This window comes from Ailuropoda melanoleuca, chromosome 1 (assembly GCF_002007445.2).
Source record: "Ailuropoda melanoleuca isolate Jingjing chromosome 1, ASM200744v2, whole genome shotgun sequence".
Classification (NCBI taxonomy): Eukaryota; Metazoa; Chordata; class Mammalia; order Carnivora; family Ursidae; genus Ailuropoda; species Ailuropoda melanoleuca.
In genome coordinates this window covers 138,102,715-138,224,610 of record NC_048218.1, presented here as the reverse complement: position 1 = coordinate 138,224,610, position 121,896 = coordinate 138,102,715, and the positions used below count along the sequence as shown (strand labels likewise).

At 40.7% G+C, this 121,896-nt stretch overlaps 1 protein-coding gene across 3 annotated transcripts; it reads left to right on the top strand.

The window, feature by feature from the left end:
- The first annotated feature begins 220 nt into the window (after positions 1-220).
- ABCB1 (ATP binding cassette subfamily B member 1) lies at positions 221-100,835 on the top strand. 3 transcript variants are annotated; one of them, XM_019809991.2, is made up of 28 exons: positions 221-357; positions 781-851; positions 6,273-6,324; positions 18,741-18,912; positions 30,065-30,116; positions 32,110-32,301; positions 32,710-32,881; positions 41,373-41,497; positions 48,571-48,742; positions 50,827-50,940; positions 51,085-51,195; positions 51,418-51,543; positions 51,653-51,856; positions 52,176-52,346; positions 60,742-60,903; positions 61,716-61,892; positions 62,804-62,950; positions 65,239-65,346; positions 68,813-68,890; positions 71,945-72,028; positions 77,917-78,120; positions 83,650-83,750; positions 85,015-85,155; positions 88,345-88,501; positions 88,995-89,192; positions 95,860-96,066; positions 99,294-99,440; positions 100,251-100,835. In XM_019809991.2, the coding sequence occupies exons 2-28, from the start codon at positions 787-789 to the stop codon at positions 100,452-100,454; spliced, it is 3,843 nt and encodes a 1,280-aa protein (XP_019665550.2). In that variant the 5' UTR covers positions 221-357; positions 781-786; the 3' UTR covers positions 100,455-100,835. The 3 variants fall into 3 exon arrangements, with proteins under 3 accessions (XP_019665550.2, XP_034523155.1, XP_019665554.2); XM_034667264.1 differs by lacking the exon at positions 221-357 and having other exon boundaries at positions 779-850; positions 6,271-6,324; positions 100,251-100,454; XM_019809995.2 differs by lacking the exons at positions 221-357; positions 781-851; positions 6,273-6,324; ... (18 more) ...; positions 83,650-83,750; positions 85,015-85,155 and adding an exon at positions 88,050-88,142.
- The last annotated feature ends 21,061 nt before the right edge of the window (positions 100,836-121,896 follow it).

Here is a 121,896-nt window from a genome sequence, read left to right as displayed (position 1 = left end):
CGATAACCATTTCTCTCTTGGCTCTTCTACTGAGGAGCAACAGAAAGGAGAGGACATTCCTCCTGCAAATCCAATCTGTTTCGTAACGCGTCTTGCAATCAGCTTGCGGGCGAGCAGGGCCGGGACCTCGCCGGAGTGGTGAGGCTGATTGGCTGGGCACAGGAGCGCCGGGGTGTGGGCTGTGCGCTCTCGCCTCACTCCTAGGGACGCAGGAAACCCGGGCGCGTTCGAGCAGCGGCTCCTCCTGGCTCTAAGGAGCCGAGGCCGTTGTTCGCGTCCTTCGGGTCTTTCCTTTAAAATCTGACTCTCTTCTTCCAAAAGTCACATCTTCGTGGAGGTTCCGAAGGAAAGCCCGAGGTAGGGGCGCGCGAAGCTGAGGGCTAGATGGGGACAGGTTCGCGGAAGGGTCGGGTCCCCCAATTTCCTGAGCTTGGTCCCTGTGGGAGAAGGGCTTCGGAGGGGAGGGTGGAGGAGAGTCGTCTTGGCAAGTCCCCCGGGGAGTCGCTGAGGCACCCCAGCCCACAGTCTTCGGCGCTCGCCGCGCGCGCCGGGTAATGCTGCCCGGAGCGCGCAGAGCCGGCGCGCTGCGGAGAGCGGGTGTCTGAGCCGGCGGCAGGTGCCCGGGGCAAGCATCACCGCCCGGAGAGGAGCAGGGCCGGAGCCGCAGAGGCGGCGGCCAAAGTCCGGGATGCGCCGCCGCCCTCCAGCTGCCCGCCTGGAGTGTCACCTCCGCGTCCTGCGGGTTCCCCATCTGACCCATGGCCTGTGGTTTCTCCTCAGGTCACGATGGATCTTGAAGGAGGCCATAATGGAAGAGCAGAGAAGAACTTCTTGAAAATGGGCAAAAAAAGGTAGCCAGTTTGTTTCACTTTCATACTTTACGTGGCTTGAGAAATTTGGGAGATGTATTTCTAGTCTCCAGCTCTGAAGTAAATGGAGATGATATTTTTAACCTTAAACGCAAGTGGGTTTTCTGCAGAAGTTCACTGGTTGAGTGGAGGACAGCGTTCACACATTCCCACGGCTTTGGTGAGCTTCTTCCTCGGCCTTCCTGCCCCCCACACGGCAGTGCTCTTACATCCTTTTCTGTGGTTTATGAACTTTCTGCTTTACGAGAGCTGCTGATCGCCCACGTTCCCGAACATGTGCTGCTTGCGCTGTGCTCCGTGGTCCAGTCTCTTGCTTCTGGTAAAACATAAACATTCTGGTCACAGAAACATTGCATGTTTGTGGCATGGCAGATGGGACAGAAGGCCACAACTACATGTAGGTGGTAATGTTTTTTGTTTTTTTTAAAAAAAGCAATGACTATCTGACCTTTATAAAAGAAATTCTGAAAAGAGAAAACTGCAGTACCAAGGAAGCTACTAGCATTGTGTGAAATTATTGGTAATGGAACCACATAGGGAAATTTTAAGTAAATTGTTATCACAGTGCAATGTCCATACAGGAAATTTTAAACTTTGCTCAATAGGTTCGTTCTTAGTTGTAAATTGTAATAAAAATTTAAAAATAAAATAAGTATACTAATATTATTTGGAACCAAGCTTTTCAGTGTAAAAGAAAAATACAAATAGGGACATCAAATAAGTTTTAAAAAATAATGTTAAATTTGAAATGGACTTCGGTATGAACTCAGAATTTTTAAAATAGTTCACTTTCTACCCACTGAAGGGGACAGTAGCAGTGAGCACACTTATTGCCAGATCTTGGTTTCTGAATATCATTCCTTGCTAAATGGAGTTTGTATTCTATGGAGAAATGGCTAATTACAACCATGGATGTTGGGGTTGGGTGAGGGGCAGATACAAAATGAGCCTGGACTATCTTGTTGTTCAAAAACAATTGTCAAAAAGAGCACAAGAGCTGGCTTCACTGTACTTGATTGTGAAATACTGTATACAGTATAGTCCATGAATCTTTAATAAAATTCTGAAATGAAGAGGGAAACAAAAAAGGTGGGAAGAGGTAGTGAGAATAAAGGACTATTTTTTACAGAAAAATGCCAGCTATCGTATTGGAATCTTCATTGTTATCATTGATCCTGGCAAGGATTGTTATACGTCTTAAGCCAGTCAGAGAAAAGTTGTATCTAAGAATTATCCCAAATTTTTGCTAGGAAGAAAGAAAGTGGGGATTTTGAGTGGAGAGATTTTTGCAGTTGGCAATCTTAACCAAGTGATCAGACCTGGCATCACTCCTGGTGGAGTCCTGTGTTAGTGACAGGACACCACCTAGGAAGTACGTTTGCAAAAACATTGAGTCTGAATCCTATCAAGCTTCTAGACTGATGCTGTCCAATAGAAATATAATGTGACCCCCATTTGTAATTGTTAATTTTCCAGTAGCAACATTAAAAAAGTATAAAAGAAACAAGTGAAATTAATTTTGAAAGTATATTCTAAAGAAGCCAGAATATCTAAAATATTATTTCTATATGTAATCAAAATTATTGATATATTTTGCATTCTCTTTTTCACACCAAGTCCTCAAATCGGCTGTGCATTTTATACTTACTGCACATCTCAATTTGGACTCAGTTTGACACTGACATCCAAGATGCGGGACAGTCTGCAAGAGATCTTGTTACTATAGAAAGTCAATGTGGGTGGAGGGGGCAGAAGGACTTTTTGATTTAAAAAAGAGGCTAAAGAGGGGCGCCTGGATGGCTCAGTCATTAAGCGTCTGCCTTCGGCTCAGGGCATGGTCCCGGAGTCCTGGGATTGAGCCCCACATCGGGCTCCTCCGCTGGGAGCCTGCTTCTTCCTCTCCCACTCCCCCTGCCTCTGTTCCCTCTTTCACTGGCTCTCTCTCTGTCAAATAAATAAATAAAATCTTTAAAAAAAATAGAATAAAAAAGAGACTAAAGAGACAAAACCATCCAATACAATGTGTGAAACTTGATTACATCTAAGTTCAAAATCAAAACAGGAGAAAGCTATAGAAAACATTCTTGGGAAATTTGAAAGTAGATTGGATATTAGTTGATATAAAAATTGCTATTAGTTTTCTGAAATGTGAAAATGGTAGGAAAATGTGAAGTTCCATGATGTTTGCAACTTACTTTCAAATGGCTCAGCAAAATATTAACAATGATAATGTATACTTACTTACATTCATAAAGAACATATGGTCAAAATGTTAACAGTTGTTGAATCTAGGTGAATTTTGTGTGCGTAGTCATTATTAGTGTTCTTTCAATTTTTCTCTTTGAAAGTTTTCTATACACAAAAAGAAAAAGACTCTGTGTAGTGGAAGGAAGATATTGCCCTTTTTGTTTTTAGGTTGCTTGTTTGTTTTGTTTGATACCTTAAAGAACTCTGTCCTTAATACACAAACACGTAAGGATATTGGAGTCAGAAGTACTGAGGGTATGTGGAAGGAAATGGTAAAGAAATTTGTTGGAGCCTGCACCTACCTTCATTTTATTATTGGTTCTTCCCATGCCTGCAGACTTCTTTTAAACAAAAAATTGTTTTTTAGGTATGTAATTCTTATTAAGCTGTGCTCATCATCACTGATTAAAAAGAAAAAGCAAAAAGAAAATTGTTTTCTGCTTGCGATGAGAACTCTTAGGATCTATTCCTAACAGCTTTCATATGTGTCATACAGCACTGTTCACTGTACTCATCATGTCATACATTGCACCCGTGGGACTGCCTTATCTTTGTACCTTTGTATCAAATTCCTCTAGTCTCCACCCCTTTCAGCCTCTGATAACCATGAATCTGATCTCTTGTTCTATGAGGTTCTTTTTTAAAACTATATGTTCTAAACTGGAATTATAAAGAAGCATGTGGCTTTGCTAATATATATAATGCTTGGATGATAGTATCATTTGGAATATATGTATTTCTAAAGGTCTGATAAGTGACTTGCCTTTTCTAAGTCCTGTGTTTCAAGCTGATGAAGATAAATTAATGATCTAGTAGGGATGAGAGATCAATGTGGAAAAACATTTTTTTTTTAAAGATTTTATTTATTTATTTGACAGAGATAGAGACAGCCAGCGAGAGAGGGAACACAAGCAGGGGGAGTGGGAGAGGAAGAAGCAGGCTTATAGCGGAGGAGCCTGATGTGGGGCCCGATCCCATAACGCCAGGATCACGCCCTGAGCTGAAGTCAGACGCTTAACTGCTGTGCCACCCAGGTGCCCCATGGAAAAGCATTTCTATAGAATGCAGTATCTTAGAAGTCTGAGGTTGCACTGAATAATAACTTAGTGTTTAGGGGATAGGCTTTTCCGTTTAAACTTGGCTCTATTCCAGCTGTGTGACCTCGGACAAGTTCGTGAACTCTCTTCACCTGCAGTTTTCTCAGCTCTGACCGAAGGACAAAAATGTGTCTGCCTCACGGAGATTGAGATAAGATTAAATGAGATTGTGTATGGGAAGTGTTTACTTAGCCAGTATTTGAAATATTATAAAATTTCCAGAGTAGGAGCAGTTTTAGAGAATGAAAAATAAATAAAAGGCTTGGAGCTAAAATTCAATTATGTGTGACTGCTTTTTTCCTCTCATCCTGGTTCCAGAGATACTGAAACCATGCTTTACTGGGAATAGGGTGGGACCAATTTGAAGAGTTATGTTTGTGTGTTTTGTGTTTTTTTATGTCCATCTAACATCACTTTAAAGCCAAATATGGGGTAAGCTGTGGATTTTTTTTCCTTTAGAAGTCTCTTTAATTCTTTGACCTCATTTAGCATAAATAACAAAGACAAAGATGAATTTACTTTCGAACTTGAAAGTCTGTATAAAAATAATGTGATTCGTCTCTGGAATAGTCTTTTGTTTGTACACATGAAAATAAAGATGCAGAGGACACTTTTGGTCAGTTTGTTTTCATAGGTGGCCGTCACACAGAGTGGAAAACAGCTTATAGCTAGAGTTGTGTGAATTTGTGCTCAAAGTAATAATTAGCCTTCTTATTCCTGAGGACAGCTTTCTGACAGTTTACAGACCATCTTTTTTGATCATAGCTTTTCTAGATTGAATTTATTGCCGTAATGGTACATTTAGGGCTCCAGACATCCTTTCAGAATTAGATTGGCTCATAGAGAATGATTTAATTACCTTTCTTCTTAGGTTAGTTTACGCCCAGCATCTGATTGCCACTACTCTCTATTCGTAGAGAGAATGATTAAGGATACTATGTAGGTAGTACGTAGATAGACTATCTACTGCTAGAATTGCTTAGATGATAATTAAGAGAATTAACTCTGGAAAACATGAATGATTTTCTAATTACAGGTTTTCCTTAACTTACCATGGGGTATTTCCCCATAACCCCATTGTGAGTTAAAAATATCCTAAGTTGAAAATGCCTTGAATACACCTAACCTACTAAACACCACAGTTTAGCCTAACCTACCCTAACCTACCCTAAACATGCTCAGAACACTTACATTAGCCCAGAGTTGGGCAAAATCATCTAACGCAAACCCTGTTTTATAATAAAGTGTTGAATAGCTCATGTGATCTATTGAATACTGTACTGAAAAGCAGCATGGTTGTATGGGTACAGAATAGTTTTAAGTGTATGGGTTATTTACCCTTATGCTCTCACAGCTGACTGGGAGCTGTAGGTCACTGCTGCTGCCGAGCATCCCCAGAGAGTACTGTACTGCACACTGCTCGGCAGGGAAAACATGCAACTTCCAGACTGGAGATATAGTTTCTACTGAATGCATAACACTATCTTACCATTCTGAAGTCAAACCATTGTAAGTCTGGGACTGTCCATAGAATAAAAACAGGAAGCTCTCTTTTTTTAATTATTATTTTTAAAGATTTTATACATTTGAGAGAAAGAGCACAAGCAGGGGGGTGGGGCAGGGGGAGAAGGAGAAGCAGACTCCCCACTGAGCAGGCAGCCCAACCCAGGGCTTGATCCCAGGACTCTGGGATTATGACCTGAGCCAAAGGCAAATGCTTAACCATCTGAGCCACCCAGGTACCCCAGCATTATTTCTAATAATTGCAAAAATTGTATGTCTGTGTATTCATCATAGAAAATTAGGAAATACCAAAGGTACAAAGAAGAAAATACTTTGATAGAAATCTCAATACCCAGTGATAACCACATATACAGATTTCTAAGATAGATGTAAATATTTTCAAACTTCATAAATGGAATCATCCTATTAATGTATATTTTTATGGAATAGTAGAGACATGTTTTTTTGTCCTATTTGTTATTTAATATAGGATCTACGTTAATTTGGTCCTTTAAAAATTTACATAATTTTGTGTAATCCTGTTGCTGTTTTTCAGTAAAAAAGATGAGAAGAAAGAAAAGAAACCAACTGTCAGCACATTTGCAATGGTGAGTCTGAATTTATTCAGTGTTCAAAATGCTTTGGAAATTTGACTTCTTCCCTAGAAAAGAGATATTTCATCTGGTATAATATTTTCTTGGAGCATATGTTAATGGAGAGGTAAAATTAATAGGTTTAATTTAGCTTGTTTTCAGCAGAATGCCAATTATAATATGCCATATAAATTGAGACTCAACAGCCACTCTTCTTGGCCTACATTTCAGTATTCTGTTAATTTTTTATGTGGCCAGTGGTCTGTTACCTATGCAAGCCCTTCCCCCAGGGATGGTCTCAGCCATCTAGATAGAGGAAACCAGCCCCATGGAGTGTGGTGCTAACAGGATACAAGGCTCCTTGTCATCAGTAGCTCTCAAATTCTGGCAGGTTTGAGATCAAAGTCTCAGGCATCCAAAAAATAGAAGTTAGCAGTGCATTACTTATTACTATGAACTTAGTATATGTCATTATTCCTCTGTGCTGCATAACTGATAATCTCGAATTTGAAAACCTTTATATAATTCTTTATCTCATTTTCTGGTTGCATGGTGGTTGCTTAGAAGCTTCTCTTTAATCAGACTTGCAGTAAGGCAGGGATTTTATAGATGAGGCTGGATGATGGTCTCTTTCTACCTGGATCCTTCTTTTTTTCTTTCCCAAGAACCTGGAACACTACTGAACCAATTAAGTCTGGCAGTGAGTGCCTATTTCATAATCCAGTCATAATACACCAGATATTTTTTGAATGTCCATGGTGGGGGAGGGATAGGCTATCTTGTAAAATGGATATTAGCAAATTGAATATAAAAACAAGTATAGGCAGGAAAAAAACAGTTGCCTGACTTTGACACTGGGGACTCTGTGGTTATCTTACATGAACATCTTCTTGCCCTAAAGTTGCTCTGGCTACGGTTTCAAACGTTTGTCCTATCTCTCCTCTCTGGAATATTTTGGGAATGAAACTATATATTTGGGTCATTCTCAAAAAGACTACTCAGGTGGGAGTGCCTGAGTAGTTCAGTAGGTTAAGTCTCTGACTCTTGATTTCAGCTCAGGTTCATGATCTCAGGGCCGTGGGATTGAGCCCCATGTTGGGGTCCGTGCCCAGCGCAGAGTCTGTTTGGGATTCTCTCTCTCCCTCTGCCCTTCTCCCTGCTCATGCATGCTCACTCGCTCACTCACTCTCTCTCTAATATAAATAAATCTTAAAAAAAAAAAAAGACTACTCTGGTGAGCAAGGGACAGGTTTTGTTTTATATACTTATCTATTAAAAGAAACTTTTATGTTCACGTAGGGTTTATTCCCAAGATTTAATTTCAGTTTTGTCATTTTGAGACCAAAATGTTTATCTTTTGTAGTTTAGTTTTTATTATTCGTAGCTTAAATTTTTTAAAAAAGTCTTATTTTAGAAAATCTAACGGATCTAATATAGAGAGGTAATAATATCAATACAATTTAAGCCACCAAAGAATAAAAATCTGGAGTTTAAATGTGAGAGAATAACAACACATACAGTACTATATGCTATGTGTTGTTCTAAGTTTATAGAACTCATTTAACTGTTACAACTTCCTTTGAGACTGAGACCAGACATATCAGCTTGCCCACTTGATATACAACAGGGCCAGGATTCAAACCTGTAAAGTTCATGCTCTCAATCACATTGCTCAGGATGGCATAGGGGGAATATATTGTAAGCCTTTCGATGAAGAGCTGCACTATTTATGTGGCTTTTCCTCATGTCTTTTTCCCAAGGAGTTGACCCAGAAAACTGGACTGAACTTGTATGTAAAACCTATAGACAGGAGGACACATGCAGAACGTTTAACGGTATAGTGCTGATCTTATCAGCTAAGACAAAAACTCATGTGTCAGGACTCCTTAAGAACCCTGGGCTTGATGATTGACTAGGAAGACTGACTCTCAGGACTCAGCATGTTGTCATACTTGTGATACTCATGGCTAAGATATTACAGCAAAAGGATACAAAGCAAAATCAACAAGGGGAAAAGGAAAGAGGGAGGCAGAGGTCCAGGAGAAACCAGGCATAAGCTCCCAGAGACTTCGCCCATGGAGTCACACTTAATTCTCCCAGCAATAAATTGTGACGACTATGAAATGCTATCAGACAAGCTCATCAGAAACTCAGCACTCTAAGTTTATACTAGCGGCTGATCACATAGGCATGGCATATACCAGAATTCCAGACTCATAGAAGGAAGGCAGGTATTCAGCACAAAGCACTTTGTACAAATAATTTGGCCACTTTCATCAGTTAGGTGATGTTAACTCACACCAAATCCAAGTTCTGGATGCCCACTAAGGGCCAGCCTTGAACACAGGTCTTTCGAAACAGCAAATCTCAGGCTTACAGCATTGACTTATTTCTACTATGAGACTTTTTGGTAGTCTTGAGAAAGTGATGAAAAAGAGCTAAGTAATATATAAGTTTTTCTACAAGCATTTTTAAAAATATTGGGCCTACTTTCAACAGAACAAGAAACATAAAAGGAGGATAAAATCTAAAGCAAGTAAGGCAATGGGACAGATGGAAATCAGGACAGGAAAAAATACAAGTGGGGCTACAGTTCCTATGCAAAGCCCTCCTGAAAGACTACATGCTCTTGACAGGAAGGTGTTGCAGATTCAACTCTGAGCATTCTACTTCGTGTATCTTATAGAAAAATTATTTTTTTTCAAAATAGAGAACATAGCTATTATCTATCTAGTACTTCCACTGTGCCAGGTACTTGCTAAGCACAGGTACCCAATGATGTACCAGCTCTGTCTAGTGTTGTTCTTACACTAGATGATGAAACAGACTCAGAGAAGATAAGCAGTTCAAAGTCACAGATTTATGTCGTTAGTAAGAGGGCTGGCCCAGAATTTGCCATAATCTGCTTACTCCAGAGCTAGAGGATTTTTTTTTTCTTTTTTTAATATTTTATTTATTTATTTGAGACAGAGAGGGAGAGTGATGGGGGAGGGGCAGAGGGAGAAGGAGAAGCCAACTCCCCACTGAGCAGGGAGCCTGACTTGGGGCTCGATCCCAGGTCTTTGAGATTATGACCTGAGCCTAAGGCAGGTGCTTAACTCACTGAGCTACCCAGGCACGCCTCCAGAGTTAGAGCGTTTAACAACTTTAATCATTTATGATAGTTTATGATCGGCTAAGCTTTTATCTGACTGGATTCAAAGAGTTCTTTTTTCATGCTATTATCTTCTGGCCACCTGGTCATTTCTCAGACATTGGAGATTTCACCACCAGGATCAGTGTCTCCCTTTCCACTCCCAGAGCTCCTACCACCTTGGGTAACTTTTATGGTGTTCCGGATAACAGCTCCTTGACCTTCACAAGTGCGGTCATCTGTTTCTTCCCTTCACCCCAGCTGTCTGCTTGTGTACTTACATCCTGAATATTATTGTGATTTGAAACTATTGTGCCTCCAATGTGACTGATTGAAGCAGCAGCTTCAATCAGTTAGCCATCTCCTTTCTTTTCAATCTGCTCATTATTCTCTCTGGATATGTGGCCCATTGACCCATCACTTTTCCATCAGCCCCTTCTCCTGCCCAAACTATAAGCATCCTTTCACTTGTCGTCTGTTACACAAAGGCCAAGCAAAATCTCCGTCTGCTTTCTTGCTTTCCTTCACCTGATTTTTTTTTTAAAGATTTTATTTATTTATTTTACAGAGATAGAGACAGCCAGCGAGAGAGGGAACACAAGCAGGGGGAGTGGGAGAGGAAGAAGCAGGCTCATAGCGGAGGAGCCTGATGTGGGGCTCGATCCCATAACGCCGGGATCACGCCCTGAGCCGAAGGCAGACGCTTAACCGCTGTGCCACCCAGGCGCCCCACCTTCACTTGATTCTTGTAGCACACCTCACAACAGGGTGTATTCCTAGCCGAAATCCTACTCCTACTCTTCTCACTGTGTCAAACCTCTACACTTTTCAGATTTCCCACTTCTCTTCTTACCCCTTTGGTGGATGAGCTCTCCTTTTATTTCACAAACAGAATGGAAGTCACCTGACTAAAGTTCATCCCTTCCAATCTACAAGCATCTCTCTCCCTGGATCAGATCCTTCCTCTTTCCTTCCTAATGTAACAGAGGAAGAATCTGGGTCTTAAAACTAATCACTCATTTGGAGCACCTGGGTGGCTCAGTCAGTTAAGCATCCGACTCTTGATTTCAGCTCAGGTCATGATCTCAGGGTCATGAGATCGAGTCCCATGTCAGGCTCTGCACTGAGCGTAGAGCCTGCTTGAGATTCTCTCTCTCCCTCTTCCCCTCCCTGCCCCCACATGCACTCTCACACTTTGTCTCTTGAGAAAAAATGTAACTTACTCATTTGTACTTTGACTCCCACCCACATCCTCTGCCTTCTCAAGGACCTTATATTACTATTATCATTATCCTTTCTCTTCTGTATCTACAGTCTCTCCCTCTCTACTGGGTCTTTCCCATTGGCATTTACATGGGAGGTGTCCTCACTTTCGCTAACACCATCCTTCAAGCCACCCCTCTCTTGCTTGCTTGACACACAGAAGCTGCCTTTACTTGTGTCAGTTTCACTGTGCATTCACTTCTTAACATATTATAACTTGGCTTCAGTTTCCACCACTCATCAAATTCAGTACACATGTCTTGATTCCATCTTGACTTTCAAGTAGTGCTTGACACTGTCCACCATATTCTTTCTTGTCTTTGCTTCCATGATGCTACAGTCTGCTGATTTTGTCTTATCTCTCTTTTTAATATTTTTTTTTTTAAGATTTTATTTATTCATTCGACAGAGATAGAGACAGCCAGCGAGAGAGGGAACGCAAGCAGGGGGAGTGGGAGAGGAAGAAGCAGGCTCCCAGTGGAGGAGCCTGATGTGGGGCTCGATCTCATAACGCTGGGATCACGCCCTGAGCCGAAGGCAGACGCTTAACCGCTGTGCCACCCAGGCGCCCCTCTTTTTAATATTTTTTAAAAAAAGATTTTATTTCTTTATTTGACAGAAAGAGAGCACAAGCAGAGGGAGAGGGAGACATAGGTTCCCCACTGAGCAGGGAGCCCGATGTGGGGCTCGATCCCAGGACCCTGGGATCATGACCTGAGCCAAAGGCAGATGCTTAACCAACTGAGCCACCTGGGTGCCCCTCTCTTATCTCTTTTGTTCTTTTGTCATCTTAGTCTGTGAAGTTAGAGTTCCTTAACCCCTTATCCCAGAACTCAGTACATTTTTGTACTTTCACACAGGCATTTCCAAATTGTTTTCATGCAGAACTTCTTTCTCATTTGAGTTCCATTCCACACAGTTTTAGTATCTTCTCTCCATTTGCAATGGTTTCCTTTACCAATTTGTAGTTACTTTTGTTCCTCCATTGAGGATGTTGGCATTTAATTACTTCTACTTCTCTCAACTATGCTCTCATTATTCTTCTGTTTGGGTAACCTTAATAATGACTCCTAGGCCTGATGTTCTCTGACCTTTTCAATTCCAACAACCTTCACTCCTACTCTGCTTAAGTAAATTACACTTGTGAACAAGGACCTTGGGTTTATCACCTGGGTGGACTCCCATCTAAGAAGCTGTAAACTCAGAGGTGTCAGTCTTCAACTTTTCAACCTCAATTTTTGATTCCTTCTAGTTTAGCCTTTTATCTTTGTTATCTTTTTCAGACTTTGTGTATTCATTTCCTATTGCTATTGTAATAAAGTACCACTAATTCAGTGTCTTAAAACAATACAAATTTATTACCTTATAGTTCTGGGGCCAGAAGTCTCACTGGGCTAAAATCAAGGAGTCAGAAGAGGAGAATCCCTTTTGGAGGCTCTAAGATAGAATGTTTCCTCCCCACCACCTCAGCTTTTAGGCTGTCTGCCCTCCTAGACTTATGGCCTCTTCCTGTATCCCTCTAACCTCTTCAGTCATCATTTTTCCTGCCACTGAGTCTGAACCCCCTGGCTCCCTCTTGTAAGGATCCTTGTCATTACATTTGGTCCACTTAGATAATACAGGATAATCACTCTATCTCAAGACCCTTAACATCTGTAAAGTCCTTTTTACCATGTAAGGAAACATTCACAGGTTCCTGGGATTAGCATATGACATGTTTATGGGGCAGGTGCATTATTCTGCCTATCACACCTGGTCAAGGCTTTCCTCTCTCAACCACTCTCTATTGCTGGTCCCCTTACTCCATTTCTGCTCTTCTAAAAGCCATTCTATCTATATTAACCACATCAAATCTCCTCAGTTCCTGCCTTTCCTTTGCATTTTGTTGGGAAGTTTAGAGTAAAACCCAGACTCCCTCCTCTGGCTATAAAGGCTTTGTGTAATCTGTCCTCTGGCTCACCTTTGACCTCGTTGCAGACAAATCTCCTGCACTCTGCTCTTGCCGCAGTGATAATTCAGTTTGGTCCTTGAGATACACAAAACTTCTGTTCACCACAGGACCTTTGCATTTGCTCTTCCTGCCTGGGAGGCTCAGTCTCCAAATCATCCAGTGACTAACTGTATCCTTCCTGTCATTGAGGTCTCAGCTCAGATGTCTTCTCAGACCAGCCAGTCTAAGCCAGCTGACCCTGCCTGTCATTGTGATCTAAGCTCCACGAGAGAAGGAGTTTTTGTATGTTTGTTTCACTAGGTACTCCTAATGCTTAGTATAGGAACTTAGATACTGAGTGAATGTTGACTACATCAATTCCCCCTTTTACTATATGCATTAGAGTGTATACTATATGACGACAGGTAGCTTATCTTTTTCACTGTTGTTGTCAGTATCTAGAACCAAACCTGACCCTTATTAGTTTCTTAACAAATATCTTTTGAATGTTGAATGAATGAATAAATTAATGGATTCATTGACTTCCTTCTCCAACCCAGGCACCAGGGTACGGGCATGTTAACCATCAAGCCTGCTGAATATCACCTAAACCACTCTCCTTTGTGTATCAGCCTTCCTTCTCTGTGGTTCTGGCTCACCCCTCCTCTCTTCCTTATCAGTATCTAGCCAAACATTTTCTATTTTCTTGTATTTAAAGGCTCTGATTATAATTAGTTTAGGCCTCTGTCTTACATTTCACCTGATGTGTTACAACATTTTTTTTGTCTCCTTCACTATAAACTACTGAAGTCGTGTTAATTTTTATATTTTCTACACCTGTAACATTACCTGCTTATATAAAATATTATTATATTGTATACCTAATTAAAGTTTATTTAATTCTCATTTTCATCCTCACAACCAGTATGCGAGGCTTGCTGCATGTATGAATATTTTCCTCATTTTATAAATGTAGATCCTGAGATATTATTAAGAGATTATTTTCCCCAAACTCCCCTTCCTAGTGAGTGATAGAGCTAGGACATTTCACTGAGTCCTTTGTGCTACTCAGCCTAGTGTTACTACTTTCCTCAAATCTTACTGCTTTGTCTTCAGAGATCAATCTTGCCTCATGTCACAAATAAACATGAGGTTCTGAACTCTGTCAGCTTTGTCCTTGTTCTTGGGAACTTGTTTATATCTGTGACTACTCCTAACTCATCCCTTCTCTCTTGAGGTGAAGCAATGTATCTTTGCCTGTTTGGGAACCATTTTCCCTTTACCAGGTTTTATTTGAAGACTTTCAAACATATGGAAAAGTAGAACAATAAAATTCATGCTTAGATACCCATTGTCTATATCTAACAACTCTTAACATTTTGCCTCCCATTTCACCTGAAGTCACACATTTTGTGATGTTTCATACGTAACTGCCTGTTGATGTACCTCAAAAATTTTCCTACATGTTTTCCTACATGTTTTTAATAAAACATAATATAATGATCATATTTAACAAAATGAATACTCATTCCTTGATATTATGTAATGTCCAGTTTGTATTCAAATATTTTCAGTTATCCCCTAAATGTCTTTTACAATGGATTTGTTCCAAACAGGATCTAGTCAGTGACAACATTTAGATATTGTGTCGTCTGAGTCTAGAAGTTTCTCCCCTCTCAAAATGACATTGACATGTTGAAGAGACAGTACCATTTGTCCTGTAGAATGTCTCACCTTCTAGACTCTTTTTATTTCTTCCTTATGGCATCATTTCACTTGTTCTTCTGTGGCTTACATTTTTAATATGCTGAAAGTTATGAATACATTCATGTTAAATATTTTGTGGTAAGATTGTGTAGGGGATGCTGTGTACTTCATGTCTCATCACATCTGGAAATATCAAATGTCAGAGTATTTATAATACTAAGTTTGATCACTTGCTTAAGGTGATGACAGATCAGACTCTTCCATTGTAAAAGGATCTCTACCCCCTTGAAGCTATGAGTGATCTTGGGGCATCGTGGGATATCTTGTTTCACCCATTAGGTGTAGCATCCACCAATGTTCCCTCTCCTCAGGTTCTTGAAATATTTGTTTCCTCTATTCTATAGGATGTTGCCCATTTCAGTTTCCTTCCTGTATTTTCACCAATCACCTCTGTGACCTATGTACCCATAAACATGTGTGAGACTTCATTAAATAGTCTGTCCTTGATGTTTCTTCCCTGCCCGGTTCCCGTCCTCTTGCTTTTTTCTTTTGCCCCAAGATCATCAAAAGGACGGTCAACATGCTGTCTCTTTTACTTCATTTTCAATTATTCTTAACTGCAGTCACTCTTTTTCTCTTCCTGGATGATCTCCTCCAACTCCCAAGACTTCTGCTATATACGCTAGTATCATGAAACTGCGTTCCAAACTCTGAATTCTCTCCATGTGCTTCTTTTTTTTTTTTTTTTAAAGATTTTTTATTTATTTATTCGACGGAGAGAGAGACAGCCAGCGAGAGAAGGAACACAAGCAGGGGGAGCGGGAGAGGAAGAAGCAGGCTCCTAGCAGAAGAGCCTGATGTGGGGCTCGATCCCAGATCGCTGGGATCACGCCCTGAGCTGAAGGCAGACGCCCAACCGCTGCGCCACCCAGGCGCCCCTCTCCATGTGCTTCTTGGATAGCATTTCCAGGATGAGCCATCAAATAGCACAAAATGAGATTTCCCTGTGTCCCTTCCCTCCAAACTCTTGCCTCCTCTGGTTTGCCCTAGCTCTCTGAAGAGTGCTTCTTTGTCGATCAGCTTTTTATTACTTCTTTTCCACCTCAGACCCCAGTCTTCTCTGAGCATACTGCTCTGCCTGCTGTTCTTTCTGGTTGGAATGTGTTCCTTCTTTCTTCTAATACATGCCAAACTTTCAAAGCTGGGAGGATGCAAAACCTTCTTTATAAAGCTTTTCCACAAAGGAGGAAATGACCATTTGCTCTGTTTATGTCTGCTTTACTGCATACACTATGCTGTCTTTAGCATGCAGAATATAGATTGCATACACTTTTTTGCTTTGCCTTCCTCCTTTTCTTTAAGCCGTTTGAAGGCAGGACTTAAACCTTTAGTATTTAGGCTTTGATTCGTCATTGGGTAGGCATTGAGTAAATATTTATATTCATGGCCTGCTTGTTTTAATTATGGCCAGTGATTAGTTTTGGAAGTAAAATATCCCGTGGGAGTGGTGATAAGAGAAATCCTTGTATATCAACTATTTTCTCTTCCTCTACCGAGGAATTTGATATTTTATCTACTTTAAACGAGCCTCTAAGAGAAGGTAAATGGTTTCTGCCCATCTCTTCCTCCTTATTGGTGTTTTTTTTTTTTTTTAAGGAGGTGGGTGAATGCTTAGTTAAGACAAAGTAAATAATGGCAAAATTTAGCCCGTGTTTCAGTGAAATATGAAAAAAAATGCCAGGGGCGCCTGGGTGGCACAGCGGTTAAGCGTCTGCCTTCGGCTCAGGGCGTGATCCCAGCGTTATGGGATCGAGCCCCACGTCAGGCTCCTCTGCTATGAGCCTGCTTCTTCCTTTCCCACTTCCCCTGCTTGTGTTCCCCCTCTCGCTGGCTGTCTCTATCTCTGTCAAATAAATAAATAAAATCTTCAAAAAAAAAAAAAAGAAAAAGAAAAAAATGCCAAAAAACATATTTTCTCTGTTTTAATTTGTAAAGAAGAAGATGTTATCAATTATGGATATGTCTTTAACTTAAGCTTACTTGATTGCATTTTTATGAGCTAGAAATATTTTATTTTATTTATTTAAAAAATATTTATTTAGAGGCACCTGGGTGGCTCAGTTGGTTAAGTGTCTGCCTTTGGCTCCAGTCATGATCCCAGGATCCTGGGATCGAGCCCCATGTTGGGCTCCCTGCTTGGCGGGAAGCCTGCTTCTCCCTCTCCCTCTGCTGCTCCCCCTGCTTGTGCTCTCTCTCTCTCTCTCTGTCAAATAAAGAAAATCTTTAGAAAAAATAAAAATATTTATTTGAGAGAGAGAGAGGGAGGGAGGGGGCTGACCTTTGTGCTCTGTTCCTTGTTGGGACAGTGGGAGAGAATCTTCACCCAGACTCCACACTGAGTGTGGGGCCCAGTGCGGGGCTCAGGCTCACAAACCATGAGATCACGACCTGATCCAAAACCAAGAGTCAGATGCTTAACTGACTGAACCACCCAGGAGCCCCTAGAAAAAATTTAAATGCAAACACCTAAGTATATATTAGTTGTTGTTCTTACACCAAACTTGAATTTTTGCTAATTAAAAATATATACATTTATTTATTTATTTGAGGGAGAGAAAGAAAGGGAAAGAGCATATGTGGAGGGAGAGGCAGAGGGAGAGAATCTTCAAGCAGACTCCTCGTTGAGCACAGAGCCTGATGTGGCGCTCAGTCTCATGACCCTGAGATCATGACCTGAACTGAATCCAAGAGCTGGACGCTTAACCAATTGAACCACCTAGGCACCCTGAATTTTTGTTAATTTTACAACTCAGATTTACTAATTCTTTCCTACTTCGTGGACTAGAACTATTCTGCTCTTTATTTCTCCACTTGTCAATGTAATACTTACTCCTACTTATTACTCCTGTAAGTTCCTTTTTAGCTAACTTCAAGATTGGCTTCTGTCGCTTTGTCTCTAAAATCTTTCTGCTGATGTGTCTTTCATGTTACCTGATCTTGATCTTTGTTTTGGTTTATGTTCCCTGCCTAGACCTGTGATTTTTCTTTTTTTAATCCACTTTCCTCCCTAGATTACAAACCTGGTGACTGTACCTCATGCATCCACAGGACAATTACCTGCATTGGGGTTTATCTGCAAACCCCCATGGAAGGCTTCTTCTGTCTCTGTTTTTGTTTCTGTTTTCTTTGATTTGGTTTTCTTTCAGTCCTTAACTAGTTCCTTGAATTATATAGAAGTATTGATTGCTTCTCAAGTGGGCTATCACAGAGCCCTGAGCCTGTTCCCCTTACTCTTGTCTTCTCGTCACTTTCTGGATCCATGGGTCTGTCTTCACTTTTTTTTTTTTTAAAGATTTTATTTATTTGACAGAGATAGAGACAGCCAGCGAGAGAGGGAACACAAGCAGGGGGGGTGGGAGAGGGAGAAGCAGGCTCACAGCGGAGGAGCCTGATGTGGGGCTCGATCCCATAACGCCGGGATCACGCCCTGAGCGGAAGGCAGACGCTTAACCGCTGTGCCACCCAGGCGCCCCCTGTCTTCACTTTTGACTTGCCTGTGATTAAAGAGATAGGCACATCAACACTATCAGTCATTATGGCCATATTCTATCTTTTCAGGAAATCTCTTTTTGGGAAGCATGCATATAACTAATTCTTCCTTCTTCCTTCTTACTATTGAGGCCTAATTGCATTCAAACCACTTTACATTCATGCTAATTTCATTATGCAGCAGATCTTTTACTCAAGCCACTTTCATAAGGCAGCAAAATATTTCCTCAGTGGTGCCCTTAGAGGGGCCTTTGGCAATCAAGATTTTTCTTGGTTAAAAAAAAATCTTATGGGGGCGCCTGGGTGGCAGCGGTTAAGCGTCTGCCTTCGGCTCAGGGCGTGATCCCGGCATTATGGGATCGAGCCCCACATCAGGCTCCTCTGCTATGAGCCTGCTTCTTCCTCTCCCACTCCCCCTGCTTGTGTTCCCTCTCGCTGGCTGTCTCTATCTCTGTCAAATAAATAAATAAAATCTTTAAAAAAAAATCTTGTGATGAAAAGTGGTTTCTATTCTTGGAAATCAGAACGAATACATATTTCTATAGTTGTACCATTGAAGACTTGCAATTTCCCAGAATGTCCCATCCCTCTCATCAAGCCTCATATATAAGAAAAGAAGACAAACTGAGTCCAATATGAAAAAGTAGGTCAGAACTCAATAGAATAATCAAATGCCCATTTCTAATTAGGCTGTTATAATTGTTTAGGTTGGACCAGGATGGTAGTAGTAGGAGTAGTCTGAGAAATGTTAGGATTTTGGATATATTTGGAAAGTAGAGCAAACTATCCATGAAACTCTGCTAATTGTTCCTGTTCTTTACATTTTCTTTCTTTTTTTTTTTTTTTTAGTTTCGCTACTCAAATTGGCTTGATAGGTTCTATATGTTGGTGGGGTCAATGGCTGCCATCATCCACGGAGCTGCACTCCCCCTCATGATGCTGGTTTTTGGAGACATGACAGATAGCTTTGCAAATGCAGGAATTTCAGGAAACACATCTTTTATAAACATAACTAATGGAAGTAAGTATTATTTGTGGCACTGATTTTATTGGAAACTTAAAGAAAAATCTGTTACTTAGATGTGATGTTTAGCTCTTATTAAATACACTAGTGGTTTTACTTGTGTGGGAGATGGAGAGATCTGAGCTACAGTTCATATTCATAATGAGTTTGAGAAGATAATATTCACAAGCGTTAGAATCCCCATTGGAAGTGCTGGCAGATATACATAGAAAAAGACAGCTCTGTTAAGTCAGAAAGATCCCAGGAAGTTTCAGGAAGAGATAAAAGAACCACCTAATCTAGACGTTGAATGATAAGTAGGAATCAGTTATGAGATTCTCTGACATAATAGAAATGGGTGTCAGAGACAAGAGTCCAGGATGATTCTAAAATTTGTAGCCTGGGAAACAGGATAAACTGGAAGCAGTTATCATCAACTGAGATAAGGAGGGTGGAGAGAGAGTAGGTTTGGGCAGTAAATACCAGAAACTTAATTTTGGGTATTGTCACAGGTTGGGCTCTTTGGAGAAATATGGCTAAGAGAAGTTGGGTGTGTGTATTTGTGCATGTGTGTGTGTGTTTTAGGATGGAAGAAATAATAGCTTGTTTGCATGCTAATGGAAATGATCCAAAAGAGAGAAGAAAATGATGTTTTGAGAGAGAGGGAAGAGATTTGTTTGCGTGATGTCCCTGACCAAGGATGGGATATAATACCTGAAAGGAAATACTTGCTTTAGGTAGAAGCACAGATAAACTTATTCACAGTAAAAGGTGGAAATAGGGAGCATGTGAGTGCCAGTGCCCAAAGCTGGGTTGATGAGGAGGTGAGAATTTGTGGAGGTTTTCTTGGGATTACTTCAGTTTTCTCAGTGAAGTAGGAAGTAAGACATTTGGCTGATAAAGGAGATCTAAAACAGTCCTCCAGTAGAGTGGGAAAGTGAATGGACTATTGAAATGATTTGGGTGTCACACACACTCTCACATTCACAGTTGATTGAGGAGGGACTGGTTGATAGCTCTGAGCTCTCAAGTCACCTTCGGTCGAGCTTAGATTGATTTAAACTAAACTTCCCAAAGACTTACAACCTGGTGGGTGCTAAAGTGGTAGGACTTTTGAAAATGCCTGTTTGAGAATACATTGATACTCACATAGCTTTTTCAAGTCTAAGTCTCTGATGAATGTTATAAATCCTTTCCCCAAAAATGTGCACATAAATATTCATACAAATTTGGGGGTATTTATGGATCCTTTGATACCTGTCAGTGGGTCCTAGGAACCCCTTCTTTGTAATTCTGAAGAACACATTGTTTACCTTGAGGCAGGTTTACTTCAATTCTGTGAATGCAGGTACGAGCTGGGCCAGAAAATTTTATAGTATGTCTGAGCTACGTAAGGATTCCTATGTATTTATTATGTCCCATTATGGCATTCAGAAGGAGCTGCCGGAAGATGTGCCACCTTGGAATGGCACCTTCCTTTTGTACCATTCACCCAAAGGAAGTTCTTGATGCTCTCTAAATTTATTGGTTCCTATGCATGCTGTATTTGGCAATATTCCTTGGAGTGAGTTCTCCTACTACGTTACAGTGGAAGAATCAGATCTTATAGTACTCTCTGGTAGCCCAGCAGACCTTATATGTACATCTGTGCACAGATTTTATTTATTTATTTATTTATTTGAGAAAGAGAGGCAGAGCACACAAGAAGGGGGCAGAGGGAGAAGCAGACTCCCCGCTGAGCAGGGAGCCTGACATGAGTCTTGATCCCAGGACCCTGAGACCATAACCTGAGCTGAAGGCAGATGCTTAACCGACTGAGCCACCCAGGTGCCCCCATCTGTGCCCATTCTGATCCTCAGCTACTCAACTACTGTAATGTCCAGTGGTCTTTAAAAAAAAAAAACTAACTAACCCTGCATTAACATTTTTTGTACACTATATCCTCATCACCCAGATATTAATTGTCCCTTACTTTATGAAAAAACAATTGATTTCTTTAAGTAGGAGAACTAATCATTCCTATGTCTACCTCCTGTAGACATGTTGGGATGGACAGTAGTCAGGCTTAGTTATCTAATAAGCGTGTATTAGTTCCCAGGCGGTGGTCCTGCTGCAGAGACCAGCAGTCTCCCGGGCTGGATAATGGCTGCATGGGCTGGTCACAGCAGGCTTCTTCATACATGCCTGCATCATATGGTTTCCAGCTGGGCTTGTAGTTCACTTTGCATTCCTTGCCCATCCTCCCCATTTAGCTCACTCTTCTGATCTTGGGAAAACTGTGCTCCTGTCAAGCTCTTAGGAGGTACCATATTTAACTGTTAGGAAGCAGGGTCTGGAATTGGACTGCCTGTCCGTAAAACCCCTCACCTTTACCATTTTTTAGTTTTAAGCGTTAGGGGATTTCTTTATACTCTAATTTCCTTGTCTATAAAAATGTTGACCAACCCACTTCATGGAGTGGTTGTGAAAATTAAATGGATTCATCACTTAAGGCTCGCAGAATGGGGCCTACTTATAAAAAAAGCACTCAACAAGTGGTCATATTGTCAGTAAACTCATGCTTTCATGTTCCTCACAAATGAACCTACATAACTTGCAGTGGTGATGTGGTTCTTTATATCATTTCATCTTTATAGAACTCTGTGATACTCAATCTTTATTATTGTTTTAATCTTGGGACATACCTAGAGTTACTCAGTCCCTGTTATAGATGTGGATAATTGTCCCTTTCAGCAGCATTTCCTTAGTCACTGTGGACCACTAGCCATGCCTTTCTGGGAAGGTAAGGGTCCTCAAACGATGGCCCAGGGGCCAAATCTGGGCTGTTGCCTCAATTTGTACTGCTTGTGAGCTAAAGGGATGGTTTTTCTATTCTTAAATCTTCGGGGAAAAAAGTCAAAAGAAGAAGAATATTTTGTGACACAGGATAATTATATGATACTGAAATTACAGTATCTGTAAATAAAGTTTTAATAGAATACAGCCAGGCCCATTCACTTGCATATTTTCTGTAGCTACTTTCACACTCCAGTGGTACAGTAGAATAGTTATGACAGAGACCATATGGTCCCCAAAGCCAAAAATATTTACTTTCTTACTCTTGCCAGTAAAAGATCACCGGTCTCTGAGGTGGGGCATTGAATAGGGAGTTATTATCTTCAATTGTTACGTCAGTAAACTTGTGTTAAACTGTTCCATGTGCCAGGCACAGTACATGTCCTAAGTATTCATTCCCAACCCCCAAGAAACTTAGTAGAGTGGAAGAAATGAACACATGAAGCAAAAAATGCAGTCAGATATTAGTGCTGTGATGCAGAGATATATACAAAATACCTGGGAATGGACATGAAGGGCACCTGACTCCATATATAGGAATCATGGGAGGCATTCAAGAAGAGGTGATGACCAGGTTTGGTCAGCATCGTACCTCTCTCCTGCACAAAATAAACATGTTCTATGTAACAAGAGAAATTCTTTTAAAATAAATATTAAGTAAAAAATAAATTAATATCCTTCTCTCAACACCACCCCTTACTGCCACTACCCTGCTGTATATCCTTCCATGTCTTTTCAAAAGCAACGTGCAATCTCTACTGTAATTTTTAGTCTGGGACACTCAGTTCCCTGTCACTAACCTGCTTGTCTGCGGATTCAGATTCCCAGATATCAGATCATTTGTGGCGACAGCCTCAAAGGTTTTGATGCTGGCCCTAGAGATAAGAGCAAACGAGCTCTCTGGTGTTTCTGGAGGGAGAGCCAGTCTGCTGGACTCCCAGGACCCCTGACACTCTGACCTTTCTTCTTTTGTCCTCCCCCTGGAAAACCTCATTACCTTTCCATGGGGGTAGACTAAGGACCAGAGCCTCCTGGTTGGACAAGAAGTAATCCTTGTGTAGAGGAGACTTGGATTTCCTAAGGCTCTTCAAAGCCTGAGAGTTTAACACTAAATGTTGGATTTACCTAGACAGCTCTAAATACTTGGAGTGAGCAGATCCTTCTCTGCTGCTACAATAAACCCCTACGAGGGGTTTTTCTTTTCTCCTGATGTCTTGTCCTGATTATCAGACACTGGCCTTTGTCCTGCTCTTTTTGTTGTGGACCTGATTTCTTGACACCCTACTCCCATCTATCTTTACCTTGTTTTTAGAATTTGCCTTTTCCCGAAAATCTCTGATGACTCGGGCCTAGAGAACTCTCTGGTCCTGTTGTACAACTTTGGTGAACAAAACTTAATGACTGCTGATTTTCTGTTGGTATTCTGTGAGTTCTCATCCTCCTCATAAGACTGACAGCTCTCTGGAAATGAGCCCAGATAAAGACGATTGTGATTTTAGACATGTGTTGAAGGTGACAGGTTGGGTACAAGTGTAAATGACAGCCAGGCAGTTGAAGAAATAAGACTGAATCTTGGCCTACAGAAAAGGACTAGGAGTTGGCAATATTTGAGTGGAAGGGATGTTAAGCCTCCTGGGATAAGAGGTAGAGAAAAATAGAGTGGGAGCCTTAAGCCTTGAGAAAAGACTCAGTCGTTTGCAATAACAAAAGCTAATGTTGGTTGAGCATTTAAGATGTGCTGGGTGCTGTTCTTAGTACATTACATGTATTGACTCCTTATTCTTGACAGGTTAGGAAAGGGGTCCAGAGGGTTGAGTAGATTTAAATTGCCTCTGGTCATAGAGTTGGTAATGAGGATTCAAGCCCAGGCAGACTGGTCCCAAGCGCACACACTGAAGGAAACAGAAGGACACCCAGAAAGGAAGACACTGAAGGTGACAAGCTGATTCAGAAATTAAGGGACACAGAGGATATTTTCCATGTCTTGTGGTGGTTATCAGCCAGAGATAATCTTTCAATAAGCACTAGATTATTTATTGTCTCTAATGTTTCCATTTATGGTACATCCACACTGATGACTTTTTTTCTTTCTCCATAACTGTATTATGGTTGGTTCTGTTTAGTCTCCTACCACATTGTGGGCTGAGGAGTGGAGAAAATGTGAGTCACTCAAAATCTAGTACAATTTCATAATTCAGACAAAAAGGGGAAGAGCGGAAAGAGCTTATTTTCATGTTTATCATTATATTTATCATTTCCATCCCCCTGCTCTAAAACTCATGAGGAAGAGGAAGACTATCTGTAAAATTATCCTCAAAATAATATCTGTATTTTGCTGCTTAAACTATGAGTGTGTAAATCATGGACAGATCTCGAGTGTGTGTTTCAAGACTTTGATGTACACAGGGAAGACATTGCCATGTGTGCCCTCGAGGCCAGTGTTGTGTATGCTTCAAAATAGAATGATAGATAATATTTGAATTCTAAGTTATTTCATAAAAATTTCCATAATGGATCTGTTTTCTTGCATTTGCTCATGGCTTTCCTCTGCCCCTAACCATTTCACTAGAAAAATTCTTAGAGGTAAATTTCTGGAAAATTGAGTATCCAATTCCAACATATTTGGAAGTACACTGTTTGGTGTGGCAGTTTTTAAAGTTTGTATTAACAGTTAAGATATGGCTACTTTTTCTAGAATAGTAGTATAATGTAGCCAGATTTTTTTTTTTTGGTGATTATTAGGATAATGCTTTTTCAAGCCAAAAAGTAGATTAGCTAAGATGTCATCTCTACAGTATATAATAAAGACAGCATAAAAAATGATACACCGATAATAATTGACCTATTTTAGATACTTAAGAAATGGGATGAACCTAATGAAAGCCTTGTCTCCATTCTCTGAGCACTCCCATCTCCTTCCTGGCTTGGGGTGTTGCAGAAACTGCCCATCTCTCTGTAAGGGCTTCTTATCATTCACTTCTCCCTCAGAAAGACCTTTTGTCCCCAACCCACTTGAAAGTCACTAAAGCATTGCCACTTGCCTCAAGATTTATTACTGAAAAATTATCTTGTTGATTTATTGGATTACTTGTTTATTACAGCTTGTCAAATGGGAAGAAAGGCCTAGGGGGGAAAAGAGGAAGTTCCTGGGAAAAGCTATCTTAGAAATTTCAGCAGTGGTGCCCTGTCACATAAGGTTTGGGCCTGAAAGTAAAAGCATTTCCTGCTTGCACAGAAATCCAACAAGATTAGAACAAAATGGCTTTCTTGTCCTAGGTGTGTCCCTGGTGTCTGAAATAGTGTCTAACGTGAAGGCTCAGTGGAAGATGGTCTGAAAATCACCCTTATAATACAATCTCCTTTTACCACTTAGGAAATCACAGATGTATTTATGTCTCATACTTTTTATTCATACTGTTCTTAAGTGTTCAGTAGGTAAAATTATTAAACATACTGAGATATTTGGATCAGATAAAAATGCAATGTAATGTGATCCCTGAATGGTATGGAGTCTTTAGTCATGGTGGTGGGTGCTGTTCAGCTGAGGTTTCTTTGAAGTCTTGCTTGGGTAGTAAGGTACTGGTTCAGTATATCTCTTATTAATTTTATATGAGACACTTCTATACAAAATAGAATGATTGGATGGAATATTTTGAGCCATGGTCTACATGTGTGGTGGCCCTGTGAAACCACTTGTAAACCTTTGGGACGGGCTAGGTTACAGCAGTTAGAGCAGGCTGTGTACTGAGGAGACAAAGATAATTAAGTCCGGTTCTGCAGGGGCTCACGCCAATGGGAGTGGGAGGAGGAGATAGATATCGATCCTTCTATCGGTACTTCACCATACTTCGAGCATTGACTTAGTAAATTGAATCATGTGTCAGTTACTCTGGAGTTCTGTGACAAGATGAGGCACTCTACTAAAGGTAAGCCATTTGAGAAGAGGTCATATTTGAGCTTATTCATGGAGGAGGGATCTGTCATCACTTCTCTACTGAGTCTCTTCTCAGTATGTGGGAGATAATCTTTAGTCTAAAAGGGTGGAGCTCAACCTCATGACATTTAATCAACATACGTTGTCATGCTCTGTATACTCTCGAGTCCCCAAGGGCAAAGGCTTCAGGAGCACAGAAACCAAGAAAAAACTTAGGCACTATTATTATTATTATTTTTTTTTTTGTGGTGCAGCAGACCTCCCTCCAGACAGTGACTGCATAGTGCCCTAGTACTGAAATGAGAAAGCTGTGGGGGTAAAGAAAATGTTTGTAAAATCATTCATTGACCTTTCAAAAATGTTATCCTGTCAGGAATATATTTTCAAGATTGAAAAGGTGCTAATATGACATGTTATGGACCTTGGACTTCATCTGTGATGCATCGACTGTCATTGAAGGCTATTAATGGAAGATTATATATATTCGAGAGAGAGAGAGCATGAGGGGGTAGCAACAGAGGGAGAGGGAGGGAGAGCATCTTAAGCAGACTCCATGCCTAATGTGGAGCCAATGCGGGGCTCAATCTCATAACCCTGAGATCATGACCTGAGCTCAAACCAAGAGTCAAACACTTAAACGACCAAGCCACCCAGGTGCCCCAGTATGATTACATTTTTGTTTGCAAAGATAAAATCGGATGACAAAGTGAAGACCTGACTGAGTAGAAAAACCAGTTAGGAGCTCTTAATAGTGTAGAGGTAAGGGATGATGGGGCCCTGAACCAGAGCACTGACCCTGAGGAAGGAGAGGATTTGAATAGCTCCAGCCCAGATATGGGAATCCCTAATGCTGTGGAAGTGGTTGAGGTCACCCTGGGAGTGCGCTTGGAGTTCTGGGAAACCCCAGCTTGTAGGGAGAGGGAAAACATGAGGATCCAGTGAATGACACTAAAAAGGATCACAGTAGTGGAGGAACCAGCAGGAGGTTCTGGAAGCCAGAGGAGGAGAAAGTGGTCAAGAGTCTAAGCAAGTATTTTATTAAAAGAAAAGGTGCACTTAAATGTTTTTCTGTACTCGTTATTTGGTTGATATTGTTAGGTGTGTATACACCCACGCACAGACACACACGCACACATTTATTATACAGAGAGTTTCTGACGTTTCCCACTGAAAAACAGTATTAACTTTTAGATACTATTTAAACTTTCTACTTTATAAATATTGCTTTGGGCAGTAACCCTTGAGATCCATACAAATAAAAAGTCACTGGACTGTATAATTTGTCAGGTCATTTCAGCTTGAAAAGTTTTGATTTTGTGGGGGACCTAGGTGGCTCAGTCAATTGAGTGTCCAACTCTTGGTTTCGGCTTGGGTTATGATCTTGGGATCATGGGATCCAGCCCCATATCAGGCTCTGTGCTGAGTGGGGAGTCTGCTTGAAGGTTCTCTCCCTCTGCCTGTCCCTCCACTCATGCTCATGCTCACTCGCTCTCTCCAAAATAAATCTTTTTAAAAAAATTTTTGATCTTGTGAAGGCATACCTAAGGATGAGCATTTTGTGAGAAGCTCATAGAAGCAGGAAAAAATCTCTGGGCCAGAGAGCTTTTAATTAATAAGAATTGATTGAAGGAAAAGAAAAGTTGGAGGGAGGGAGTCCAAAGAATGTAATATTTTTATTTCATTGGTCAGTAGAGATTATCTCTGTCAGATGATTTGCATGCTCTGTTGTTATTCTCACTGGTACAGTTTGACACTACTGAAGCATAAGTAAAATGCACTTCGTACTAGAGTCTGATGACTGAATCTGTGTATGTATATACACACACATACACGTAGAGATACATATATACACACATGAATTTATTGTACGGTATTGTACACACACATATGTGTGTGCATATATATATGTGTATTGTACAAAAACATAAAGGAGTCAATTTTGACCTTTAACATCATTTCTTACTTTTCAAACAGTCTAAAGTGACTATGGACCTGGAAGCCACCATTACCTAAGAACATTTGTTTAAATTCTCTTTGTTCCTTACCTCTAGAATTGAGAAAACTGGTAGTAGCAATGAATAGAAAACAGACGTTAAGTTAGATTTGAAAATTTGTCTTGCTTTGGTAGTAATACGCACTAGCAACAACTAATACCAATTAGAAACTTTCCTGGCTAGATAGATGACATCGAAAATCCCTAATGAGGGATCTTCTAAGACTCATGTGGAGAAAAATCCTCACCCAGTAGCTATTTATTATTTTATCCTTAAAAATACAGAGCAGAAGCAATCTCCAAACTGATTTAAGAAATCAGTCTGGGGGCGCCTGGGTGGCACAGCGGTTAAGCGTCTGCCTTTGGCTCAGGGCGTGATCCCGGCGTTATGGGATCGAGCCCCACATCAGGCTCTTCTGCTGTGAGCCTGTTTCTTCCTCTCCCACTCCCCCTGCTTGTGTTCCCTCTCTTCGCTGGCTGTCTCTATCTCTGTCGAATAAATAAATAAAATCTTTAAAAAAAAAAAAGAAAAAAAAAGAAATCAGTCTGGACACACGTATTATTGCCTTGCCAAAAGTGATACGGAGCAATCAAGTTCTCTGCTATGTGCTTTACACCATCGTCTCTGCATCTTTTTGTTACTTCCTTACATTCATGCTGTATTACCCCTAAATGTAAATTCCCCCGGGGTTCTGTGCTTGCTCATGCTCTTCTTCTTACCCACCACCCTGTCCGCACAGGTAAGGAGAGATGGCTTTTTTCTTTCCTGAATTTAGCTATGGCCTCCAACACGTGACTCCTAAATCATTCAGATTGGAACTCTCTCCAGAACTTGAGTGCTATAGTCTAAATAGTTATTGGACACCTTCAGTTGAATGTTCCAAATACCACAGAATAAAAATCTTCAAAACTGAACCAGTAATCCTCTTGTATCGAACCAGACCTGCTCTTTTTTTTTTTCTAACTTATTTCCCACCGTGACACCACCACGCTCCAGATGCTTAGACTTGAAGTCTTGATTGTTTCAGCAATTGCTAGAACCTGTAACTTCTCCTTCTCTGAATCTTATGGGTCCTTTCCTTCTTTTCTGTTCTCATTTAGACCCTCTGTGCTTACTGCATCGCTGTAGCCCACATCGCTCAGTCTCTCTAGTCTGGTTAATCTGATGCATTGCTAGCAGGTGTTCTGCGTCATCCTAAACCCTACCTCTAATCACGTCCTCTTCTGCTCAAACCGCTGAGTGACTACTAGTTTTATATGCTTTACCTCTGGGGCCCGGATGATCTTTCCAGTCACATACCCACATTCTCCCATTCACACAACACACCCACACCCCAGCCAAAGTGGCTTATTCCCTTTCCAAACATGCCATGGACTTTTGTCCACATTGCTCCCTTTGCCAGAAAAACTTTTCTTCCCCTTTCCCATGGCTGTCAAAATGAGACTCATCTGAATGAAGTCCTCTCATATTATGACCTAACTTTTGAAATAACAATAGGATTTAAAGTGTGCTTCCCCCCTGAGCCAGCAATCTTGATTATGATAGTTTATCCTATAAAAATATATGCCATACATTCCTATATGATATATGTGTGTGGGTATGTTTTTAAATGCAGCATTGCCTGTAACAGTAAAACATTGGAAACAACTGAAATAGATGCAACTTTGAAAAAAGGAAGATACACATTTATACACACATTGACAGAAAATTGGCTGCTGAATGTGGGCTGTGATTTTTAAAAAAAAACCAACATGTATGTGTATTTACATGTGAATAGACATACATACAGAAAGAAACTGAAAAAATACACACCAAAATATTGTGTGTGTGGGTCTATGTGTGTGTGTGTGTGTGTTGGGTGGGCAGTGTTGAAGTTTTAATGTACCTTGTCTAAAAATGTCAACATTCGCTAATACTGCATGATGAGCTCGGTGGTGCTTGTTACATAAACTTTTGTGTTTTATATTTTTTAAATGAAAATGAAAGCTGGAAAAATGCAGTTTTAGATTTTAAATGCTAAGTGCTTTAGTGTCAAGCATGCACTGACATTTAATCAGCAGGATTGAGGCCCTAGAAAAGAGTTTTCTCTATGTCATCTTAGAGTGATATTTCATAAAATATTTTAATTCATGGACACCAATATTCCAGCTGACACACTGCTTCTTAACAAATGTGGGTTTCTTCTTGCAAATAAGCTTCACTGAATTAAGTGTGTGTGTGCGGTTGCACATGGCCAACAGTGACGAATTTGAATGGATGCCATAATTCTTACACATAGTTAAAACATCAGTTTGACCTATTTTTGCATAAATTGTAAAGTGACACAAGTTTGATTCATTTTTATATGCTTATTTTTAATGGGGAACAAAGAGACATAATGGTATATGTTTGTTTTGTGGCGATCTAGGTATTACGAACAATGCAACTTTCATCCACCTTCTGGAGGAGGAAATGACCACGTAATTAGACGTTTTCCTTACTATTGTTAAGATTTTCTGTATCTAGTTGTAGCATTGTTTAATATTTTGCATTAGCATAATAAAGAATCAGGCTTTAAAGAACAATGCCATTGTTAGTTTTCTAGGATACAATGTAAATTTTTTTATTTTTTAAGTAAAGAATTTGCTGCCTGAGCTGTACTCAAATTAAAATTAAGCCTAGATTAGATTTATATATGCATTGTAAATATAGAATATCATAACAGGAAGTTAGAAGAATTCAAAGTGGCTTTTTAAAATGTAGTTAAATTAAGAATCACATATTTACAATAGCTTTGCAATTATTAGCTTGCTTCTGGATTTTTTAGTCATGATATGATGAGACCAGTCAACACATTTTTTTTTCTTTAACACAGCATCAAATTCTAAACAATGAAACAAAACATCCCAGAATAAATATAGTCCCTCTGAACTTTACTCACCCTGGGAAGTTTTTGTTAATGATTTATATATCTTGAAGTTTGCTCCCCAGAACAGCTTAAAAGAGATGTCCAAAGGTACAAGTTGGTTAATCAGAAGGTAATAGTTCCACATTATCCTGTATATGATCTGTTAGGTTTGAAGAAAATAGAGATGCTTGATCATATTTTGAAAGATGAGAAGCAAATATTCTTATGGAGAGGCATTTTTTTATATTGAGGAAAATGAAACAGTATCTTGTAATCATCTTACAAATGTTTAAATATAAATATTTTTTGTTTGAATTAATGTGGACTGATGGTTTAGAGTACATTAATTCTTCATTCTACTTGTTAAGTAGGGTTTATTTAGAGCTATTTCTTGTTGTATCATTAGCACTTGTATACTAATTAATTACTGAGTTATCTATTAACTAAAGTTTAGTATTCTCATTACATCATCCCAGATAAATTCATTGTAATCACAAGGAATAGCTTGGGGAAGGTGTGTTTACCAAGATGCCTGCTGGGTTGAATACCATGTTGTGAACAATAATATCCGTGACTCTCTGGTTATTACATAATCATTTTTATAGCTTCTGCATGGCTCTTACCAGCCTTTTTATTGGAAGGTAGCAAGAAGAGAACTTGTAAAAATGGGAATATTGGAATCCCATATTTCATTTTAGAATGTCTCTAACCTAAGAATGAATTCACTTAGTAAGGCACAAGACTTGTTTTGTTTTTTTAAATATAAAGACTCAGAGCAAAGAAACATAAATTCACTATTTCTAGATGATCAAGGCTCAGGTTTTAGAAGATGGTCAAGTTTTTTGTTGTTCAAGTTTAAACTGGAAGGCATGCTATTTGATTCATTAGGCATGTTAGGGTAACTCACGAGGGCTAGTTGGGCAGATGATGTCAAAATACTGTTTATTTGGCATCTGTGTTCTGCCAGATTCATAGCCTCAAAGGCCAGGGGACCATTTCCAGCTCTTGGTTCCACTTTCTGACAAGTTCTGTCACTTCTTTCTATTCTCCAATGTGCAGAAACACCTCAAAGTGCTCATCACTGATCCTGAGGCAATATAAGTAGACAGGAATACAGCAGTAGGTCTCATTTGGCGCTGTGATGCTTCAAGGCACACACGAGTCTTTCACAGTAACTGGCATATGCTCTGAAGCTTGCTAGGTGCCTGGCACTGGCCTAAGTGCATGTTATGCACGCTGCCTTGCTAGTCTTATCTGCATCTCACTGCAGATAAGAAGTTAGAAAACTGAGCTTTAGAAAGGTTAAGCAGCTTGCCCAGGATTATACAGCCGTTAATTGAAGAGCTGGGATTTGAGCCAAAGCAGAAGCCATACTGCTAACCATCCCACTCTATTGGTGTAAACGTAGTTGGGTGCCAACCACCAATTCTGCTTGCCACCGCCTCTTCTAATTTAAGGGTGGCAAGGTAGCCACATGACTGAAGACCTAAGTATGAGTGGTCTGTCGGGGAAAGCTGCGGGGAATCGGAAAACCGCATCTGTGGAGTGTTCTCGTTGCTTTGCAGGTATGCCTATTATTACAGTGGGATCGGGGCTGGAGTGCTGGTTGCTGCTTACATCCAGGTTTCCTTCTGGTGCTTGGCAGCTGGAAGACAGATACTCAAAATTAGAAAACAATTTTTTCACGCTATCATGCAACAGGAGATCGGCTGGTTTGACGTGCATGATGTGGGAGAGCTTAACACCCGGCTCACGGAGTAAGTACCTGGTTTTACGTTTAAACAGACACGGTTCTTATTCTTATTTAAATGAAAAGAGATGTCATCAGATCTCTTCAGAGATATTTAGTGCTTACCTCAGAAGTAATTATGAGACTGAATTCCTTCTGAGCAGCAACCATGTCTTATAGATCATTTGGTTCCCGTTACCCTGCTGGGGCATGAGGGGACTTGCATGACCAGCAATGAATGAGGGAGAACTGCCAGACTCAGCATGTCCCCTGAGAGTGGTGTGGGAGAGCAACAATGTGATATTTTCTGAGGAAGTTTCTGAGCAAAATCCTAGATGTAAACTAATTGCCTCATACTCAGAACACAACAGCTAAATGGATTCAGTTTTATATTCACAATTCTCATGTTTATTTTTAACACTGTCTATTCTTTTAGTGATGTCTCCAAAATCAATGAAGGAATTGGTGACAAAATTGGAATGTTCTTTCAGTCAATAGCAACATTTTTCATCGGTTTTATAGTGGGATTTACACGTGGTTGGAAGCTAACCCTCGTGATTTTGGCCATCAGTCCTGTTCTTGGACTGTCAGCTGCTATATGGGCAAAGGTGGGTAAAGCTTGTAAATCCAGACTTTATACTGTCTCCACCTTACTGCCACCCCCAACGGTGGAAGACTGTTTTTATATCACATGATGACCCAGATTCTATACTTAATACTTGTTTTATTTTATTTTATTATTTATTTTTTTATTTAAATTCAAGTTAGTTAACATGTAGTGTAGTATTGGTTTCAGGAGTAGAATATAGTGACTCATCTCTTACACATAACACCCAGTACTCATCACAAGTGCCCTCCTTAATGCCCATTACCCATTTAGCCCATCTCCCACCCACCTCCCCTCCAACAACCCTCAATTTGTTCTCTATAGTTAAGTCTCTTATGGTTTGTCTCCCTCACTGTTTTTCTTTTTCCTTCCCTTCCTCTATGTTTATTTATTTTGTTTCTTAAATTCCATACATGACTGAAATCATATATTTGTCTTTCTCTGACTGACTTATTTCACTTAGCATAATACACTGTAGCTCGATCCATGTCTTTACAAATGGCAAGATTTCTTTCTTTCTTTTTGACGGTCAAGTAATATTCCAGTATGTATGTATGTGTATGTGTGTATGTTCTTCTTTATACATTCATCAGTAGATGGACATTTGGGTTCTTTATAATTAGGCTATTGTTGATAGTGCTGCTATAAACATTGGGGTGCATATGCCCCTTCAAATCAGTATTTTTGTACCCTTTGGATATATACCTAGTAGTGCAGTTGCTGGGTTGTAGGGTATTTCTATTTTTAACTATTTGAGGAACCTCCATACTGCTTTCCAGAATCACTGCACCAGTTTGCATTCTCACCAACAGTGCAAAAGGGTTCCCCTTTTTCCTCATCCTCGCCAATGTCTGTTGTTTCCTGAGTTGTTAATTTTAGCCATTCTGACTAGTGGTATCTCATGGTTTTGATTTGTATTTCCCTGATGACGAGTGATGCTGAGTGTTTTTTCATGTGTCTTTTGGCCATTTGTATGTCTTCTTTGGAAGAATGCCTGTTCATGTCTTCTGCCCATCTCTTAACTGGATTTTTTATTTTTTGGTTGTTGATTTTTATGAGTTCTTTTAGATTCTGGATACTAGCCCTTTATCTAGTATGTCATTTGTACATGTCTTCTCCCATTCTGTTGGTTGCCTTTTAGTTCCGTTGATTGTTTTCTTCACTGCGCAGAAGCTTTTTATCTTGATGAAATCCCAGTACTTCATTTTTGCTTTTGTTTTCCCTGCCTCCGGAGACATGTCTAATAAGAAGTGTGGCGGCAGAGGTCAAAGAGGTTGCTGCCTGTGTTCTCCTCAAGGATTTTGAGGGATTCCTGTCTCACATTTAGGTCTTTCATCCATTTTGAGTCTATTTTTGTGAATGGTGTAAGAAAATGGTCCAGTTTCATTCTTCTGCATGTGGCTGTCCAATTTTCCCAACATTATTTGTTGAAGAGACTGTCTTTTTTCCTTTGGATATTCTTTCTTGCTTTGTTGAGGATTACTTGACCTTAGAGATGAGGGTCCTTTCTGGGTTCTCTATTCTGTTCCATTGATCCATGTGTCTGTTTTTTGTGCCAGTGCCATACTGTCTTGATGATTACAGCTTTGTAATACAGCTCGAAGTCTGGGATTACAATGCCTCCTGCTTGGCTTTGCTTTTTCAACATTCCTTTGGCTACTCAGGGTCTTTTCCGGTTCCATACAATTTTAGGATTGTTCTAGTTCTGTGAAAAATGCTGGTGGTATTTTGGTATTTTAATCAGGATTGCATTCAATATATAGATTGCGTTGGGTAGTATAGACATTATAACAATATTTGTTTTTCCAATCCATGAACATGGAATGTTTTTCCATTTCTTTGTGTCTTCTTCAATTTCTTTCATAAGTATTCTGTAGTTTTCAGTATACAGATGTTTTACCTCTTTGGTTAGGTTTATTCCTAGGTATCTTATGGTTTTTTTGTGCAATTGTAAATGGGATTGATTCCTTGATTTCTCTTTCTACTATTTCACTATTTGTGTATAGAAATGCAGCAGATTTCTGTATGGTGATTTTATATCCTGCAACTTAGCTGAATTTGTGTATCAGTTCTAGCAATTTTTTGGTGGAGTCTTTTGGGTTTTCTACATAGAGTATCATGTCATCTGCAAATAGTGAAAGTTTGACTTCTTCCTTGCCAATTTGGATGCCTTGTATTTCTTTTTGCTGTCTGATTGCTAAGACTAGCACTTCCAGTACTATGTTGAACAACAGTGGAGAGAGTGGATATCCCTGTCATGTTCCTAACCTTAGGGGAAAACTCTCAGTTTTTCCCCATTGAGGATGATATTACCCGTGGGTCTGTCATACTTGGCCTTTATGATGTCGAGGTATGTTCTTCTATCCCTACTTTCCTGAGGGTTTTTATAAAGAAAGGATGCTGTATTTTGTTAAATGTGTTTTCTACATCTATTGAAAGGATCCTTACTTTCATTAATGTGGTGTATCATATTGATTGATTTGTGGATAATGAACCATCCCGAAAACCCAGGAATAAATCTCACTTGATTGTGGTGAATAATTCTTTCAGTGTACTGTTGAATTCGATTTGCTAATATCTTATTGAGAATCCTTGTATCCATGTTCATCAGGGATATTGGTCTGTAATTCTTCTTTTTAGTGGGATCTTTGATTTGGAATCAAGGTAATGCTGGCCTCATAGAATGAGTTTGGAAGTTTTCCTTCCATTTCTATTATTTTGGAACAGTTTCAGAAGGATGAGTATTAACTCTTCTTTAAATGTTTGGTGGATTTCCCCTGGGAAGCCCCCAGGCCCTGGCCTCTTGGTCGTTGGGAGACTTTTGATGACTGCTTCAGTTTCTTTGCTGGTTATGGGTCTGTTCAAATTTTCTGTTTCTTCCTGTTTCAGTTTTGGTAGTTGATGTGTTTCTAGGAATTTTTCCATTTCTTCCAGATTGCCCAATTTGTTGGCATATAGATGCTTGTAATATTCTCTTATGATTGTTTGTATTTCTGCAGTGTTGGTTGTGATCTCTCCTCTTTCATTTGTAATTTTATTTGCTTGGGTCCTTTCTCTTTTCTTTTTGATAGTCTAACTAGGGGTTTATCAATTTTGTTAATTCTTTCAAAGAACCAACTCCTCATTTCATTGATCTGTTTTTTTTTTTTTTAATTTCTGTATCATTTGTTTCTGCTCTAATCTTTGTTATAGCATTTTTAAATTTTGGCCTGACTAGTTTTTAGGTCTTTTATATCTGCAGTCAGGGTTTCTCTGGTATCTTCTATGCTTCTTTCAAGTCCGGCTAGTATTCTTACAATTGTTGTTCTAAATTCTTGTTCAGATATATTGCTTATATCTGCTTTGAGAAAAATCTCTGATTTCTTCTTGATCTTTCTTTTGGGTAGAATTTTTTTCCATCTTGTCATTTTGTAGATTTCCTGTTCCTGAGAGTAGTGCTATATTAAGAAGGGGTCACACACTGTCCAGATCCTGGTGCTTCAGGAGGTGTTTGTGGTGTATGCTGTATGTACTCTGCTCTTGTGTTTTGGCTGCACTTTCCCATAGGTCAGTCCTCTGCAGAGTTCCTCCTTGCTCACAGTGGGGGCTGTTTGGACCTTTAGCTAGGTGTGTTTTGATTTATTTGTTAAAATAAGCTACTCAGGTAAATGTCCAGGAAAACTGCAGCAAAGCCCCATCCTCAGCTGGTCAGGTCTGTGAGGTCCTCCCTGAGGATGTGGTCCAAATTGTCCTGAAGCTGTATGAGCACCTCAATACTTGGTTTTAAATCATTGGTTCAAAATCAGTGGGAATAAATGGCTATAACCTTACTAAGTCCTACCTCTGCCAGGACTCCATGCTCTCCTGGGCCGTGTGGTTATTTGAGAAAGGGATGAGCTAGAGTCATCCCCTGACTTCATTTAAAGGTATACTCAACTCTTTTTTTTTAAAAAAAGATTTTATTTATTTACTTGAGAGAGAGAGAGCCCAAGTGAGAGAGAGAGAGAACAAGCAGGGGAGGGGGGCAGAAGGAGAGGGAGAAGCAGGTTCCCCACTGAGCAGGAAAAGAGAGAGAACAAGCAGGGGGAGGGGGCAGAAGGAGAGGGAGAAGCAGGCTTCCCACTGAGCAGGGAGTCCCACACAGGGCTTAATTCCAGGACACTGGGATCATGACCTGAGCCAAAGGCAGACGTTTAACTGACTGAGCCACCCAGGGGCCGCAGGGCATGCTCAGCTCTTCAAGAGCTGTGTACTTTGTAGACAATTCTGTATTCACAGAGATTCAAGTTCACTGAATGACACATGTGTCCCATTCAGCTAACATTATTGATTTTAATGTTTTTTAGGTTTTGTTTAATTTGTAAATTGATTTAGCAGTTGTGCCAGTGTTCTAAATGGTTCTCTAATGTTTAACATATTTAAATCCATTGGTATGAAAATAATTTTCAAAAAAATAGATACTGTCTAGCCCTGATGTATGTAAATCCAAGCCTGCAGTTTTTTCTCCCAATCATGAAGGCAAAGCAGTATTAATGGCCCTTCCTGCCTCTGCACACAGGCCTCTGATGATCTTGTAAAACTTACTTTCCCTTTCAAAGTTGGGTGTGGTATTTATTTTAAACTGATTTGATGTAAGAATGCGTGGTGGTAGAGATTGGGCCAGTTTGTAATTTCTCTTGGGTTCACCACAACTTAGAGAAAGCACTACAAATTCATTTGGCAAAAGCATAAAAGTTACTGGAGGCCAACCGTAGTCAAGCCTAACACAAAATAAATCAGATGGTGAAAATTAAGAAGTTTTAAAATTTTACCCTGTAGGATGGATGTTATTTTGATATTATAAACAATAACTACCATTTACTGAGCATCTGCTATATCAGGAAAGTGCATATTATCCTTCTGAAGTGTAGGTATTACCTTATTTAGCACAGGAAGAAATTGAGATTCTGAGGACTCTGTTAATTTGTTGCTGAGAGAAACAATGTGTAAATGATATTCTTGCTGGTTAAAATGCATTTCCCCAATAGTCAGCTGAAATACTTGGGAAAAAGCGTGTGTGTTAATTGATTTTTCTGTTTACTAGAACATCAAGCAAGTCAGGTGGCAAACTCTTCATGTCAGTATTTATTGAAGAATGGTTTAATATGTATTGATGTCTGTTCTAGTTAAGTTAGGAAAACAGACCGAAAGTTAATCTTTTAATAACTATGCATTGCTTCAAATACTATTTATTTAATAAATGAAGCTGCAGGCTTATTGCTGGAGACCCAAGTTTTAATCCTCACTCTGCCATAAAGTTTTGGTATGATTTCAAACTAATTTCATAAGTTCTCTGGTTAGCAGCCTTGTTGAAGAAAGAAGTGGGGTCCAGCCTGGGAAGCTTCTTTGTCCCTGTGAGCCCAAGGCTCTTCTCTCTAACAGGGGCAAGAAGGAAGAACAGGAAGTGACCCTGTCACAGCAAGCATCCTTGTCCAGTAAGCAGCTTTAGACCAGTATGCTGGTGACTATCATCTTCCACCTAGAGGCACTGGGGCAGCTAGAGGGCACAGGCAGGGAAAACCACCACATGTTGCCTCCCCCAAGAGACAGCTGGTAGTCTGACCTTGTAGAATCCACTTTCACTCCCTCACGTGGCAGAAAGAGAGGCCATCAGGAGTACTGGCAGCTCTAGATAAACCATTCTAGCCAAAATAATGCACAGGGAATAGAAAATGAATAGGAAACTGCCACTGGAACCACAGCTCACAAAAGTAGGCCAGGAATTTCAGGCTAAGCCCACACAAAGTAACGACTTGCTAAAATTAAATAGGACCCCTTCTCCTAGCATACCAGACAAAATGTCCAAGGTACAATAAAAAGTCACTTGCCATACCAAGAACCGAGAAAATCACACCCTGAATGAGAAAACAAAAACAAAACAAATAAAAAAAACAATGAACTGTGACACTATCTGAGATAAATCGAATGTTAGATTTATTTATTTTTATTTTTTTTTGAAGATTTTATTTATTTATTCGACAGAGATAGAGACAGCCAGCGAGAGAGGGAACACAAGCAGGGGGAGTGGGAGAGGAAGAAGCAGGCTCATAGCGGAAGAGCCTGATGTGGGGCTCAATCCCACAACACCGGGATCACGCCCTGAGCCGAAGGCAGACGCTTAACCGCTGTGCCACCCAGGCGCCCCTAGATTTATTGAACATGGATTTTGAAACAGCCACCATAAAAGTGCTTCACTAATCAATTACAAATTCTCTCGAAATAAAAGAAAAAATAGGTAATCTCAGCAATGAAGTCGAAGGTCTAAAAACAGGATGAAATGAAATGAGAAAACGGAAAGATACAACAACGAAACTTGGGGTCATGGTGGCTGGGCTCAGCCTCCCTGAGTGGAGGTGACAGAAGAGAATCTGCGCCCGGGGAGAGAACAAGGGGAATTCACTTAACTCTGAAATGGAGAGAAAATGAAAAGAGCTTCAGGGAGCGGTGGAGCAATAACAGAAATGCCAACATTCGTCACCACTGGAGTCTCAAAGGAAGAGGAGAAAGAGAGGAGGCTGGAAGGCATATTGGAACAAACCCTAAATTAAAACAGATTTAACCTTCAGTCCAAGAAAATAATATGCCAAAGGGGCACATTTGGGGTGACAAATTCTGCTTCCTAAAAGGTTGCTTGGAGGCGTCAGGAAGGTCTAGTGTGTAAGTGGGTTATTGCTTGGGTAGCAAAGAAGACAGGTACATGCAGCACCATATCTGCACACAGAACATGGTTAATAAATGTTCACTTGCCTTCACCCACCCATTCTTGTTACTGGACAAGGGTCTGTTGCCTGCTGTGCTGCATGCCAAATGCTGACAACGCTTTTGTGACAGAGAGAAAGGGTTTTATTACAGAACGCCAAACAAGGAGGTGCGAGAAAATTTCTCAAATCTGCCTCCCTGAAGAGTTGCCATGGGGTATATTTAAGGACAAGGGGTTAAGATGTCTCGGGGTATGTAGGTTGAATGGAATGAACTGATTGGATCTAGGGAAAAAGGCAAGTGTCCTCCTTTCCGAGCTTGTGCGCTCAGAAATCATGCCTTCTCATGCGACACATGTTCATTAAATGTCAGCATAAGAAGGACGGGGGTGGAGGTGGGAGGAGTGTGGGGTGCGTCATCAAAGAGGTTCCTTTTTTTTTTCATTCTTGATCCCTTTTGCGCCCCCCGATTTGCTCTTAGCTAGTCTTACCAGTGGTCTGTCAACTTCTGCAAAACAGGCTCCTAAGTCAATCAGGGTAACCACAGTTTCCTCACAGTACAGCAGTCACGCATTTGTTAACTCAACAGCATCAGTTTCATTCTTAAATCTCTCACAGCTCCTTTTACATTCACAGGCAGCAAAAGAAGAAGTGCACTGTTAAAATCAAAACAATTTTGAGCTTTTTACTGATACTACTTGTAGAAATGAGTCCGCAAATGCCTCTAAATTACTTATTGAAAGAGTGTAATACCGTTTAATTAGAACTTTATTATTAATCACTTGCATATAACCCTACAGTGGCTGACTACATACCCATTCTAGGTACAAATAGTAACATAGTCCCTTGCCTGTGCTAGTTGATCCCATTTTCACAATAGGGCCCTCCAGGAGCCCAGGTCATGTGTCAGTGCCTGGTTGCAGATAGAGAGAAGTTCACTCTCCTTCCTGTTTGTTAATTCAGGCTTTGCAGCCATATGGACTTAGCCTTGAATCTTAGATATTTCACTTCTTAGCAAATTCCTTTAACTTTTTCACCCCTTCATTTCCTCATATGTAAAGTGGGGAAAATAATACCTACCTCACTGTGCAATTGAGAAGAGTAAATGAGATCCTGTGTATATAATCCACCCAGTACTGTTCCACAGAATAAATGCCCAGGAACCAATCGGAAGGATCAAAGAGCATGCATAAAATAAAGACCTCCTTGGTGGCTGAGTATACTGTTTTGCTCATGAGCACCAGCAAAGGGGAGCACTCTCCTTCCCCTGGCCCCGGGGAAACCTTCTTGAAATCCATGCACCACATGGTGCTTGGTTCTCTGCATTTTTCTGGTCTCCCACCTTGACACTTCTGATCCAGAGCACAATTAGCAATTGCTCTATTCAGCTCATCACCGTATTTCCGTGATGTGATTAATGCTTTTTTTTTCTTATTTTGTTTATGATTATAGTATATACCTCCTTTTCTGAAATTTAAGATCTCCCCAAAGTCCTAGTTTTATTTATTTAGATGAGGATCCATGAGGTAGTTGGTGAGAAAATAAAAATTTTAACTTATTATATACCATCTCAGTCCAAAAGAGGAGCACGTTAACAGCGTGAATATATGTACGGAAAAACAACATCATGATCAAAGACGAATGAAAGGCAGACTTTATTCTATATGTATGTTAGCATACATGGATCACTGGTGTATATGTTTATTTTTATTTTTCGAAAGATAAAACTAACTTTTTAAAAAATTTTAAATGATCTGAAATTGCATTTTTAAACAGATACTATCTTCATTTACTGACAAAGAACTCTTGGCATATGCAAAAGCTGGAGCAGTAGCTGAAGAGGTCTTAGCAGCAATCAGAACTGTGATTGCCTTTGGAGGACAAAAGAAAGAACTTGAAAGGTTTGAGTTTTTTATTTTAAGTTGCTAGTAATTTTAAATTCTGTTTCATCTTATATGCCTTTCAAATTGACAGTGTTGAATATAAGGGTGTGTGTGTGTGTGTGTGTGAGTGTGTATTTTTAAATAACTTCCTGGATATACTACAGCATAGCTAATTTTCTCGAAAAGTTGTGTTTTAGTTGTACTCTTCTTATATCTGCTAATTCAAAACATTTTCTAGAATCTCCTAGGTGGGTACTGACAATAAAAAAGTTTCTTAAGGCTGGGGGCGCCTGGGTGGAAGAGCGGTTAAGCGGCTGCCTTCGGCTCAGGGCATGATCCCGGTGTTGTGGGATCGAGCCCCACATCAGGCTCCTCCGCTAGGAGCGATTCTTCCTCTCCCACTCCCCCTGCTTGTGTTCCCTCTCTCGCTGGCTGTCTCTATCTCTGTCAAATAAATAAATAAAATCTTTTTAAAAAAAATTTCTTAAGGCTGAAACATTTTTTATATCTGATGATAATTTTTCCCCATTAAGTTAATTCTTGGTTCTCTAAGACTAAATGAGTATTTTGTATAAGATCTAGGGATACGTTTTAATCTGTGGTTTGTTTCCCCTCTTGTCCAGGTTCCTCATCAGTTGGGTTATGCTCCATGATTTGGAAGATAAAAATATAACTAAAAAGCACATGTGTACAAAATTTCAAAATCTTTATTATGTATTGTTTAGTATTTTTTACAACTGTCCCCTTTTAGTAGATTTCTGAGAGTATAGATGGTAAATTTATTGCAATGTATAATATTCATCAGATCCATAGATTTCTAAGCAGTGACAGAATATGTGTTTTAATCTGATATTATAGTATTTTAATGTTAGGAAGATATGTGTATTTGGATTTTAGGAAATACTAATCTATATTGTTTGGAACATTATACGTTGTTGGTAGAGCCATAAGGAAAACAAGGAAATTTGGATAAGTCAGAATGATAGTTACAGGGGAGATGAGACGTGGGTTATAAGAGTGAGACACATAGCAGGGAGCTTCTGTGGTTGTGGCAGTATTCTGTTTCTTGACCTCAGTTGTGCTGACATGGGTGTTCACTGCATAATTATTTTTTATACTGTACCTGTGTGTTTTTAGTATACTTTTGTTCATCTGATATATTTCATACCCACAAAGATGTCCTCTGAGAAAATTTGTGATGGCTGAGCACCATAGTTCAAAGGAGAGTAATAACTATGTTCTCTCTCAATTTTTTTGCTTTTGCCTTAAAATATGTCTGACTAATAAAATGAGAAGTCTTGCTTAATGAACAGGCAAACATCCAATCGAATACAGCCCTTCCTTTTTGGAAGTTAAGTTCTTTCAAGGGGAGGAGAAAGGTAAAGACAACCACAAATAACAAGCTATCTGATATACCAGTTGGGTAAATATTATTTGGGGACATAAAATATTCTTTTAGAGTCATGGGGGAACTATTCAGAGAGATGATTCAGAAAAGTCCTCTCTGAATTGTTAATGTGTGAGCAAACAGAGAATGAAGTTTTGAACTGAGATTCTTTTCTGGTTTTTCTCAGTGGAAAGGTGGACCAGAGAAAGAATGCTGCCCACCAACACAGGGAGACAAAGCTCTTCTGCTTCTGCCTAGTTTCTGAGCTGGGGGAAAGCATCTCCTTAAAGAAACCAGAATCTCAGGCCTCACCCTCTGGTGCACTTAGGGCCTGAATTTATAAAACTCTGTGAATGCGGGGCGCCAGGGTGGCACAGCGGTTAAGCGTCTGCCTTCGGCTCAGGGCGTGATCCCGGCGTTGTAGGATCGAGTCCCACATCAGGCTCCTCTGCTATGACCCTGCCCCTTCCTCTCCCACTCCCCCTGCTTGTGTTCCCTCTCTCGCTGGCTGTCTCTATCTCTGTCGAATAAATAAATAAAATCTTTAAAAAACAAAAAACAAAAAAAACCTCTGTGAATGAGGGGGAGTGCTCTCTCCCCCAAACTGAGGATTTCAGATTAAAAATGAATCCTCGTCCAGTGCAACCATTAGGGTGCCCAGTAGAAGAAATGAAAAATTGCTGAAAATTAATTAACTGAGCATCCAAATTAAGGACTTAGCAAAAGAGCCACAGAGTACAAGAAGTATAAGGAGGGAATAATAAACAGCGAAAATTAACTGAATAGAAAATCAATGTAAGAAAGCAGAGGCTTGACAAATCCATAAACTCATTCTTCAAAAAGACAAATAAATAACCAAGTATTTTACAAATTTAATCAGGAATTAAAGAATAAATAAGGAAAAATTGCTACAGACAAAAAAAAACCTTTCTTTTTAAAAAGTACAGCTTTATAACAGAATTTAAAACTCAAATGAAATAGACAATATCCTAGAAAAATATAGGCTAAAACTCTCACTTAGGAAGAAAACTTGAGTACACCTCCAATCATTAAAGGAATTTAATTCAAAGTTAAAAATCTCCACCTTCTGCCCTTATATACACAGCAAAACCCACAGAGTCCAGATAATTTTACAGACAAGTTCTCCCAAAACTTTAAGAAAGAAATAACCCTATCTTATAGAAATTGTTTCAGAAAGTGAGAAAAAAATACATAGAAAGTTGTGAATTCATCTTATAAGGACAGTGTAACTTTGAAGCCACAATCAGGCAGATATGTGAGAAAGGAAAATTATAAAGCAGTTTCACCTAAAACAGATGCAGAGGGTCTACATAAATTATTAGCTAAACAAATTCATGTGAAGAATACCATCAGATTAAAAAAAATCTTGAACTTATTAGTTTTATCCCATCAGTGCAAAGATGCTTTAACATTAGGAAATCTATTAATATAATTAAGCATATTAACAGATTGAAAGGAAGAAATGTTTTATATTGATGGATAGGGGAAAAGCATTAATTACATATGATTTATGACAAAAACTCAAGAGTAGGAGTAAGAATTAGTTTTCTTAATATAGAGTATATAGAGATACATAAGGAAACATAATACTTAATGGTGCAATGTGCAAAGCATTCCTTAAAATAATGAATGAAACAGGTGTATCTGCTAGCATTATTTCTATTTAGTGTTGAACTGGTACTAGATAATAACACCAATGAAATAAATAAGAGTAAGAAAAATAAAAATAAATAAAATGAAAAAGAAAAGCTAGAAGAATTGGAAAACAAGAAGCAAAATTGTCATTATTCACAGATGATATGATCATATGCACGGAAGTTCCAGTAGACTGAAGACTAACAATGCTCAGTGAGATCTCTGGGCATCTGATCACAATTCAGAGAAAAATCCTATGAAACCAGCAATGAATGATTAGAAAATAAATAAAATTTCATTAATTCTAAGATGTACATTTTTCTCTCACAGTTCTGAAATTAAGATAAATCCTACAATCGGTGCCATCTTAGAATTAATGTGTATCTGGACTGAAGTCGATTCTTACAGGCAGGATTTGTGTTTGCTTCTGCCATTCACTGGGGATGATATTAACCTGAGACCACCTTACATGAAATTCTTTGTCTAGGAGTTTTTGAACCACACAGTGGTGTGAATTTATAGTTCAGATCTGCATGAGTATTGTCTGTGGTTCAGATTCTCAGGGAGTTGTTTTTTTGTCCCTTTATTTGATGCCAGGGTTGAGACACATGAGTTCCCCTGCTGTCACTCTCCCTGGAGTGTGTGCTTATTATCCTGAGGCTGTAGACCTTTGGGTCCCAGCTGTATATGGAGTGTCCTACTAAACTCCTTAATGCTACATAAAATAACAGAATACCACTAACTTCTCCCAATTAATAATATCCTAAATTTGATGACTATGATAATTTTTAAAAGGGATTATTATTAGCAATAAAAATTATAATTCTTTATGGGATATAACATTAGTAAGGAGGGAAAAGACATCGTGGGAGTTAAGGCCAGTCTTCAGAACTTAGATAAATCGATCATTTTAGTTCAGTAAAAGTTTAAAGGAATTGAGTTTTATTTTTTTTTCCTAAAGAAGATGGGGATCAGGGGCTCCTGGGTGGCTCAGTAGTTAAGCGTCTGCCTTCGGCTCAGGGCGTGATCCCAGGTTTCTGGGATCGAGCCCCGCATTGGACTCCCTGCTCAGCTGGGAGCCTGCTTCTTCCTCTCCCACTCCCCCTGCTTGTGTTCCCCCTCTCACTGGCTGTCTGTGTCTCTGTCAAATGAATAAATAAATTCTTAAAAAAAAAAGGTGGGGATCAAATTTTTATTATGAGAATAAACAAATGGGCACACACAACTATATTCAGAGATTCATTTTATGTGTGGCATCATTTCTTCAAAAGATATTTGTTATTGGGTTGTGTCTTTGAAATGATGTTCTCTCCTAGTGAACTGAAAATTAGTTTTGCCTTTAAATCAAAAGTAGACTCAGGACTACAACATGCTGGCCTTGTTTTCTTTCCACACGTGCTGTGCTACACTCTGGGTTTTCAATAGTTAATTGGAAATAGAAGAACTTTTCCCTTTTAGGATCCTTAGTCCAAAGAATAAAGTGGAGATAAAGGGAAGGGAGGAAAGTAGAAAGGAAGATAAGAAAGAAATTACTGAAGAAATTAATGAAATTGTCAGCTTTTAAAACATGCTATGAAAGAATCAAGTAGTGTGCTGATGAAAGTGAGGAGGGAAGTTTACTTTAACCATGGCAGTCAGGGGAGCCCCCTTTGAGAAGGTTTCATCTAGGCTGAGACTTGAAGGATGATGAAAAGCCTACCCTGGTGGGGGGAGGGATAGAAGAGTCTTCCAGATTTCCTGAGGTGGCAAACTTTGGTATGTTCTAGAAATTACTGTAAGGCTTGTATGCCTGGAGCTCTGTTGAGTGAGGGGAGATGGAGAAGAAAGGGTGTTGAAGATGGTGGAGCCATGGAGGAGTTAGGATTTGCCTCCAAGGACACAGACAAGCAGCTGAGGGTCTTAAACAAAGGAATGAGTATCCACATTATGTTTTAAGATGATTTCTCTGCCTGTAATGGGTTTGCTGCATGGAGGAGAGCAGTTAAAGATTGGAGGCAGGGAGACTGGTGGAAAGGCTGTCGTTGTAGTCCCAGGTGAAAAGGTTTATGGTGCCCTATGTGGACTGCAGGCAGGAGAGGGGAGAGAGGTACCTAGATTTCATATGTAATTTGGAAGTAGGGTTGCTAAAACTATTCTTAGGCCAAATATAATCCTTCAGTTTTCTTTTTAGTTCTTTCCCTTCCTTTCTCTGCTTTTGCATGGACAAGTAATTAAGGTCTTAGTCGGACTTTCTCTTCCAATTAACAGATGCAGGAGGAAGCTGGCTCTCTTAGAATGGAAATTTAACCAGAATTTAGAATGAATTCAATTCCGTAGTATAAGAATACTCTCCTTATTCTCCTTAGTTTTAAAATGATATTTTTCTCTCTTGTGTATGTCTTACTGTTTAGTATTGATTTCTCTACTTAACTGAAATTGTTTCTTGCTCTTGTAAGTGGTTGGCTGTGTCACTGATAAATATTTTCATAATATTTAAAAAGAATTTTTTTAAAACATCAGCGTTTTTGTTATGTATCTTTAATCCATTTTAGGAACTGTGACTTTAATTACCAATCTTATACTAATGCTTTTAATGAGTAGGTGATTTAATATGTGGTTTTGTAGTGTGGTATTTTTATCAAAACATGAATCAAAAAGCCTATGTAAAAGTAGTATTATTGATGTCTCCCTCCTCCTTACGCTTTTCCTTTTTTCATTTATCTTTTCTTGTATCTAAATGATTTTCTTCCTTGTTGTTGCTTCTTCCTCTGAAAATGTTTCCTCTGGCAGCATGGTACAACAACATATCAGTGAAGTGAGTTCTGCATTAGTCTCGGTAAGCAAGAACTGATATAAAGAAAGTAACAGTAAAGGTGTGAGTCATATGCATTAAAGTTCCTTATTTGTAATTATGTATTGTTGATGCCTAGTAAGTAATACCTTTTGTCTCAGGTCAACTCAAAAAGTGAGAAATAGATAGATCAACCATTGAAACACATTACTCAAAAATAGTTTTTTTGCTCGAAGATTGTAACTGACAAGTTAGGGATACACATTTTTTTCAGAGAGAAACTCTAATAGTATGTTACTGTTGTATCACTCTAAAGTTCTGTTTAAATTTGGTCTTTGGTGGGTATAGTAGTCATGTGAGTTTTATTTGGCAGGCTTTCAACTGGTAAAGTAGCTAGTTTAAAAAAGTCATGAAGGCAAGAAAGAATCCCCATGCTTTTAACTGAGCAGAACTTGAACTCTGCTGTACATTCCAACTAACAGAGTGAATCCTCCAGAGAAAATTAATATAATACTACATATTTGTATAGTCATGCTTTTATGGATCAAAGACCTCAAAATATTAATTTTATGTGGAAGTAAGTTCTTTCTATTCTTATGAACTTTTTCTTTCTGCAAGACAATGTTCTAAGTTCCCAGGGAGATGTGATTAAGAGGATGAAGACAGGTTTAAGACTCAATTATAATCTGTCCTATTTCTCTAATAATTTTACCTTAATTCTATATTTACAAAGATTCTTCTTAAGAAAAGAGACATGGAAATAAGCTAATGGGGCCTGCATTAAGAAAAAAGAAAAAAAGAATCTTCCTTAATGTTTCCTTAAACATTCAGCGATTTGAAGTCTTTACTTGTGTTGAGCACTTTCTAGCCTTATATTTGCTTTTTATTAAACTTAAAAGGCATGCAGATTTTAAAGGGAAAACACAAAGGTTTCCATAGCTTCTCTTTTGTCTTGCCTATGAAACAGTGCAAGTTCTAGAAGTTTACTAAACATTATTTCATGTGTTTCACTATTGCTAAGGCCAGAGAAAAAACTTTAGAATACTTTCCCCCAGATAATTTAATCTCTGTAGAAGTAAGCCTCAGTTTACTCTTCTACAAGAAGGGATTGAAATAGTGCTAACACCATAGGGTCAATGTATGAACAAATGGAGAAAATAGACATTAAGCACCTACCACGGGGTTGGGCACATTCTAAGTACTGAACAACCATCATGCTATCTCAGCTCATTTCATATGATTTATGAGTATATGTGATAGTTTTTTTACTTCTCCCAGGTATAACAAAAATTTAGAAGAAGCTAAAAGAATTGGAATAAAGAAAGCTATCACGGCCAACATTTCTATTGGTGCTGCTTTCCTGTTGATCTATGCATCATATGCTCTGGCATTCTGGTATGGGACCTCCTTGGTCCTCTCCAATGAATATTCTATTGGACAAGTACTCACTGTAAGTGATGTTATTTTAAGAAATGAGTCTCTCGGGGCGCCTGGGTGGCACAGCGGTTAAGCGTCTGCCTTCAGCTCAGGGCGTGATCCCGGAGTTATGGGATCGAGCCCCACATCAGGCTCCTCCGCTATGGGCCTGCTTCTTCCTCTCCCACTCCCCCTGCTTGTGTTCCCTCTCTCGCTGACTGTCTCTATCTCTGTTAAATAAATAAATAAAATCTTTTAAAAAAAAAAAAAAAAAAGAAATGAGTCTCTCGTGAAAATTCCAATGAAGTTGAGTGATGTTGGCTTGAGTGTTGTTGGAGAATAGGTATTGAAGAACTATTGAATAATACAAAGAGCCATATGCTACTAGATTAAAAAGTGGAAAGAAAATTAGATATGTTCAGTGTCTTTTTTGCAGACCTCTTGCACAGTTTGTCTTATAGGCTAGATAATATTAGCATCGCTAATCTCTATAGCGTGAAATCTCATTAGTTGAGGTTATTTCTTTGTGGCAGGCTCAATGCTAAGCATTTTTTATTTTCTGATTGACTATTCACAACTATTGACAAATGGCAAAATACACTGTTTAACTGTTTTTCAAATTCTTTTGAATGACAGTCATTCAATGCAAAGTTATGGAAGTATTAATTGTTACTCTTCCTTAAAGGATATTCTGTTTGGAGGTTCTCTGCCTTATAGAACTTTGTACAAGCACAGAAAGCTTGCCATTTGATGCTATCCTCTTTCATTTAAAAATGGTGAAATCGTTCATAAACTAAGCCCAATCTGTATCGTGATCTAATAAAAGTACATACTATTAGAAGAGTCACTGAGTTCCTTTTTCATAGGCTAAGCACAAGCATATTGTCGGTAACACACTGTATTTCTTGAGTCCCTTAAAACAGTTCCCTTTCTCAAGAACCAGATTTGTAATGTGGATATAATAATTGTGTCATCCAAAATGTGCTATTTAGTTAAGAATGGCTTTTACCCAAAAGCTTTTATTAGGATAGTAATGCTATTGGTGAACCTAGGTTGTCATAAGACATGTGTTCTACTTAATTGTAATGTAGACACGCAGTTTAAAATCTTGTATTCACTGATCCCAGAACTGCCTCACAAACTGTAAGCACGAAGAATCTGAGTAAGAGCGTGGGGTTTGAGATCAGGATGACTTAGCTCCAATTCCAGCCACTTATTTATTGCATGATTTGGGGTGGCCACGTAGACTTTTCAAGTTTTTGCTACCTCTTTTACCAAACGGAAATGGCAGGAATACTTTGCCACAACTTATAGTGTAGTTCTAAGTTCTAACTGAGAAAATGAATACAGAATCACTTAGCAAAATTTCTTCTGTGTAAATTATTGGGTAATTCCTGTGTGATTTAGAAAGAAATGAATAATAATATTCTCTGTAACCCTGAAGAAAAACAACTTCATTTGGGCAAAATGAAAAAAAAAAAAAACAACAAACCCCAAAAAACCTGTTTATCAGACCTCAAAGAGAACATGGTCTGGTAGAAGGAAAGAAGACAACCTGATCAAGAATAATGCCCTAGATGTGCGCTTTATCATTTACAAAATATTTTTGTATGCACTGTTTCACTTGATACACTCTAAGGTTGCCAGGTCAGGAAAACAGATAGACTCCTGCCTAGTTTGGCAAATGAAGAAATCGAAGCCTGGAGAATCTAGGAGAATTGCCTGAAGACATATAGCCAGTTAGGGCTTATCCAGAATTTGGACCTTGGTCTCCTGACACTCCTTTTGATGTTTGTTTCCCCTATGCCCTGCTAACAATCTAAACCAAAGTAATTAGCCATTAAATAAATGTATATTCTATTATATTCTGGTCCGGTGGAACTTGTACCATTGTTTCACTGAGCAAGTAGACTAATTCTGTATTGTAAATCAAAAAGGATTTAAACTTTTAAAATGTTTTTGACACCCAGGACTCATAAGTTGGCTTGCCAGTTTAAAAGTTAATTAGCAAAGCTAATAATAATAATAAAAATTTAATTAGCTATGTTAGAAGAAAGATGTAGGAAAAAATTGTAATAAACACTAAGTAACTTGATGATTTTCCTTCACATCTGTCAGGTCTTCTTTTCTGTATTAATTGGGGCTTTTAGTATCGGACAGGCATCTCCAAGCATTGAAGCATTTGCAAACGCAAGAGGAGCAGCTTATGAAATCTTCAAGATAATTGATAACGTAAGTCTGGGCTAGCCATTTATCCGTCTACAAGTTTTTCTAATTAAAAGTTACTTTCTTTATCGCTTTATCTAACTCACCACAAGTGTTACTGAAAATAGGTATTGTAACCTAGTCATCTTCTGAAAATTTTATTCTGTTTAGAAACCAAGCATTGACAGCTATTCGAAAAATGGACATAAACCAGATAATATTAAGGGAAATTTGGAATTCAAAAGTGTTCACTTCAGTTACCCGTCTCGAAAAGAAGTTAAGGTACAATGATACATGATTAATCAGTGATTCAACCATGTATTGGATGAAGTTTCTGATACTTTAGTGATTTAAAAATTGCCTGAAGGGCAATTTATATTTATGTATATTTATATTTGTATATTTATAAAAGTATATTTAAACCTAGTTTTGACTTGAACTGTCAGTTTGTAGTCCCAGGGTCTGTGTATTGCCCTTACATTTATTTCTCATTTGTTCTGTTAGATCTTGAAGGGCCTCAGCCTGAAGGTTGAGAGCGGGCAGACCGTGGCGCTGGTTGGGAACAGCGGCTGCGGGAAGAGTACGACAGTGCAGCTGTTGCAGAGGCTCTATGACCCCACGGACGGCATGGTGAGGTGGCTCTTAATGAATGCGATGCTGCAGGGATCAGCAGTTACCCTGGCCCATCTCACATTCCAAATCTGCAATGCACGGAAATCACGCTTCCTTTTTATTTCAGATCTGTATTGATGGACAGGACATTAGGACCATAAACGTAAGGCACCTTCGGGAAATTACTGGCGTGGTGAGTCAGGAACCTGTGTTGTTTGCCACCACCATAGCTGAAAACATTCGCTACGGCCGCGAAAATGTCACCATGGAAGAGATCGAGAAAGCCGTCAAGGAAGCCAACGCCTATGACTTTATCATGAAACTCCCTAACGTAAGTCCCTCTCCATCTTTGCCATGCTAGAGGTTCAAAGACCAGAATGCTGGCCTAATGCAGGAGAAGTTAGGAATCTACTGTACATGAGAGGAAATTCCTAAGAAGAGAAATCAAGATGACTTCAGATTTTAAAGCTCTAGCACCATCAGCTCATACCAGGCATATTTGTAAAAATTGGGGTTGGTTATTGCTAAGTTTTAAGGAACTGGATCCTTTGCCTGTGGGTTGTTTATGGGATTACTTCCCATCTTAAAATGTAGCTGACTAGTTCGTTTTTTTGCTAACCGCCCCTCCCCCTTTATTTTCTATGTTGCAGAAATTTGACACCCTGGTTGGAGAGAGGGGCGCCCAGCTGAGCGGCGGACAGAAGCAAAGAATCGCCATCGCTCGGGCCCTGGTTCGCAACCCCAAGATCCTCCTGCTGGACGAGGCCACGTCAGCCCTGGACACTGAAAGCGAAGCAGTGGTTCAGGTGGCCCTGGATAAGGTCTGTGAACCTCAATTCACACCAACCTAATTTGTAAGCATAAGGATATCCCACTGTTAATTCTTCTTGAAAATTATTTTTTAAAAAGGACATTTCTGATGATTCCTAAAGTGACCCTGTCAAGTATCAAAATCACATCTCCAGTCCTCTTTGGATGTGTTCATTTAATTTCTATTTATTTCTGTTCTTTTTAAGTAGAAATGAATAAACTTTCACTGAAAGATACTTGCAAAACTTTAAAATTAAACGAGAAAGAGAGATACAAATGGAAATTGGTCTTTGTTGTGATCTTGAAAACTTGACTGTAGAGATAACCCTGTTTAGGTTTTCTGTTTTTGCTATTGTCAACAAGAGGAAAATATAATGAAGGTTCACATTTAATTTCCAAAACGTTAAATACCTATTGAAGGCCCTATGAGAAATGGGAAACCTCTTGTCCTCAGGAAAGGGGCAGAGAACTGATGATCTGGGAAACTTACCTGGGCTGTGAAATGTCCTTGATGTCAACAGAGTTTGACCTTCCTGCAATCCTTGAGTTCACATGAATCATTCACCAAATCAGAATTGAGTGCTTAAACTGAGCTAGGCACTGTTTGCTTGGTCTCTGGTATGTATTGGTAACCAGCCTAGCTCTGTGAGGACAGGGAATATGAAGACCTCTTTTTTAAAGTTTTTATTTAAATTCCAGTTCATTAACAAACAGTATAGTATTAGTTTCAGGTGTACAATATAGTGATTCAGCACTTTCACACAAAACCTGGTGTTCATCACAACAAGTGTGCTCCTTAATCCACATCACCCGTTTCACCCATCCTCCCACCCACCTCCCCTCCGGCAACCATCAGTTAGTTCTCTAGTTAACAGTCTGTTTCTTGGTTTACTTCCCTCTTTGTTTTCCCTCTGCTTATTTGTTTTGTTTCTTAAATTCCACATATGAGTGAAATCATAAAGTATTTGTCTTTCTCTGACTGACTTATTTCACTTAGCATAATACACTCTAGCTCCTTCCACATCATTGCAAATGGCAAGATTTCATTCTTTTTATGGCTGAGTAATATTCTTTTGTATACCTGTACCACCTCTTTATCCATTCATCAGTTGATGGACACTTGGGTTGTTTTTTCATAGTTTGGCTATCGTTGATAATGCTGCTATAAACACTGGGGGGCATGTATCTCTTTGAATTAGTATGTTTGTGTCCTTTGGGTCAATAACTAGTAGTGCAGTGGCTGGATTATAGTGTAGTTCCATTTTTAACTTTTTTTTTTTTTTAAGATTTTTTATTCATTTATTTGACAGAGAGAGAGACAGCCAGTGAGAGAGGGAACACAAGCAGGGAGTGGGAGAGGAAGAAGCAGGCTCCCAGCGGAGGAGCCTGATGTGGGGCTCGATCCCAGAACGCCAGGATCATGTCCTGAGCTGAAGGCAGATGCTTAAGGACTGAGCCACCCAGGCGCCCCCCCATTTTTAACTTTTTGAGGAAGCTCCATACTGTCTTTCACAGTGGCTGCACCAGTTTGGATTCCCACCAGCAGTGCACAAGTGTTCCTTTTTCTCCACATCCTCACCAACACCTGTCCTTTCTTGTGTTGTTGATTTTAGCAATTCTGACAAGTGTGAGGTGATATCACACTGTAGTTTTGTAATTCCCTGATGATGATTGATGTTGAGCAGCTTTTCATGTGTCTACTGATCATCTGTATGTCTTCTTTGGAAAAATGTCTATTCATATCTTCTGCCCATTTTTTATTGGATTATTCATTTTTTTTGAGTATTGAGTTTTATAATTCTTTATATATTTTGGATACTAACCCTTTATCAGATATGTCATTTGCAAATAATCTACCATTCAGTAGGTTGCCTTTTAGTTTTAGTTGATTATTTCCCTCACTGTGCAGAAGTTTTTATTTTGATCAAGTCTCAGTAGTTTATTTTTGCTTTTGTTTCCCTTGCCTGAGGACATATATCTAGAAAAAAAATTCTATAGCTGATGTTAAAGAAGGTTTACTACCTTTGTTTTCTTCTAGGGTTTTTATGATTTCAAGTCTCAAATTTAGGTCTTTAATCCATTTTGAATTTATTTTTGCGTCTGGTGTAAGAAAGTGGTCCAGCTTGATTCTTTTGTATGTTGCTATCCAGTTTTCCCAACACCATTTGTTGGAGACTTTTTCCCATGGGATATTCTTTCCTGCTTTGTCAAAGGTTAATTGACCATATAGTTGTGGGTTCATTTCTGATTTGGATGCTTTTAATTTCCTTTTGTTGTCTGATTGCTGAGGCTAGGACTTCCAGTACTACGTTGAACAATAGTGGTGAGAGTGGATATCCATGTAATGTTCCTGACCTTAGGGGAAAAGCTCTGAGTTTTTCCCCATTGAGGATGATATGAGCTGTGGGTCTTTTATATATAGCTTTTATGATGTTGAAGTATGTTCCCTCTAAACCTACTTTGTTCAGGGTTTTTATCACAAATGGATGTTTTCCTTTGTCACATGCTTTTTCTACGTCTATTGAAATGAAATGAAATGGTTCTTATCCATTCTTTTGTTAATGTGTTGTATTGTATTGATTGATTTGAGAATATTGAGCAACACTTGCAACCCAGGAATAAATCTCAATTAATCATGGTGAATGATTTTTTAAATATATTGCTGGCTTTGGTTTGCTAGTATTCTATTGAAAAGTTTTGCATTCATGTTCATCAGGGATATTGGTCTATAATTCTCCTTTTTAGTGGAGTCTGTATCTGGTTTTAGTATCAGGATAATGCTGGCCTCATGGAATGAGTTTGGAAGTTTTCCTTCTGTTTCTGTTATTTTGAAACAGTTTCAGAAGGATGGGTATTAACTCTTCTTTAAATGTTTGGTAGCAATCCCTTGGGAAGCCGTCAGGCCCTGGACTCTTGTTTGTTGGGAGATTTTTGATGACTGCTTCAATTTCTTTGCTGGTTATGGGTCTGTTCAAGTTTTCTATTTCTTCCTGTTTCAATTTTGGTAGTTGATGTGTTTCTAGGAATTTTTCCATTTCTTCCAGATTGCCCAATTTGTTGGCATATAGATGCTCATTATATTCTCTTATAATTGTTTGTATTTCTGCAGTGTTGGTTGTGATCTCTCCTCATACGTTTGTAATTTTGCTTGGGTCCTTTGTCTTTTTTTTTTTTTTTGATAAGTCTTGCTAGAGGTTTATCAATTTTGTTAATTTTTTTTCAGAGAACCAGTTTCTGGTTTTATTGGGTTTTTTTAGTTTCTATATCATTTATTTCTGCTCTAGTCTTTGTTACTTCCTTCCTTCTGCTGGCTCTAGGCTTCATTTGCTATATACTTTCCTCTTAAGACTGCTTTTGCTGCATCCCAAAGGTTTTGGGCTGTTTTGTTTTCATTTTCATTTGTTTCCATGAATTTTTTAATTTCCTCTTTGATTTGTTCTTCAGTAGCATGTACTTTAACCTCCATGTATTTGTGGTCTTTCCAAATTTTTTCTTGTGGTTGATTACTAGTTTCATTGTGCACTGTTGGAAAAGGTGTATGGTATGATTTCAGTCTTTTTGTGTTTGTTGAGGCCTCTTTTGTTGCCCAACATGTGATCTGTTCTGGAGAATATCCCATGTGCCCTTGAAAAATATGTATTCTGCTGTTTTAGGATGGGATGTTCTGAATACATCTGTTAAGTCCATCTGGTCCAGTATGTCATTCAAAGCCATTGTTTCCTTGTTGTCTTCTGCTTGCATGCTCTGTTCATTGATGTGAGTGGGGTGTTTAATTTCCCCTATTATTATTGTATTATCAATTAGTATATTTATGTTATTAATTTTTTATATATATTTGGGTGCTCCCTTGTTGGGTACATAGATATTTATAGCTGTTATACCTTTTTGTTGGAATGTCTTCTTTATGGTTGTATAATGCCCTTCTTTGTCTCTTTTCGCAGTCTTTGTTTTAAAGTCTGGTTTATCCGATATAAGGATTGCTACTCTAGCTTTCTTTTGACATCCATTTGCATGATAAATGTTTTTCCATCCCCTCACTTTCAATCTGTAGGTGTCTTTAGGTCTAAAATGAGTCTCTTGTAGGCAGCATAAAGATGGGTTTTGTATATTTATCCATTCTGATACCCTTTGTCTTTTGATTGTTTAGTCCATTTACATTAAAAGAATTATTGATAGGTATGTATTTATTTTCATTTTATTACTTGCTTTGTCAGTGTTTGCAGAAATTTTCTCTAATCCTTTCTTGTCTTTGTCACTTTTGGTCTCTCCTTTGCACTCAAAGAGTCCCCCTTAATATTTCTTGCAGGGCTGGTTTAGTGGTTACAAATTCCTTTAGTTTTGTTTGTCTAGGATATTTTTAATCACTCCTTCTATTCTGAATGGTAGCCTTGGTGGATAGAGTATTTTTGGTTGCACATTTTTCCCATTCAGCACCTTGAACATATAATGCTACTCCCTTCTGGCTTGCCAAGTTTTTCTTGAGAGATCTACAGCTAGCCTTATGGGTTTTCACTTGTAAGTTAAGGATGTCTTTTGTCTTGTTGCTTTTAAGATTTTTTTGTAATCACGGTATTTTGCAAATTTAATTACAATATGTCTTTGTGTGGGCCTGCTTTTGTTGATTTTGATGGGAGTTCTCTGTTCCTTCTGGATCTGGACATCTCTTTCCTTCCCTAGATTAGGGAAGTTCTCTGCTATTGTTTCTTGAAATTAATTTTCTGCCCCTCTTTTCTCTCTCTCCTTCTAGGACTCCTATAAAATGAATGTTATTATGTTTGATGGAATCACTGAGTACCCTCAGTCTATTCTTATGTTCCATAATTTTTCTTTTTCTCTTTTGTTCAGCTTCATTATTTTCCATTATTTTGTCTTCAAGGTCACTAATTCATTCCTCTGCTTCTCCCAGTCTGCTGTTCATTGCATCAAACCTGTTTCCAAACTAGTTTATTGCAGTCTTCATCTCTAATTCTTTTTTAACTCCTTTATCTCTGTGGTAAGGGTCTCCCTGATGTCTTCTATTCTTTTTTTAAAACTTTAAAAAGCTCAGTGAGTATCCTTATGATTGTTGCTTTAAATTCCCCATCAGGCGTGTTACTTATATCTGTTTTGCTTATTTCTCTAGCTGTGGCCTTGATTTGTTCTTTCATTTCAGATAAATTCCTCCTCTTGGCATTTTGTCTAAGTCTCTGCCTTCTTCTATGTGCTACAAAAACCATTTATGTCTCTTGCTTCTGGAAAATAGTGGCTTTATGAAGAAGAGGTCATGTACTACCTAGGACCTAGTCCTTCAGGGAGTGTCTCTGATGTGTGCTGCATGTACTCTGTTGTTGCATTTTGGCTGCTCTATCCTTCGGGCCAGTCCTTTGCAGAGGCTCTCCTTGCCTGCTGTAGGCATTGTTTGGTCCCTGGCCTGAATGTGGCATGTTTTAACTAGGTGCGCTCTGGTCTGTTTGCAAAATGAGACCTGACACCAATTCCACCAGAACTGAGACCCTGTAGCACTCTCTGGTTGGAAGAGGTGGAGTAGGCAGGGGTTTGTGCTGGTTTTCTGGAGGAGGAGTTCACCATGCTCCGACTGAGGCAAGCCTGAATTAAAAGGGCAGTCCTGCCAGAGCACAGGAGGGTGGGGCTTGGTTTAAGCAAGTTAGGCAGCCATTGTCTGAGCTGAGCTGCTTTCCTCAGGTGGCTGGCTTTGTGTTTATGCTGAGAGGTAGGGAAGGGAAGTGGTACCAGCCAGCTCCTTTGTTCCCAAAGAGATATCTCCTCAAAGACTGCCTCTCAGGGAAACACTTCTAGAATACAGAGTAATCTCCCTTCTGTGTGCCCCAGACATTTTTCAGATTGCTGTTTCCACACTGTCTGTCTCAGACTTCTTTGCCTGCCTTCTCTCCAGTAGCAGTGAAGTGCCCTCCTGGCTTCATCCCATCTAAGCCTGCTGAACTTTAAAACTTCAGGCTATAGAGATGTGGTGCAGGCAGGGGCTTGTGCTGGTCTTCTGGGGAAGGGGTTCACCACACTGGGACTGAGGGAAGCTTGACTGAGAAGGGCATCCCCGCCAGAGCACAGGAGCTTGATGTAAGTTAGGCAGCCTATGTTAGCAGTGCACTGCTTCTTGCAGGTGGCTCTGTGTTTATGCTGAGATCAGGGGAGGGAAATGGCATCAGCCATCTCCTGTTCCCAGAATGGAGTCTCTGTGAACACTGCCTCTTGGGGATGCACTTTGTGAAGAGTGAATAATATCCCCCCAGTGTACCCCAATCATTTTTCAGATCACTGCTTCCACACTATCCCCTCCAAGGTTGTTTGTCTGTCTTCTTTCCAGGACCAGTGCAATGCCCTCCAAGCTTTATCATAGCCAAGTCCACTGACCTTTAAAACTCCAGGCTTTAAGCCCCAATGGTTGCAAGAACTCACAAAATTCAGCGCATCTTGTTTTCCAAGCCAATGGCTTTCTGGAAACATTCTCCTTGTGCAATCCCTGTGTGCTCCTCTCCACCCCCCACCGTCTCTCTCACGTGTGCACACATGCCTTTTTCTGCAACCATGACTCCCTCCTCACTGCAGCACTTGTGATCTGTTTCCCCCTAAGTCACATCTCCTCACCTCTGACCTTCTTAATGGGGCCTCTTCTCTCTCCTTAGTTGTGGAGTTTGTTCTGTCAGTCTTTAGGTCGATTTCTGGGATATCTAGGATGATATGACAGTTATCTAGCTGTGTTTGTGGGAAAACGTGAACCTAGGGTCCTCCTCCTCCACCACCATCTTCCTCTCCGGAATGTGAAGACCTTTTAGCCCAGAAGTTCCCTGAGTAGAAGTGTCACAGTAGAATTCAAAGATGAACTCATATTTATTCCAGCTCTCCCCTTCTCTAATAACAAAATGACACTACTGGATGTTCCTTGAAACATCCCGTCAATGTGCTTAATAGGAAAGAAAAGCAAGTTACTAAAAATTGAGTGAACCAAAATAGAGGTAGGTGGGATAGTGGCTGCTATTTCCCCTTTCACTTTGGTTATCTGTAATTTTATGTCTGTGTTTTTCTTATTATTCTATAATGAAAGTATGTATTAAATTATAAATTAAAATGATTTAAAAAATACTTTTGCATTAAAAATACTTTTCCTTGAGGAACACCTGGGTGGCTCAGTTGGTTGAGTGTCTGACTCTTGATTTCAGCTCTGGTCACAATCTCAGAGTCGTGAGATTGAGCCCCGTGTAGGGCTCTGCACTGGGCATGGAATATACTTAAGATTCTCTCTCCCTCTCCCTCTCCCTCTGCCCTTCCCCTCTTCTCCACCCCCCAAAAATACATTAACTATTAAAAAAATACTTTTCCTTTAGAATGTAAATTTTGGAGGGACAATTCCGCATGCCCCCTTTTCTTAAAAACACCCGAAGAATTGATCCATTATCTTCTCTACCTTCTAGTTGCTACCTCCGAATTTTTCTACATGTATTGCTTTTTCCCGTCAGTTTTCCACTTCTCTTTTTTATATTGATCTAATACCTTTTGTTGTTAGTTTGAGGATTTTATTGCTAGTTCCTGGAGAGAGATACAAAATCACAAAAGTCATAAGCCTTGGGGAAAGTTACAGAGCTGAAAGAAATTTTAGACAAGTTCTGGTTCCATATTAAACTTTGTTAACTTCTGTTTCATATTAAACAAAAATGACACTGGGCATTTAGAAACATTTGCATAGCTCTTCAGTTTTTCTATAATGCTTCTACCTAGGAATAAGTAACATTTATTAATACTTACTGTATATATATCACAATGCTTTGTGTACATTATATTATTTGGTCATCACAACTACTTGAAGAATAGAGTACTAATATCATCTCCATTTTATATGTGAATAAACTGAGCCTCACACAGGCTAAAAGATTTGGATAAAATTGTGGAATTCATAAATGTCAGAGCTACGATTTGAGTTCAGATCAATGTGGCACTGAAGACTGGACTTTGCTGCCTCACACTGATTGCCCATCTTAATCATCCAGAAGTTCTGTGAGATGGGACACTAGGCGTCCCCAGACCAGTGCTGTCTAGTCTTTACTAATACCACACACTGGCCTGGGTCTGCTCTGATTGGCCAGGGCTTGGACTGTAGCATTTTTTACTTTGTATAAGCCCCCGATTATTATTGTAAACTTGGGCTGATAGAGGTTAAGTAAAATTCTCAGAAGCTTACCTAATATTGATATGTGACTATCATATTTGTGTTAATATTTATTATAATAAAACATCATTTTAAACTGTTATCAATTGACTATATATTTATTAAAGCTGATATAGCTTAGATGGTTTTTACAATATTCAAGGCATTGGCATTCAATAAATATAAATTGAATGAATTTTTGCCTGTAATTGTTCATGTATTCAAAAACCTCATTTTTCTCTCCTTAGGCCAGGAAAGGCCGGACCACCATTGTGATAGCTCATCGTTTGTCTACAGTTCGTAATGCTGATGTCATCGCTGGCTTTGATGATGGAGTCATTGTGGAGAAAGGAAGTCATGATGAACTTATGAGAGAGAAAGGCGTTTACTTCAAGCTTGTCACAATGCAGGTATAGTCCAGCTCTAGAGTTTTCATGCAGTAACTCAGGGACAAACTGATTTTGTGTATTTAGAACTACAAATAAACATTACTTGACTTGATTATCTTGATAGGTGAGAAAAATACTTGGGGAATTCAGACCAGGTATTTCTTCCCATTTAAAAAGAGGGAAAATAAAGAAGGGTAATTAGAGAAAATTAAAACTTTAAAAAGGTTTAAAGGTAATCTATCCACTGTAATAGCCACTAGTCTCATGTGGCTCTTGAACACTTCAATGGCAGTTACTCTGAATTGAAAATGTATTCCACATTCCAAAGATGTGGTACAAAAGAAGAATGCAAAATATCTCACTAAGTTTTTACAATGATTACATGTTGAAATGCTAATATCTTGGATGCATTAGGTTAAATAAAATGCAGAGTAAAAATGGATTTCTCTCTCGCATTTTTTAACATGGCTACTGAGAAAATTTTAAATGACAAACGTGGGTCACAGAATGGTGTGCACCACATTTCCATTGATAGCACTAGCCCAAAGAAAATATTATTGAGCCCCAAACACCCACAAAAAGGAAATGACAAGGTAAGATACAAGGAAAGGATGTCATGTTATTTCAGCATATTCAGTGGCAGTCCTCCTTCAGTGGTTTTAATTTTCAAATAGATCACACATTTACACACTACTCCCCCAGTAGCAGTTTTAACTTTATCCTTTCCTACAATGATGTAAATTACCACTTTCCTTGATAGCTGATGTTTGGCAATTAATTTTCACTTGTTTTCTGAGCCTAACCTGCTTATGCTTATTTCTTGTTTATTTTAGACAAGAGGAAATGAAATTGAATTAGAAAATGCAACTGGTGAATCCAAAAGTGAAATTGATGCCTTGGAAATGTCTCCAAAGGATTCAGGATCCAGTTTAATAAGAAGAAGATCAACCCGCAAGAGTCTACATGCTCCACAAGGCCAGGACAGAAAGCTTGGTACAAAAGAGGACTTGGTACGGAGCGGATGTAGAGTTATGCCTTCAGCCCTCCCTCTGGGCTAGCATTGGGGTGGCAGGAGTAGGAGCAAGAGTTATCCAGAATTCTCCTGTCCTATTCCCAAAATGTTCCACAAACCAAAATCTCAACATTTTAGGCTCAGAAATTTATGAATGAGAATTTATAAGACAATTTTAGAATTAGAATTTATAATGTAAAGATATTCTTTAAGAGACTTATTCCTTTGAGAGTGAGTGCATGCAAGGTGGGGGGTGGGGGAAGGGGGAAGACAGAGGGAGAGGGAGAAGAGACTCCCTGCTGAGCACAGAGCCTGACACAGGGCTTGATCTCAAGACCCTGACATCATGACCTGAGCTGAAATCAAGAGTTGGATGCTTAACTAACTGAGCCACCCAGGCGCCCCTATATTATAAAGAGATTCTAATGGGGACATTTCTGTTCTTTTATCCCTACTTGTAAATTTTCTAAATGCCTGGTAAGTGTTAAATGTTTGTGAAAACATCATTTATTTCTTAAAATATATAGGAGCAATATAAAAGAATCTGTCAGCACTTTTAAAAAAATTAAATAGCCATCAGTTCATAAGAAAACAGGAATAAGATATCTTCATTTAAAATTTTTGGTACAGGGGTGCCTGGGTGGCTCAGTCAGTTAGGCATCTGCCTTCAGCTCAGGTCATGATCCCAGGGTCCTGGGATTGAGCCCCACATTGGGCTTTCTGCTCAGCAAGGGAGTCTGCTTCTCCCTCTCCCTCTGCTCCTGCTTGTCTTCTCTCTCTCTCAAATAAATATATAAATGAAATATTTTTAAAAATTTTTGGTACATATTGAAGGACTGTGCATCATTAAATTGATAAAAAGTATCAGTTCTTTTTCTAACTAGCCTGTTGTAATATTTTGCTTTCCAGGATGAAAATGTACCTCCAGTTTCCTTCTGGAGGATTCTGAAGCTGAATATAACTGAATGGCCTTATTTCGTGGTTGGTATATTTTGTGCTATTATAAATGGAGGCCTGCAACCAGCATTTTCAGTCATATTTTCAAGGATTATAGGGGTAAGTGTTTATGTCCATTTTTTGGATTTACCTGTGAGTCCTGAGTAAAGACTGAGCTGTTTCTATTTGTAGCTGTATACATAAGCCACAAAAAATATTGTACCTTCATATGAAACTCAGCAACTTGAAGGTGTAAGTCTGGTTTGGGATAGGAAGCTAATTTTTCAATCTTCCTTTGTCCTTGCAGTTAGTTGGTCTCTTAAGGCCCAGGTTCCTGAAATAGTCCATGAACCTGACCTGGAGGGTCTCTGCTGTCACTGGGCTCTGAGTAAACGTCATGAGAAGTCCTATCACTGGCGCTCAGAGAGGGTTCATGGTGTGTTGCCCAGACTGGCTTGAGCCAGAGCTGTTGTGTGACATACACACTTGTTGGGATGTGAGCAGGCCTGGCATGCTGCCTCTGGGGGGTGCCCATCCCACTTTTTAAGATGGAAACAAAAAGGAACAGATTCTGAAAGGTTGACATGTGTTGATCGTACCTGCTTTCAATGATGGCATTTTTATCAGTAAAGCTACCACCAAGGCAGGAATGCTCTCTGTTTCGCGGTAGATGTTTGAATATCACACTGAGGGTACCCTTGACATAACAGCTGAAAACATTACGGAAAAAGAAGTTGCTTGCTCCATGGAAGAGGCCAAACTTTAACTTTTGATGTACCAAAAAATACATTAATAGGCAGGTCTCCCCATGCCTGGCTAGCTGATTTCTCTTTGGTATTTGTATGTTCAGTGTATTCATTCAAGAACTATGTTTGCAGTGACTGCTGTGTGCCACGTACTGTTTCAGGTGGTTAAAAAAAAAAAAGAAAAGAAAAGAAAATGCCAAGAAGGAGATAAAGTGTCTGATAGCATGGAGCATATGTTCTAGGACAGGGGTTAGCAGACTTTTTCTATAAAGGGTAAGAGAGTAAACAGTTTAGATTTCGAGCGCCATCTGGTCTCTGTTGCAAATACTTAGCTCTACTGTTGTAGTGTAGAAGTGCCCATAGGGCAGAAACAAATGAACATGGCACCATTCCATTAAAGCTTCATATAAACATTTGGCTGGTGGTCCACAGGGAACTGATTCCTGGTCTAGCATTTGTTGTACAGGCAGTGAGGTGGACAGTGGCATCATCAGAAAAAAAAAATTGGGAGTGGACTAGTTAGGAATGGGTTTGGCTGTGTGTTGCAAAAACTTAACCTAAGGATTTTATATTTTCTTCGTTCCTCATGGAACAGTAAGTCTGGAAGCAAGTGACCCAGGGTTAGCACACTGACTCCTAGATATTGGTTAGGCAACCAGTCTTCTGCCTCATTGAAGGTTTGTAACACAGGGTTTAAGGTTTTGAGCTCTGAGTTAGATTGCCTGGGTTTAAATCTCCGGGTCATCACTTGCAGGCTGTGTTACCTTGAACAAGTTAATTAACCTCTCTGTGCCTCTGTGTAAACTGGTGATAGTGAATCTTAGGAGGTGATTGTGAGGATAAAAGGAATGGTATACATTAATTTGTGTAGAATAGTATCTATCACAGAATAAGAGCTTACTGATTGTTAGCTATTTTTGGGTGGAATAACCAAGAAAAATGAATTTTATCTCCTCCAAAGGCTTTTCCCCCCCCCCCTGTATAGAGGATAAAGTTTACTGGGTTGGGTTAGGAATGTAGTTCTGTTATAAGACAAATTTGGCCCACTGTGAAGGGAGTTGTTTTCTCTCCCTGTGAAGTAGTTATTTTCTGTGTTCTCTAAGCCCAGGACATCCTATTAGCCTTTTTACCATCTCTGGAAAGGTCTCCACGTGTGGTGCCAGGTCAGCTGGCTTTCTAACAGGCCGTCCTACAAAAGGAGATGGCTCAAAGAGGCTCCTTTCTTACCAAGGGCCTGGGCTGAGTGAATGACTACCTCTCTCTGGTTTACCAAAACAGCGTCGGCAGATTTGTCTCCAGCTTGATGTGTCCAAATTGTAAAATAACAAATTGCCATACAATGTAGTTTCCCACCAAAGGGGAACCGTATTTATTCTCATTTCTATTTTACATAGCTGGTGTGGCCTCCTGGCACTCATGCTCCAAGAAGGAGTATACGCAGAAAAAGTATTGGGTCCCTTTAGGAACAGTAGACCCATTCTTGGTCCTTAAGGAAGGTAAAGTTCGCACACCTTTAGGTTTGGCTTTAGGGAAACCAGCCCTGACTTCTGTCATACTAAGCCTATCTTGACCCCCAAATATTGTGCTTGATGGGAAATGGGTCAGACCCAGAATGACGTCCTTAGTCTTTGAACTGAAAATCTTTCAATATTTTCTCAACAGGTTTTTACCAGAGATGAGGTTCCTGAAACAAAACGACAGAATAGTAATATGTTTTCTTTATTGTTTCTCGTCCTTGGAATTATTTCTTTTATTACATTTTTCCTCCAGGTAAGTGTCTGCATTTTCACTGTATTCATTTTGGGGAATGCATTGTTATTCAGCTGGGGAAATTTCTAAACATTTATGTAATTTGCTCTATTAGCTGGACTATTAGCAACCAAGTTTCTTTGACATATTTAAAACAAAAATATTTTGGGGCACTTGAGTGGCTCAGTCAGTGAAGCGTCTGACTCTTGATTTTAGCTCAGGGTTGTGGGATCAAGCCCCAAGTCTGGTTCCGTGCTGGGCATGGAACCTGCTTGATTCTCCCTCTCTCCCTTTGCCTCTGCCCCTTCTCCCCACTCACACACACACTCTCTTTGTCTCTCTCTCTCTTTCTCTCTCTCTCTTAAAAATACATACATACTTACATAAAATTTTAAAAGTAAAAATATTTTAGGGGCGCCTGGGTGGCACAGCGGTTAAGCGTCTGCCTTCGGCTCAGGGCGTGATCCCGGCGTTCTGGGATCGAGCCCCACATCAGGCTCCTCTGCTGGGAGCCTGCTTCTTCCTTTCCCACTCCCCCTGCTTGTGTTCCCTCTCTCGCTGGCTGTCTGTCTCTCTGTCAAATAAATAAATAAAATCTTAAAAAAAAAATAAAATAAAAAATAAAGTAAAAATATTTTAAAACAAAGATGTTTTGCTTCCACCAGAGCACTTGCTTACCTTCTCTCCATCACCTCCCCCAAATGAAATATTAATGAAATCAGAGGGAAGTGGGTGTTTGATCTAATATGATGACTAGAAATGAAAGCTGGGGACTCAAAAATGGAATTCAGGGGAACCCTGAGCTTAAGTTTGGATATAAGTACTGTCAGTGAGTTTAAATACTCAAAATGACTTAGTATGACCTGAAAACCACAAAAAGCAAAACCTGGTAAGCACGTCACACTGATTTAAAAAATGTTTGAAGAGTTTATCATTCACCTTTTGCTAAAGGAGAAAAAACCTTTTTCAATGATGGAAGAATGTCAGTCTTACAGTCTTAAACAGAAACTGTAGACCCTGTTGTGAAGAGCCATATTTTATAGCTGCACACCATTTGGCTGGAACAGAATTGCAAAGAATAAGCGCTATAAAAGTTTAGTAAGGTAAGGCAGCGTTGGTTTTGGTGTTAGACTTTGGTTTGAATATGATTTGCATCAGTTCCTAATTTTGCGGTTTTGGGCACATAAATAATTTAAGCCTCAAGTTCCTCATCTGTGAAATAGGGACATTAATACCTTCCTCTTGATGAATAAAATAAATAATGTGACCGGTGTCACGTGCCCTCTCCATCACTGGAGAGGAGCATTGGAGCACGCGGCCGGGCAGCTGTCTGGCGGAGCCCAGCAGAACCTCGGAGCCAGGCTGCGGAGCAGCACCATGTGACTGCGCATGCCCGGAGCCCTCTGCTGCTCTGGGCTGTCACGTCCCCACAGGCGAGGGAGATTTGAATTGTTTGGCAAAGGCAGCGAAAGCAGTACCTTTGTAACATGGTGATGCTTGGGGAGATAGGAGCCTGACTTGCCTGGCAAAACTGAGTGGAAACAAAGTCTCTAAATTGCAGGATCTCAAAACTGTAGAGATGGCAGAGTGGCCAACGTTAGAATGGCCGACCCCTCATTTAGAAACAAAAGGAGGGAGCTCCGTGGGTGATAAAATCTCAGGCTCTGGGTTCCCATTCTTGTCGGGATTCTCATAGACCCAGATTCAGGTTCACCTCTGCCACCTTATAATTGGGTCCTCTGGCAACTAAACCTCAGTTCTTTTGTAAAGTGGCGATTATACAGTTGTCATAAGAATGACATTCTTCCATCTCTAAAAAGGTGGTCCTCTGTGTACATATATACCTATATGTATATGTATTGATGTACTTTATATAAAGTATGGTGTCAGAATAAGCACTCAACAACAGCTAGGTCTCAACAAAAATAACAGTAATTCCTGTAGTGAGCAAGATATTTCCCATTTCATTCAGTCTGGCAACAGAAACCTTAATCTGGCCATTTCTAAGTAAATTAAATTGCTTTAGTAGGGGCGCCTGGGTGGCACAGCGGTTGGGCGTCTGCCTTCGGCTCAGGGCGTGATCCCGGCGTTATGGGATCGAGCCCCACATCAGGCTCCTCTGCTATGAGCCTGCTTCTTCCTCTCCCACTCCCCCTGCTTGTGTTCCCTCTCTCGCTGGCTGTCTCTATCTCTGTCGAATAAATAAATAAAATCTTTAAAAAAATAAATAAATAAATTGCTTTAGTAATTTCAGGCTTTAATTCAGGGAATCTAGGATTTCTCCCTTTCCTCCTTCTCCTGGGTCAGTGTCTGTTGGCAGAGGGGTGCAGGGGGATGGTCTGTGGACATAATGTGCCTGCCGGCTTCATGCTGGCACCTGGTAGGGCCTGCGGCCTTCAGTTACATGGTCCCACCTGGCTGCCCCCCTTTATCAGACCCATTCAGAAGAATTGGCTCTTTCTTCACTTGTGCTCTTTGCCTGTGTTTCTTCCCTCTCTCAGTAATGTCCACACACTAGTTGGGGGCACAAAAGAGATATAACTGCCCTTTCCATATCTTTGATTCTGCAGGGAATTGGGCTGTTATTAGGGCCTCTCCTCTTCTGATGCACCATGGGCCATTTCCTCTCTTCTTTCCCCACGCCATTGTGTGGTGGGCCTTATCGTAGCCTGCCACTTCCTGGAGCTCCAGAAAGATGAGGAGCACTGCTTCTCCCTAGTCCTGTATCCCCAAACCCATTGGGATGAGGGTTCTGTTGCCCTTCTTCCCCATATGTGGGCCCCCATGATAGCATACTCACTTCGGACTCTTTATTTCCTGGAGTATCTCCTCTCTCCTCCCAGAAACAAAAAGTTAGATCCTTGGGGGAAGGGAAGGGGCTGAGCAGAAAATTCTCTCTTGGTCAGCCTTCTTCCCTGGCCTATTTTGCTCCTAGACTTTGGCTTTTTTTAACTTGGAAACTAGGAATTTGGTATCTTTGTTCTCTGCATCCTTTATGGCTGGGGTGGCTGGATATTTCTGTTTCCCCAGATGACACTTCAGGTCCTGGTATATTTCTTAATAGCATCCCTTTGGCATTCTCAAAGTGTCCCATCCAGAGTGGTTTGGATGATCTGTAACAGACCCGCCTTGTTTCCAGCGCCCCTGCCTTGGAAACAACTTGAACTTCCTGGGTGACAGACCCTGGCTCACTGGGAGAAATAAGCAGGCATAAGAGTAGGGACAAAGAAACATATTTACTAATAAATCCTGATCAGCCTGCCAGTAACGGGGGAATGGGGCAATGATGATTTCAAAACGGGGCTATCCTGGCCGCGCTGCCAGTGTGGCTATGCACCATGGTACCCAGTGACCGAAACAGCCCAGCCTGACATTGGGCTTCTGACCTCGTGTCCTCTCAGCAGTGACGTCCGGCCTCTCTCTTCTGTATAATCAGTGGCTGGGGCTCTGACAAGTCTCCTTTCTTGTGGCGTGTTCACATTCACAGGGCTTCACGTTTGGCAAAGCCGGGGAGATCCTCACCAAGCGCCTCCGATACATGGTTTTCAGGTCGATGCTGAGACAGGTATGTGTGTTGAGGACTGCACCTGGGCCGTGCGGAGCTCCCTCCTCGCGCCCGTGTAGTGCCAGTGTGGTCAGGTTACTCAGCTCCTGTGGTGCTCTTCCCTCCGTCTCCCCTCAGAGATGTGATTGGACCCCCCAGCTCTGGCTCAGAGGCCCTGCTGTCTGTCCACTGTGGGCAGGACGAGGGATAGGATCGCCCCTGACAGTCCCCAGAGCAGGTTCAGCCCCAGCCTTTGTCGTGGCCGCTGGAGGTGGAAGAGACAGCACCCCTCATCCCTTTTCTCTCTTTCTTTCCTTCTTTCCCCTGGGACACCCAAGACATTTATGTTTCTTCCCACTAAGAGATGCTACCTGAAACCTGTGTTTCCACAAATCAGAATGTATCCCCACCGCCCAGGTTCTTTGCTGCAGTTAGATTGATACAGTAACTGATGCCGTAGTGTAACAAGCTGCTGACGGGTTAATGGAATGCCTCTTCCATTTCAAACCTTCAAAACCCTAACAGGCAGATGTGAATGTTTTCCTAGGGGAAGGGGGAGAGAGCTTCTGAGAATGTCACCCAAAGCAGCCCAGTTCAAAGAGAGTTTCTTTTACAGCCCCAAACATTTTGTATGTGATTTTATAATTCTTCCTTGTAAAATCACTGGTCACTCGCCAGTAAATAAAATGAGGCTCCGGAGGGATGCCCGGGACATGCCAGGAGTGCTGCAAGCCTAGCTGAGAAGCATCGGTTTGCCGTGTTAGGATTTCTAGATGACATTCACATTTTCCTGGCTATCTTAGGTTCTTCCAGCCTTTCCCACCTGTGCCACCATGACTTAAAAAAAAAAAAAAGCATATTTGTGGGAATTGCTAGCCAGTGACTGACAGAGCCAGGACTGACTTGAATGAGTAACAGAGCACTATTTGATGGGGACCCTGTCCTAGGACTCTGAGTGAAACCGTCTTTATAACTGAGATTCCATTTAGGATCGAGGCTGATCTTGGTCCAGAGCCAAATGCCCCATTACCCTCCCAGCCCCCAGGCCGACTCCTGCGTCCATTATACTTTGGAAGCAGAGCTGATGGTTTGTGTAATGTCCTCTCCATAAATTACTAAGTCTGGCAAATACATATTAAGGACCTTCTGCTTCAGAGCCATAATATGCAGTATTGTCAGGCGTTCAAACCTCAACAGTCCCTGTCTTCAAGGAAGTTATGTGCCAGTGGTAGAGGCACTTAAACACAGCAATTTTAAAAAGCAAAGTGATACATGCCATAACTTGTAACACTATTTTCTTAAATATTTTGGGGAAAAAATGATACATATTGCTTTAAGTGCAAATCACCAGTACGGATAACAGGACCGTAGTTATTCTTATTGTGGATATAAATTCATACTTCAAACTCACAATCTTTTCAGTACTTATATATTTAAAAAGTTAAATGGACAAATGGCCAACAGACACATGAAAAAATGCTCCACATCACTCGGCATCAGGGAAATACAAATCAAAACCACACTGAGATACCACCTTACACCAGTTAGAATGGCCAAAATTAACAAGTCAGGAAACAACAAATATTGGTGAGGATGTGGAGAAAGGGGAACCCTCTTACATTGTTGGTGGGAATGCAAGCTGGTGCAGCCACTCTGGAAAACAGTGTGGAGGTTCCTCAAAAAGTTAAAAATAGAGCTACCAGGCACCTGGGTGGCTCAGTCATTAAGTGTCTGCCTTCGGCTCAGGTCATGATCCCAGGGTCCTGGGATAGAGCCCCGCATCGGGCTCCCTGCTCAGCGGGAAGCCTGCTTCTCCCTCTCCCACTCCCCCTGCTTGTGTTCCCTCTCTCGCTGTCTCTCTCTCTGTCAAATAAATAAATAACATCTTTAAAAAAAAAGTCATCTTAAAAAAATAGAGCTACTCTATGACCCAGCAATTGCACTACTGGGTATTTACCCAAAAGATACTAGCATAGTGATCTGAAGGGGCACCTGCACCCCAATGTTCATAGCAGTAATGTTCACAATAACCAAACTATGGAAAGAGCCCAGATGTCCATCAACAGATGAATGGATAAAGAAGATGTGGTGTGCGTATATATATATATGGAATATTACTCAACCATCAAAAAAATGAAATCTTGCCATTTGCAAAGACGTGGATGGAACTAGAGGGTATAATGCTAAGTGAAATAAGTCAATCAGAGAAACCCAATTATCGTATCATTCACTTATATGTGGAATTTAAGAAATAAGACCAGATCATGGGGAAGGAGAGGGAAAACAAGAGGAAATCAGAGAGGCGGGCAAACCATAAGAGACTCTTAACTATAAGAAACAAACTGAGGGTTTGTTGGAGGAGAGAGGTAACTGGGTGATTGACATTAAGAAGAAAACGTGATGTAATGAGCACTGGGTGTTATATATGACCGATGAATCACTGAACTCTACTTCTGAAACTAATAATACACGATATGTTTATTAATTCATCTTAAATAAAATTAAATTTAAAAAATGAAAAATAAAAGGTAAATGGCTTTACCAAAAAATCCTATTTTATGTTAACCTTAAATTTTAATCTAGATTTCTTTTGTTGATTTTTTTAAACCCAATTCATTTTTTCTGCCCTGAACTACGTTATCTAAACTGCCTATTCAGCCTCTCTATTTGGATGTCTAAGTAGGGGCACCTGCCTTTGGCTCAGGCCCTGATCCCAGGGTCCTGAGATCAAGCTCCACTTCAGGCTCCTTGCTGGGCGGGAGGCCTCCTTCTCCCTCTCTCACTCCCCCTGCTTGTGTTCCCTCTATCGCTGTCTCTCTGTCAAATAAATAAATGAAATCTTTAAAAAATAAATAAAATGGATGTCTAAGTAGTAGGCATTCAAAAAATTATTTTGACAAATGAAATTATTTATGTGTTTGTCTATTAAGTCCCTTTCTTGTCTATTGAATGTCAAATTCTGAGTGCTAACTGCAAGGGATATAAGTGATAACCACCTGACCCTGTCCTTGCCTTCAGAGCCAAGGATCTCCTAAATAGAGCTTTAAGATAATAAAATCATTTTCTGTGCCACAGGATGTGAGCTGGTTTGATGACCCTAAAAATACCACCGGAGCATTGACAACCAGGCTTGCCAATGATGCTGCTCAAGTTAAAGGGGTATGTGCCTCCTTTCTGCTCATTTTGGTCTTAATTGGCCATTTTGGATCTCAGCATGAAATTAATTTTCCCATTATAGGTGTTCTCATTATCATCAAAATATTAGATATATATTTAGCACAATAAATCATGTGCCTCAGAGAAAAAATGTTAACTATTTAAACATTGTATAGTGTATATATAATCTACAAGCTTTCTTTTGTTATTTACTAGTTAGTCATGCTACTAACAGGATGCTACTAACATGGAAGGATAATTATTTAGAAAAGGAAGTATTTGTTAGCATATCACACAGGATCAGTCTGTTTTGGGTTCAGCTAATCAACACAAAACTGTAATTGCTACTGAAAAAAAGAATGTGTGTAGTTTCTGTGTGAACATTTAGGAGCACTGCAGTTTAGAAGAGAGGGAAGAAAACTCTAAAAACAGGTTGAGGGGCACTTGGGTGACTCAGTCGGTTAAGTATCAGACTCTTGATTTCGGCTCTGGTCATGATCTCAGAGTCATGAGATCAAGCCCCACATCAGGCTTCTCGCTGGGCAGACGTGGAACCTGCTTAAGATTCTCTCTCTCCCTCTCCCTCGGTCCCTCCCTGCCCACCCTGCTCGCATGTATGTGCTCTCTCTCGAAAAAAAATAATAATAAAACTAAAAATAAAAATAAAAACAGGTTGAAAAAAAATTAAAGCAGTGGTAGAAGGAACAACTTGATCAGATTATAAAGTCCAGATTTTACTACTGCATGACTCTCTTTAATTTCTCTAACTACTAACTGTTGAACCAGGAGGTTTTGATTTGCAGAGAGAGTGACCATTACCTCTACAACTACAACTGTTGATAGCAAAAATCCATAAGATGATGTAGGATTTGAAAATAAAGCATGTGATCTCTGCCATGTCTTTCCCTCCATTGAACCTTATTAATCTTTATCTTTTAGTCTTTCTATAAGGTAGCTCTATATTAAAGTTTCTTCTGTTGAATACATGGGGCTTAAGAATAAATTAGGTTATAAATGTGGAAGCACACAGAGTTTTAAATTACAATATACATCTTGAGAATTGTTTAATACAGATTTCTTTGCTTAAAGCAAACAAATCAACAAACATTGAGGTTTAGATCAAGTTTATAGAACCTAACAGGGCCAAATATGCACTGCTTGAAATAACTTTGAACTTCCTAAAGCAGACAACAACCCTGGCCTTATGGTGTCTACACCATAGGTCAGATCGTCACTAAGTGCTACAGGAAAAAAACAGCAGCAACATGTACAGGGAGGGGCTTTCTGGTTGTCAGGTGAGGGAGGCCTCAGAGATATGGTGGTTTATGCAAGAGGCCTGAATGAGGGAAAGGTACTAGCCCCGTAGATGCATAGAGAGGAGTGTTCTAAACAGAAGGATCAGCAAGTGCCAAGGCCCTGAGGCTGGAGCATTTCCGTAACTGTTCCAAAACAGTAAAGAGGATAGTGTGGCTGGAGTCAGGTGACTGAAAGGAAGAGTCATAAGAACTGTGAGCAGCATTATATCTGGAAACAGATGGGAAACCATTGTAGGGTTTTGAACACAGGTGTGATGGGATCTGAAAGTTCTAAAGGCTGTCATATGACTAGGCTGAAGGGAGCAAGGATGGAGGCAGGGACTCAATTGCCATAAATCAGGGGAGGGATGATAATGTTTTAGACTGGGGGGAGGGGTCATCGTGAAGGTGACAAAAAGTAATCAGATTCTAGACACAGTCTAAAGGTACAGCCAACAGAATTTCTTGGTTATATGTGGGGTGTAAGAGAATGGGGATATAGACTGTCTCCACAATTTTTGACCTGCATCACTTAAAAAATTAGGTTGCTTCTTAATCAACTGGGAGCCTGTTGAAAGAAAAGATTTGAGGGAGAGTTGAGAGTTCTTTCTGGAACATGGTATGTTTGAGATGTCCAATGAGATGTCCAAGTGGAGATACCAAGAAGACAGATTAGATGTGCAAGTCTAGAGCTGAGCATGGAAGTCTGGTCTAGAAATAAACATTTGGAGATTTTTTCAGTGCATTGGTAGCTTGTAAACCAGGAGATTGAGTAAGATAGCCAAGGAAGCATATGCAGATAGAGAGCATGGCAAGTCCTAGGCCCTGAGGTCAAAGCTATGAGGATGGACCCACAAAGAGGACTGGGAAAGAGCAACCAGAGAGGGAGGAGAGCAGTGTCCTAGAAACAACACAGAGCATTTTCAGGAAGAGCAATCTAGGATATCAGATACTGCTGATGAGCTTGCAAAGTCACCGAACATCTTACCATGCTACAGTTGCCTGGAGGTGCTGATGGTTCTGACAGGAACTGTTTCAAGGGTGTGGTGGGAGCCAAGCCTGTTGGGAGTGGGATCAAGAGACAGGAGAAAAGAGGATGAACACAATTGGATACATGGTGAAAGGACTTTTTGGGAAATGGAGGAGAGAAGTGGGCAGTAGGTAGAAGACATAAAGCATCAGTCTCTTATTTTTTTATTTAAGTTGGCAGGAGAATCAGTCAGTGAGCTTGGGGTCAATCCATTTTGCTCCCTCCCTTCAAGAGCCGTTCTCGGGGATCATGATCAGTGTGGACAAATTGTGTGAAATCTCTGAAACCCAGTTTTCCCTAGTTAACCTCTGCTGCCATCGCTTTAGTATGAGACCTGGCTGCATGTGCTCACGTTGGCACATGTCCCATATCCCATTTGGTGTGGAGGACACAACCTAGAGGAAATGCTGACTCAGCCCCAGGTGGCGGAACCCTGAGCAGGGGCAGTGTGGGCATTGTGTGCTGGCGGTCCTTCTCTGAAATTCCTCTGGGGTTATGGCCTGTCCTAAGCCACGGTCCTTTCCTGTATCTGTAAGATGGGTGGCCAGCCCCGTCCCTCTACTGTTGTTTGTGAACTCCTCAGCCACTCACAGGGGCTCCGGTGGCCCCCTATTGCCTGCTGGTGTGGATCGGCTACTTTTCATTTGCTTCTTCAAACTCACGCTCTCACGGCCCCGCTAGCCTGCACACCCCTGTGTGAGCCACCGGGTCAGAACTGCTCTCCAGAGCTTCAAACAGCGGCTAATCAAGAAGAACCAGGGAAGAGAAAGCAAGTAGGTCTGTGAGCGCCATCAGAAGCAGAAAATTCCAGTGTAGCTGCTACCACAAATTGGCCAAGACAAGACAGTCCTATCCACTTAATGCTACCAGCTAACCTGCTTATAATGGGGCAGATGTGTGTAAATATGTATACATACACACACCTATATACATGCGTATACATATATACACTTATGTGTATATATTCTCTTTGTGTGTGTGTGTGTATTCCACAGTGGGAAGTGGTGAAATTATTTTTTTATATCTAAAAATACCCAAGGTAAGCAGTACTGTCAAAAATCATTCCACCGAAGGCAGGGCTAACTCATTTGTGTGTATATAGTTAGTGATAATGTTTATCTAGGTTAAATTTTCTTCATATTTTAACTTCGCTGTCAGTGAAACATGTTCTCGGATGTATTTTTGAGTCAGTAGCATAATTCTACTAGAAAGAAATCAGGAGAAAATATATCTCAATATTTGCTTATGAAATGTTGAGCTGTTAAGTTTTATTTTGGTAATAAGAGTAGGATTCTGCAGGGGAAAAAAGCAAATGAGAGCCATGTAGAGATCAAAAGCCACTATGTATTTAAGATTTTTTTTTTCCCCCAGGAGAAGGTGGTTGAAGGGAAGATGAAGTTATAAATGTTTCTAATTTCAGAAAGAGGCTCAGGAAATAGGCTTTCTTTTTTTTTCCAGTAAGCACAAATGTTTTAAATTAGATTTCAAGCAATATGGTCATGTTTGGAGGAGGAAATAAATAGCAGGGCAGGGAGTAACAAGGAAGAATGGGCAGAAAAATGAGTAGAAGAGGAAGTGAGATAGAATTACTTGAATGTACAGTGGGATGGAGAGGTAACGAGGGGTCTTAGTGGGTTTCAAGTGTTAGGCTATTTTTGTCTGACCCTGTTTCACGCTTGGGCTGTAGTTTTTGGGAGTGTTATCTTCTCTCAGCTCTACTTTTTGAGATGAAAACTACCAGGCTACTACTAATCTATGCTGTCCCATTCATTGTGATCTGCCGAACTCTAGACTCCTACTCTACGTGAGGAATAGATGTGGAACTGAGTTAGTCTCTAGAATAAGGAATGGTAACCAGCTCCATGGCTCTAAGTGCTAAATCAAGTTAAGCCAAGGAGCTTAATCTTCCCACACCCCACCAGCTTAAGGTTCTCGATCTTTTTGTTCACCTTGCATGTACATTAGAGAAGAATTTGTCATCTCTGATCCATTCTGTTTTCATGGCCTTGACTGCCAGGCAAACCTGAACATTCATATGTCTGAATTAATGTGCTAGAATCATTCACCTGCCGTGAACCTGGGGGGTGTTCTGAGCGCTTCTCTCAGTCAGTTGCTGTGGGAAATGAGTTCTGGCTAGGACTTGTAGATTCTGAGAACAGGAGCAGCCTACATTGTCCTTTTGCCACAGACTCTGTCTGGGTTGTAACCTTTGACTTTTAGATTGAAAATGTGCAAATGCAGAGAGCTGGCTCTGAAATCCACTTCATTCTTGGACTTAAGCCAAATTGGTTAAGCATCCCTTTGATATAAACTCAGTGGCTGCATCAAAGAAAAAGAAATGCTCCATTATTCATGCTGTCTGGTGCAATTCCTGGCATGGAATTGAATGTACAGAGGCTCCAGGTAGTTGTAATACACTTGGCCCCTAATTACTGGTCTAGTGTTTATATCACACAAGTGTTGGATGATTTCAGAGGGTTGATACTGAAGTGCTAGAGAAGTGAGTTATAAAGGATTCTGTCCTAACATTTAGGGCTGAGAGAAGTTTTGGTTATTAATCAACGTATTTGCTCATTTTGAGGGTTGGAAGAAATTTGTCCAAAGTCACAGAGGAGGTAGTGACCAGTCTGGACTCTACTGCATCGTAATCTTTACCTGAGACTGCCCCACTCAGGCAGAGGGAAGTTCAGGAGAGGAAAAAACATGGGCCATTTCCAGATCTGGGCACCAGAGCCGGACTTTGGAATGGATTGAGGGCTCCGGGTGTTTGTAACGTAGAGAAGTACGGTATGAAGAAGTAGACTGATTTCCCTTTATAGTTTGACTTCTGGCTTTAGAACTGGAAGTCACTGCATGCTACCAAAAGTCATGCTTCACACCCCCTCTGGCATTCAAACTAAAGGCTCTGATGCCCACTTAATAGCCTAAATTAAATTCCATACCCTTCAGCTCTGTGTAGTTTTTCCAAATCAAATGCAGGTTAAATTAAACACAATAAGCATCTCAAAGAAGCCCAGATATAATTGGATATCCTTAATGACAAATATTAGACTTATGAGTTGCTTTGTATCTAACGTTGGAAATTTCCAACATTTCCAGTGTAACTGTCTATTTTATCTTGTTAATTTGAAGAGCTTGCTTTAGTGATCATGGTTTCATTGATTAGTGAAAATTTTCTTGGTATTAAAAATTAGAAGAGAGAGGTGCCTCGGGTGGCTCATTTGGTTAAACGTCCAACTCTTGATCTCAGCTCAGGTCTTGATCTCAGGGTCATGAGTTCAAACCCCACGTTGACGTAGAGCCTACTTAAAAAAAAGTTAGAAGAGATAGAAATATGTAATTTAACTCTGCATTATTGATCTTCTACTTTCAGTATTTACTCTGAAGTCATGGAAATCTTCATTTTAGAAACCAAATAAACTTGTCGTTTTTACTTTATAACTGAGAAGATAATTAATAGACTTTCATGAAGCTGAAATGTCATAATCCTAAAGAAAATATAGGCATGGGTTTTAAAGAGAATATGAAAGCGCTTGTCTAATTTGTTTTATGTCTTTGTTTTGTAGGCTATTGGTTCCAGGCTTGCTGTAATTACCCAGAATATAGCAAATCTTGGGACAGGCATTATTATATCCTTAATCTATGGCTGGCAATTAACACTTTTACTCTTAGCAATTGTACCCATCATTGCAATAGCGGGAGTTGTTGAAATGAAAATGTTGTCTGGACAAGCACTGAAAGATAAGAAAGAACTGGAAGGTGCTGGGAAGGTGAGTCAACCTAAATCTAACTGCTGATCTAATAGAGTAAAATATTCTAATCAGTGTTGTTCTGTTACTCACTGCTACTTCCTATGCTTGGAGAATGTTTTTATAACCATTCCTTAAAGCAGTCTCACTTGACTGGAAGAAGATTGGAAACTGAAGAAAAGGAAACAGACAAATTCTGAGGCTCACAGGCTGACCCCTAATTTTATTAGGCTTTTCTCCTTTCATTGTCTTCACGCTCTTCCTCTACACCCTCTCCGCCCCCCACTTCTTTCCCTCAAGTAAGCTGAAATCCATTTCTTTATTGAGGAGAGCAGCCCCATTTTATTACATATAAGGGGAGGATTCAAATATGGAAAAGTCCTAAGGGTATTTATTCTATCAGGCTTAAATTACTAGCATTCTTTCCTTTTTATCAGGCCTCCTGCTGATGTGTTGTTTCTGTTTATCTTTACCCTACTGCTGCTGCTACTCCTGCTTTTTCTTCTTCTTCTCTTCCTCCTTCTCCTCTTTCTTCTCATTCTCTTCCTACATACTTATTTATTTGTTGTTGCTGTTTTTTTTTTTTAAAGATTTTATTTAGTTATTTGAGAGAGAGAGACATCCAGAGAGAGAGGGAACACAAGCAGGGGGAGTGGGAGAGGAAGAAGCAGGCTCCCAGCGGAAGAACCCGACATGGGGCTCGATCCCAGAACTCCAGGACCATGCCCTGAGCCAAAGGCAGCCGCTTAACGACTGAGCCACCCAGGCGCCCCAAGTTGTTGTTTTTAAACAAATGCTTGTATGGCATTTACTGTGTTTCCTTGGCAATTTTCACCTTTCGTTGTGACCCTAGGAAGTAGGCTCTATTATTAGCTCCTTTTTCAGCAGAAGCTGAGGCACAGGTGGGTAATGGCCACAGTGCCTTAGAGCTGATAAGCCTCAGAGCCAGGATCCAAAGTTGTGCCTCTGAAAAGAAACAGGGAGGTCTGCTGATGGCCAAACAAATCTGATAGCCCATGGTTTGTATCATTGCAGAAATATAAGTTGTCAGTTCATGACTGACCCGCAAAACTGGGTAGGGATACTTCTATTTAGTGGACCCTCCAAGGTTCGTAAGAGTGGGGGCAGGGACCCAGAAAGATCCAGTGGCTCTGGCCATCTAGGCCGTGTGTCTGGGGTACTTTGTTTTCCGGTCAGGCACCTCACCAGAGAATGAAAAGTGATAAAGGGGGAACTTCTTCATGGAAGTTAATCATCACCACCGACACTTTACCCTCTGCTTCCAAGCCATCTCCTTAGATTTTTATCCTGATCCTTAGGATTCCTGCAGGAAATTCCTTTGGACCAGTTTTAGTGCTTCCTAACTAGTGTCTTTGGGAGAAAGGCCTCATGTGAGGCTTCCCTTCAGGCCATCAGAGACCCAGTCCCGAGCTGTAGCAGGGCTGTGCTGACCCACCAGCCTCTGGTCATGGGCTGGCCCCTGTCACAATGGCCCCTGTCAGGGAACATGTTCTGTGACCAATCACTTCATTTAACATCCTACAGTCTTGCTTTTTCTACCTGTGGTGTTGACTTTTCATGTGAGGAGAAGATGGAAAAATCTAGGACAAAATGTATACAAAGAAAATGTATTAGTATTTAGTAGTATCGTCATTTCCTGAGGTGTTCAAAATGTCCCAGAGAGGAGCCTTAGGTCATTTAGAGGAAGAAGGTGATCAAGGCGCTCAGTTATCAGGTAATTCATTCGACATCACGGGTTAGCACTTCTGAAGCGGCCCATCAGATTTAAGACTCTTGGAGTTCTGTCCCAGGGGGCAAGGAAGGGGTGCAGATGGACATGGATATGTGTGAATGTGGCAGGTTCACTGAGCAAAGGTCAGAGGTGAGATAAGTGCTCTGACTCACTGGTGTTTCATGAGACTGGTAAGAGCAAGTAGGGAAAGTGCTGGTTGCAGGACCATCCGGTCTATGTAATTTTGAAAATCAACTCCCAAAGCTCCTCATTCCCAGGTTACCTTTTACTATTTATTATATGAGGCATCATGCAAGCAGCTCTGTGTGTATTTTCTCATTTGATAATCTTAATCACACTTTTGAATTCTTCCTATTAGATGATAAAACCCAAGGTTCAGAGAAGTTGAGTAACTTGCCCAAATCACACAGCAATAGTTCTAACTGATCTCCTGCTTCCACTCCTTCCTTTCTTGTCCACCCATTTTCTACAGTCTTCTCATAGAAGCCACACTGGTCTCTTACAAACACAAATAAGATCATGCTAACCGGTTACCAACTTAAAACCCTCCAGTGGCTTCAAATCACACTTGGAAGAAAATCAGCTTTTTACCCTGGTTTATAAGACTTGCATGACTTAGCCCCCCTGACAACTTCTATGAATACATCTTTCCTGATTCTCTCCCGTGTCCACCCTGCTCTGGCCTCAGGGGCTCCCTTTCAGTTCCTGGAACATTCCAAGTTGGCTCCCTCTGATCTTCCCATGGCTGGTTCCTTTATATTATTTAGATCTCAGCAGTATTACCTCTTCGGAGAGGCCTTTCCTGACACTTGAATTAATTCATGACACTTCTCAGCACTTGATGTTTCTCTGCTATTTCTTTGTTTATTGATTAATGCACTGTCTTCCTTATGAAGACATAAGCTCCATGGGGACCAGGACTATGTCTGTTGGTTTGCCCTTACAGGGACAGAGCAGCCCCAAGATTCCAGAGCAAGATCTTGTGGTGTCAGCCTGCTCATAACCTCTACCCTGCCTGTGCTCCGTCGACTTCTGTTACATTATTATTGACTCATGAACATCTTAATAAAATGGATGCTTTTCCCTTTTCAGAAATAAAAGCCATAATCAAACCTCAGTTTATTTGAAGCTAGGAAGAGAAGTGCGAGGAGGGTTTTTTTTTCTTTCTAGAAAAAAAAATATATTGTTTTCTTCAAAATTATTTAGTTCATGATGGCTACTGAAGGAAACTCAATGCTATTTACTCTTCTCACATTAGAAGTTCTCTTTCCTTGGAGGGTCTGGATGGCTCAGTCTGTTAAGCATCTGAGTCTTGGTTTTGGCTCAGGTGGTGATTTCATGGGTCGTGATCTCGTCGGTCGTGAAGATGGAACCCAAGTCCGGCTCTGTGCTGGGTGGGGAGTCTGCTTGAGATTCTCCTTCTCCCTTTGCCCCTCCCCCAGCTCTCTGTCTCTATAAATCAATCAATCAATCAATCAATCTATTAAAAAAAGTTCTCTCTCCTCATAGTGGTTACTGAGTTTCTATTTAAAACTCTTGGAGAAAATGAAGCTGTGAGGATGCAGAGTACTATTTAAGCCTTTTCCTAATTGCTTCATCATGAGGCAAGATAAAGATGGTGGTAAAGTGATTACTATATTGTTTTACTCACTACGCGAGGTCTGTGACTCATAAACTCACTTGTATTGGGCTGTTTACACCCTCTACGAGTGACCACATTTACAGACCAAATCACAAACGAAACACACCTACCTTAGAACATGGTGCATAGAAAATATGTCTTGGAAACCACATTGAAATTTACAGTAAAATCTGTTTTTCATCAGATGTTGTTATAATTTGTTGAATTTCCTTACTCATGCAAAGAATCTTTCTGTTTGTTTGGAGCATTATCATTGAAAATATTTCTAACATGGGTCTGAACAAGGATTGTGTGTGGGTTTGACTAGAGGTAAATTTGTTCCTCTTTTTGTTTTCTGTACTTTTAGGAATTTCTAAAATAAATGTATATTATTGTCATAGTGTGTACAGATTTTTATAAAATATTTTAATATAAATTGAATCTGGACATTTTCCTATCTTTGTTAGTAGCTTATGGTAAACATATGATATTCTTGTCCTAATCGGGTCAGAGTATAATATTTTAAACTTTATTTTTAAATAAGTTTTTGTTTTTAAGTATATGGTATTATTGTTTTTCTTCTCATAGCTCTTTGCATTACTCTTTAAAACTGACTTACGATGTGTCAAATATTTGCTTTTCTCTTTGAAGTTAGGTAATCTGTAAAGGATTTAGTAAGAAATAAGTGAGGATTCATGTTTATGATTTTTAAGCTGTAAATCATTCAACTGTAAATGAATGTCTTTATTGGAATCACTTCCGACCATGGGGTACCTGGATGGCTCAGTCTGCTAAAGCATCCGACTCTTGATTTTGGCTCAGGTCTTGATCTCAGGGTCGTGAGATTAAACCACATGTCAGCCTCCATGATGGGCGCAGTGCCTGCTTAAGATTGTCTCCCTCTCCCTCTGTCCTTCTCCCTGGTTAAAAAAAAAAAAAAAAAAATCCGTTCTGACCAGTGTACAGGCCAGAGAAAGGAAGGCCATCTTCATAGAAGAGTGATTTCCCTTACTCACTGATTTATAATTTAGACTTATAGTTTTAAAAGTTATTTCTCTTAGAATTACAGAAGTAAAGGGGACTTCAGGACCTTCTTGTCCATCCCCGTCATTTTACATATGAGGAGACTGAGACACAGAGATTTCCAAGTCCCATGGCTGATACAGGCTGAAATCTCATTTTGTGCACTGGAATTTTTCATGTTTTCCACAGTGCTTTACCCAGACTCCAAAAGAATATATTTGTCCTAATTACAAAGACTTGTTGGAAGTTGCATTCAATTAAAAAAATAACAGAATGAGGGAAACTTTTTGGAAAACAAATGGATAATATGTGCCAGTTCCTTAAAAATTCATTTATTCCCTTTGACCTTGTAATTTCACTTTTAAGAACTTCTCTCAAGAAAATAATTTACTTTGGACAAAGGTTTATGTGTAAGGATGTTTGTCACAGCATTATTTTTAATAGGAAGAGAATGGAGAACCTTTTTCAACCATAAAGGAAGGCTTAACTGGCTGGGATATTATGTGGCCCATTACACATCTCATTATTAATGTATGTTTAATGACCTTGGAAAATGCTCCTGATATTTGTTAAGGTAAAAAATAATGACGTAAAGGCCAAAAAGAGAATTTGGTCCCAATTTTGTTAAGTACATATATGCTTAGAAAAAGATATATATAAGCTAATATATAAAATACACATATATGGAGCTTTTTATTCACTTTTTTATCTTTTCAATATTTTCCAAATATTCCTCAGTTGTCATGAATGATAGTTATAAAGAGAAAAATATCACATTTAAAAAATATATGACATAATCATAAACCTAAAATGTGACCAACATAGAAGAAAGAGCACTGTGATAGATGAAAATACTGAGTTCTCAGGTTAGTTTTCCTCTGTAAGGAAAGCCATGTGGCTTTAGCTAAGTGTCCTCATCTCTTGAAGCCTTAGCTTCTCTCTCTATAAAGAGGATATTGAATTAGCCAATCTTCCTTCCAGATCTATCTGAAATTTGATTTGATAAATGGGTTTCCTTTCTCATAGTGAAGAAGCTCATAGGTCATAACAAATAATATGCCATAATAAAATTAATTTTATTAACCTCTTCTATGGAATTCACACTAATTGCCACTGTTCATTCACCTTTGTGCCTGGGGGCTCTTTGTTGCAGATTGCTACTGAAGCAATCGAAAACTTCCGAACTGTTGTTTCTTTGACCCGGGAGCAGAAGTTTGAATACATGTATGCACAGAATTTGCAAGTACCATACAGGTAATAATCACCAAAGAGTGGGAGGGGAGTGTGGGGAGGTTTATCAGTCATCGGTTTTGTTTTCAGAAAGATTGCTTTGGTCAGAAGGTAAGGAACAAGTGGAGAAACTACTAGAAAGGAACCAACTGGGAAGCACTTGTAATTATCCAGGAGAGAAATCACAAGACCCTGACGTCTCCAAGGTTGATCCTATAACAGCGGGGAACTGATGGGAAGCAGGAGGGAGAGGACAGATAGAGAATGGCTGTCTGATGCCAGGTTTTGGTAATGACCCTATTATTTGCTCTCAGTGGGGATGACTTCTCTATGGAACATGAAATTTGATGTATCTGTGGACCTGGGTGGAGTAGGTGGTGCTTTTTGAGTATGCCTTTCCTTCCTCGCTTGAGGCTTCTCTAGTGGAGAACCTCCATATTTCCTTTAATGCACTTATCCTGTGACAGTTCTAAAAAGTAAGCCCAACCTCTCTGAGTCTCAGTTTCTTATATGGTAAAAGGAGAGAGTTGGAATTAATTGATGGGTTTTCAGACTTTTTATTTTTTAATAAGAGTAGAGTCTTTTTTTTCTGAAGATCTTTTCATTTGATATACCAATATATGAAACGGATGAAAATGGAGTTGACCTGGTTGAGGCAGAGGTAGGAGGCCCACAGGGCTGCCCACTCATCAGCCTGCTCTTACCTCCATGTCACTCGGGTCATGTGGCTCAGAGAATCCACCAACGTTAACGCCTTTGTGATGCCTTCTCTCACTCCCCCAGACAGTTCAGTGCTTCCACCTTTCTTTCCCTAACATGTTATTTATAGGGTACCTTCATTGCATAATTACAGCCAACTTGAGTGGTGGGCCCCCAAGGGCAAGAACATGACTGATTGTTCTGTGTCATCCAGCATGGTCCCTGCAGCTTGTAGGTGTTGGGTAAATGTGTGTTGAATTAATGTTGACTCTAGCGTGCATGTATTTTGTATGTCCAAAAGTAGGGGGAAAGGGAAGGAACTTCCATTTATGAATCCCTAACAGGTTCTTCATGTTTTCCTTGGCTTATTTTAACTTTACCTCAACACTTTAAGGTATAGTTGATCCTCTATTAGGCAGTTTCCTAAATTTTCACAAGTAGGAAATTGAGGACTGAACTTAAGTTTTTTGGAAACTGAACCCATTTTTGTCTGCCACACCCCACTGCTGATCTAGCAAAGGTTATGTTTTAAGGACTGAGCAATGAAAATCTAGCAAGTCTAGTAAGTTTCATAACGTCTTCTTTTCAGAAACTCTTTGAGGAAAGCACACATCTTTGGGATCTCATTTTCCATCACCCAGGCAATGATGTATTTTTCCTATGCTGCCTGTTTCCGATTTGGTGCCTACCTGGTGGCAAACGGGTTCATGAACTTTCCGGATGTTCTGTTGTAAGTATTGGGTTAATACTGAAAGTTGAACTCTAGAAATAAAACTGAGGTCAACATACTTCATGCCTGGATAGAAAACCTTACTGTGAAGCTTCATTAAGAGATTTTGGTGATTCAGAAGGTGGGATTTTGCCCAAGTCTCTGTGTATTATCATGGAAGTACCCCATTTCTTTTAGGGAATCATTGACTGCCCCATTTCCCCAGTGCTGATTCATACATTTGACCTTTCTGAATATGTGTTTTAGTGGGGATAGTGATTCAATGAGGGGTTTCCAGGAGGTTTTGGCATTTGGGAAAAATGCCAAGGGTCTGGCTCCTTTTTTAAAAGTCTTTGAACAGGGCAGCTAAAGAGGAGGTGTGGGACACTGAGTTCTGCAAACCCTGGGAGATTCTAGGATAAGTTTGCTTTCCTTGATACAAAAAGAGCAATTAGAAGGTAAGAGCTGAAGAAATTCAGAAGGGACAAAGCTAGACAAGGATTTCTGCTCCATTGCTATAAATGCAGAAAATTGTACCTCAGTCAGGGGAAGACAGACCTGAACTTAATTATACTTCCAAAGTACTCAAATATGCAGTTGGGTAGTGAAAAGTATGTATAATCTTTCGGAGCATCTAGATTTGGTGATGGGTGAGACTCTGACCTTTGATAGCATTCCGTCATTAGTGGTAGTACAGTTTCACATTTAAACCAGAATCATCTAAGCCTGGCCAGTCTAAGGTGTTAGTGTAATATTTCCATTCTATTTAGACATTTGCTTGTGCATGCATTATAATTTGCTCAGGACGACCTCAACAGAACATTTAAAATTTCTACCTAGTATCTCTGTCTAACAAATGATATGCAGGAGCTATTTATGACTTAGACCAAAAGATCAAAACCAGGCATCATTGTCATTGGGGCTTCGATTAGAAAATTATTTGATATATAGCTTTACTTCAAGGTAAGACATTGAATTGATGAAAGTTGCTGACACATGGGGATTTAGATTGAGAAAATCAATCCTCCAAGTTAAGGAAAGGAGAGACCTGTCTGAAGAGTAGTCCATTTTTAAAAGATCTCACAAGAGTAAATAATGACAAGCCAGAGATTAACCATTTGTATAATTTTCTAGGGACCAGAGGAGAGGATGTTGATGGGCTCACAGTATTCTTCTGGGAGGGTTCCCAAGTAGTATGTTAGTTCCAGGCCCACTGTTTAAAAAGGCATGTTGAAATAGCCAAATTATGGAAACAGCCCAAGTGTCCATTGGCTGATGCATGGATAAAGAAGAAGAGGTATATATATACAACGGAATATTACTCAACCATGAAAAAATGAAATCTTGACACTTGCAATGCCGTGGATGGAGCCAGAGAAGTGAAGAAAAAATTCAGAGAAAGACAAATACCAGATGATTTCACTCCCCGTGTAATTTAAGAAACAGAACAAATGAACATAGGGGAAAAAGAAGAGAGGCAAACCAAGAAACAGACTCTTAACTACAGAGAACAAACTGGTGGTCACCTGAAGGGAGATGGGTGGGGGGATGGGTGAAATCGATGATGGGGACTAAGGAGGGCACTTGTCCTGATGACCATCAGGTGTCGTTTGGAAGTGTTGAATCAGCATATTCTATGCTTGAAACTCATAGTACACTGTATGTTATCTACCTGGATTTTAAATAAAAACTTGGAAAGGAAAAAATAATATTAAAAATAAAATAATAAAAAGGTATTTGGAGAAATGTGTCCAGAGGAGGGCAACTGGAGTGTCGAGAGGGAAAGGATTTACCAAAGAAGCAAAGGGCCTTTTTGACAGTATTCCAGTTAAGGCCTGGATTATGCAAAAGGATGTACATTTTTCTTCCATTTGAAAAAGAATTGTTTAACAATAGACTTAATCAAACTTGTTACTTCCTAAAACAGAGGATGGAAGCCAACTTAGGGGAAGTTGCCCAGGGAACAAACATTGGGAACTGTACTTGACGTCCTATAGAGTCCTTCCCAGCTTTAAGCTGCTGATTCCCATGTCATAGGTTAAGCATGTGGATGCATCTTGAGAGCAGTGTGATACCTGCCTCTAAGGAGCTCAGTCTTTTCTGTACAGCTCCCGTGTTTTCTATGAACCCGAGGTAATTTCAGCACCACTGCCCATATCTGTTATTTTTTTTTAATAGTTAACACACAGTGTTACATTAGTTTAAGGTGTGCAACATAATGATTTAGCTTCTCTATACATTATGCTATGCTCACCACAAATTCAACTACCATCCCTTACCATACAAGGCTATTATAATATCATTGACTGGGTTCCTTATGCTATACCTTTTATTCTCGTGACGTATTCATTCCCTAACTGGAAGCCTGTCTCTCCCACTCCCCTTCGCCCCTTTTGCTCACCCCCCTCTGGCGACCATCAGTTTGTTCTCTGGTTTATAGGTCTGATTCTTCTCTTTGTTTATTCATTTATATTTTTAGGTTCCACGTGAGTGAAATCATATGGCATTTGTCTTTTTCCGTCAGACTTATTCCAGTTAGCTTAATATCCTCTAGGTCTGTCCATGTTGTCACAAATGCCTACATCTGTTATTGATTGCCGCAGTCACACTGCATAACAACCAACCAGTAAGCCCCAGTGACATACAATAATAAACGTTCATATTTGCCCACAAATCTGTGGGTCAGCCTGGCAGTTCTGCTGAGCTGGGTTGGACATAGCAGATCTCAGCTGGGCTCACGCATGGGTGCAGTGGACTGCAAGCTAGTTGGCTGGAGCCCACACAGCTTGTCTCCATGTGTGCCTTGTCCTCCAGCTGGCTAGCGGGGCTGTGCTAGTGGCATTGAGCGAAGGCCCACAAGGCCCCCTGAGTCATCGGCTTAGAACTGGCAACAGTCACTTCCACCACATCCTGTTGGCCAAAGCAAGTCACAGGCCAACCAGATTCAAAGGCTAGGAAAATAAATTCCACTTCTTAATGGAGGAGCTGCCAAGTCACATTGCTAGAAGGTGAGGAGAGAGAAACAGATGAAAAATGGGGCCATTTTACAACGCATTACACTGATGTGAACTGTATGAGGACACGTGTTTGTTTTGTTATCTTTTAACTTCTCTTCCTCATTGTTTGAGGCACTGCTCTGTGGTTGTAGAACGGCCAACTGTGTAGCATTATAATCCTAACTCTGCCCATGCTTCGTCTGTCTTTTTGCAGGGTATTCTCAGCTATCGTCTTTGGTGCCATGGCGGTGGGGCAGGTCAGTTCATTTGCTCCTGACTATGCCAAAGCCAAAGTATCAGCAGCCCACGTCATCATGATCATTGAAAAAACCCCTCTGATTGACAGCTACGGCACAGAAGGCCTCCAGCCGGTGAGTTTGATGTTTTGATGGTAAGATATATTCCTAATTGATGAGTGGAAGCATTCTAAGAGGAAATTTAATAAAATCTGTGGGTTTTTTTTAAATTTTCTGGTAATAAAAAGAAATTTCTAGATCATGAGGTCATTTTAATAAATGCTAATCATGTATGTTAACATCCAGTACTTTTGTATAACAAGGCTACAAGGAGATAGATATACTGCCCCGTTTATTTATAAGCAAATCCTGTTTATCAGGTTTTATTATATGTAGGTCACTGTATTTTTGGAGAACATATTTGAGTTAGTATATTTGTATTAACAATACATGGTATAAAAACACTGACTCTTTTAAATCTTATTTATTGCCTTCTGGCAGTTACAAATGCAGCCTGATTGTAATACAAGTTCACTGTCTTCTGACGCCTAGTGGTAGAGAGGGGTTCTCTGTACAGTGAGTTTTCAGGATTGCAATAATCATCTTTTTGTTACTGTTCTGATCTTAGAATACATTGGAAGGAAATGTGACATTTAATGAAGTCGTGTTCAACTATCCCACTCGACCAGACATCCCCGTGCTTCAGGGGCTGAGCCTCGAGGTGAAGAAGGGCCAGACGCTGGCGCTGGTGGGCAGCAGTGGCTGTGGGAAGAGCACAGTGGTCCAGCTCCTTGAGCGGTTCTATGACCCCTTGGCTGGAACAGTGGTGAGCACACTTTCTTACCTCCTCATTTTAACTTTTTCACCATTCTAAATGCCTGGATGTATTTAATTCTTGAGTGTAAGCCACAGGTTTTCTAACCTTTAAACAACCGTCTTACTTAAAGTCTGACGTCCTACATAACAGGCTCCAAGTTGTGTCTGCTTTCCCAGGCAACTTCTTCAGCCTTATCTCAAACTGCCCCTCCACCATCCTTGGCGAGCAGCCTTTTTATCACCCATCTCCCTTCCCTTGGCTAGGTTTCCACTTACATGAGAAGATCTAGCAAAAATTTAAGTAGCCAGAAAGATAGAGGAGGGGAGAGGTGCTAAGAGAGACAGTAAGGTGGGAGCCAAGGATGAGGAATGTTTCAAGAAAGAGAAGGTAGTCAGCAATGACAGATGCTGCGGACAGTTAAGAAGATGAAGGCTGAAAAGACATGATAAGATTTGGCAATGAATGGGCTACTTGTGACATTTTAAAGTCTTCTAAGTGAAGTGGGGTGGTGGTGGGAAAGAGTTTAGCATGGCTGAGGCACGGTGGAAGGGGAAGCGGAGACTGAGTGCAGACTCTCTAGAAGATCACAGGTGGAAGAAAGACTATGAAGAACAGCAGTGTGAGCAGGGAGGCAGAGTCCGGGGGGGAGAGGTTCAGGAGGGGGAAATCTGGAGCATTTTTATGGCTGAGGACGAGGTAAAACCATTGAGAGAGGGTATTGAGACACCTTCTAAGAAAGAAAAAGTGAGATCGACAAATTTGGGGAGTAGATGAAGAATATAGAGGGATTCCCTTTTCTTTCATGAACTAAAAGAATAAATGAGGGTCACAATTATTCGTTCAACATTCAGCAAACATTCACTGAGTGCGTGTCAGGGACTCTCTTAGGTCCTGAGGATGAGATAGGAGTCATGAAGGGAGTAGTGAAATTTTAAATGACTACAAGAAAGAATAGGAAAAGAGTCAAATTAGGAAGGAATAGAAGAAATTTTTACTATATAGGTATTTAGTTATTGGTTGTATTCAGAGGAGCTATTAAAAATATTTAACAACAAGGGTGCCTGGATGGCTGAGTCTGTTAAACGTCCTGACTCTTGATTTCGGTGCAGGTCATAATCTCAGGGTCATGAGATCAAGGCCCACATCAGGCTCCATGCTGGGCATGGAGCCTGCTTAAGATTCTCTCCCTCTGCCCCTCCCCCACCCCCTTTTCTACAAAAAAATTAACTACTAGAATGTCATGGGCACTGACCAAACAGAATGGACACCTGTTCCATAGTCATATTGAAGCCCCAGCTGCATATGGGCCCCACTTGCATTAATGACTGTTGTGAAAATAGAGCTTTCAACCTGTAGTCCGGGGCTCTTTTTAAATTCAGTCACAATTAGTCATAAATATTTTTTTATTGTATTCTACTCAGTCTGTTTCTTAACAGCTACATAAGCTGTGTCACTTATTTTTACTTTCTTGTTTTATATTTTCTGTGAATTTTGATTTTATGCTTCAATTTTAAGTTTGAACAGAGGACTCTAAAGGAAGAGACAAAGGAAGCAATTATAGAAGGAAATGGTAGCTCTCAGACTCTGATTATGGCCCTTAACAGATGTTGAGTAAGCAGTGTATTAGATGTTGAGCTCTAATGAGTTATATAGGTTATGATGTCTGCACTCAAAGACTTTACGTGAAGAGATGGGGCATATACTTCCATCAGTTATGTAAAAGAAGATAGGCCTAGAGCTGGCTCTTAAGGGATAAGTAGAGCTGGTTGCCTGAGGGTGATAGAGTGAGCAGTCAAGATGTCATTTGATGCAAGAGACAAAATGAGGTAACTGGGTGATGAACATTAAGGAGGGCATGTGATGTAATGAAGCTTATAAATCACTGACCTCTACCTCTGAAGCCAATAATACATTATATGTTAATTGAATTTAAATTTAAAAAGATAAATATTTTTAGGGGCGCCTGGGTGGCACAGCGGTTAAGCGTCTGCCTTCGGCTCAGGGCGTGATCCCAGCGTTATGGGATTGAGCCCCCACATCAGTCTCCTCCGCTATGAGCCTGCTTCTTCCTCTCCCACTCCCCCTGCTTGTGTTCCCTCTCTCACTGGCTGCCTCTATCTTTGTCAAATAAATAAATAAAATCTTTTTTAAAAAAGATAAATATTTTTAAACATAAAAAGAAATAAAAACCTAAAAGAAAATAAATTCAAAGTGGAAAAAAAAGAGAGAGTGAATGTGAGCTGTGGTTGATAGTTGATTTGCTCCCAATGTCCATATAGCCTATTTTGGCTGAAATAGCAGATTTAATGAGAGCTGTGACTCTTAAACTTTTAAATTACAACCCTTTAGGAAGAGCCAAAAGAAAAAAAAAAAAGTCATGGCCTCCTCACTGCATTCGTAGTCATGTGTGTTAGTTTAGCACTGCTACTAAAGAGAATCAGCCTGTGCCTTCCAGATTTTGCACAGTGCCTCTCACTGGGAAAACCACAGTTGCTTCCAGAACTGGAAGGGAGTCTGGGAAATAGTCTTTAGCCTTCCACTCCCTTCATATATGGAAGGGTAGACAGAGAAGAATATGGAAACGAATGCTGAATGCACAAGGCAATAACCATCTCAAGACAACACTGAAAACGCTAGGAAAACAACGTGTCCTTGTCTTTTGTAGGCACGCTGTTATCTGCTCCCGTACATTTGTGCTAGGGCTTTGAAGTACTGCCAAGTGGTCGCAGCAGCCAGAATTCTTAGCGGAAGTGTCTTTAAGAGGCACGAATAAATGTGCCAAGTTTTGTTTATGAGTATCAATTAGTAGCCCTTAACCCAGTGAGTAGGCGATGAGTAATGAGTTCTCATCACCGTGTAAGAATGAGTGTGGATCTGAGCATGATCGCTCATGAGAACTGAAGAAAGGTGGGACTGTGAGGTCGGGGAGTCCTCATGACCGTCCGTGGGCCTTGAAGGATACTTTGAGACATCATGACCGGTGCTGTGGTTCTCCCACTGATGTGTATCAGAATGGCTTATGGAACAACTGAAGAGCAGCCACCCTGGCTCACTCGAGTCCCTCAGGGTCTGGCCTATTAATTTTGCAATTTTCCCAGATGATTCTGATGCCAGCCATTGTTTGAGACCCCCTGAGCTGATACATTTGAAAGGTGTAGGTTAAATTGTACAGAGTCTTGAAAAATGAAGCTACTGAGTTGTACAGAGGGGGCATTCCAACTTTTGTGGGGCCTGCCGGTTATACATTTTTAGGGACTCCACTTAAAAAAATACAAAAGTATGAATGCAAAATTAGGTACAAAAGTGAATATTTACTTTTAATAAAGCAAATCATAACAAAATATTGAAACTTTAAAGATTGGGGTCCCGGGGCGCCTGGGTGGCACAGCGGTTAAGCGTCTGCCTTCGGCTCAGGGCGTGATCCCAGCGTTCTGGGATCGAGCCCCACATCAGGCTCTTCTGCTATGAGCCTGCTTCTTCCTCTCCCACTCCCCCTGCTTGTGTTCCCTCTCTCGCTGGCTGTCTCTATCTCTGTCGAATAAATAAATAAAAATCTTTAAAAAAAAAAAAATAAAGATTGGGGTCCCTTTTCTCATTTATTTGAGTGAGAGAGAGATAGTGCACAAGAGAGAACACGAGCAGGGGGAGAGGGAGAAGGAGACTCCTGCTGAGCAGGGACCCCCCCCGCCCCGACTGGGGGCTCCATCCCAGGACCCAGGATCATGACCTGAGCTGAAGGCAGACGCTTAACTGACTGAGCCACCCAGGCACCCCTCAGCTCCCTTTCCACTTGAGGCTGCTAACATGAATACTCACCTGGATGAGCTTCCTGGCTGCAGCCTGGCCTCCCTCCCCTGCAAAACACAGCTCAGCGGCCTGCAGTGACCTGCAGCTCAGGACCCTGGAAGCCAAATGTCATTACCTTCACCGTTAAACCGCCTCTGGTCTGAGTCTTCCCCATTTCCTGTCTCCCCTCTCCGGTCTATCACACGCACCATCGTCAGAAGCCTGTTGTCATAGTCCGGGTATTACCCAGTGGGCACCTGAGCTAACACGGGGCATTCCTCTATGAGGGGAGGACAGAGAGTAGCTTTTATTTATTTATTTATTTATTTATTTTAAAGATTTTATTTATTTGTTTGACAGAGATAGAGACAGCCAGCGAGAGAGGGAACACAAGCAGGGGGAGTGGGAGAGGAAGAAGCAGGCTCATAGTGGAGGAGCCTGATGTGGGGCTCGATCCCATAACGCTGGGATCACGCCCTGAGCCGAAGGCAGATGCTTAACCGCTGTGCCACCCAGGCGCCCCAGAGAGTAGCTTTTAATTCTAAGGTATTTGTGTTACCAAAACCCAACCTATAGTGTATAAATTCAGTCCTACCTCCCCGAATTACTGTGTGATCTTGTGCAAATTACTTAATTTTGCTCATTTTTTTTTAATCTGTAAAATGGAGATTAAAACCACACCTGCCCTCCTTGGTTTCGGCTCAGGTCAGTATCTCATGGGTCATGAGATTAAGCCCCGGGGTTACTCAGCACAGAGTCTGCTTGGGTTTCTCTCCCTCTGCCCCTTCCCCCCCACTCACCACACACACTCTCTGTCTTTCTAAAATAAATAAATAAATCTAAAACAAAAAACAAAAACAACCGAAACCCACCTACCTCACTAGGGTTGTTGTGAAGATTAAACAAGAGAATGCATGAGACATGCTTATCACCTGACCTATAATATAGTCAGTGCTCAATAATTTATCTGTAATCATGATTTCAGAGTAAATACATATAGGAGAATAATACGTATTTAACATTTGATTGTGCTAAGGAAGACAGCAGTGTATTTAACAATCTAGAACAGAGATAAGTAGTCACTTAACGTGGTTTTACCTTATTATTACCAAGGTGTTTACTTTCTTGGTTAAGCTGTATTTAGGCCAGTATCTTTTGAACAGTGTTTGCTGATTTCCCAAAGTTCCCTGGTCTTCCCTCAGGCCATCACCCATGCCTCAGCCAGAGAACTGCTGCACTGGTCTCTTACATTTGGGTTTCTAAGCATGTTTTCTCTACAGAAAGGATGCTTCAGCTAACCCAGGCTTAAAGTATTTGCAATTCCGGTGTATCATGTGGGGATGAGGAGAGCCAAGAGTATTACTGTATTCAGCGTGATGGAGAAACTCATTAAAACTTGATGGGATCATTCAAATTTGTCTAATTATATTAGCTAGGCAGTGTCTGTTTTCCTCCCAGGAGCATAAGCTTGGAGAAAATTAAGCTACTCCTTTCCTGAAATTTCCGTTTCTCAAGTACAGTGTTCCATCTCACAAGATCTGCTGTTTTGCCACATTCTTGTGTGGTTTTTACTGCCTCTCTCCACCCTCTACTTCCCACCTTCACTGAACACTGTAGGGAAGCCTAGAATATAGATGCTGAAATAGTCTCCATGGCAACTGGGCTTGGTACTAATAAGGTCATGACTGTGTTTCCTATCCCTGTACTTGCCAACTTCACAAACAGAAGCCATGTTCCTGCAGCAAAGATTGTACCTTACCCCTGGCCAGCTGTCTCCCAGGGGCACCCAGCCAGGCACATGGGATCCAGCGAGTATATACAGCACAGTAGACACTCACCAGCACTATGGGAAAAGCCTGATGCTGAGTCACTTGCTTCTTCAGAGGGGATGAATAGCTCTCTCACTTGAATACCAGAGTTCTCTTGCGACGTAGATCTTTTGGGCAGACGTGTGCATCAAAGCAAGGCTGGAAGGAACACTCCCCAGGCTCCTCCGGGGTAACCCAGGGAGCCAGGTCACTAGAGAAGAGGCAGCTTCTCCCCCCTACTCCTTTGGCCCAACATTGTAGATGTCTGTCCATCATTTTGTCCACCCAGCCTGCAGTTTCCATTACAGTGATACAGTTACCAATCTCTGACAGTCTTGGAGCACATACCCAGTGCCCAGCACTGTGCTGAGTGCGGTCTAGACATGATCTCATGCAGTCCTCAGTTCTATGAGTTTAGGAATTATTATCATAATTCCCATTTTACCCACAAAGAAACTGTCAAGAAATTAATTCATTTTCCCAAGCTCAACAACTACTTAGAGATACAGCAGCCACCTTCCCACACTTACTTCTTTTCCATTTAACTGCTGCATCCCATTCTTCCAAAACCTGATTCTTGGAAACCTGACCTGCAAACCTGTTATGTGCTCGCAGTAGTTAACTGATTTCCAGCCTAATCTCAGCTACTTTTCTTGCTAAAAACTGATATGTAAGAATAAGGACGCCGGCAAATTTTGTGGTATAAAACAGCACAAACTTATTATCTTACAAATTCTGGGAGTCAGATGGCTAGAATGGATTTCACCAGGCTAACATCAAAGTGTCACCAGGGCTGTGTTCCTTCTGCAGGCTCTAGGGGACCATTTTCTTCTTCTAGCTCCTGGCCCTTTCCTCAATGCATGTATCAGAAACCAGGGTTAAAACAGAAGGAGTGTGACAGTTCATCAGAGCATACACCTATGACCTTGTTCAGTTAACTTTGACAATCCAAACTCAACAAACAACAACAAAAATGTTGCCCTATGGTTACTTGGCAATATTAGCGTATGAAATAACGATACTGATTTTGCTAAATTAAAAATGACCTGGTCCTGAACTTACCTATGAACTCTCGTTTGCAGCTAATTGATGGCGTAGAGATAAAGCACCTGAATGTCCAATGGCTCCGAGCACACCTGGGCATTGTGTCCCAGGAGCCCATCCTGTTCGACTGCAGCATTGCTGAGAACATTGCTTACGGAGACAACAGCCGGGTCGTGTCACAGGAAGAGATCGTGTGGGCGGCCAAAGAGGCCAACATACACCCCTTCATCGAGACACTCCCTGATGTAAGTCTTTCTCTAAATTAGAAGCCCAAGAGCTTGTGGCAGCCTCCCTGGCCCGCACTTTGATTTCTAAAGGGCTGGGTTTCCAAAGGTGAAGAGAAGTGAACAACCAAAATACACACCTGTATACAACATCTTGCCACACTTCCTGTCCCCATTTGATACTGTGTTTGCCTGATCACCGGACTGGCTCTCTCTGTGAGCAAGCCTGAACGAAAAGTGCGTATTTGGAGGAAGCCTTTCCCTCTGAGCCTAAGTACAGCGCCCACAGAAGCAGGCACAGCCTCTTCACCCCCATTTCTCTTCCAACCTTCCTTCTGCTTCCTTGCTGCTCTCCCCCAAGCTGCAAATCTACCTCTGTGGAGTTGGGCCCAGCCGGGGAACTGAACCCATGTTCAAAAGAAGGCTCTCCTTGAATAGAACGGAGCCCTTGGAGTGACTGTGGTATTATATAATCTCTCATCATTGCACATTTCATGGCCCCCAAGCTCTGCTAATAAGACTGATTCTTGAAAGCTTCTTTGGGGCTCCCTGAGCTGTTGTCCATGGATGCCCTCCGAATTCTTCCTGGGAATTTAGATAAAAGGAACCTCTTGCCCTCTCTTAAGCCCCTTAGATACTGCATTTTGAAGTCACCTGGACCTGGCTTGTCTATACCTCCTCCCATTATCACTGGTTAGTTTTTTTTATAATAAGGGAGCTGGAGTTGGGCCCAGCCGGGGAACTGAACCCATGTTCGAAAGAAGGCTCTCCTTGAATAGAACGGAGCCCTTGGAGCGACTGTGGTATTATATAATCTCTCATCATTGCACATTTCATGGCCCCCAAGCTCTGCTAATAAGACTGATTCTTGAAAGCTTCTTTGGGGCTCCCTGAGCTGTTGTCCATGGATGCCCTCCGAATTCTTCCTGGGAATTTAGATAAAAGGAACCTCTTGCCCTCTCTTAAGCCCCTTAGATACTGCATTTTGAAGTCACCTGGACCTGGCTTGTCTATACCTCCTCCCATTATCACTGGTTAGTTTTTTTTATAATAAGGGAGCTGGAGTTGGGCCCAGCCGGGGAACTGAACCCATGTTCGAAAGAAGGCTCTCCTTGAATAGAACGGAGCCCTTGGAGCGACTGTGGTATTATATAATCTCTCATCATTGCACATTTCATGGCCCCCAAGCTCTGCTAATAAGACTGATTCTTGAAAGCTTCTTTGGGGCTCCCTGAGCTGTTGTCCATGGATGCCCTCCGAATTCTTCCTGGGAATTTAGATAAAAGGAACCTCTTGCCCTCTCTTAAGCCCCTTAGATACTGCATTTTGAAGTCACCTGGACCTGGCTTGTCTATACCTCCTCCCATTATCACTGGTTAGTTTTTTTATAATAAGGGAGCACCCCTCAAAAATAAAGCTCAGTAGCCTCTAACCAACAGGGAAAGAGCAGTTTCCTTATGTGGAAGGATGGCAATACCAGCTGGCCCCAACCCTTTCCCAAACTTCCTTTCCTTGAGACTCTTGTTCCGATAACTGCTGCCACCACATCATAGACCCCAGGAGGAGGAATTGTCCCTCTCCCCTCCATTGAACTTTCTTGCCCAGCTGTGGATAATCAGTCTTTCCCAAGGCTAGAAAACTTGAAAGCTACAGCTTCAATTCCCTTAACTAATGATCTCAAAGTATGGGCATGAACCATCCCATTAGAACCTGCTGGATGAAAAATGTTGAAGGTAGAGTCTAGCAATCTGTTTTAATAGCCCAGATACTGGGCTACAGTTTGAGCACCACTGGGCTAGGGGTTATCAAAGACAAACACAGAGAGTACATATTACTAGCTTATTAAACATACCTTGCCCCTCTGGCATTCATTTGTCTGTCACAGGGACCCAGCCTTTCTGGGCTCCTGGTCTTGAGCCCTGTTTTCTGCCCAAGGACCCACTTCTTTACCTGAGCAATTCCTACTAGGATTTTGCTCACCCTGCAGGAGGCTAGTCTGGTTACTGACCTCCTTCAGGGTCACAGCCCTGCCTTTACCTGCTGCATCAGGATCATATGGTCTCAGTGCATCCTGGGAACCCCTGCCCTCCCATGGAACACACAGTGCTCCTGCCTCCTGAGGCACCAGCAGCCTGGGGTGGACCTCCCCTGGGGTCCTCAGTGGAGATCTCAGTCTGAGTGCCATTAAACTAGGGAGACAAGAGAGAGCCAATAAAGATAGGCTCCTATATAGAACATGAATTTTTAAGTGAAACTCTGGTTGTCAGAATCAGAGCCCATGGTTTGACTAAAGTTCCAGCCTGGCAAGGGGCTGAAAATTATGATAGTTTTGTTTTCTAGGTTACACATGCTGTCACATCTTGTTCCTGCTCTCCCCTACATAGCCTTTTAACTCTTGTCTCTATCATCCTATTGAGTAGTTAATGACAGTTACCTACTGTGGGATTCAATATGAGAGGAACTTTGGGAGAACTCTAAAATCAAAAAATTAAAAAGAAGATTTTAGCTTTTAAAGTTAGATATCAAGATGGAATTCCTTGGCATCCATTAAAATTTTTGAAGTGTTAGAGATACCAGAAGGCTCCCTAGAATCCCCCCCCAAAAAAGTCTCCCTTCCTGACTTTAATGCAGAGAGCACCACCTGCTGGTTATAAGTAAACTAAGCTTCATTTATTACATAGACCGTATAAGTCACATTTCCTTCCTCAAACCAAACTTTGTCCCAAATATAATGAAACCAGAAGACTGAAAGAGACTAACATTGTAATGGTATTCTTCCTCATAAAGATATTGACTTGTTACACTAAAACATAGCCTCTCAGACCCAAATCTGTTTTCTTTAAAAAAAATTTTTTTTAAAGATTTTTATTGATTTAAGATAGAATGGGGGGGGGTGTATGTGAGAGCACAAGCAGGAGCAGAGGCAGAGGGAAAGGGACAAGCAGACTCCCCACTGAGCAGGGAGCCCGACATGGGGCTCTACCTGAGGGCCCTGGGATCATGACCTAAGCTGAAGGCAGATGCTTAACGGACTGAGCACCCCCCCCATGTCTATTTTCAAGAAGAGATGTCAAACCTGACATCTAGAGCTACATTTTTGATATTTAATCCTCTATGAGACCATTCTTAGCTTCTGAACCAAGACTTTTTTTGTGTGTTTATGGAAGTGGTCATCCTATTTTCTGTGAGCAAACTCTTTTTTAGGAATATCAGTTTTGTGTTTCATAATAACAAAACCCTATTCACAGAAATATAACACCAGAGTAGGAGACAAAGGAACCCAGCTCTCTGGGGGCCAGAAGCAGCGCATTGCCATAGCTCGCGCCCTTGTTCGACAGCCTCATATTTTGCTTTTGGATGAAGCTACATCAGCTCTGGATACAGAGAGTGAAAAGGTAAGAATTTAAATTGGATTCATCACCCTTGAATTGGTTGTCCTTAAATGCTTCTGTCTTCCACGGTAGAGAACAAAATTCAGCCCAGATTTGTTGATTGTTACTTACGTCAGCTTTCCGCAGAATGTGGTCACTTTCTGTAGCGGTTATTCAAGAGATCTAAGACAAAATAGGGGAAATTAGTCTTGGAGCACTCAGGCTCCAAAAAACAGCCCGGATCAGTTTGTATAGACCAAAGACGCTGTGTTCAGGAGGCCACTGCCCCATTTCTACCAGTGGCATGTCCTCAGCAACTACATAAAGAAGTGGGAGGTTCATACACTATAAAAGCTGACTCTACCTTAAGACAAATATTAGTAATCATTCTCAGTTTGAGAAAAAGTTGACTATTCAGGTATCTGAAAGACAAATTAATTCTGAGATATCCCCTATTTTTACTAAAATACCAAAATTCAAGGCGGCTGTGTTCAGCCTGTGCTCAGTCTCCCTGGATTTGCTACAGAGCTGGACTGGGGGCAGCCCCGAAGGATGCCGTGTGGGTGAGCACACCAGTAAATGCCTTCCAGTGATTGCACAGACTGTATTTATTGCTGTAACTTCAAGAAAAAATAACTCCTGCCTCAGAACTAATCCAGACTAGGATTCCCTTATCTTCCAATACAACAAATTCCTCGCTTGGTCAATTCTGTGCTATTTCACTGATACCGTCATTAAAGAAGGACCCATTGTTGGAAGCTTGTGAGCCTTATTATGGAGGAGGAAAGGAGAGGACTGTTTTTATCAGAATTAATTTATGTGGTTATTGATCAGGTTGTCCAAGAAGCCCTGGACAAGGCCAGAGAGGGCCGCACCTGCATCGTGGCTGCTCACCGCCTGTCCACCATCCAGAACGCAGACTTCATAGTGGTGTTTCAGAATGGCAAGGTCAAGGAGCATGGCACCCATCAACAGCTGCTGGCTCAGAAAGGCATCTATTTTTCCATGGTCAGTGTCCAGGCTGGAGCAAAGCGCTAGTGAACCATGACCATAGGAGCTGTTAAATATTTTCTAATATTTGTGTTAAAACATGGCATTTAATAAAAATTAAAAAGTGAGCGCTTACTGGAAAAACCCTGTAGAATTACCTGTTTAACATTTCCTGCCTCAACCAAAGATTATTCCACCACGTTCAGAGTCTTCAGATTTTATAATTAAAGGAACCAAAAGAAACAATATCAAATGGAATAAAATGCTGGTGTTAACTGCATTATAAAACTTACAGAATAATTCAAAGTAGATTTTGTTAATAAAATTGTATAGTTTTGGGGCGCCTGGGTGGCACAGCGGTTAAGCGTCTGCCTTCGGCTCAGGGTGTGATCCCGGCGTTATGGGATTGAGCCCCACATCAGGCTCTTCCACTATGAGCCTGCTTCTTCCTCCCACTCCCCCTGCTTGTGTTCCCTCTCTCGCTGGCTGTCTCTATCTCTGTCGAAAAAATAAATAAAATCTTTAAAAAAAATAAAATAAAATTAAAATTGTATAGTTTTTGTTTATATTTTCTTATTTGTAACTTACTGCCTTGCTGAAAGATTATAGGAGAGGCAAAAAGTACTGAATGTTTGCATAAAGTGCTATAATTAAACTTTTATATGACCACAGTCATCTTGTCTAAAATGCTTGTACGCACATCATCTCCCATTTGGAATATTAAAGATTATTTCTGCATTTGAAAAAAAGAAAGTCTTCTTTAAAAACTTCCATTAATTTTTGTGAGAAGGGTTAAATAGTATAAATAATTCCCATGGTACATGTCTTTTCACAGTGGGTCCTATGGAACCACCAGTCTTCATTCTTTGTGGATGTGATCCTGCTGGTTCTTGTGTTTTTACATTATGATAGCTCTCACACCAACCACACACATCAGTACAGAATTCTAGGGGCTGGGGTGGGTGGGGCACAGGATGTGCAGTTGTGAAGTGTATAATCTGACGTTCAAATATTTTGCCTTGCTCTTATAAAGGGTTCTTACAGGATTTTAATATTTCTGCACTTTAAAAAATATAAAACTCTTTTTCTGTTTTGACAATGAATCACTTTTCCCAGTAATTGTTCTCTTCCAAAGCTGATACTTCTGGTGGCAGAGACATACGCAAGCATAATGAAAAAAGAAAACACCACGAAGAATGATACTCTGACTACAAAAGAAAGAAAAAAAACACTACAAACAAGATTGAAAGACACAAGCTGGGAGTAGTATTTGCAATATTTATTGTAAACAATTGATATCCTTATTATCTAAAGAATTTTAAAAGGAAAAAAAATGCTATCACCTCCAAAGAAAAATGGGCAAAAGAATGATCGGATAATTCCCAAAGAAGAAATACATTAGAGAAAAAAAAGGAGTGCACAATCTCTGAAATGAAAGAAATGTAAATTAAAAGAAAATACCCTGGAAGAGTAATAGCAGCCTCATAGTGAAATAAGATGTCCCTTGTTTTTGTCGTTCCCCCTCAACAACAGCAATTTCTCATCCATCAACAGACAGAAGTGCCTCTGTGGGAGCTGTGGGATCCAGCACCATAAGCCAAGGGTCCTGAGAAAAGTCACACCCTGTGTGTTGGGTAATAGGCATCCAGACCTTGGTCCTGGCTATGGACCCTGCAGTGGCCTGTGAACTGGCTCCAGGCCCTCTCAGCCCTAGTCCTAGAAAACACTGTGTTAGACCATCACCCATGGATGAGAGAACCTTTGTAGAAGTCCAGGAGTCCAGAGGAGAAGTTCCAGCAATAAATAAATAAATAAATAAATAAATAAATAAATGAATAAATGAGCAAAAAAAATGCTAGTTTGAATGCATTGGAGGGGGAAAGAGGAACAGCTTGACTTGATGTGTACAACTTCTCTCCCAAGGAAACAGCTTGGGGGCCAAGAGAGCTCTTAGCCCCTAACTTCTCTTGTGGAGGGAGGTAAAAGCATGAATGAATACCTGGCTTCCCGGCTGTGCAGAATGCTGCCAAAGAGATTTATTTTCCTCATCCAGAGTACTGAATCTTAACTTGCATGACTTCAGGATGGGGGGGGGGAAGAAACTGGGAAAGCAGCAGATAGGACTCTCAGAGGGCATTGAAGAGATATGGATTCTACCAACTGTGTCATGAACTCTATCAAGAAACTGAGCTGCAAGCCACAGGGACCACCTTGCCTGCAGATCCTGCCAACTGGCCCTTGGAGTACCCCAATGCTCAGTGTTCTTCACACACACACACACACACACACACACACACACACACACACACATAGCCCCTGGCCAGTCTTGTGGCTGGTTCTTTGTACTAGTTCCCAAAGATGGTGGCAAGAATGAGACTTGGCAGACAGCTAGTGAGCACACACAGACAGCAGGCCCGAGTCTGTGGGCCAAGGAAGGGCCACAAACTTGAATTTTACTGCTACCTTTGGTAAAACAAAAGGAAGGGAGTCATTCTACATAGCCTGGTGTGGAGTCAAGAGAAGGCACATAAGCTTAAGAACTCTGTCAATAAAGGGAGCAAGAAGTGGGGATCAGCTGTATTCACAGAGGGTCTGATGAAACCTTCAAGTTACCAGCAGAGCTGATGGAAGATATTTCTCTCCTGAAACCATTGAATAAAAACTGGAGGTAACTGCTACTTCACAGGGGCAGACAGGAATGCAAAACTTCACAGAACATGAAAAAAATCAAGGAAGTATGGCACCATCAATGGATCCCAGTAATTTTCCAGTAACTGACTTCACAATATGGAGCTCTGTGATTTATCTGGAAAAGAATTCAAAATAGCTGTTTTAAGGAAACTAGATGAACTTCAAGATAACATGGAAAGAGAATTCAGCAAAACCAGGAAAAAAATACATGAGAATAAATGAGAAGTTTAACAAAGAGAAAATTGAAAAAAAGAAATGAACAGAAATTCTGGACCTGAAGATACAATGAATGAAATGAAAAATGTAGTAGAGATCATTAGCAGAAGAATAGATCAGTCAGAACAAAGAGTTTGTGAGACAGATGACAATAGCTTTGAGATAATCCAGTCAGAGGAGAACAATGAAAAAAGAATGGAAAATAATGGAAAAGAGTGGGGAAAGCCTATGTGATCCATGGAATACCATCAAAAGAACCAGTTTCTGAATTATTGGAGTTCCAGAAGGAGAGGGGGTAGAAAACGTATTTAAAGAAGTAATGGCTGAGAACATCCCAGGCCTGGGAAGAAATTGGGTATTCAAGTTCGTAAAGCTTATGGGTCACAAAGCTTATAAGGGGCTCCTATATGCTATCATTGGGTTTCTCAGCAGGAACCTTGTAGGCCAGGAGAGAATGGGCTGATATGTTCCAAGTGTGGGGAAAAAAAATCCTTGCCAACCAAGAATACACTGTCTGGCAAAATTCTTCAGAAAAGTAGGAGAGAGATTTTTCCCAGACAAACAAAAGCTGTGGGAATTCATCACCACTAGAATTCCTCATAAAAAATGCTGAAAGGAGTTTTTCAAGCTGAAATAAAGTGATACTAATTAGTAACATGAGAACATATAAAAATAAACGAATACTGGGATAACTACGTGGTCAAATACATAACACATAATATGTTATTATAATATGGTGGTGTGTTAATTGCTTAACACTAATATAAAGGTTAAAGGACAATAGTGTTAAAAATAACTACATAGCTATAATAATTTGTTAATGAGTACAGAATATAAAAGAGGTAATTGGTGACACCAAAATCATAAAAAGGGGAGTAAAAAGCTAGTGTTTTTGTATGTTAGTTTCTGTATGTTTTGTAAAATACACTATTATACCTGTAAGATGTTTTATGTTAGCCTCATGGTAACCATAAGGCAAAAACCTACAGTAAATTCACAAAAGATAAAAAGAAGGGATTCAAAACCTACCACTATGGAAAATCATCAATTCACACAGGAAGGCAGCAAGAAAGGAAGAAAAAAAAAACAAGGAAACGATAAAAAAGAGCCAGAAACAATAAGATAGCATTGTAGGTCCTCTCTATCAATAATCACTTAGTGTAAATTGATTGAATTTTTAATCAAAAAGAATAGAGTGGCTGGACGGATAACAAATCAAGACCAAACTGTATGCTGCCTAATAAGAGACTCACTTCAGGGGCGCCTGGGTGGCACAGCAGTTAAGCGTCTTCCTTCAGCTCAGGGCGTGATCCCGGCATTATGGGATCGAGCCCCACATCAGGCTCCTCCGCTGGGAGCCTGCTTCTTCCTCTCCCACTCCCCCTGCTTGTGTTCCCTCTCTCACTGGCTGTCTCTATCTCTGTCAAATAAATAAATAAAATCTTAAAAAAAAAGAGAGACTCACTTCAGCTTTAAGGATACACATAGACTAAAAGTGAAGGGATAGAAAAAGATATTCCACGCAAGTAGAAAGAAGGGGTACCTTGTCCGTATATCAGACAAAATGGACTCTAAGCCAAAAATGGTAACAAAAGCAAAGAAGGTCATTATATAATGATAAAGGGGTCAGTTCATTAAAAAGATATGATAATTATAAATATGTATGCATCCAACAACAGAGCATCTAATTTATTAAGCAAAATACTAAGAGATCTGAAGGGAGAAATAGACAACAATACAATAATAGTAGGAGACGTCAGACATACTAGAGGACTTTAGGACCCCACTTTCAATAGTGGATAGATCAAGCAGACAGAAAATCAATGAAGAAATGTTCGACTTGGACTATACTTTAAACCAAATAGGTTAACAGATATGTAGAGATCATTCCAGCCAATAACAATAGCATATACATTCTTCTTAAGCACGCATGGAACACTCTCCAGGCTAGGTCATGTGATAGGTCACAGGTCACTGCAAATTTAAGAAGATTGGAATCACACCAAGTATCTCTTCTGACTACAATAATATGAAACTTGAAATCAGTAACAGGAGGAAAGCTGGAAAATTCACAATAATGTGGAAATTAAACAACGTGCTCCTCAACAACTATTAAGAAGAAATCAAAGTGGAAATAAAAAAATATCTTGAAAGAAGCCAAAAAAAAAAATCTTCAAATAAACGAAAATGGAAACACAACAAACCAAAACCTCTGAGATGCAGCCAAGGTAGTTCTAAGAGAGAAATTTATGGATATAAATACTAGTATTAAGGAAGATCTAGAATAACACAATTTTATACCTGAAGGAACTAGGAGAAGAAGCTAAGCCCAAAGTTAGCAACAGGAAGGAAACAACAAAGAGCAGAAATAAATGAAATAGGGACCAGAAAAACAATAGAAAAGATCAATGAAACTAAGAGTTGTTTTTTTGAGAAGATAAAAAAAATGACAAAACTTTAGTCAGATTAAGAAAAACAGAAGATTCCAATAAAATCAGAAATGAAAGAGGAGACACTACAACTGATACCACAGAAATACAAAGGTTTATGAGAGATTACTAGGAAGAGATTACATGCCAACAGATTGGATAACCTAGAATAAATGGAGAAATTCCTAGAAACATACACCCTATCAAGACTGAATTATGGAAATAGAAAATCTGAATAGACCAATATATAAGGAGATTGAATCACTAATTGAAAACCAGCAAAGAAAAGCCCAGGACCAGATGGTTTCACTGGTGAATTCTATGTTAAAGAAGAATTAGCACTATTCCTTCTCAAACTCTTCCAAAAAATTTAAGAGGAGGAAATACTTCAAAACTCATTTTACCAGGCCAGCATTGCCCTGATACCAAAGCCAGATAAGAATACTGCAAGACAGGTATGACTGGGTGGCTCAGTCAGTTAAGTGTCTGCCTTCAGCTTAAGTCATGATCCCGGAGTCCTGAGATCGAGTTCCACATCAGGATCCTTGCTCAGCAGGGAGACTGTGTCTCCTTCTGCCTGCCTCTCCCGCTGCTTGTGCTCCCCTGCTCTTTCTGACAAAAAAATAAATAAAATCTTAAAAACATATACTACAGTCTTTTTTGGAGGTTAAGATGGCGGAGGAGTAGGGGACCCCTTTTTCAGCCGGTCCCCTGAGTTGAGCTGGATAGGTACCAGACCCAGCAGGAATATCCACGGAATCAGCCTGAGACGCAGGAAGATACATCTGGATCTCTACAAATGAACATCTCCAGCGCTGAGTATCGAGGTACGAAGCGGGGAGCCGTGAAACCGCGCACAGATATCGGAAGCTAAACAGAAGGGGGAGGGAGCCGCCGTGTCAGGGCGCCGGGAAGCGGTAGCCACCTACAAGGGGGAGCGGACAGACCGCGGACCCGCACGCTTGAGACAGCAGGCTGAGAAGGGAGCTCCGGGAGCGCACGCGGGACGGCTGGCGGTTGGCGGGCCACCTGCACGGGGGAGCAGGCGGACTCGCGGACGGCACCCGCGAGACAACAGACTTAGAACGCGAGCTCCAGGAGCGCGCGCGCAGGGCGGCTGGCGGGCCACCTGCACCGGGGAGCGGGCGGACCGCGGACCCGCACTCTGGAAACGGCAGACTGAGTCCGTGAGCCGGGAGCGTGCACCACCAAGCATCTCACGGAGCTCCGGAGCTCCGGTGTGCTCACTGGATCGAGGCTGAGACCGGGAGCTCCGGGAGCGTCCGCGGGGCGGCTGGCGGCTGGAGGGCCACCTGCACGGGGGAGCAGGCGGACTCGCGGTCAGCACCCGTGAGACACCAGACTGAGACGGGGAGCTCCGGGAGCCCGCGCGGGGCGGCTGGCGGCGGGCGGGGTTGGAAACACAAAGGACAGAGACGTGCCGGCCCTGGAAGTGAGGGCTGGGACGCCGGGTGTGGGGCGCACAGCCCGGGATGCTGCAGGGTTGAGCAGCACCAACAGAAACAGAGTTAAAGTGGCCAGAACATCAGTGGAGAACGATCCGCGATCCCTCTGTTCTGAGACAGAGGCTGAATTTCAGCCGCTGCTGCTCTCTCAGAAGAGGCATAGCAAACCGCCAGGGAAAGCCGCCAGAGAACAAAAGCCCGGAAATACCGGCTCACAGGGTGCCCATCCCCATCCCCCCTCGCAAGGGACACAGAGACTCTACCCAAACAGGGTTTTCTGAGTACCTGCAGGCAGGCCCCTCCCCCAGAAGGCAGGCTGAAAAATCAAGAAGCCCACAACCCGGAGCGCCTGAGTGGCGCAGTCACCAAGCACCTGTCTTCGGATTAGGGTGTGATCACAACGCTCCGTAAGGAGTCCTTCATCGGGCTTCTCCACCGGGAACCTGCTTCTTCCTCTCCCACTCCTCTGCTTGGGTTCCCTTTCTTGCTGACTGTCTCTCTCTCTCTCAAATAAATAAATAAACTCTTTAAGGAAGAAGCCCACATCCCTAAGATCTCTATAAAACAAGGGCGCACGGCCTGGGTCCCAGTCAACACTTGGGCTCTGGACAACCCTGCAATCTCTCTTCATCAGAATGACGAGAAGGAGAAGTCCCCCCCAGCAAAGAAAAGATAATGAGTCTGTGGCCTCTGCCACAGAATTGGCCTCGGCCACAGAATTAATACATATGGATGTATCCCAATTATCAGAAATGGAATTCAGAGCAACAATGGTCAAGATGATGAGTAAACTTGAAAAAAGCATCAGAGAAAGCGTTGCTGAGAATATAGAATCCCTAAGGGCAGAAATGAGAGCGAATCTGACAGAAATTAAAAACTCAGTGGGCCAAATACAGTCAAAACTAGAGGCTCTGACGGCCAGGGTCACCGAGGCAGAGGAACGCGTTAGCGAATTGGAGGATGGGTTAGTAGAAGAAAAAACGAAAATAGAAGCTGGTCTTAAAAAAATCCACGCCCACGAATGTAGATTACGGGAGATTACTGACTCTATGAAACGATCCAATGTCAGAATCATCGGCATCCCTGAAGGGGTGGAGAAAAACAGAGGTCTAGAAGAGATATTTGAACAAATTGTAGCTGAAAACTTCCCTAATCTAGCAAGGGAAACAAGCATTCGTGTCCAAGAGGCAGAGAGGACCCCATCCAAGCTCAACCAGGACAAACCTACGCCACGGCATGTCATAGTGCAATTCGCAAATATTAGATCCAAGGATACAGTATTGAAAGCGGCCAGGGCAAAGAAATTTCTCACGTACCAAGGCAAAGGTATCAGGATTACGTCAGACCTGTCTACAGAGACCTGGAATGAGAGAAAGGCTTGGGGGGGCATTTTTAAAGCTCTTTCAGAGAAAAACATGCAGCCAAGGATCCTTTATCCAGCAAAGCTGTCATTCAGAATTGATGGAGAAATAAAGACGTTCCAAAATCGCCAATCATTAACCAATTTCGTAACCACGAAACCAGCCCTACAGGAGATATTAAGGGGGGCTCTATAAAGGTAAAAAGGCCCCAAGAGTGATACAGAGCAGCAAGTCACAACCGATACAAAGACTTTAAAGAGAAATGGCATCATTAAAATCATATCTGTCAATAATCTCTATCAATCTAAATGGCTTAAACTCTCCCATAAAACGCCACAGGGTTGCAGATTGGATAAAAAGACATGACCCATCCATTTGCTGTCTACAAGAGACTCATTTTGAACCCAAAGATGCATTCAGACTTAGAGTAAGGGGATGGAGTACCATCTTCCACGCAAATGGACCTCAAAAGAAAGCTGGAGTAGCAATTCTCATATCAGATAGACTGGATTTTAAACTAGAGGCCATAGAGAGAGATACAGAAGGGCACTATATTATTCTTAAAGGAAGTATTCAACAAGTGGATATGACAATTATTAATATATATGCCCCCAACAGGGGAGCAGCAAGATACACAAGCCAACTCTTAACCAAAATAAAGAGACATATAGATAAGAACACAGTAATAGTAGGGGACCTCAACACCCCACTATCAGAAATAGACAGAACACCCTGGCAAAAACTAAGCAAAGAATCAAAGGCTTTGAATGCCATACTCGACGAGTTGGACCTCATAGATATATATAGAACACTACACCCCAGAACCAAAGAATACTCATTCTATTCAAATGCCCATGGAACATTCTCAAGAATAGATCATGCTCTGGGACACAAAACAGGTCTCAGCCAATACCAAAAGATTGAAATTATCCCCTGCATATTCTCAGACCACAACGCTCTGAAATTGGAACTCAACCACAAGGAAAAACCTGGAAGAAACTCAAACACTTGGAGGCTAAGAACCATCCTGCTCAAGAATGACTCGATAAACCAGGAAATCAAAAAACAAATTAAACAATTTATGGAGACCAACGAGAATGAATACACAACGGTCCAAAACCTATGGGATACTGCAAAGGCAGTCCTAAGGGGGAAATACATAGCCATCCAAGCCTCACTCAAAAGAATAGAAAAATCTAAAATGCAGTTTCTATATTCTCACCTCAAGAAACTGGAACAGCAACAGAGGGACAGGCCTAACCCACTGACAAGGAAGGAGTTGACCAAGATTAGAGCAGAAATCAATGAATTAGAGACCAGAACCACAGTAGAGCAGATCAACAGGACTAGAAGCTGGTTCTTTGAGAGAATCCATAAAATTGATAGACCACTGGCAAAACTTGTCCAAAAACAAAGAGAAAGGACTGAGATTATTAAAATTATGACTGAAAAGGGAGAGGTCACGACCAGCACCATTGAAATTGCAAGGATTATTAGAAACTTTTATCAACAGCTATATGCCAAAAAACTAAACAATCTGGAAGAGATGGAGGCCTTCCTGGAAACCTATAAACTACCAAGACTGAAACAGGAAGAAATAGATTTCTTAAATAGGCCAATTAACTATGAAGAAATTGAGTCAGTGATAAACAACCTTCCAAATAATAAAACTCCAGGCCCAGACGGTTTTCCTGGGGAATTCTACCAAACATTCAAAGAAGAAATAATACCTATTCTCCTAAAGCTATTTCAAAAAATAGAAACAGAAGGAAAGCTACCAAACTCATTCTATGAGGCTAATATTACCTTGATCCCCAAACCAGGCAAAGACCCCCTCAAAAAGGAGAATTACAGACCGATTTCTCTAATGAATATGGATGCCAAAATCCTCAACAAGATCCTTGCTAATAGAATCCAACAGTACATTAAAAGGATTATCCATCATGACCAAGTGGGATTCATACCTGGGATGCAAGCATGGTTCAACACTCGCAAATCAATCAATGTGATACATCATATCAACAAGAAAAGACTCAAGAACCATATGATCCTCTCAATTGATGCAGAAAAAGCATTTGACAAAATACAGCATCCTTTCCTGATTAAAACCCTTCAGAGTGTAGGAATAGAGGGTACATTTCTCAATCTCATAAAAGCCATCTATGAAAAGCCTACTGCAAGCATTATTCTCAATGGGGAAAAGCTGGAAGCCTTTCCCTTAAGATCAGGAACACGACAAGGATGCCCACTCTCGCCACTATTATTCAACATAGTACTAGAAGTCCTTGCAACAGCAATCAGAAGACAAAAAGGGATCAAAGGTATCCAAATCGGCAAAGAAGAAGTCAAACTGTCTCTCTTTGCAGATGACATGATACTCTATATGGAAAACCCAAAGGAATCCACTCCCAAACTATTAGAAGTTATAGAACAATTCAGTAAGGTGGCAGGATACAAAATCAATGCCCAGAAATCAGTTGCATTTCTATACACGAATAACGAGACTGAAGAAAGAGAAATTAGGGAATCCATCCCATTTACAATAACACCAAAAACCATGCGTTACCTTGGAATTAACTTAACCAGAGACGTAAAGGACCTATATGCTAGAAACTATAGATCACTTTTGAAAGATATTGAGGAAGACATAAAAAGATGGAAAAATATTCCATGCTCATGGATTGGAAGAATTAACATAGTTAAAATGTCCATACTACCCAGAGCAATCTACACTTTCAATGCTATCCCGATCAAAATACCGAGGACATTTTTCAAAGAACTGGAACAAATAGTCCTTAAATTTGTATGGAACCAGAAAAGGCCCCGAATCTCCAAGGAACTGTTGAAAAGGAAAAACAAAGCTGGGGGCATCACAATGCCGGATTTCGAGCTGTACTACAAAGCTGTGATCACAAAGACAGCATGGTACTGGCACAAAAACAGACACATCGACCAATGGAACAGAATAGAGAACCCAGAAATGGACCCTCGGCTCTTTGGGCAACTAATCTTTGATAAAGCAGGAAAAAACATCCGGTGGAAAAAAGACAGTCTCTTCAATAAATGGTGCTGGGAAAATTGGACAGCTACATGCAAAAGAATGAAACTTGACCACTCTCTCACACCATACACAAAAATAAACTCCAAATGGATGAAAGACCTCAATGTGAGACAGGAATCCATCAAAATTCTAGAGGAGAACATAGGCAACAACTTCTATGACATCGGCCAGAGCAACCTTTTTCACGACACATCTCCAAAGGCAAGAGAAATAAAAGATAAAATGAACTTATGGGACTTTATCAGGATAAAGAGCTTCTGCACAGCCAAGGAAACAGTCAAAAAAACTAAGAGACAGCCCACGGAATGGGAGAATATATTTGCAAAGGACACCACAGATAAAGGACTGGTATCCAAGATCTACAAAGAACTTCTCAAACTCAATACACGAGAAACAAATAAACAAATCATAAAATGGGCAGAAGATATGAACAGACACTTTTCCAATGAAGACATACAAATGGCTAACAGACACATGAAAAAATGTTCAAAATCATTAGCCATCAGGGAAATTCAAATCAAAACCACACTGAGATACCACCTTACGCCAGTTAGAATGGCAAAGATAGACAAGGCAAGAAACAACAATTGTTGGAGAGGATGTGGAGAAAGGGGATCCCTCCTACATTGTTGGTGGGAATGCAAGTTGGTACAGCCACTCTGGAAAACAGTGTGGAGGTCCCTTAAAAAGTTAAAAATTGAACTACCCTATGACCCAGCCATTGCACTACTGGGTGTTTACCCCAAAGATACAGACGTAGTAAAGAGAAGGGCCATATGCACCCCAATGTTCATAGCTGCATTGTCCACAATAGCCAAATCATGGAAGGAGCCGAGATGCCCTTCAACAGATGACTGGATTAAGAAGCTGTGGTCCATATATACAATGGAATATTACTCAGCTATCAGAAAGAACGAATTCTCAACATTTGCTGCAACATGGACGGCACTGGAGGAGATAATGCTAAGTGAAATAAGTCAAGCAGAGAAAGACAATTATCATATGATTTCTCTCATCTATGGAACATAAGAACTAGGATGATCGGTAGGGGAAGAAAGGGATAAAGAAAAGGGGGGTAATCAGAAGGGGGAATGAAACATGAGAGACTATGGACTATGAGAAACAAACTGAAGACTTCAGAGGGGAGGGGGTGGGGGAATGGGATAGACTGGTGATGGGTAGTAAGGAGGGCACGTATTGCATGGTGCACTGGGTGTTATACGCAACTAATGAAGCATCAAACTTTACATCGGAATCTGGGGATGTACTGTATGGTGATTAACATAATATAATAAAATAAAATTTAAAAAAAACACATATACTACAAGATATTCAAAACTAATACAGCACTGTGCATTAATTATACTGGAATTCATTAATAAAATTGAATGAATGAATAAATGAGTGAATGAATGAGAAAAAACTACACGCCAATATCCCTAATGAATACAGATGCAAAATTTCTCAATAAAATACTAGCAAACTGAATTCAAAAGCACATCACACGGCTCACACACCACGATCTAGTGGGATTTGTCCCTGGGATGCAAGAATGGTTCAACATATGCAAATGAATAAATGTGGTGCACCAAATTAATAGAATGAGAGATAAAATTCATGTGATCCTCTTCATACATGAAGAAAAAACATTTGACAAAATACAACATATTTTCATGATAAAATTCTCAACAAATTGTGTATAGAGGAATATAATAAAAGCCATGTATGATAAGCCCACAGCTAACATCATACCCAATGGTGAAAGATTGAAAGTTTTTCCTCTAAGATCAGGAATACCATAAGGGTTAACTCTTTTTTTTTTTTAAGATTTTATTTATTCGACAGAGAGAGAGACAGCCAGCGAGAGAGGGAACACAAGCAGGGGGAGTGGGAGAGGAAGAAGCAGGCTCATAGCAGAGGAGCCTGACGTGGGGCTCGATCCCATAACGCCGGGATCACGCCCTGAGCCGAAGGCAGATGCTTAACCGCTGTGCCACCCAGGCGCCCCCATAAGGGTTAACTCTTACCACTCCTATTCAATATACTACTGAAGTCCTAGCCAGAGTAACCAGGCAAGAAAAAGAAATAAAATTGGAAAGGAAGAAGTAAAATTGTCTTGGTTTGTAAATAATGGGATTTTATATAAATATACATAGATATTACTAAAAGCCCTATCAAAAAAAAACTGTCTTTCTCTGTCTGGCTTATTCCACTTTGCATAATGCCCTCCAGTTCATCCTTATTGTCACAAATGGCAAGATTCCCTTCTGTTTTATAGTTAAATACTATTCCATTGTATATATTTACATACACAACATTTTCTTTAGCCATTCATCCATCGATGGACATGTGTGTTTCTATATCTTGACCATTGTGACTAATTCTCCAGTCAACACAGGAGTGCTGATTTCATTTTCTTCAGATACATACCCAGAAGTGGGATTGCCGAATCATATGGTAGTTCTATTTTTAACTTTCTGAAGAACCTCCCCATAGTGTTTTCTCTAATGTTAAATCACCATATTTGTGGTGATTTGTTATAGTAGCCTCAGGAAACTGATAGAAACCTCAAATCAGAGAAGCTAAACAAGATACTTTTATTTAAAAAACAAAACGAGGGTAATGAGGCTCTGAGTTGGGCTGGTGAGAACAGAGAACAGATGGTTCTGAGAAACAACTGTAGTCTATACGAGAAAGGTAGAAGGGTGATAAAAAGTTGACTTGAAAAACGCTGTGACGTTGATGGAGATGAGGAACTCTTTTAGAAGGAAGATGATTTATTCTTTTGGCTTAGAGGTGACATCAGAGCAGAAGGAAGTACGGCCCTCAGAGTACTAACCAAACACAGATGGGCCCCAATGTGCACTGTTTGCTTGAGTTGCACTCGGATTTTCCTAGTTCCATTCTAGAATTATCCACCTATATCCACCTCTAAACAACAACAGCCCTCTGTTTGCTTCACCAGAATCAAGTTCTGAATTTAGGCCAAAATGTATTTCAGCCTGTTCCTTGACACACAAAGTAGCTATTTGTTCCCAGGTTTCAGTGATAAGACGTCTTTGTGATTCCTTTTTCTTACTCACATCTCTGTCTCAGATGCCTGTTCCCAGTTTACGAACCCTTTGAGAAAAGGACTGCATCTTTACATCACATGATTTTTGCGTTTGGCAAAGTCCTTGGTATCTAGTAGAGATTCATTGAGTGTCTTCTCTTTTGCCAGGTTTTTGATTTAGTGTGTCTTTTCCTCTGGGTCAGTTTTGTTTTATCACAAATTAACATCTGAAAGTCTTTTATTAACATAATATATTTTAAGAGAATTTTTATCTAAGGACATATACTTTTATATAAAAAATAGGGAGGGACCATCATTACCATAAAATCTATAATCCAGGCTTTCATACTCTACAGAAAAAAATAAAGCCTTATGGGAATTATGTCCATAATTTTGTAAAAGAAAAAAAATTTGTTTTTAAGAAATTGGAGTGGTCTGATAACAGTATTGTACCGATGTCAATGCCCTGGATTTGATTCTGTCCTACAGTGACGACATGCCATCATTTGGGGAAGCTGGATGAAGAATCCCCAGCACTCTACAGTGTTTTCAACTTCCTGTAAGTCTATAATTATTTCACATCATAAAGTTAAGAAAAAAGAATTAGAATCAGACAGTTCAACGTAAGGATTTGTTTGCTCTCGAAATGAGAATAATTTGGGCTGAAATCTGAAAAAAGAGGAGTTTCCCAGGAAGTAGTAGGAGTGAGGAGACAGGCCATAGGGAAGGAGGGAGAGATTTCAGGTAGAGGGAGTAGCCGGTTCAAAGAGTGTCCGAAGTGCAGAATGAAGGACGTTGTTGGAGCTGGCTAAACAAGGCAAGCATGAGGCACCCTGGGGTGGGGGGTAAGCACAGCTGCCTGCTTTCCTCCCAGAGCCCACCTTGACAAAATGGAATTTGGGAGTGTTTGAAGCTGAGGACCAGATCCTGAGCTATGATGACCATCCCCTACCTCAAACCCCAGCGGCCATGCTGTAAGGGGAAGGCTAAGATGCAGGGGAAGGCCAAATGACTTGACTCAGCTGAGCCTCCAGCCCACAGCCAGCATCAAGTGCCAGATGTGAGTGTGTGTCTCAGACATCCAGCCCAGTCAAGTCTTCAGATGCAGACCCAGCCAGCATCTGACTGTACCGTTGTCGTGGGATGAGAACCACCTAGCTGAGCCCAGTCCATCAGATAACTGTAAGGGATTATAAAAACCATTGTTTTGCTTTGCCTGGGTGGCTCAGTCGGTTAAGCATCTCTCTTTTTTTTTTTTTTTAAGATTTTATTTATTTATTTGACAGAGAGAGACAGCCAGCCAGCAAGGGAACACAAGCAGGGGGAGTGGGAGAGGAAGAAGCAGGCTCCTATCAGAGAAGCCTGACGTGGGGCTCGATCCCAGAACGCTGGGATCATGCCCTGAGCCGAAGGCAGACGCTTAACAACTGCGCCACCCAGGCACCCCTAAGCATCTGACTCTTGATCTCAGCTCAGGTCTTGATCTCAGGGCTGTGAGCTCAAGCCCCACACTGGGCTCCATGCTGGGTGTGGAGCCTACTTAATAAAACAAAAAACAAAAAAAACCCCACACCATTGTTTTTAAGCCAATTGATAGCTAACAAGTAATAGCTCTTCCAGAGCCTATAAAGGATTTTCACTTACTTTAACTCTCTTGATCTTCAAAAGTATACCTCTAGGCTGCGATGTCTTGGTGGGCACCTGGTTCTCCCATGGACTCTAACACCTCTAGCAATACCTGGCACATTGAAAGTCCTCAATAAAAGTATATGTTAAATGAAAAAAAAATTGTTTCTCTTTAAAAAAGACTAAACAAAAGATTTTCAGGGAGCACCTTCTGCAACTGTAGTCCTTTTGTTCCGCTTGGAACTTCTAACACCAAGGTGAAAGACCTCTGCCCTTGGAGTCTGGAGAAATCAGAATAGCAAAGAGAAATCAGGCATGCTTCCAGATATGTACAAAAGGCAAAGGTACATGATGAAATATTTTCACCTGGACTCTTTCAAAAGAGCCAGTTTTGGTCATAAGGAAAAGTGACCTTGGAACTGGAAACTAACGTTTTCGCTTTCTCCGCTGGGCAGCTACACGGAAATGTTTTCCCTCTTACTGATCATCACTTAGTATATGGAGAAACACCTAGTCTTCCCAGTCAGAAAAACCTAGGTTTCTCTTTTGGCTGCCAGTTTGTTAACATGTATGATTCTTAGGCAAGTTACTTATTTTTCTCTAAGCTTTTATTTCCTCATTGGCAATTAAGGGATTTCGCAAGCTCCTTATTGGATTACTTGAGCACGAAATATTATAATGAAGGATTTAGGATAATACTCAATACCTAGAATATAAACAAAAAAAAATAATGTTGGTTGCCTTCACTTCATATTTTTCTTGCTCTTTAGGGCTACCAGTTCTCTTATGTGAAAAGGAAGTTGTGTTTTGTATTTATTCCTTTGACAGTTATCTGAAGGGCCTTCTTGACTAGATGCTGGGAGCACAATAAGAAGACAAGGAGCTCACAGTTTAGGAGACAGGAAATTAGGTTAGTAATATGTATTGGTGCCATGAGGCAAGACTTCTTGGGGAATCAAGAAGAAAGCAATGACTTCTCCTGGGAGTGGTTCGAGGGTTCAAAAGCTTCCTGGAGAGCTGAGTAGATACCTGTCAGATGGAGAGTAGGGAAAGGGTGTGGACACAGAGAGCAATGGAGAACAGTCTGGAAGCCTGGAAAGGGAAGTGACTCAGGGTGGTCAGTTTCCTGTGTTGTGTGTTGGGAGGAGTGAGTGGAGGCCACCACAGGGATGAGTCTGGGAAGTAAGGTAGGAACCAGGCCCAAAAGGCCAGCTGTGCCAGAATCAATTGATTTGTATTCTTGCCGTGGTCTATTTGAAATAGGGTATTGAGATATGCCTTATTTTAGAGGGTCCACGTTCCTGCACATGTGCAGTGTGATTTCATTAAATGAACCACATCTTACCTTTTTGATTTCCATTATAAAGTTGAAAATATATACCTCACAACTTCCATGAATGAAGGAAGAAAAGAACACACTTCAGAAACCTACGCATCTCCCGAGCCCATGGGTAGCCCACAAGAGAGCTGCAGGGAGGCACAGCTAACATCTTAGCAGGAAATCACACTATTCTATTTGAGGAGGAGGGAAAAGAGAGAGAGGACTTTTTTCCCCCTTTCTAGTCAAAAGAGCCAGAAAGCTGCAACAGTATTATCAAGGTCATAACTCTAATATTTTATTTCTATAATCAAACCAGTTTTCAGCTGAGGCTGAAATTCAATCAGAATTTGAGTGTGACAGTTTTTTTCATTTGCAAAAAGTTCATTGTCCTTCCTCAATTCTCTTATGCAAAACATGTCTATCAGTGTGGGCATTGACCCCACGACTCCCACCCTCACCCTTTAGAGTTTAAATAGATGACTCACCTGGATTTCCGTGGATTTTCTAAATTGCTTCGGGAAAGTGCCAGCGAAGCTAGGGCTGAGACTGTCTGAATTATTTGAAAAACTGCATGGTTATAATAATCTACCTCCCTAAACTATGAAATGGTAGAAAATTCTTTGGGATCAGATATATTCTAAGTCTGGGACTTACAGACAAAACCTGGAGAGAAATACACCAATATGGAAGTTGTTGGGTTAAAATGAAAAACTACTTAAGGATTCCCTTTATGAAAACAAATATTTAAAAGGATCTTTACCAACATTGGATGATGTGGTGTTTCACAACATTTAGCATTCATGAAAGTCTTTTGCATATACTTTAATTCTGAAAGCAATTTTTGAATAGCTAAATTTTCTATTATGGGTTATTATTGGCTATTAACAGATGAAATTAAATCTCAAATACCTTTTAAATTCTCAAAATTTTCATTTCTACCAGAAAGGTTACTTTAGCCAACAATTTTATCTATTTGCATTTCATATCAAGGCCAAAGTCATAAGTGAGCTGTGCTAATGCCTTTCACCAAAACTCCCATATATTTTGTGCATCTCTTTATGTTTATATTTCCCCTGTATTTTAATCACTTGCTTATTTTTCATTCTGTTTTTGGTTATTTTTGCATACCTGAGGGCTGGGTATCTATCTTCTTACTTTATGTCTTCGCTGGGCTTAATGCCATGTCTTGAGGCAGTCGATGACCACTTCAAAACTGTTGCATGAATCATGAACAGTCATAGTCAGGAAATGGCAGAGTTCAAATATCTTTAGCCACTTTCCAGAGACTTTCACCTTGAGACATGTGCCAAATATCTTCCCTTTGCTCTCCCCCTGTTTACTCTCCACCCTTCTCTCCACACTGCTCTCTGCCCTGGGAGATTGACTTCTGTGGGTTCAGCTGAAGGGGAGCCTGGGAGCAGTTGGAGGGACTCACTGCCCTTCTCAAAGCAGTTTTCCCTGTTTGACACTTAATATGGGTTCTGGCAACTGCTACCTCCCCTACCACGCTGGCCTAGGGAAGGCAATAGCCCCCCATTTTTGTGGCCCCACGGTCTCCCCTATACATTATGATATATCCCGTATACCTTATGTTCTGCCCATGTCTTTATTACTGGTTCCTTCATTAAATCCTCCTTCAATATCCTAATTTGAACATACCATTCCTCTGCTGCTGAGCCTTTGACTGATAAAAGACAGTTTGTATTACATTGCAAAAAGTATCTACCATTCTTGACCAGTATAATGATTGTTCTAAAAACCCTCTCGATAGCCTCTGTAAGTCTAAATTCCTCCTTCATTTTTTGTCTCTCAGTGTGTAAAACCTCTTCTGTACCTCTTCTGTACACCTCCGTCAAATTAAGATCACACCTTCTTTCTTCCAGGGCTCCACTCCTCACCCCCAGTTGTTCTTGCATGACTTCCCTGTTCTTGGAACTTTGAGAATACCTTTCTTAGAAGTAGCTTTATGTCTACGGCTAAAGAGAGCATGAATATTATGTTTTCAGTGGGTATTGGGGGATGGGGGTAGGAGGAGGAAACGCAGGTAAGCAAGCTAAATGATTTGTTTATTACAGAATTTCTCAATCTTCCATGTGCATCGTGACCCTCTGAGAGAGCTTGTGGTAAGCAGCATTTCTCAAACTCATTTGACCAATGGACACTTATTATCTAAGGCCCTTGTTACCTACTAAGTTCTTGCTGGCAATCCTCAGTTTACAGTTTGGAAAATTTGGCTCAAGGGGGATTACTTCTAACTCCATCCCTCTCTCCCTCCATAAGTGTGTATTGAATAAATGAATAAATATTGACGAAATTGGTCAAACTCTAAGAGAAAGGAAGTGGAAGACAGGATTCTACAACCCTTTCTTTCTTTTTTTTTTTTAAGATTTTATTTATTTATTTGAGAAAGAGAGTGAGGCAAAGAGAGAGCACAAGTGTGGGGAGGGATAGAGGGAGAAGCAGACTCCCCACTAAGCATGGAGCCCTACGCAGGAGTTGGGGGGGGAGTTTGTTATCCCGAGACTTGATCCCAGGACTTGATCCTGGGACCCTGGGATCATGACTGGAGCCAAAGGCAGACACTTAACCGACTGAACCACCCAGGTGCCCTGACAGCCCCTTCCTTTTAGTCCCGTGGTGTCTGTTGTGTCAGGATCTTCTAAGATGGTGTGAGCTGGGATGTGGCCAGCACTTCCTGTAGGATCTAGTTTGAGGTTCTGATTGCTGGTACCTGGCTATTGATTCAGAGGTCTTCTTCAAGCCTTTAAGCCTAGATTAATTGCAGATACAGTTTCTCCTCTGGGCTTTCTGCCTTGATCCTGAACTAGCGAGGGGTGGGAAAAGGAATGGACAAGAAGGAGGATTATCAGGTACTTGCAATGTGCCAGCTACTATATTGGGGTTATCTCCTTTCCTGGAGAAGCTCAGAGTCTAGGAAGCTCACAGGAAGGAAAAGGTGTAAAAATAAGTATAGTGAATGCAGTCTAACATAACATAACGCAAAACATAAGGCTGAATGAATGAAGAGCTTGCACCCTGGTTTCTTTAACATTGCCTCATTATTTCGCTATGTCAGCACCCATAATTACTGGCATTTGACTCCCTACTTTATTGTGGTGTAAGCTTGAGGCCAGACTGAGATAGTGTCCACCTACTCTCATGTCTTACGGAGAAAAAAATGTGCAGATTTTTATAAGTAGACATAGTGGACTGCATGTTACTAAGAGGGCGGAGGGGAGAAATGAGCAGATAAGTTCGAGAAATCTTTTTAGCGAATACTTCACATCCCTTTTCTGTTGATGAACAAATACAAATACTGGCTAATTTGATTTTAGAATCTTCTTCCTTTGCCTCTGCATTTTATTAGAGATAATAGATTTAGAAAATTAGGCAGCATGTTCAAGGAAGATGGAGTAGATGTATTCTTTCCTATTCCTCCTACTAAGTCCAACTAGAAACACTGAACATCATATGTAAAACAAACATAAGACGACTTTGAAAAGGCAAACCAGCAAAGGACATTTGAATCCAAAGAATGACATGGTGGTGAATTTCCCATTTTCCATTTTGTTTTGCTTTGCTTCATTCTTGCCCTTTATGTCCCAGGCTTGGAGCAGTAGAATGTGAAATGCCAGCGTGCACAGGCAAGAAGGAGCTTCAACAAAAGCCTATTCTCTCCAGCCAAAAGGACCAGGAAAGGGGCAGCTCACAAGACAGAAAATGTTTAGACGGTAGCTACTCTACTCTAGCCAAACAACATAGGAAAAAACTGTGATATCACTCAGAGCCACACCTGAAAAGGCTAAGTGGCAAGCCTCAACTTCCACCCTTACTAGGCTATAAGAAGGCAGCCTGACCTCACTGTCTTGCTCTGGCCATGTCAGGGAAGACTAAATAGGAAGCTGACTTTTCATCCCCACTGAAGGAAGTGAAGCACTCTCTTCCCTTTCTCTCCCAGGTGGTGTCAGAAGGGGTCCAGGAAGGGTTAGGACTTTCACCACCACACATTGGTCACAAGGCCACCTAGACTTCCTCCTCCCTCCCACCTTCATCCCTACGCACCTACCCATCCTCCACGGTGCCGGTGGAGACCATGTGGAGGACTCTCACCATGCTCTTCTATTCCTCCCAGCCAGGAAGGTAGCAAAGGAGGCATAGTAGGAAGCCAGGACTCCCACCTGTGCCAGGACATCACAAGGACCCCCTCCCACCTCAGTTGTGAATGGAGTCCAAGTGGAGAACCTGGACTTCTCTCTCCACTTACAGA

Coding starts and splice junctions, on each gene's coding strand:
- ABCB1 (XM_019809991.2), top strand. CDS start 787: ATGGATCTTGAAGGAGGCCATAATGGAAGAGCAGAGAAGAACTTCTTG. Junction 48,743..50,826: donor CTATTGGACAAGTACTCACT/GTAAGTGATGTT, acceptor CACATCTGTCAG/GTCTTCTTTTCTGTATTAAT. Junction 60,904..61,715: donor TCAAGCTTGTCACAATGCAG/GTATAGTCCAGC, acceptor TGTTTATTTTAG/ACAAGAGGAAATGAAATTGA.